Source organism: Rutilus rutilus (genome assembly GCF_951802725.1).
Source record: "Rutilus rutilus genome assembly, chromosome: 19".
NCBI lineage: Eukaryota > Metazoa > Chordata > Actinopteri > Cypriniformes > Leuciscidae > Rutilus > Rutilus rutilus.
The window spans coordinates 20,629,152-20,732,568 of NC_140232.1; the positions used below are offsets into that span (position 1 = coordinate 20,629,152).

The 103,417-nt window shown below is 38.0% G+C and overlaps 3 protein-coding genes across 4 annotated transcripts; 2 read left to right on the forward strand and 1 right to left on the reverse strand.

The window, feature by feature from the left end:
• Nucleotides 1-16,207: 16,207 nt before the first annotated feature.
• Nucleotides 16,208-38,374, forward strand: LOC311278664 (putative helicase mov-10-B.1). The gene is made up of 22 exons (XM_084389665.1): nt 16,208-16,650; nt 17,044-17,143; nt 20,350-20,555; nt 20,648-20,886; nt 21,163-21,412; nt 21,521-21,655; nt 21,804-21,966; nt 22,918-23,072; nt 24,121-24,294; nt 24,392-24,539; nt 24,688-24,855; nt 27,890-27,987; nt 28,082-28,179; nt 28,283-28,381; nt 30,355-30,457; nt 31,707-31,824; nt 34,782-34,973; nt 35,931-36,002; nt 36,102-36,227; nt 36,320-36,408; nt 36,498-36,616; nt 37,360-38,374. The coding sequence occupies exons 1-22, from the start codon at nt 16,511-16,513 to the stop codon at nt 37,419-37,421; spliced, it is 3,054 nt and encodes a 1,017-aa protein (XP_084245791.1). The 5' UTR covers nt 16,208-16,510; the 3' UTR covers nt 37,422-38,374.
• A 2,035-nt stretch (nt 38,375-40,409) lies between these two features.
• mov10b.2 (Mov10 RNA helicase b, tandem duplicate 2) lies at nt 40,410-58,078 on the forward strand. 2 transcript variants are annotated; one of them, XM_084390409.1, is made up of 22 exons: nt 40,410-40,857; nt 40,945-41,050; nt 44,284-44,480; nt 44,661-44,899; nt 45,048-45,297; nt 45,526-45,651; nt 46,844-47,003; nt 47,091-47,245; nt 49,399-49,575; nt 49,678-49,825; nt 49,980-50,147; nt 50,687-50,787; nt 50,883-50,980; nt 51,107-51,205; nt 51,442-51,544; nt 53,729-53,846; nt 53,940-54,131; nt 54,232-54,303; nt 54,401-54,526; nt 55,334-55,422; nt 55,519-55,634; nt 56,290-58,078. In XM_084390409.1, the coding sequence occupies exons 1-22, from the start codon at nt 40,706-40,708 to the stop codon at nt 56,349-56,351; spliced, it is 3,054 nt and encodes a 1,017-aa protein (XP_084246535.1). In that variant the 5' UTR covers nt 40,410-40,705; the 3' UTR covers nt 56,352-58,078. The 2 variants fall into 2 exon arrangements, 1 of the variants encoding a protein (XP_084246535.1); XR_014625530.1 differs by lacking the exon at nt 56,290-58,078 and having other exon boundaries at nt 40,419-40,857; nt 54,232-54,319; nt 55,519-55,568.
• A 7,374-nt stretch (nt 58,079-65,452) lies between these two features.
• Nucleotides 65,453-84,422, reverse strand: rhocb (ras homolog family member Cb). The gene is made up of 5 exons (XM_084389509.1): nt 84,069-84,422; nt 68,954-69,111; nt 67,973-68,093; nt 67,163-67,293; nt 65,453-66,043 (listed from the first exon to the last, which is right to left on the reverse strand). Exons 2-5 carry the CDS (start codon nt 69,107-69,109, stop codon nt 65,870-65,872), a joined length of 582 nt encoding a protein of 193 aa, XP_084245635.1. The 5' UTR covers nt 69,110-69,111; nt 84,069-84,422; the 3' UTR covers nt 65,453-65,869.
• Between the last annotated feature and the right edge of the window lie 18,995 nt (nt 84,423-103,417).

Consider the following 103,417-nt stretch of genomic DNA (forward strand, 5'->3'; position numbering starts at 1 on the left):
TGGGTTTGATCCTGTGAGTGTGTTGTGCCTCTCAGACGCCTCCGGTCAGCGTACGGAATGTGGCTCTCCACTTATCTGCATCTTTTCAAACACTCCCCGCTCTCTGCCGACTCCTCTCGCCCTGGGTCAGTGTCCGCCAGCTTCGATGGAACGCAAAACACAAACAACGAGAGCGTCGACCTGTCAAGCCGCACGTCTGTTTGTAAACAACTGGCTGCGTTACTTCACACCTCATCACACCCACGAACAGCAAACTGAGGGCAGACAGAGAGACATGCAACACACAACATAGCACAGCACACTGCTTATGTGTGTTGGCATACTTGTGATCAGTGTACTTTATGTTCTAGCAGGCATATCCATTTCCACTCTGATCTATGCGGGTTTATGCCGATTAGTTCTGGTTTGGTGCTGTTAGCTGGTGGGCCGCTGTAGCTATGTTTTTTTGTTTTTGCCATTTAGCTAGTGAAACTGCTCGACCAACATGACCAGCAATACTTCTTTGAGAAACCAGTTTCATGATTAAGTTGTTTTTCCAAGGAAGTCTTGCTGGTTAAGTTAAAAAGCTGCATCCAAAATACAGCAAACAGATAAAAAATAAGATAGATAGATAGATAGATAGACAGACAGATAGATTTCTATTTACTGAGAAATACAGTTAATCATAAATACAAACATTGATGCTTGACACACACACACACACACACACACACACACACACACACACACACACACACACACACACACACACACACACACACACACACACATTGCTGTAGTGTGTAAATCATTTTTCTCCAGCTGTTCTGATTTCTGCTACTTGACATTTGTTTCTTTTCACCTGCCAACTCTCACTTTTCACACCAGCCCTTGCTATCAAGTGAGTGTTTGTGTGTGCAAATGTGTGTGTGTGTTTGCCTTTTTCAGGTGTTGTCTGACCCTGTGGCCTTGCATTGATAACAGCAGCATATCTTTGCATTCAGGCGTGTAACACATCAGTCCTAAGATAATGAAAACTCAGTGATCAGTCTTCAGGCAGTCTTTGGCTTATCCTACCCAGTGCACCAAAAACACAGTTCAGAAAAAAAAAAAAAATGCTGTGCAGCACATCAATCAGTGATTAAAATAAATAAATAAAAATCAGTTAATTTACATAAACTGATGAAACGAACCAATTCACTAAAACAATTCGGTTTCTAACATTGCATTGCAGTTTCGCTTGAGGTCAGTCAGTTTTAAATATGCATGTGCAAAAAAGCACAACATTAAAATCAGTTGATAAAAGTACTCTTTTACCATAAAACCTACTGTGATGCTACTGAAAAAAATGTTAGTAATGTTATTACTTTAAATTATTTACTCCAGAACACTAAAAACACTGAACTCAACAGTTTATAAATATTTTGACTTGCTTTAGTCACATTTGATCACACATTTTCATCAAGCTATTTTGTACATGAAAACGATGTACTAAAAACAAATGACAATGTTGTCAAAGCGAACGCCGTTCCCACGGATCTGCAAATACGACAAAAAATGCTGTATTATGCATGCCAGGCCAGCAGTTGGCAATGTCACTTAGTACAGAGAAACCCCACACCTATAGACTGAACACATAATACGCATGGGTATGACCAGGGGGGAAGGAATTCGACCGGAAGTTGAAGTCGGCCGCGTGCCGCCATCTTGTAGCAGAACTTCACCTGCAGTTAGCATCCCATTGACTCCCATTCATTTTGGCGTCACTTTGACAGCGAATAACTTTACATCTGAGGCGTTTAAAGACTCCATTTGTCCATTATTTATTTCTAAAGAAACACGACAATGTATAAAATGCTCCATTACCTTGTAGCTTATGTTATGGCCCCGTAGAAGCAGTTTTTGTAAAAGTAGGCTAACGATTGCGTCATAACCACGCGACTCTCTGTCGCACAGTAGAGAGATTACCGTATGGACGGGAGGAGAAGCTCGCGGCCAATCGGGGGGACGTGGAGGCAAAATGACAATATAATTAATCAGAATACCTAGCAAAAGTTGCTCCTGCTCCAAGCTCATGGACAGCTCCTACTCACACTCTCCGTCTCTGCAAGATTCGGAAGGGAATGATTCCGATTTCTCTTGGCACAGCTACTAGAAGACAGACGGGATGCTCACGTGGTCCGTGTAACGCTTTGCACGGTTTGAGTCTGCGCGTCAGGAAAGGAAGTGCTAAGAAATCGCTAAAAATGGGCTTCACTTGTCTCAATTGAGTTCCAATGGGGTCGCTGTGTCCATTTCTTTTACTGTCTATGGGCATGACACCTCCGTTTTCACAAATTCACGTTTTTGTTGTTTACATGGAGACGGTAATATCTTTTTCAAAACCTTGCACTTTTAAACCCAAGGTTGCGTTTTCAAGCCCCCAAAACGGTTGTCGTGTTAATGAACGGCCAAAACGCATACAAAGTTTTCCGGTTTTGGTTGAAAATTATGCTGTGTAAACATACCCTTAGAATATGTTTACACGGAAATGATCTGAAGAGAAAACGCAAAAGTGGCGTTGCGTTATCACTTTTTATTCTGCGTTTAGACGAGCGTTATGGGGGGGAAATCTGCGTGCATATGGTGATGCAAAAATGTGTGAAATCCGATGTAGTATGCAATCCAGGCGGCTGGGTGGCAATGTGAAGCAGATCGTGAGCAGATCGGTGCCTTCACTGTCTAGCAGACTTTTGCTTTTTTACCCCACGGGTGGAGCGTTTTTAAGATTTCCACTCTGGAGTGTGGTTTCACTTTTTTGCGTTTTTAAGCCCCAAAAATGCCGTCGCCATCTAAACGAAAGGCACATCGGATAAAATATTTTTACGTTTTCACCCGCGAGCGTTCTCGTGTAAACAAGGCCTTATTCTATTGCATATTTTGATAAAATAGCTCTGGGCCTTCTTGGGATCTTTGCTACCTTATTGGTACATTTATTCTCTTTTAACATCGAAGCAGATGTTTTGGCATCTCAGTATTTTGCTTTGGATTTGTTTGAGTTCTCCTACCCTCATGTTGTTTTGTTTTTTATCTTCACATAGCTTACATGTGTTGGTTTGAGGTGGACCCGCACTGCGATAAGAATCTCCTCCCTCTGAGGGCCATTTCAAATCACTAATACCAAATCAATACTAATACCAGTTCCTTTGAACTATTTGATCATTTTTCAGGCCATGTATCTGGCAGTTCAATCATGCTGGATTTTACACTAAAACACATGCTGAATTCTGTGGGTGATGGCCTCTGATTATGATCTGAAGTTTTTTTGCACTCATTTCTTGTGATATTATGTTGGAGAAAACTTAAAAGAAGCTAAATTGTGAAATGCCCTGCCACGAAGATTTGTGTCCAGCTGCACTGAATCACTGCAGAAATCAGATTGAATATTTAGGCCTGTTAGCTTTGACCATCTATGCTATATGATGAAATAAACATTCAGAGATATAGGCCTCCAGATATAAAATGTTTTTTTATGTGGCAGTTTTAATGATAACTATACAGACTTTTCATTTTTGGGTGAACTAACCCTTTAATAATTCTGAGCCCTATTAGCTATGCTAATATCACGTGTATCAATGCAATCCACCTTACTCCACCCACCCACACAGACAGACAGTCACACATACGCTCAAAAAGAGCTCTGTCTTATGTAATGACATCTCTGTAATCTAGAAGCAAACCAACCATTCCAGTACACATATGTACTAAACACACACATGCACAAAGCACTCTCATTTACACTGGTGAATCCATCATGCAGTGATATTCTCCATGGTGTGCAGAGTTATGCTGAGATATGTGGGTTGGCTGCTTTAAGCCTGTTGTTAATGGTCGATAGATCACAGTGTTGTAAACATTTTTTCTGCTCTGGATCCCACTGCTCTGTTCACACAGACGTTTACCATCTATTAGAGCAGAAAATAGACAAGAGAGTTACATAGAAGAGGGATCAGTCACTGCCACAGAGAGAGTCTGAACTATGCAGGAGAAGGATCACTGTCACTGAGAGAGGGATCAGCTAAAGTCACTGTCATAAAGAGAAATCAGCTTAAATCACTGTCACTGAATGAAAAATTAGGTCAAGGAGAGGGATCAGCTTATAAAATAACAAAAAATTTTTTTAGGAATATTGCAGTCCTTATTATAAATGATTTATCTGTGCACATCATTATTATTTATTTATTTATTTTACAATTCATGTGCCTTTGCAATTTTCATAGACTGTAAAAAGATGAACTGCACGTCTCCACTTCCTTTTACTGTAGAAAAACGAAGCCAAAATACACCCCTTTTCTATAGCATCAAATAACTAAGTAAAATGTACTCGGTTACCTAATGTAACCTCGGTTCTCTCTAGAAGAGGGAACGAGTATTGCGTAAGTTGCTTATGCTATACGGGAAAGTCATCTTTTCTCGAGATATGAAGCCAGAAAATTATCCTTAATTTCTGTATTTATTGTCAATGCAGTGCAGCAGCTAGCAGACCTAGAGTGGCTGTCTAGCGCGCTCATTGGCTGCCGCGCGGCAACTGCAGCAGCCAACCACTGAGCCCCGCGTGACGTCACGCCCAATTGAGGGCGCGCGCGCCCTTACACGTCAGAGCCCGCCAGAATGGGCGTGGCTTTAGTGTATATAAGGACGGGCTCGGGTGCTGCTTCCCTGGTTTTCATTCGACTGAGCGAAATCAGCTCGAGGCGCGAGCACGGCAGGTTACGCAATACTCGTTCCCTCTTCTAGAGAGAACCGAGGTTACATTAGGTAACCGAGTACGTTCTCTTACGAGAGGTTCTCTCGTATTGCGTAAGTTGCTTACGCTACGAGAACCCCTTGTCAACGCCGTGCGCGCCGAGCATCCACTATATGAGTCCCAGGGGATCCTTTATCATGTGGATAAGTATCTTAAATCAATTCCGTTGTTTTTTCGAGAAAATAATGAATTGTCTTAACAGTAACTTCCAAAAGCCCATGAGAAACAAAGGCAGGGCACCGTAACATCAGTTACCGCTCTTTGGCTTTGTTTTGGAACGCTCGAAATGGAGTTACGGTGCTCTGCCTTTGTTTAGCCGCGCGTCAATATGAAGTTACTGTGCCGGTGTTCTATCAAATAATGCTACCTACCAGATTGTACTGTTATCTGCCTTTGTTTTAATGTTAAAATTACGGTGTAGCCTGTGTACTTTGTACAGCTGCCATCAGTCCCTCTAACTTCTAATGTCCTCAGAGCTTTCTCCTGCACAACTGCGGTCAGAACATTTAGTATGGTCTGAACCCGCCGTCGACAAACGTGCGATAACGATCGCGAAGGATTATGCAGAGTTGACAGAAAAACGTTACGCATTGCCGTATCAGATGAATACAACCTAGAATTAAAGCCCCGCCTCACTCAGTTCGGGTACAGGACTTGGTTGAAACACTCATGCATCTAGCTGGCAGAGTGCCAAAACTTCACCGGCGACTTCAGCCCCGCCCTAAACGCGGTCGAGCCAATGCTGGACTAATATATCTATGGAGGTATTTTGTCATGTCAAATGTATTAATAATGCCATCAGAATGCAACCAAAGCACAGGATAGCAATAAGTAGATGGCTATAAATAATTGTAAATCATACAAAATAAATGCCATGGTGACTAGATTTTATACAGGTGTTACTATAATGATTTTGTTAATGGTGATCAGCAACCAAATATTGATAATGTGGAAGTTACTGCCTTTTGCCTTGGCATGACTTCTCACTTTTTGCTGACAATACAAAGGCAGAGTACAGTAACTTTAAAATAGTGGTCAAAAGTCAAGTTTGAGCTCAACATTTTTTTATGTATATAATTTCCATTACTAAAACAACTATTTGCCAGATTTCCAGTGTCCTACCTATAATTAATTTGACGGGACAACTAAAAATCTTTAAAGTCATTTTTCTCAGTTCCACACTCTAGCGACTTAAAGGAGAACTCCGGTCAATTTTAACATTGAGCTCATGACATTTGTATGGCAGCAGGCTGGGCCTCCCCCTCTACATTTGTCAGGTTCTATAACCTGGAAGTTCCCGCCTTGCAGGCTAAAGTTTTGTCAGTCTAACGGGATGTATGCTCTGCCCACAGTGTCTGTGCGCAGTCTACTCTAACTCTCCTGGTTGCTACGGAGCTACCTTAGCTCTCCTGGTTGAAAATGTGAGTGATTCCTTCCGAGTGAACACGGGTGGATCTGACTGCAGTAGATGTTAGAGATATTAATAAAAATGAAGTTAATTCAGCCAGCGCTCATACCTTTGTTTACATCCTGTTTTCGGTGGAAGGCCATAGTAATCGATTGTCGAGTTCACGCGCATAGGTTTAGTACCTATGATCACGCGCGTGAACTCGACAATCGATTACTATGGCCTTCCACCGAAAACAGGATGTAAACAAAGGTATGAGCGCTGGCTGAATTAACTTCATTTTTATTAATATCTCTAACATCTACTGCAGTCAGATCCACCCGTGTTCACTCGGAAGGAATCACTCACATTTTCTGTGCACTTGTAATGACACTTAAAGGATGTTAAGAGGCTAAAAAGCAGGCTTACTACTTGCCCCATTGAAGTCAATAGGGTGCAAATTTTAAAAATAGAATAACTCGGTGTAGGCAACACCGATTTTTGCCGTTGTTCTCTGTATTGACAGCACTCCAAATGTACAAAAAAATGAGCTCAATGTTAAAATTGACCGGAGTTCTCCTTTAAGGTCTTTTGCCTTTGTAGGGCAGTGTAGGGGAATACAGAGCGGCGCTGCCGGCCTATTATAAGAACATCAACCCTAATAGTGCAGCTCAACCAGGAGAGCTAAGTCACGTTAGAGTAGACTGCGCACAGACACTGTGGGCAGAGCATACATCCCGTTAGACTGACAAAACTTTAGCCTGCAAGGCGGGAACTTCCAGGTTATAGAACCTGACAAATGTAGAGGGGGAGGCCCAGCCTGCTGCCATACAAATGTCATGAATAGAAATCCCGCTGGACCAAGCCCACGACGAGTCCATGCCTCTAGTGGAATGAGCCCTGATGCCCAACGGGCACTGCAGGTGTTTAGACTCGTATGCTGCTGCGATAGCGTCCACTATCCATCTGGACAGGCTACGTTTCGAGGCGGCGAGACCCTTGGTGCGCCCACCAAACGAAACAAAGAGCTGCTCCGAGCGGCTGAAGGCGGTGGAGTGCGTAATGTAAACTCTCAGCGCCCTGACAGGGCATAGGAGTTTAACATCGCCCTCGCTACAGGATGTTGGCAGAGCCGATAGGGAGATAACCTGCGCTCTGAAGGGAGTGCCAATCACCTTGAGGACATAGCCATGTCTTGGTCTGAGGATGACTTTAGAGTCATTCGGTCCAAACTCGAGACACGCGGCGCTGACAGACAGCGCATGTAAATCCCCCATGCGTTTGACTGATGACAGAGCTATCAGAAACGCGGTTTTGAGCGACAGATATTTCAGATCCACGGAGTCTAATGGTTCAAAGGGATGCGTCTTCCCCAAATAGGAACCGATGGGGGCCGCGGGGTATTCATCCTCCTGGCTCCTCTGAGGAAGCGGATGATGAGCTCGTTCCTTCCTATTGACTGGCCGCACGTTGAGGGGGACCTGCCCTTGTCCAACAGCTCCTGAAGGAAGCAGAGCACCCATGAAACCCCACACGTACGTGGGTCTAGATTCTTGTCGGTGCACCATAAGGAGAACACAGACCATTTAGACGCATATAGCCTTCTCGTAGAAGGAGCTCTAGACTGTGTGATCATGTTCACGACCCCTTCTGGCAAAGCAACGGGTATTCGTTGATTACCCACGCATGCAGAGACCAGCGCTCTGGGTGGGGATGCCAGATTGTGCCGCCGGCCTGAGAGAGCAGATCTCTTCTCGCCGGGATCGGCCATGGGGCTACCTGTGACAGCCGCATCAGCTCTGGGAACCAAGTCTGATTCTCCCATCGCGGGCTATGAGGAGCACCGAGTGGCGCGCTTCCCTGATTCTCTTGATTACCTGTGGTAACAGCGAGATCGGAGGGAAAGCATACAGTGGGAGGCTGGGCCAGGTTTGGGCCAGCACGTCCTCGTTCTTTGAAAAGAACTTTGGGCAGTGAGCGTTGTCTTTTAAAGCGAAAAGGTCGACCTCCGCCCTGCCGAATAGGCGCCATAGTAGCTGGACTGTCTGAGGATGCAGGGACCATTCTCCCGGGGGAATGTTGTCCCTGGACAGTCTGTCTGGGCCATCGGTCAGGTGGTCCGGCACATGCGCGGCTCTCAGGGAGCATAGCGAGTGCTGAGCCCACACGAAGAGGCGTTTTGTTAGATCGCAGAGATTCCTGGATTCTCAGGATTCAGGATGCGTAGAGCTTCGCTGAAGAGAATGAAAATCAGGGAAGCAGCACCCGAGCCCGTCCTTATATACACTAAAGCCACGGCCATTCTGGCGGGCTCTGACGTGTAAGGGCGCGCGTGCCCTCAATTGGGCGTGACGTCACGCGGGGCTCAGTGGTTGGCTGCTGCAGCTGCCGCGCGGCAGCCAATGAGCGCGCTAGACAGCCACTCTAGGTCTGCTAGTTGCTGCACTGCGTTGACAATAAATACAAAAATGAAGGCAAAAGTAACCAAAGTTACTGGAAAAAGGAAAACTTGAACATACGTCTGCGTGATAATAAATGCCTAAAATGAAACAATCCCTCTTTGGATTTTTTTTTTTTTTAATTGTAATTAGATTGTTCAGTGTGGCTCGTGTCCCATTCGATTACATGAGCCCCTTTCACACAGCGCATTGAACCCGGGAAATTGCCGGCAAATTGCCGGAACGCCTTCTGTGTGAACGCAAACACGACCCGGGTTTAATGCCGGGATCGATGCCGGGTTGGGGACCTAGTAACATTGCCGTGTTCAGTCCCGGGACGCGCGCTGTGTGAACAAAAGCCGTAATAATGCCGTGTCGTAGTGATGACGCTGAAGCCGGGATCGTTCGCCAGCTGTGAAACGGTACGAAATGCGCAATTTTATGATCGAATCAGAGAAATAAATGCACAAGCGTGGTTTCTCGAGAGAGAAATCGCAGCTCATAAGCAAACTGAAGACGCTGCTGAGACATTACAAGTCACATCGATGTCACGTGTCTTTCCGGGACATACACGGGTTGTGTGTGAACGCGCTCTCTGATTCCGGAAAATCACTGGCAGTGTGAATGAACCAAAATCAAATGAACCCGGGTCAAATCCCGGGTCACTTTATCCGTGTATTTTCCGGAATCTCTGTGTGAAAGGGGCTATGGAGAGGGTGGGGTTTATGACATGTACTGCAGCCAACCACCAGGGGGCGATTGAAATGCTTTGGCTTCACTTTTCAGGTAATTTAACCAAAATAATTTCCCCTTCCTCTTGCAACAACATCTCTTCTTTTCTTCTCTAATGACTGGCAAGAGGGTGGGACAACTGGTTTCTCACATGAGATCACAGCAATAGCAAACCATGACGATCCAAATCCAATCAATTCCTCATGGACAAAATCAAGTCCCTGCCCACATTTTTTCAATAAGCCGTTTCCCTTGCATTTACATCACAATAGGGAAAAGAAAAGACTATCGCGACTTCCGGTTCACGCCAACTTGAAATCGCTGTCGTAAAGAGAGAGATTAGTTCAAATCACTGTCAATGAATAATGAATTTGCTCAAGGTGAGGGATCAGCTTAAGTCACTGTCAAAAAGAGAGATTAGTTCAAATAGAGCGATCAGCTGAGCTTAAATCACTGTCACTGAAAAAGGGATCAGCTCAAGTCATATAGAGAAGGATTGGCTCAGATAGAAGGATCAGCTTAAAACAAATTAATATATTTAAGGGGGATCAGCTCAAAAAGAGGGATCTGCTTAAAATACAGATATTAGCTCAAGGAGAGATATCATCTCAAATAGCTAACACAAAAATAAAGATCCACTTAAATCATTGTCACTCAAAAAGGGATCAGCTCAAGTCACTGTCACTGGTAGAGATCAGATCAGAATGATGTTTTCTTAACAAAGTCCTGGAGGCGCAGCACGAGAGGAGGCCTAAAGCCGACTCACCTCTGTCCCATGTCAGTTTACCACCCCAACTCCTCCTCATGAATATGGAGGAGTACTCTGGATTCGGACCAAATTCCGATCTAGGAGCCCCCTCCTCAAACAGCATGCCAATATGCATACTCTATCTGATTATATGTACGTGTGAACTCATGAGTCACTGTATTGAAAGGGGATCAGCTCAAGGAGAGAGATTTGCTAAATCATTTATAGAGAGAGATTAGTTCAAATCAGCTCAATCAATCCAGAGAAAGGGGGATCAGCTCAAATCAGTCACTAAAAAAAAAAGCGTCAAAACTGAACAAGATGGATGGAAACTCAAATCACTGTCATGGATAGACAGATCAGCTTTAATCACTGTATTGAAAGGGGGATCAGCTCAAGGAGAGGGAACAGCTCAAATCACAGTCACTGAATGAGGAATTAGCCCAAGAACAGAGATCAGCTATAGTCACTGGCACAGAGAGAGATTAGATCAAATAGAGAAATTATCTCATGCATGATGCCACAAAGTTGAGATATATTTAACTTTATGCAAATTAAGAGCCACTTTTGGTAGCGACAACCAATAGGAGTGAAGTCAGTGGAGTGTATGTGATCAGTCAATACATCCTGTAGTGTATAGTGTCAGTGACAAGATGGAGGAGAAGTTATTTTAGCGGTCAGCAAATTTTCTATAATTTATTATATGTCTACGGTACTTCCTTGAAAAACAATTCACTGTCAAATCAAATCACTGACATCGAGAACAGCTTGAATCACTCCTGGGGATCAGCTCAAGTCGCTGTCATACAGAGAAGTTCAAGTAGAGAGATCAGCTCAAATCACTTCACTGAAAAGAGGATCAGCTTAAGCAGAAAGGGATCAGCTCAAAACAGAGTCACTGAAAAAGGGTCAAAATGAACAAGAGTGATCAGCTCAAAACACTGTCACTGATAAAAAAAGAATCACTGTATTGAAGATTGGGATCAGCTCAAGGAGAGATATCAGCTCAAATCACTGTCACTGAAAAGGGGATGAACTCACAGCTCACATCACTGCCACAAAATAGAAACATTTGCTAAAAAAAAGGGATCAGCTCAAATCAGTGTCACTGATAGAGATGAGCTCTAATCACTGAAATTGGGATCAGCTCAAGGAGAGATATACATAAGCTCAAATTACTGTGACAGAAAGACGGATCTGCTCAGGAGTCGGGTCACTGTCACAGAGAGAGGGATCAGCTCATGTCACTGTGATGGATGAAAGTCTTAGTTATACAAGAAAGAAATCAGCTCCAGTCACAGACAGAGTTACACAGAAGAGGGACCAGACAGACCCCCCTTTGATCTATCATGAGTTTTTTAGGGAAGTACAACATGGCTCTTAACCTTCTCATGACTCTCCTAGTTTTACTATCTACAATCCACACTCACTCAAACACACATAGACACCATAACCTGCCCATCACCACTTTGCATTCCTCAACAAACACTCTTTCCTCTCCTCTCATCTCCCACTCTCCCTCCCTCCTCCTTCCTGCTCTCTTTCCCAACACTAAGAGGAAGAATAGCTCGTAAACAGCGCTGTAAATAAAGGTAAAGCTTGTAAACAGAGATTATCAGTCCAAACAGTCTATAAAAATGGAGTCTTAAAGCATCAAAGCCAGAAAGAGATGAGAAGTTTTAACATCTTTTCAGAGGAAGAGACCCAAAACAGACACACACCCTTCATTCGAACTACTTACATATACAACCACGAATTTAGACGTTTTTTATGCCTACTCACGCACTCTCAGGCTCTGGCAACAGCACACTTGGCCTCATCTGTCGTGCACACAGTAGTAGGAGAGCGGCATACTGTATATGGCTGGAGAATTCCTCCACAGGTGGAGATAAGGGTGTAACGATGGAGTGTTGGCCCGGCAGGGTGCACTCATCCTGGGGAGGGCAGGCAGCTGAAGAGGGGCTCTCCAGTCTGTCTGGGTCATAAGAGGCAAAAGCAGGAACTGATAAGAACCTCAAGCATCCTCTTTACCACAGACAGACATACTCTTAACATCTAACCACCCATATCACCCTTTATCACAGTGAGGGGCAGAGAGAGCGTGTATAGGGGGTAGAGAATAAATAAAAAAAACTACAGCAGATAGGCCCCTACTGATACATACTCATTTTAACTGGTCAGGTTTTAAACATTTATATTAGACATGGTAAATGTAGAATTGACTATATAGCATAAATGTTCAATCAAGTGCATTTAATGGGAAAACTTTTGGCTATATATATAGGTTAAGGTTAAGACTGACATCTAGTGTTTGATATGAGCAACACATTCCTACATTCATGTTCAAGGCAAAATAAAAATAAGTTTTGCAGTTAAAGGTGCACTAACTTTTCCTTAAACAGCTTTTACATACGGTAAATGAGTATTACATGTAAAAAAAATATGTACACCGTACACAGAGGAAGAATCAGTGAGTTTAAATAAATAAAATAAAAAAGTTTATTTATTTTGCATGAAGAGAGGACATTCACTTAGTGGGGACTATCATATTAATGAACAGACGAATACTACTGATTTTACAGCCATTAATGTAAAAAAAGAACAAAAGGATTATTTTTATTTTTATCAGTCTGAAAATTCCAAGGCCGTAAGCACCATATATAGAGACCATAGGGGGAAGATACAGATTATTGCCAACATACATATTGTCATATATTTTATCTCGCAATTTTTTTTTTTTTTTTTTACACCTCATTAAAACATGCTCAACATTTTTAATAAATGGTAAATACATAAATAAATAAATAATAAGTCTAGCTGTGACGTGTTATAAGTCAATGTGAAATTCATTGACTTCAAATATGTATGATGCAATGTGTAAATTCAGGTAGCTTTGGTTTTAAGCTTATAAATAGTAATGTTTTATTCTAAGGCACATTTATAAAAGATACTTAAATGTCCTAACTGAACTAAGGCCTATTCCTGGCTTAATCTAAGCCTTGTCTGTGAAACGGGGCCTAAGAACTCCACATGCCACATGATTACGGTCACGCCAGCTGCGTTTAAAAATACATTTTATTTATATAATAATATGCAAAAAACATATACTATTTACCTTGCTATACAGACATATTAAAAAAAATCATAAAAATATAAAATCAAATTGTTTTCTGCAAACTCCACCAGATTCTTATTCTACATCTCCCCAAGTACCACTGTATTGATTTTATTGTTGTTTGACTATTTCATTCTTAAATAATTATATGCCAAAGTCATATACTATTTACCTTGCTATACAGACATATTTTAAATATGAATACATTTTTTTAATACAATTGTTTTCTAAGCCTACCACGCAAGATCATAGACGTGCAATGTAAAGGGGTGGTTGATTATGATTTCACTTTTCTAACTTTAGTTAGTGTGTAATGTTGCTGTTTGAGCATAAACAACATCTGCAAAGTTACAACACACATATTTCAAAGCAAAGGGAGGTGGTTTCTTTTAAAGAAATTGCTTTTTAAGGACTACAACAAACGGCTTTTTTGTTGTTGTTTAACGGCTGGTAGGGACTACACGACATTGCTCTCGGGTTAGTGACATCACCAACCCTAAAATTCACGTAAAGCCCGCCCCCGGAACACGATTTATAGATTATCAAGACAGAATATGCTAATCAATAACTAGAAGATAATTACACATAAGCTACATAAATTCATCAACAAACCATTCAGAAATGTTGTCTACATGTTGTCACTTCTTCTTGAGTCTCTCCATCTTTGTCTGACACCGGTTTGAACATAAAAGGCTAAAAGTTTTTGAAATTTTCAGTGCATGTCTGTGTGAGGTAAAAAAGGACACAAGCTGTTGAAGCTCCGCCCTCTGTGCAGCGAGCAGCAGCTCATTTGCATTTAAAGGGACAGACACAAAAACGGTGCGTTTTTGCTCACCCTCAATCTGTGGGGTATTTTGAGCTAAAACTTCACATACACACTATGGGGACATCAAAGGCTTATTCTACATCGTGTGAAAAGGGCATTATACCACCCCTTTAAAATAAAATAATATTTTACCTGAGTTTTTAGTCTCCGAATGGGACGCAATAAGAACATCTTTGTCCCTGGGCTACACGCAAAACAAACAAACAATGCTACACTATACCAGAGTAGCCCTCATGAACAAATTACTCTTGTCAGTTAAAAAAAATTAGCCGGTTCCGGTGTTGTCTTTTAATCAAGTTAGCCTAACTGTTTGGGCCTGTGTGAAACACTTACCTGTCCTGTATAATATTTTACGTAATTGGCTGAATTCCATTTTATAAGCAAAAGCAAAATAGACAATATAAATGAAATAGCCTACACCCAAATAAATCAGAAACGAACGCCACAAATAGCTCTGCAACTATGGAGATTATAATATGACAAAATGATTTGAATTTGAATTGTGTAAATTTGAATTATTGACAAGTGTAATCTAACAAAATTCAATATTATGTGGAATTTTAAATAGTTCTGAATGTGATTTCTTTAAACGAAAATTGATCATTTGAAATTTAATGAATTGAAATGTTTTTATGGTTGAATTTTAGAGAGATGTATTTTCAAACAGCTATTCTTTTTAGACTGCAAATATCCAGTAAAAAAAAAAAAAAACACTGATTCAAGTTTCAAGATGAAGAAGAAATTCGGAACTTCAAATTCAGTTTTCTAAAATTCAAAACGCGCAAAAATTCAGATCGTACAGAAAGTAGGTCACAGGTCATCCACAGGGAAGAGGATCTCAGAAAAGTCGAACGGAGCGTTTTGGCTGCACTGCAGTAGTTTTCTCTCGCAAACGTGGTGGTGGTTCAAGAGAATCCGTGTATCATTCGTTCAGTCGGTTTGTGATTTAATATTTCACGAGTTCACACGTACATGGAATCTGATGTTGTAGGCCTATTTATGCGTATTTGGCTTGCTGTCCAGGGGAGGGCTCCGAGCTCGGAATTTGGCCCGAACCCAGAGTACTCCCCCCTTATACTGGGGTAGACCCAGCCGAGTGTGAGGTGATGGGGTGGTGGAGGGATGCTGAGAAACTTGTCGTGAGACAGAAGGTGAGGAAAGGCTTTATTTATACCAGCTTCCTCTTGTGCTGATTGGTTGATTACCTGAACGTGCTCCTCCCGAACTTTGTTACATGAAACTTCATTAAGAGTAGAAAAATGAGAAAACAGCTTGAGTATTAGATTTCTAATATTAATAGTAATAATAGTCCTCCTCCGCTGCTGCAGTTACACGGATTCTTAACGCGTTTATTGCAACTTCGTAGTAAACATGTATAGGCTACATTTAATATTTTTCTCATCAAACAACCAGACTAACCAATGGCTCGACACAACCCGTTCCGGGGAAGAGCCTAGACAGGTCTGTGTAGATATCAATTCACCTACGCTTTGCATCAGCTCGGTATAGGCTAAATGACGGCTGTCATAGCCTGCATGGTCACCCAGTAAGTAAAAAAGAAAATGAATAAATAATATATAAATCAATATAATTAGTAGTAAATTAAATATTTTAAACACTAATACAAAAAGGAAAGAATAATGCATTGCCTTGGGTATATAATAGGCCTAACGTTCACGCATGAACTGTCATTCAGACTGACTATCAGTCATAATGAATATTATGTGTGTTAGGCTACACACAAGTGTTACAACTAACCCCTCTGTTACAATTAACCCTGCATGTTGGGTAAGTTGTAACATTAGCACTTCTGTCACTTTCAATGCAACTGTACAAAAATGATAGGTCCTAGAAAAAAACTTTGTGTTCATTTTGTAGCAGAGATGTGCTTGTGTAAAAAAAAAAAAAAAGAAAGATTAATTTAATTTTTTTATATATATATATTTGAGCCAAAACCAAAATGTGTTAGGTTGTGCCCCACTATTATAAGAGTATATTAGAAATCTAATATTCAAGCCGTTTTCTAATTTTTCAACTCAAAATATTTAATTTTGTTAGATTACACTTGTCAATAATTCAAATTTACACAATTCAGATTCAAATCATTTTGTCATATTGTAAGCACCATTTGCAACTGCAACACTTTTCAAGAATTGGTGGATAGCCTACTTGGAGCACCTGCTTCCTCTGTCCACCAGAGAGCGCACTTTAACCTCTCCGAGCACCTGAATAGAGTTTCTTATAATAATGTGCCTTTGTACTCCTTTAATTTTTTCCTACTAGCGCTTTGGACATTACATGGTGGATCTCTCTTTAACAAAAGTAAACGAAGTGTATATTTTATGTTTTCATTGTAGAAGAACAAACCTACCATAATAGTTCAGTTTCGTTTCCTCCGGTCTTACTGCTTCCGCTGTAACAGCTGCGCTTTCATTTTAAAGCCAGTGTGGATCATAACTGACGCTTACTGTAGGCTACACGGTACCAACGGCAAGAAACATGGTACAGAGAAAGCTTTCTAAAGCTGATTTGTGTGCAGTTGGATTGGACTTTATAGAGTGGCTGGTGGAAAGCAACAGGAGAGCCATTACTGATAGAACCATTCTCAAAACAGCCTACAATGAAGAGTTCCGAAACAGGTAATCATTTGGCATGTTTTAATTTATTTGTTTAATTTATTGCTTATATTAAGTAGCCTACACTTACGTTCACTGAAATGATCGATAGGCCCTATTTGCAATTCATTTCAAAATTGTGTTTAAAGAGGAAGTGCATCAGTAGGATACAGTGTAAACAAACGTACAACTTTTTCTTTCTTCAGAAGTTAAATTACACGTTTACATTTTTTATTTATTTAGGTAAAATTAAAGTTTCAACCTGCAGTGTTCACTTTGAATTTACTGATACTGAAAATTGAGTCAAAACCGTGAAAATAAAACGACCGTAATTAGTGACAAATAAAACGAGTGGACGGAACGACGAGGCAATAGTGAAAACACATATTTATTTATTTAACACATTTTTATCCACAGGGATGGAGTCAGAGACCCAAACTTCTCTTCAATTCTCTATGCAATGAGAATAAACAGAAAAGCGCGTGTCACCAGATCAGATGTTTACTTTAACCCAGATGTAAGAAACCTCTTTTTTACTTACCACTGGCTGACAATTTGTAATTCTATCGTTGATGTCCACTAAGAGGGATTTCTGTTGTCAATGGCAGTATGCTTGTATTTCTGTATAGGCTAAATTGTGTTTTATTTTATTTTATATAGGCTATATATATATATATATATACACACAACAAACAGTCTGGACGTGTCTACTCTTGGGGTTTAAAAAAAAAATACATGCGGTTTATGTAAATAGTTTGTAACTGTAATGCTAAGATAAATTGAATTTGAAACCGCAAGAGTTTCATTTTCATCAAACTGAAACCTTTGATCAGAGTACTGAATTGATTCAGTATTATCTTGATCAGATGATGGTAAACTGCTTCAGATGCACTGAACACTGAGTCATCTATAACCCCGTGCAGTTTTTACATTAAGGGTAAAATTACCGTTTAGATATCATGTGTGAAAAGGGATAGCAGTAAATCAGTTCTGGAAAATTTCTGATTTCTGATGAGAAGTTGTTACAATACCTTGCAAATTACTAATATGATGCTATTGATGAACAAAGTATAGGATTACTATTATGAGGACTCTCTACATGCAGCAGATGTTATGCAACTCTGCAGTTTTTGGTCAGATTCTTGCTTTGTCTGGTTGGTGATATTTATTTTTTGATACCACAGCTTATTTTAAAACATATTTTTAGCTAGCCTACCTATAATTGTTTCTGTATTGTTATTTGACACTTTCTATACAATAGGTGCCATTTTTTATGTAGATTATTATGCCATACTTTCATAAAACAGCATCATGTCAGTGTCTTGCATCAATTCAAGACAACTGTCATATGCTAGAATGCACTAGCACTGCAATTTATTACTCAAGCTAATTAATTTTTATGAAAAAAATCAAGACAGCACATCCTGGGCATAAACCTCTCTGCTGAATGTTAATAATAAAGTAAGAAAACCACATCAATCTCCACTCTGCCATTTCAGACAAGGTCAATGATGCCTCATGAGAAATAGTCACGCTAATTGTCTTTGAGGAATCTTTGGAGAAGGACACAGTAAAAGAGAAATACAGTACATACACTCAGCTGTTGTGTTTTCATGTTTAATGGGGACTTTACATCTAACCTACCCATCACAGAAAACTTTTTTTCCTCGTCTTTCCTCATCTCATCTTTTCCGCATACACACACTGAAAAGCAACTAGCATGAGTTATTGTTTTTAATAATAAAAAATATAATACGTGCTAAGTTAACTTATTTGATCTCAATGTAGAATAATTATTCATGAAAAACTTATTGGTCATGACTAACATGAAAGTTTGAAACTGTGATTAATGGCTTATCGAATCTGGGGAATTTATAACCCTGCAATTAAATATGATCAGATCACATGAGCTGGTTATACAAGGCTCAACAATAAGGATATCCTGCTAGTGTGGGGCAAGTGTGAGACATTTGATGCTACAGTCACTTGCATTTGCTGGGTTGCCACTGACAATTTTACATTTGTGAAGTTTTTTTGTGTGTGAATTTTAATATTTAATGAAAAATAAACATTTCTAGCAAATATAAAAATGAGTGCTGTCAATCGATTAAAAAAATTAACTCGATTAATACTTTTTTTCTTTGATTAATCGCAATTAAAAACACGTTTTTATAGGTTTATATTTAGTTTATATATTTTATAATGTAGTAATTTCACAGTTTCTACATTCCAAATGAATGTAGAGACAGCATAAAGACAGTATATTTTAAATACTTGTTTAATGACATCTTTTTATGAATGAAGGTCAGTATCACTGATACTACAGCTATTGATGTCTGGATAAAAAATATTGTTTTCCCCCAATTTTAAACATTAGCCTAATTATAGCCATTCAACATTACAGTGTAACTGAAAGCTATCAATTTGTTTTGTTTTTTAACATTTATTAGGCGTACAAAATATATAACAACTTAAAATTTGAGTGAACTTCAAACAATCCACATAAACCCATAATAAATGTCATATTTACCTGTGCCCTTCCTTCTGTAGCCTACCTGTCTTAACATATACAGAACAATATACAGAAATTGAATAAAGTTATCAAACAGTCTGCATGGCATAAATTATAGATTAAATATAGCCTAGACTAGTTCATATTAAAGCTACAAAAGTTATTTGGTCAAGAGCAGTGAGTAATTTTCTCTGTTCCTTTGTTCTTTGATTAACTTTACTGACAGAAAGCTTTATTGTCTGCTGTCTCTTTAAAACCAGCCGCTGCTGCACATGACGTGGATCTCATACGCGTCTCATTCTCTCACAACTCTTTACGTTTATTTAAGACTTTATTTAACTCAGACTGCTCTTATGTCATGAGGATACTCGACAAAACGGACATTTTGGCATAAATATGCGTGTTATTGTTCGTACAAGCGCGAAAGAGAACTGTATTCTGGCGCGCTGTCAGTAGGCTACACGATACTGGCGCGCGTCTTTCAGTGTGTCGTGTGTGTGTCACATAGACAGGACATCCACAGAAAGTGCGGTCTCTTTTGTTTTGTCGCGCTTGAATGGTTTAAGCATTTGCATTAATAAGAGTGTGATCATATAATGTAAATCTAGCCAAAGGATGACACAAATTAACGGATGCTGCGTTAAATATTTTAACGGACAAAAATAATCGCATGCTTAACACACCTCAGACAGCCCTAATAAAAATACATTGTTTACAGAATATATTTATTATACTTTATAATAATACATTTAAATAATAAAAATAACTTTATATGATAAATATATTTATCAGTATTTAATTAGTTATTTTCCAATTTTAATTGGACTTTTTTAGTCATTTTGATATGCTTTTGTCATTTTTATTATTTTTGATATATTGTCATTTCCATTTAACTTTAATTTGTGTTTATTTCAGTTTTATTTTTATTTTAGAACTTTAGCTTCAACTAGCTCCAAAAATTTCTTTTAGCTACCAAAGCAACTTTTATTATGTCGTTCAAGATTAAGTTAACATAGCCTATTTCATATAATATTTATATTTTATTTCTTAATTTCAATTACCGAAACTCATCAAAAATCTGAAACACTGGACCTGCCAAAAAAAAATAAAAAAAATACTGTTATTGTTATATCATAACTGTTGAGCCCTGTTACAATGGAATGTGTTACTGAGAATGGTCAAAGACTGACACCCTATTGTGGCATTTCTAGGTCCGAACAAGGCCACATGATCAATGGGACAGACCCCATCGCAGACAGCAATACCAAGCTACTCCCCCTGTGAGTAATGGTAGCTCACCGCCTCCCGCTAGTGCGCAGGGTCCTGACCCACCATCAGTGCCAGGGCCAGAGAGTGGAGTCAGAGGCAGGAGAAAACTGGCAAAAGACATCCTACGCCGACTGAAAAGTGCAGAGAGGTGAACTGGCCTCTTTGAACAGTGGATAGTAACCATTCTCTGAAAATACATCGAAATATCAAAACGGTGTTGCTGCCCTTTTTCTTTCCCAGGTCTGTGTTTATAGCTGATAAGCATGGGGTGCGGGTGTCCTCAGAGCTGCAAATAGAGGATGGCAAGATCCAGTTGTGTGTGGAGCGGACAGAAGTTTATGAGCTGAAGCTGTTAGTGGAGAACACGGGTGAAGAGGCCGTGTATTTCACTTACTACACTGCTCTTCACTGGCTGCAGTGTTTCACTCTGGAAGACAGCAGGAAAGTCACACGCAACAATCCACTCCGTCTGGAGCCATGTGAGTGCAACCAAACTGTACAGCAATGCAAGGGAAACTGGTGTTCGTGTTTTTTTGAGGGGGTACATTGGTATTGTAGCTTGTACATCCAGATTATATTACACACGTTATTACTATATAGAATGTATTTTTTGTCAATGGTCCATATGTAGTGTCTACTATACAGTATGTGATTTCAGACACAGCGTTTAATTTGAACAGGTTTGAACCCAACCTGTCTCTCTCTCTCTCTCTCTCTCTCTCTCTCTCTCTCGCTCTTGCTCTCATTTTTTAAAGGTGAAAAGTATGAGGTGACCTTGAAATTCGAATCAGATGATATGGGAGTTCATTCAGCCATTCTGGCATTTGAGTTTAAGAAAAATACCCAGGTCGCCACCCGTCCTTTCCACATTGTGCGCTTCATTGAGGCAGAGCACAGGTCTGAGCTTACAGCACTACTGGGTCCTACAGCACCATTTAGACATCAAAGGCTTGAGACCTATGAGCCAAGGAGGTGCAACATAGATGAGGGCTTTCCACCTGAGAGGTGAGAGAAAAATCCCTCTTTTTAGGAATTATATACACTTTTCTGTTTTCCCCTGTGTTTATTTGTACAGAAATCAATCATTTGCATGTTTTTTTCTCTCTTTTGCAGTTCTACCCAAAGCTTTTTGAAATTTGTGCTGCCACTGGAGGCTTACCGTCTTCCTTCTTACATCTCTGACTTAGTTGAGGTCCTGAAAGTCAACCGTCCTTTCCCGAGTGTCAGAACACAGCTCCAGGAACAAAAGTTAGTGGTCTTAAGCTCCAATTGTGCATTTTACAGTTGATCTGAGACCTGTTACTAGTCCCTGAATGGTACAGAATCAGCTCCCTGCATGAGCATGTATAGTAAAAGCCATTGTGACTGTTTTCTCTGTACTTTTGGTGGTTTGTAGGTCACTACTTGAGACTGATCTGGATTTTCGGAACTACGATGAGCGATTTGACTTACTGTTGTACCTGGAGGAGGATCAGATGCGTCTGGACATTAAGAGATATAACAAAGAAGATGTGTCCATGGTGAAGGACCATGAGAACAGACGACTGCTGGTCTTAGAGGTGAGTGGCAGCTTCTTTCTGTCTGTTAATAAAGCATGTGATTGTGTTTGTTAGACCTTCAGACTGACGGCAGAAGGACTCCATAGCAGTTATCATTGGCCAAGAGGCCGTCTGAAGCATGTTAAGCAACCAATCACAGTTTGTTTGGTTCATCGTCATGTTTAGGGGCGTGAAAATGTAATGTCAATGTCCTTACATAACAGACTGAGGTGAAAAACTCTTGGACATCTTTTAAAAGAGACTTAACTTCACATACTTCTGAAAATCCAGCATTTAGTTGATCCTGATAAACACTCAATTTCACAGTTGCGAACACAACGGCTTTCATCTTCCATGAGGGGATTTGGCGTCACAACGGCTTTGTTTCCAGGCGGACTGTTAAAGAACGCGACACACATGTCTCCCGGAAATAGTTTAGAATTCAACCAATCAGATGATGACTTCAAAACTCCCGAAGTGTTTCCCATTTTTGTGTGCTTTATCCATCAGACGGGCATGGGAATGACGTCTGAGGCTGAGACTAGTGTTGGACACATACAGAGACCCAAAAGCCTAGATGACATGTACACGGGTCTTTAAGGGACAGTACATCTAAAATGGAAATGTATTTACTCAAAATTTAATTTGTTTTTCGCTGATAATTTTCAACTCCACTGAAGATATTAAATGGCCTACAAAGAAAAAAATATAAAAAACAGCAAATGGTTTTGGAGCAACATGATACATATCATATTGGGGTGAACTGTCCCTTTAAGTAGTATGTACTTTTATATTTGTTTGAAAGTGATGCCGTTTTAATTAATTATAATAATTAATTACATTTATATAGCGCTTTTCTAGGTAGGCCTACTCAAAGCGCTTTTACATGAAAGGGGGGAATCTCCTCAGCCACCACCAATGTGCAGCATCCACTTGGATTTGAGGTCTGTCTGTGTATTTCATGTGTTAAAGCTCCCTGGTGTATCAGAGAACAGGCCATCAGTCCTGAGGGGAGATCACCTGCTTCTTACCAAGAGTGAGGAGGTCAATTCCTCAACTGTGACCAAATACAAGGGCTTCGTCCACAGAGTGGAACTGGATCAAGTCAAACTGGGCTTCTCCAGAAGGTATGAAGTATGAGGAGTTTATATAAGCCTTTAAGCTAAAGAGCATTTTAAAGGGTCACACTTAAAAATTACAAGACTCAAGGCTTTGTTTTTCCCAAATTAACCTCAAAATGAGAAAGATATATCATCATATTCTTAGCCTGACTACATCAGACTTCTTACTTCCGCTCAATTTCATTTCGCTTCTGTACTCAGTCTGAGACAGCGTAATAGCTTTCCGTTTTCCTCCGGCCTGAAAACAGCCGGCCAATCAACGAACAGAGGGCGGGCTGAGAGCCGTGACGTAGACACTGATTGTACCGTGGATGCGCAGATTTACTTCACATAATCTGCAAAAGTCGTTCACAGCCATGTTCACTCCGGTATTTCGCTCGATGGTTTTGTTTTCGCATCATACTACATGTGTTTACAGTGGAAGTTAGATGCGGCTGAGCATGTGCACAACACACGCTATAACCAAACGTTATGTGATTGGCTTACGGGAACCAATGATTTTAAACTTCAGACAAGCGCCTCCCCGCGAGAAAGAAAACGCTTTTCAATTATGCCATGCCAGACTCTGTCTACGAAGCAAAGCGAAGTAGCAGAGTTTGGTATTACCAGGCTATCATATTCTGCCCATGTCTTATAAATTATATAAAACAGAGCATTCAAAACTGACCAACCTATATACATTTAGGGTAACAAAACACATTTTTGAATACTAAAAGTTTTGTTTAACTTTTGTTCAGCAAGGTTGCATAAAATTGATCGCAGTAAAGCCATTTCTAATGTTACAAAAGATTTCTATTTTAAATAAATGCTGTTGTTTTGAACTTTCTACTCATAAAAGAATCCTAAAAAAGTGTATCAATTTCCAACAAAAAACATTAAGCCACACAACTGTTTTCAACATTGATAATAAGAAATGTTTACTGAGCAGCAAATCAGCATATTAGAATGTTAATTTGGTCTCATTTTGCATATTTGTTTACAGACCAGTTTATAACCACTTAAACTTTGTGTGTATATGTGTGTGTGTGTGTGTGTGTGTGTTTCATGTGTAAAGGCTGCTTGACGATTTCATTGATAATATGAAGTTCCGTGTGGAGTTCACAGTGAATCGTCTCCCATTGAAACTGCAACACAGAGCTGTACACATGGCGGTCCAGCACAACCTCAGAGATGTGCTGTTCCCTGTGGATTCAAGGACTGTGACCCCTGTGTCTAAACCTGCACTGAGGTCAGTAAGACCCATCTGGACTGAATTTATGCTACTAAATCATATTTTAGTGAAACATTATGGAGTATTTCAGCTGGATGTGTGTATGTGTCTATAGACTCTTTGATCAACAGCTTGAGAAGAACCCTGAACAGAAAACTGCAGTGTGTAACATCGTGGCCGGTACGTCCAAGCCGGCACCGTACCTGGTGTTTGGACCTCCTGGCACTGGTAAAACCGTCACGATAGTAGAGGCCATCAAACAGGTAAAACTGGTTATCATATTCAACTAAACACAGACCCGACAGACACACCTACATGCAAATCATCACATCTCATTGTGTCTTAATGTCTTAATAAGCAGAACAGCTATTGTGATTGCTTCTTTCTCTCTCTCTGTCTTTTATCTCTCAGGTGGAGAAGAATATACCTGATGCCTATATCCTAGCTTGCGCTCCTTCTAACAGTGCGGCTGATCAACTGTGTGAAAAGTTGGTCACTAGTCAACATGTTGATGCACGTAAAATATACAGACTCTACGCTAGTTCACGCAATCCAAATGAAATCCCTCAAGTCTTACAGGTTAGTGCTTGTTAATTAAAGGTTTAATTAAATTAACACAATAGAAATGGGAAGTTATGATGGTACATTTTTACTTTTCATTTTTTAAAATAAAAGCCTTAAACAAAAAAGTTCCACATGGATTAAATATTGTAACGAGCTGGAGAAAGCAGGCTGAGGCACGGATCTAAACGCAGCGTTTTTAATAAAATAACACATTAAACAGATAACACAGAATTCAAGGAACAAAACCACGACAATCACAGAGGTAACCATTGTACAACAACTGACAAAGTAACAAGTGAAACACGAGGGCTATAAATACACAGGGGCAAACAAGCTTAACAAGGTAATGAGGAAACAAAACACACCTGGGGAGACTAATTAACATGAAAAACCACAAAGAACTACAAAACATGGCACAAGACAGGAAATAACAAAAGTCCTCACACAAGACAGGGGAACACAGGCTGAGATTGTGACAAATATAAATATTTAAGCTTAACATAAATACATATTATTATTATTTTATGATTGAATCACTCAGTTTCTAGTTTAACTCAGCTAAAGAATTTCAAGTTATAATTGAAAAAATGAAAAGCAAATGATAATGCAAAAATGACAATAGCATCCTTTACTTGGAATTATCTTTGCACCACACCACATTGTTAGGGGGTAACAGTTAAGGACCAGATGTTTTAAAGAAGACCCGGAGTCAGAATTATAATACATTGAAGAACAGTTTTACTGAAGATAGTTTGTAGTTTCATCACACACTCACACAGGAGTTCGTAGGCTGTACTCTTACGCCCGTTTCACACATACTCCGTTTGCAGTGCGTATGCGGTGCGTATTTTTTTCCGTACCCATGTTATCAGGTTAGAGCTTTCACACTGCATGCGGTTGCAGTCCGTCGATCCGTTCCAGTTGCGGTGCGTATACAGCAGTGCAGAGATCGTTTCCGCACCGAGTCTATTTTTGCTGTGCTGCAAACGCTGAATTAAAGTGACCGCGCATGTTGCGTGGTGAAAATGAACACAGATTGACCTGAAAATGTAGTAATTTCACCATAAATGCGATTAATTAAATAAAATTTAGTAAATCTCACCATAAATGTATTTAATTAAATACTACGTTTTTGGTAAAGCAAGGAAAGCTATAATTTACCTCAACAAGGCGACATAATGAACAACACTTGTCACATGCGTGGTGGTGGAAAAACAAGTTTTGACTTGCAAGATTTATTGTATTAAGATTTAAATTATGCAAAAGAAAGGGTATGAGTCTGCTGTTTTTGTCAATTTTAAGTTTAAATTTAAAATGTAGGCTATTCGATTTTAATATTTGTACATGGTTAAATATTTGACCACTTGCTTGAGCAACTTAAGTAGAAGTAATGCATTGAATAATAGGCTGACGTTGTTTAAATTGTGTTTAAACGTGCACACGTCTATTAAAGAGTGAAATGTGCAAAGATAATCGCAATGCTGAGACGTTAAGACCGCGGGTAAATCAAGGGAAAATACAATTTGCTTCAACAAGGCATAATGAACAACACTCGTCTCATTCGTGGAGGTGGAAAAACAAGTTCTTTGTGACATGCAAGGTTTATTATAAAGATTTAAATTATGCAAAAGAAAGGGTATGAGTCTGCTGTTTTTGTCAATTTTAATTTTTAATTTAAAATGTATGTAGGCTATTCGATTTTAATATCTGTACATGGTAAAATATTTTACCACTTGCTTGAGCAACTTAATATATAATTATATAGAAGTAATGCATTTAATAATATGTTGTTTAAATTGTGTTTAAACGTGAATACGTCTATTAAAGAGTGTATATGTGTACAAAGAGAATTGCAATGCTGACAAAAAACTTTTTTTTAAATAAAAGTTGCTGATAACTTCCGGATTTGAAATACAAATAGCGAGTATGTATTTGTGTTATAGCCTACAGCAGCGGATCAGTTACGCACTGCAAACGCAGCATATGTGAAAGCACTATTGCATGTGCTGCTCCTGCACTGCATACGCACTGCAACACGCACCGCACCCGCACTGCACACAGAGTATGTGTGAAACGGGCGTTACAGTTACAAAGATCACAGAAATTATACCCTTCACCAAGGTCTAAGCTACGTCCTTGCTTCAGGTTGCAGTTTCTGATTGGCTAAGAACACACATAGTCAAAGCAAATTTCCACACATGGACAGATAGGAGAGTATGTCACCATTAGTCAAGATAGTTGTCGCACGATTCCTAGATTTAGGTCTGCGGTGACCTCGGAGGTCGGAGAAAGGCGTCTCGGGTCTGTTGTTGCATGCCGAAGTGTCCCATAGCTCCTATACAGGACCTGCACAGAACATCCAACGCACACACAAAAGCACTAGGGAATCGCAGTTTCTCCAAGGTTGAAGAGAGCCTGAGCTAGCTATGATCCGGACAAACTACCAAAACATACTGATAATACATTCCCTCCTCAGGAAGAAGTACAGATAATATTCACTTTATTCTCTAGAGAAATACACATGAAAGAGATACAAGTATGTAAATCAGTCACGTATAGTTTGACCCCTGTAACCTTAACTCTTCAACTAGAAACAGATATATGGATGACACATGTTAAAGAAGTCCATACTTCATTTCTGGACGCCTGGCTAAATGAACAAGCACTGTTACTGCATTCAGATATCAAATACAGACATTAGAGAATACATGAAAAGACCATTTCAGTAATCACACTGGTAACTTTTATAACAAAGTAAAATTTCACAAGCCTCACAAGACACGCATACAGCATTATTAACAAATATACAGTGAAGGCATATTTTAATTTTAATAACAGCAAAATGTATGCAGAATTTGACATCGTTTTATTTTAACCCATTAAAATGTAATTTAAGTAGTTTAGATATTCAACCTATTTAAATCTATCAAATAATGTGCTATACTTAATAATCTTATATTATGATAATTTCAGTAGTAAGTAATGGGAATACAGAGAGAGGAAGTTGTTTGTAATTTTGTTGTTGTTGATTGTGTTTTTGTGTGTTTAGAACAACAGTAATGTGGAAGGAGGAATGATTATTTTCCCATGTAAAGAGGATCTAATGTCCTACAAGATCCTGGTCAGCACTCTAGTAACCGCAGGCAGGTGAAGGGCGTCATCTTATACAAACACAGTACTCTCTCACATACACACAGCAGCCAATAGGTAAAGAGTGTTTATGTTGTGTCTGTGTTGGTAGGCTGGTCAGTGGGGGTTTTCCTGTGGATCATTTTTCTCACATCTTTGTGGATGAGGCAGGACATGCTGTGGAGCCAGAGACCATCATCAGTGTGGGAGGTGGAACACTTTACAGAATAACACTGAAAACCATCAGATCTTTCAATAGAGATCAGTCTGTGGTAGCATTTCTCTATTCTAATCATTGTGTGGGTGTGTTTAGGACTGCTGAATGCAGAGACCGGGCAGCTTGTTTTGGCTGGAGATCCCAAGCAGCTGGGACCAATCCTGAGATCTCCTTTTGCCATTAAATACAGACTGGGTGAGATGCAAATGAATGCACATACAGTATTCTCTGTGGTAGAATTAACTTAAGTGAATCATTACATCATTTTTCTCCAATATGATTGGTTCTTCACACAGTCGCGTGAAAAAGAAAAGACACCCTATTGAATTATATTGTTTTATGTATCAGGAGGACATAATAAAAAAATCATCTGGTCCTTTGTAGGTCTTAAAATTAGGTAAATACAACCTCAGATGAACAACAACATATTACATATTACACCATGTCATTATTTATTTAACAAAAATAAAGCCATGGGTGACAAACTAAGTACACCCTTACTGCTTCTATAGAAATTAAGGGTAAGTAGCAGCCAGGCGCTGCAAATCAAATGTCTTTGTTTAATTGATCGTCAGCAAGTGTGATCACCTCTATAGAAGAAGTTTTGGCAGTTTGCTGGTCTGGAGCATTCAGGTGTGTTAACACAATGCCAAGGAGGAAAGACATCAGCAATGATCTTAGAGAAGCAATTGTTGCTGCCATCAATCTGAAAAGGGTTATAAGGCCATTTCCAAACAATTTGAAGTCCATTATTCTACAGTAAGAAAGATTATTTACAAGTGTAAAACATTCAAGACAGTTGACAATCTTCCCAGCAGTGGACGTCCCAGCAAATTCACTTCAAGGTCAGACTGTACAATGCTTAGAGAAATCGCAAAACACCCAATAACTATACCTCAGACTCTACAGGCCTCAGTTAACATGTTAAATGTTAAAGTTCATGGCAGTACAATTAAAAAGACGGGACAAGTATGGCATGTTTTGAAGCTTCTTCTCTCTTAAAAGAACATGGTTGCACGGCTTAGGTTTGCGTAGTTGCATCTGAACAAACCTCAAGTCTTCTGGAACAATGTCTTTTGGACAGACGAGACCAAAGTGGAGATGTTTGGGCATAACGCACAGCGCCAAGTTAGGCAAAAACTAAACACAGCATATCAGCACAAACACCTCATACCAACTGTCCATCACGCTGATGGAGGGTTGATGATTTTTGGCTTGTTTTACAGCCACAGGACCTTGGCACCTTGCAGTCATTGAGTCGACCATTGACTCCTCTGTATACCAAAGTATTCTAGAGTCAAACGTGAAGCCATCTGTCCAACAGCTAAAGCTTGGCCAAAATTGGGTCGTGCAACAGGACAATGATCCCAAGCACACCAGCAAATCTACAACAGAATGGCTGAAAAAGAAAATAATCAAGGTGTTCCACTGGCCCGGTCAAAGTTCAGACCTCAACCCGAATAAAATGTTGCGACAGGAACTTAAGAGAGCTGTGCATAAACAAATGCCTGCAAATCTCAAAGAACTGAAGCAATGTTGTAAAAATGAAGCAATGTTGTAAAAAAGAGCAGGCCAAAATTCCTCCACAACTGTGCGAGAGACTGATACTGTCATACAAAAAAACGGTTCCTTCAACGTATTGCCGCTAAAAGTGGCTCTACAAGCAATTGAATCATAGTTTGTCACCCATGGCTTTATTTTTGTTAAATAAATATTTATTTATTTTAATATAACACATATTTGTTGTTGTTCATCTGAGGTTGTATTTACTTAATTTTAAGACCTGCTAACAACCAGATGATTTTTATTATGTTCTGATATGTAAAACCATAACATTCTAAAGGGTGTCCTTTCTTTTTCACATGACTGTATGTATAATTCTCTGTTACTAGGTAAAAGCAAATTTGGATTCCTTGATACTTCAGCTTGTTGCTAGGGTCATGAGGTTAAATATATATATATATACACACACACATACTAGACAGCTTTTGTTTCCTCTTTTGTTATATTCAGATACACTAACTTTGGCCCAAGTGTAAGCATAAAAATGCATAAGCATATAAATGTTAATCCTGCAATAAAAATAAATGTTAGGTATGTTTAAAATTAGAAATTTCCTTCACAACACTCTATTCTTATTGTAACTTGCATTGTAAATGTGTTTGTAGGTCTTTCTTTGCTGGAGAGGCTGATGACACAGAATGAACTTTATCAGAAAGGTACTACAGGATACGACAACCGTTATGTCACCAAACTGCTGCGAAACTACAGGTAAAGTCTGAATAATCCAGAGACCTCATCTAAAAGACTACGAATTGACTAGTTGTCTGACCGACTAGTTGACTAGCTGGTCTCAAGGAAACCCTAAATAATTAGGGTCCATCAGAGGAAACATGTTCACACAATATGTGTTAAATAAAACGGTAACATTTTACATCAAGGTTTCAATTGTTAACATTAGCGAACTACATTAGTTTACAAAGATTAACCACAAACTGTATTGATCTTTGTAAGTTAATTTTTTGTTACTTATTGCATTAACTAATATTAACTAATGGAACGTGCTTGATGGAGTTCAACCGAATGGAACAAGCTCACATGCCTCAAGGCTGAACTAACTATTTTGAACTTGTCTGGGGGAAAATTCTGATATATGTAGAGAATGTTTCCGAGATGTATACTGCAGATCAAAAATTCCTAAACCTCTGTGTGGAGAGAGTACATATGGTTATGAATGAGGCACACATACCACCACCAAGAGCCATTTGTCTTTTTGATTTAGTAGTTTTGACTTGTAGCCAGTAGTAGACGACCTTATCTGCTTAGTAACAGAGAGCTATGCTCAGCAAAGATAGAGGCACAACCCATTACTAAGAAGAAAGCCAAAGACCTTGAACACAAATTTTACTCCCGACCATGAATGAACCTGGAAAACAGAGAAAGCTGCTGTGTGTCTGGGTTTTTGCTATGTAGAATGGAAAAAGGCAATAGAAACCTTTATTTAGTCACAAGTCTTCAGAGGACAGGATGCCATATGAAAACTTTGGGAAAGGGCCAATCTGAGTAAAATAGGTTGGGACAGGCTCAATCCAAAATAAGTGCCTGGGACACCTGATCATGGATACTTAATCAGATCTAGATTTTTTTTTTTTTGGTTACACTAAGGTGTCATTGTTACAGTGTAATTATATATTTAAGTACTGAGTAATATTAAGCAACTACATGTAGTTACTATACGGTTAGGGTAGGATTAGAATTTGGTTGAGGGTTAGTTGCATGTAATTATGCATAATTTATAGTACATGTAACATATGTAACAAGGACACCTTTTTTCTTTTCTTTTTGGTAAAAATGACAGTATCTTAAATTTTTTTCCCTTTTTTCTTTTTTATATATTCATTTTGTATGTACATTTAAAATGAGACTTCAGTGTCCGAATTACGTTTTAGGGCCACTGTAATAAGTCTATTTTTTTAACTCTCTATTTACAATTTTTCATTCTCTCTCTCTCTCTCTTCAGGTCTCATCCATCCATTCTGAAGGTTCCTAATGAGTTGTTCTATGATGGAGAGTTGCTGTCATGTGCAGATGTGATCAGCTCTAACCAGTACTGCAACTGGGAGCACCTCCCTAAAAGAGTAAGACATCCCAGACACACAAGCCCGATTAAAAGCATTTCAACAATGTCAAGACAATATATTTTGATTAGGTTATGATGCGGTGAGATGATGAATTTTTTTTTTTTTTAAATATTCTTTTATAAAGAATAAAGTAATAATAAATGAAGAATAAATATGAGTCAAACTTTTAATAATTGAATACAATATTGAAATGAAAGAAATCTTACTTCAAAATAAATGATGTAAATTTAAAGTGAAAGTCTGAGATCTAGGATCTGAGATCTTAGTATAATAATCTTTCAAAGAGAAAGAGAACTGAAGCGCCCTTGAAGCAAAGAGCAAGAAGAAGAAGTGAACAATGGAACAATGGCGAGAGCATATGAAGACTTCAGATGCAAAAGCCTCTAAGTCCGTCTAATGTTTTTCTTTTAATATTATCATTTTTATCAGGCTCCTATGTATAGGTTTCTACCTAAGTACCAGCATTTCTGAATGGGCTGAGGCTGGGATTTAGTTAGTTTGAAGTGAAAGTATTTGATGAACGTATACTATCTACGGAGAGCATTCACTCAATATTATTATCTCATTTTGACATGGGTGGCTTTTAGAGGCATGGGTGCATAGGAGGTCTTCATACAGGAAACTTGCATCCTCCTATAGCAGTGTTTAAGTCAGATAAGGAAGGTCAAGTCAACTATCCATTATGTCATACGGTTGTGCAACAGCTGGGTTGGTATAACCTGGTAAAAGGATACAGCTGCAGAAATCGATAGACAAAAATAGATGTGTTGTGGTTTTGACATCTTTAGAACAAAGACATATATCAGTTTTTTTTGTAATCAGATTTAACATTATTAGCCAAAAGTTATTATTATTATTATTTTTAGCTAGAAATTTGATTGGCTGCTGGTGGCCATGTTTTTATGTAGCTGATTTCACTGAAAAAAAAAAAAGTGTTGTATTAACTTTAAAAAGTAAGTTAACTGGTTTCCTTAAAATTTTGAGTTCATTGAAATAAAAAAAATTGTTGAATTAATACAATAAAGGAGATTGGTTTAATAAATAGAAACTCAAAATATTATGTTATGTGAACCACATTTATTATATAAGTTTATTTGACAAAAGATAAAAAGTTGTGGTAATAAATCATGAAAATGTATTTTTTTACAGTATAGAGGATATACATCTGTGTCAATACCCACACCATGTCTATTATGTATGTACATGATGTATTTTGTGTATTTGGCCCTAGTGTTTAAGTGGTCATGAAGACGGTGTGTAGTAAGTGAGTGCAGAACTTTTGATTACCCAATGGGACACACTTACAACATAGCTTTATTTACAATTTTTGATTTTCAGTACTTTGCTAAATGTCTGTTCAATAGTCTCTATGTAACAGACAACACAATTTAGTCATTGTGATGCTTCTATTTAAGTAATAAAAAGCAGTTTCATATTTTGCACAATATACATATTCTTCTCTGCACCAATAAAATGTGCAACACTACGTTTTACTACCAAATTAAATTTAAATTATAGTTTTCCTTTACATCACATAATTTTGCGGCATATGAGTGGGGCACAGACGCTATGTTAGGACATCCACCAATGAAGAAGCAAACTAATTTTTAATATCACTGATCATATGGTTGCGGCATCAAAATGAAAAATTCTGTCATCAATTACTCACCCTTAAGTTGTTCCAAACCTGTATGAATTTATGTCTTCTGCTGAATAATTTGATTCACATTACCAAAAGCAAGTACTTTATAGTAGTCTGTTGTCACTTTAAAAGCTAATGCACTGATCCAATATATTGATAATTATGTGATTTCTTTCCCAACTATTTATGTTCACTCAAAGGGATAGTTCACCCGAAAATGAAAATTATGTCATCATTGACTCACCCTCAAGTGGTTTCAAACTTGTATGAATTTCTTTGTTCTGCTGAACACAAATAAAGATATTTTGAATAATATAAATAACTAAACAGCTGATGAGTCCCCACTGACCATATTTTTTTGACATCTATAGTATGGGAAAAAAATACTATAGAAGTCAATGGGGTCCATCAACTGTTTTGTTACCAACATTCATCAAAATGGCTTCTTTTGTGTTCAGCAGAAGAAAAAAATTCATACAGAGACACAAAGCATGATTATTAGTCTATGTCACACAAATCTCTTTTCTGGGCGTACATTAATGAGGAAAGAGTTAATGTGTTGCTTGTTCTAGATTAAACAAACTATATAAATGTGTCGTTTTGAGCATTTCAGTTTCTCCCATTCGCCTTTTTACATGGAGTCCACATAGATTATGTGGCCACACGTGCTTGCACACACTGCAGTCATTCGTGTAAGGAATGTGAAGGCCACGAACTGAGATAACGGTCTTCTTGAACTTGGTTGTATTTCATGGCTACATTTGCCGCTTAAGGCATACCTGTCAACCCTCCCGTTTTTCTCGGGATTCTCCCGTATTTTTCCTTGCTATCCTGCTATTATCCCATTTAAATATTTCCCCTAATTCTCCCATATTTTTAATCTTTCTATAAAAAAAAAAATATATATATATATATATATATATATATATATATATATATATATATATATATAAATGTAAAAAATCCCACTGGGCGCAAAGCGGAAATCCCGCCCTGCAGCTAATTTCATTGGTTAAGGTCACAATGACGGGTAGGTTTAGGGATCAGTGTTTGGTGTAGGCAATCAGTACTGTGATTCACATGACCAATAAAATCTTTAGAATTGGCTGCAGGGTGGGATTTCCGCTGAAGTAGTTTGGGGGGAAAACATCGGGATTTGAAAATAAGGGAAATTTTCAAGGTCGGCCCAACGTCCCTTTTTAATCTTGTTGTTGGGTTTCACTTATAATTTTAGCACGGTTTTCCCTTTCTCCGATTGTTGTACCTTCTAGAGATGACACATTCTGCTCTGGTCTGTGTTGCTTTTTTTTAGGGATTTCCAGTGATTTTCCATGGAGTGATTGGAAAGGATGACAGAGAGTCAAACAGCCCCTCCTTTTTCAACATCTCTGAAATCAACATCATCGTTGACTACCTGAAGAAGCTGCTCCTGACACAGGCCAAGAAGGGCATAGCAAAAATCTCCCCCAAAGAGATTGGTATTATCGCCCCCTACAGGAAACAGGTGAAAATACATTTTTAACAGCTCAGTCACAGCAAACCTGATGCGTACCGAACACAAAATGTTTCAATGTTTATTTAAATAATTCTGCAACTTTTGTTTTGGGAGTATTATCGTCTTCTACACTTCACATCATAGTTCCCTTACACGTGGGATGGATGCGCATCATCATTAAAGTACCCTGCAGGTTTAACCATAAGCTTAAGTTTCGTTTTGTCGGAAAATAACTCTTCCGTAGCAAGTAAACCCTTAAGACATTTTGTTTGCAGAGATACACTACCGTTCAAAAGTTTGCGGTCAGTACGTTGTTTTTTTAATTACTTTGATAGAAGTCTCTTATGCGACAGTAAAATCTGTAATATTGTGAGATATTATTACAGTACAATTTAAAATAACTATTTTCTAATTTTAAATTGTAATTTATTCCTGTGAGGGCAAAGCTGAATTTTAAGTTTACAAGTTATAAAAAAAATTTTTTTTTTTTTTTTTACGCGTTTGAAAGAAGTCTCTTCTGCTCACCAAGGCTGCATTTATTTGATAAAATAAATAAATAATTCTATTTTAATATTATTTAAATGTCTTCAGTGTCACATGATCCTTCAGAAATCATTCTAATATGCAGATTTGCTGCTCAAGAAACATTTCTTATTATCAATGTTAAAAACAGTTATGCTGCAAACATTTTTTGTGGAAACCATGTTAATATAACTGACAAAATAAAATAGTTTAAAATATATATATTTTTTGTAACTAGTCTTCACTACTTTTGGACAATCAGAAATATCTACACACCTTTTCTACTGTTTTCTTTTCACATAGATTGCTGCCCATTATTCAAACAAGTTTTGAATTCAAACAACTTTGATTCATGCAAATCATTATCATTCTCTTAAAGTTTTTATTTTTATTTTTATTTTTTATCATTGTATACCATTTTTCAACATTGTTTTAATTGTACAGGTGGAGAAAATCAGGAAAGGCATCAGGAGTGACAGGGAACTTAAATACTACATTGGCATTGAAGAGTTGAAGGTCAGTGCGAGTCTGAGCACTCCTACACTCTGTTACACTCGGTTCTCATCCTTGTCAAGGACACATGAGCAAAAAATGACTGCTGTACGTGTTGTGTAGGTTGGTTCCGTGGAGGAGTTTCAAGGCCAAGAGAGGAAAGTCATCATGGTGTCAACTGTTCGCAGCAGCAAGGAACACTTCACTTTGGACGAAACATTCAATATTGGGTTTCTCAAGAATGAGAAGGTAGCATCTCACACACACACACACAGTAGACAATACAACACAGCGAAGCCTAGAAAACAAAGTTGGCCCACCTCTTTCATTCTCTCCTCCAGAGATTCAATGTGGCGGTGACGAGAGCAAAAGCCCTGCTGATCATGGTGGGAAACCCCATCATTCTACAAACAGACACAACCTGGGGCAGGTATGTCAACTTCCAACTAACATGAAATGAAATTTGATTTGAATTCTGGACTTGCGAGTTCTTTTTTATTTTCATATTTGTGTTTGTAGGTTTATTAATTACTGCAGTGAGCAGAAAGGTTATACTGGATATGATATTTCCAACTTGGAGGGAACGGAGGAGGTTGTTAATCGTCTGATCGCTCTAAACATCCACCAGGAGACCACAGGTAAGAGATGGCCTTAATTAAAGTGCGGTCACACTAGACTTTGCACTTATTTTGCTTCCATCAAGGCAGTCTTTCGCTTAAGTTCAAGTGTCGTGAACTCTTATCTGTGAATTTGCAGATATATAAAGAGATATATTTGAATATTTTAAATGTATTGTATTTATAATTGATTATTTATTTAAATGGCCCACGATTGTGACATTACATCCTGTTTCCAATGTTTATTCAGTGTCTGAAGTAATTTTGTGTACCTGTGTCCTAGTGTGACTGCATATTCATAACTCACCATTTATTGACTGGTTATACAAATACATTACTGTTCATTAAGATTTATTTTAATAAATACTTAATTGTAATAATATCAAATTTAATACTTGAAATAATACACGTGAAATCGATCAAAGGAGACAGTACAGGCATTTATAATATTACAAAAGATTTCTATTTCAAATAAATGCTGTTCTTTTGATCTTTATATTAATCAAAGAGTCATGGAAAAAAGATTTATCACTGTTTCCACAAAAATATAATAATAAATGTTTCTTCAGCAGCAACTCAGCATATTTGAATGAAGGATCATGTCAAGGATCAAACTTTTAAACAGTAGTGCATTTGAACTTACACAACTCTCCTGTTTTGTTTATAGCCTCTTTTTTCAGGACAATTTCTGTTCTTTGTTGGGATTGAATGTACAGTAAATCATGTAAACCTAGTGCTCACTATTATATTCTTTCTCCCCCTAGTGGAAACAGAGGAGAGTGTGGTCCAGCAATATGAGAATCCTGCATGGAGACATGAACATTAAAATGAAGTGTCATTATTAAAGCCCCTCCCACTCAGGGGCCGGTTGCATAAACCTCTAAGACTAGTCTTAAGTTAGACATCAATTTATTTTCTTTAAGACAGTTCATAGCTTTTTTAAATCAGTTACATAAAAACGTAGATAAGCCTACTTTGATACCGAAAACAAAGACTGACTGCCCCTGACTAACTACTAGTAGGTCATACTTAAACTTAAGACACTGTCTTAACATTATGGGTATGTTTATACAACCGGCCGCAGGTCTGCATTAGCATAGCCACACCCCTTTCTGAAGTTACACTGGAAAAGTCTTAAACTTTTAAGCTTCATTTTAAAGCTAAAACAGTACTATGATATATAAACATTGCATTAAATTGGTAATTCATTGTTCTCAAGATATGCTTTTAATAAAACTTGTCTGTCTATGCAATAGAAGCTAGAAAGGAACTTTTTTAAATGTTTACATTATGATTAGAGAAAACAGAGAAAAGGAGCTGTAGGCCTTTTGCCTAGAAAGATAGGGAAACTTCAACACCCATAGTGCCACTGTAGTTTTAACAAAAGCCCTAGAGCTGTCAAATATTTGATGACAAATAGACAGGGAGACCTGGGTGCAGATAACATTAAAAAAGTAAACATTGTTCATTTACATATCGACATACAATACAAAGCTGGTTGAAAATCTGCAAACTTGTCCTTTAATCTCAGGGCTTTGTATGCAATTTTGTCTATATGTTTAGATACATTAGGCTAAATAAATATGAGCACATGAAACACAGGATTGATAAATCACTGTTTACTAAAAATGTGCCTTATTTCATCAAACTTTCAGACAACACATTCATTTAATAATGCTTAATAATTCATGATGATAATGGTTTTGATTTTGTTACCATTGTTTTGTTTGGAAATTTGCAAATGAAGTCAATCACATCATTAAAAAATTGTGTACTTCATTTCAAAGACTTTTGACTGAAGTAAATACAATGGAGGATCTCGTGGTTTTTTCCTGTAGTTTCTTGTGTTTACACTTTTTTTTTTTTTTTTTACAAATTCTACAGTTTATTATTATTTATTTTGGAAACCATATACCTGTAATGAGGAGCATGGTTTTATACCATGATATGCCTACTACAGTTAAACTCTGGATTGTACGCAATAACTATTGTTAATTTCATTGGTGCAATTACAAAGCATTTTAGCATAATAAACGGCTTTAAAGCCTCCAATGAATTAAGCATGAAGCTTTCTTCTCTTTAAATATGTTTTATGAGATATTTAATAGTTCTAATGAATTTTAATTGAAATAAAATACATTTAATGAGAGCCCGATGAATGATAAATATCAGTGTCTTACATTAATAAAGTGTTAACTCATTACAAATGTTATTGTTAAAGGGATAGTTCATCCCCAAAATGTCATCATTTACTCACCCGAATGTCATTCCAAACCTGTATGACTTCTGTGGAGCATAAAAGAAGATATTTTTTTTTTTTTCCATACAATAGAAGTCAAGAGCATTTAAATAATTTGATAGCAGTAAATTTACTTTACGGCATCCTATAGCTCGAAATGAAATATTAAGTTTGTTACCTGCATTTGCAGTAAATGCAATAACGTCTATCATTATTTGTTTCTTCCCTATTTAATTTATTCATTTATTTATTCCAATTTAAGGCCCTAACTCCAGCAAAACATTCACAGTTGAACTCATGGGCTGGATTTGCCCAGGGCTTAATTTTAGCCCCACTGTAGGTACATGTCCATAACTTGTATTAAAAGATATGTAACAAATTCATGGTGTTCAGAAGCATTCAAAGTTGGTTCATTTGCCTTGCCTGCTCTTCCTCCTTGCTCATATCCTTCCCTTTTTATATTCCCTGTGTTTTTCTGTGTCAGTCATGTGGTTGTTTCGTGTTGTGGATGTTTTCCTAGTAGGTGTTACTGTGTACATATTTATCAGTGAGCAGTGACATATATGCCACCTTGTATGTAAATAATGTGCTATGCATGTGTGTCATTTGTATATTTCACATACAGAGATATATATGTTATGTGTATTTATTATATATGAGACACATGTAAAAAAAATATGTATTATACATACATGAACATTTATTTATATGGGATAAATTTGTCAATATATGAAATTGTTCCAATTTCTAATAAGTTTCAAAAATGGCTGAGAATATACTGTATGTACATTTATGTTTTTACTCTAAAAGAGCATATATGTATATTTAAATATGAGACATATATGTCAGAATATACAAAAACATATTTGGATGGGATAAATTTGTCAGTATATGGAATTGTTCTAATTTCTAATGGGTTTCATATATATCTGTACATATATGTACATTTATGTTTTACTCTTAAGAGCTTATATGGATATTTTATATATGAGACATATATGTCAAAATATACATACTACATAAACATATTTGTATATAAATATAGGTCAATATGGAATTGTTCAAATTTCTAATAGGTTTCATATAAAGCTGTGCATATATGTGCAATTATGTTTTATATGAGCATATATGGATACTTAAATATGAGACATGTCAAACTAAACATACATAAACACATATTTGAATGGGATAAAATTATATATTAATGGAATTGTTCAAATTTCGAATAGGTTTGCTATATAGCCGTGCATATATGTACATAGGCATAAATGTCATATATGTTTACATTTTTTACATGTACATATAGGCTATTACATTTAAGCCTAACCTGGTCTTCCTTCCTTGGCCAAGCCAGTTTTTGGTCTCCACACCTGAGCTGACAGGTGTCTCTAAAACCAGCCAGTCTTGTTTAAGTGTTTTTGTTTTTTCAGCAGGGCAGTCATGTGACATTGTCGCCAGGCAATAATCCTCACAGAGTCTAGAGTCTTTCTTTACTTTATATGCAGACTTGATTGTGAATATGCCAAACCCGAGAGTTGACCTTTCGTCTATCTGTAGTGCTGCTCTCTGGTCGACAGGTGGCGCGCGTCCCTCTGAACCGTATACCGTATAGTTTCAAGTTTATTTAAATAATTCTGCAACTTTTGTTTTGGGAGTATTATCGTCTTCTACACTTCACATCATATTTCCCTTACACGTGGGATGGATGCGTATCATCATTAATGCAGGTTTAACCAAAAACTTAAGTTTCGTTTTGTCTGAAAATAACTCTTCCTCAGAAAATCCTGGTTCATATGAGAGAGTGCGGTTGTAAACCGTTCATTTTGTTTCTGTGATAGTAAGTGACCTGAGAGCTTTAGGTATTAAACAGGATGAACAGAAGAAACAGGAGTAATTATCTCTCTATAGCCGCTGTGCGCGCAATTGGATTGGATTTCATAGAGATGTTAGAGGAAACAAACAGGAGATCCATTACTGACAGAAACACACTCAGAGACATCTACAACGAAGAGTTTCGAGACAGGTAAAACAATGAAAAATGCACATCAGTGGACGGTTTTATTAATTGGCAGTTAAATTGGCATCATCAGTTGCACATTTGTCTTAACAGGGACGGTCGTGTCAAAGATCCAAACTTCTCTAGAGTCATCTATGCATTGAGAAACGGCAACAAAGCGCGTCTTTCCAGAACAGGTCACGTTTTCTTTAACAGCAATGTAAGAAACCTTATTATTTGGCCAGATGATTTATGCCCGTTTGAAGTAGCTTAGACTATAGGCTATATTTTCAGTATGCAGTTGACTAGTCTTGTAAAGGTCCTGTTAAACCCTCTGTATGTTGTGGGGACAAAATGTAGCTACTAGCAACAAGGATGGAAATTTGACCGTTGGCAATACAACATTTCGGGGGGGAAAATTGGTCCCCTTAAGAAAACAGCTTATAAATCCCACAATTTAAAAGTTTTCCCAAAATGCAGAAAGTTTTCTGTGAGGGGTGTGTTCAGGCGTAGGGTTAGGAGATTTAATATACAGTTACATTTAAAAAATCATTATGTTAATGGAAATTCCCCATAAAACAAACTGTAACGCAGGGTGAACTCAAGAAGGGAAAGGGAGAGCTGGATCCAAATGCAAATTTTATTTGAATAAAAGTTTATTAAAAAATTAAACAAACAAAACCATAACACTGACCAGGGAACTGAGAACAAAATGAGACACACCCAAACATACATCCACGTTGGACAAGACCTGACCAGGAAACACAGGGGTTTAAATACACAGGGGCAAACAAGCTTAACAAGTTAACAAGACACACCTGAAGACTAATCAACATAAAAAAACTACAAAGAATTACAAACCATGGCACAAGACAGGAAATAACAAAAGGTCCACACAAGAAAAGGGGAACACAAGACAGGAATCTTGACACAAACACAGAGTTCAGACATGGACTTTAAAGAGTATACTAAGTGTAGGCCTACTAGCATGAACTAAATAATGTGCTACAAGTATAGCCTATGACTAGTAAACTATCAGTATACCTATAAGTTCACTTGTAGTCAGGGGCGCCACCATCAATTTTGGGCCCTATCTATGAAAGAATATGAGGTTGGGCCCCCTACCGCACCCATTCCGTTAATAAAATTGATCTCTGGGGCCCCCAAAAGTGCCTGGGCCCTTAGAATCGTCCTAACTTTTACCCCCTTAGCGGCGCCCCTGCTTGTAGTATAGGCTATAGTTGCAGTACAAACAACAAACTTTTAAGTTTTAAACTAGTGTGCTCAAAGTGTCACTTAAAGTATACTTAAAAGTATACTTTTATACTCTAAAAAGTGGGCCCAAGTATACTTCTAGTACATTGATATTAGTATAAAAATTATAAAGTATAAAGTATACTTAATTAAAATTAACTTGAAGTAGGCTATAAGCATACTTATTTTTTTGTAACCACCAGCATGGGAAGTGGGAGTGCCTGGACCAGGTACACCAGCTCAGTTTAGCTTGAGAACAGCATTAATGTGCTGGTACACCAGCTAGACTAACATAAACCAGCCTGGACCAACATGGACTTCGTTAATTTTTCAGCAGGGGAGATCATGTGTCAACAAGCCATGTAAATACTCTAATCAGCAGGACATTTTTAAGGCTGAATTCTGGGTAATCTGAAACTATAAAATAATCTGTGATTGGGCCAAATTCTGAGCTTGAAACCCTCCCCTCAGACAGGACACCAAATATGCATTCTTTTCTATATCCGATGTAAGGGTGAACTAATGAAAAGTCCAATTACACAGATATAGCTTCCTCTAGCAGAGGTTTTAAATGCTGGTTTCAAACACCCAGTTCAAAACCCTTACAATAATGTTTGTTTTTCAGAATTAGAATTAAAATTACAATCATATTTTTGGTAGTAGCTTTTTGGCTAAACAAGTGACCAAAATATAACCTCACTAGCAAATTAGAAGGTAGATTTTGACCGAAAAAGTTTAAATTTGTTCTCAGGACAAGAGTATTTTTCATAAACCTCTGGGTAAGCTGTCACATGTTTAAATTTTTTATAAATGTATTTATTCATTAAACCTTGACCAAAAAATGGTTGGATATTGATTGATACCATTTTTCGTTTAGTGTTTCATAATTATTTTAACTTTTATTTTACTTTTTATTTCATTCCTCTGTTGCTTTTTGGTAGAAATTCCCCTACTCATCTGACTTAAATTAACCCTGGTGTCCCAAGCATACTTCAGTACCTATTCGAGTACCTGTACCTGTACAGTACCTGTACCTTTTTTAACACTATCACTCAGGAATAAGGTCTTTAATGCTCCTCTAAACGCTATCACTTGAAAATAGAAGATCTATAGTGTCTATCCTGCGCAGCAATAATTAGAAAGACTCCTGAGAATGCCTTGTATTAATCACAGAGAATTCCTCCAGCAAAAAAATTACAGCAGGTTTTATAAAATAGGAGAATGGCAAAGTTGACATGATTTATTACATCATTTTTATAATATGATTGGTTCTTCATTTGTATAATTCACTACACAGTAAAAAACGTTGGGTTATTTGTTTAACCCAACCGTTGGGTTACACATATTGGGTCAATATGTTGGGTTATTTTAACCCAATGCATTGGGTTAAAATAACCCACAGTTGGGAAGGTGCTATACCAACCCATAGTTGGGTTATTTTTAACCCAACATTTTTAAGTGAGTAGGTAAAAGCAAATCTGGATTTCTTGATTACTTCACCTTATTACTCAAAAGTCCTGAGTTTATATATTTAGACTGCTGTCTAATTTTGTTTCCCTTTTTCTATGTTCAGGCATGATTCAGACACACTTTGGCCCAAGTGTTGGGGACATTTAGTTTTCAGAAGCATATAAATGTAAATCTTGCAAGGAAAATAAATGATAGTTATGATTAATTAAAAAATTCCAGTAACACTTTACAATAAGGTTCATTAGTTAACATTAGTTGACGTATTAACTAACATGAACTAACAATGAGCAATACATTTGTTACAGTATTTATTAATCTTTGTTAATGTTAGTTAATAAAATACAGCTGTTCATTGTCTGTTCATGTTAGTTCAGTGCTTTAACTAAAGTTAACAAATACAACCTTTGATTCTAATCATGTATTAGTAAATGTTGAAATTAATATTAACTAAGATGAATAAATGCTGTCATTCTACACTAAGGTAGTTAACTAATGAACCTTAAAAACTGTAAAAACACACCTTGGCTTAGAATACAAGGAAATGCTACTAGAATACAAGGAAGGCGAGTTGAAGAACATACATTTTTCTTTGCTCAGTTTAAAATGTATTATTTATGTAAAATAAGAGTTCTGCATTTGACTGGCTTTTATTGTTTAATGTGGTTTGAGATTAAGCAAAAAATGTGATGCAGCTTAGATGTAGTGCACTCATGAAAAAGGTCCATTCAGGTCCGGGTGAGGCTGCATGATCAATGGTTCAGACGCTGTCGAAGACAGCAAAACCAAGCTACTCCCGCTCCGAGTAATGCTAGATCACCGCCGCCATCTAGCGGCCAGGAGGCCTCCGGTCCAGGGCCAGAGGGTGGAGTCAGAGGAAGGAGAAGATTGGCGAAAGACATCCTACAGCGGTTGAACAGTACAGACAGGTGAGCTGGTACACTTCATACATTTTATCCTTTACCCAGACTGGATGTAACACATAGGCAAATAATAATTAGAATTTCTTTTATTATTATCTCATAATGTGAAAATTGCAATTGGATCTTGTAAGTGCTTTTTTATATAATAACTTCACAAATCCGTAGTGCTGCTCTTCTATTTACCAGGTCCCATTTTATAGCTGATAAGAATGGGGTGCGGGTGTCCTCAGAGCTGCAAATAGAGGATGGCAAGATCCAGTTGTGTGTGGAGCGGGCAGAAGTTTATGAGCTGAAGCTGTTTGTGGAGAACACGGGTGAAGAGGCCGTGTATTTCACTTACTACACTGCTCTTCGCTGGCTGCAGTGTTTCACTCTGGAAGACAGCAGGAAAGTCACACGCAACAATCCACTCCGTCTGGAACCACGTGAGTGTGGCCGACACTTGACGTACTGATCCAATCGCACCATGTTGTTTAGAGGTTACATTTGGATATATATATATATATATATATTCTGGTTTGACTCCTTAAATGTTATCTATCAAAAGTGAAGTTTATTTATTTTTTTAAATAGGTGAGAAGTATGAGGTGACTGTGAGATTCAAATGCAGTCATATTGGAGTTTATTCAGCTACTCTGGCATTTGAGTTTAAGCAGAACACCCAGTCCACCACCCGTCCCTTCCACATTGTGCGCTTCATTGAGGCAGAGTACAGGACTAAGCTTACAGCACTACTGGGTCCTACTGAACCATACAAACCCCTGAGACTCAACATCTCTGAACCCGAAAACTGTAGAGTGGACGAGGGTGTTCCACCTGAAGGGTAAGAGAAACATCACACACGGTATTATATGATGAATGTTTAATTGTACATAAAATATCAAATATTATGAAAGTTATTCTTTAAAAAAATAATAATGACAATTAAATAAATACTAAATAAAAATAATAATACATTGAAATATTTAGTCCTGCTCCTTAAAAGCATTAATAAAGCTAATCATAATCTAATTTATATGTGTGTATCTCCATGTGTTTTTCAATCCTGTAGTTATGTTCAGAACCTTCTTGAAAATGTTCTGCCACTGGGGAAATACACTCCTCCTCCTGACATCCCAGTGCTGGCAAAACTCATGAAAGATGACCGGATCCTCAGAGGAGAGTTGCAGGAACTTCAGTAAGTGTCATTCAAGTGAAATATTATTACCATTTAAAAGAACTGTTTTCTATTTTTCTGTTGAATGTAATTCATTCCTGTGATGGTAGGAACATCCAGAATGGTCAGAATGGATCCATCCATCCATCCAGAATGGATGATCCTTCAGAAACCATTCTAATATGCTGATAGACTTCAGTTAGTATCCTTCAAATGTCCAATTATGCCATGTAGAACTGGTTTGAGATCAGTTTTAGGGATGTTATCAGGGGTGCAGCTTCCCATTTGTTGGTGAATATGGATTTACATAAAGTATATGCATTTGATGAGACCTGGGAATTGAACCTGTGACCTTGGCATTGTGTCATGTTTGCCCACAAATCCTTGAGCAAACTTGTGGAATATATATATCCCACTTGTTACGATCCGATTTAGGTCTAGGGGCAAGAACGGAAGGTAACAAAAGTTGCGGGGAGAGAGAGTGAGAGAACTCCCGTCTCCAGGTCCCAGGACTAGCACAAATTACAACGACACCAGTTTATGAAGTAAAAAGATTTCACAAGTTTTATTTGTGCATAATAAATGGGAAATAACAGGTAGAACCTCAGGAGGGGAAAAGGTCAAAATAACAAACAAAAAGAATTCTTACTAAAGGTTTTCAGAAATAAATTACCTAACTTCAAACAAAAATTAAACCAAAAGACAAACACTTCCCTTACTTCCTCTCTATACAACCCAGGAGAAAACTAATTCACAAAAAAGAAAATAACATCCACCTCCCTACAAATTATCCCAATAAACAGCCAATCAGTATAGAAAACTCCAGTTAGATGTTACCCACAAACACAAGGTTACCACCAAGTCACATAGAAGTTAGCACACAGCATACCTTCTTTTAACATTCACTTATCCACTATACTGATACCACACACACAATAAAACCAACAAGTGCTGGGACCGGAAGATGACAGTCTCTCAGAGAAAAGCCTCAGTCTCTCTCTTGGGTTGGAACTCTCTGGGTTCTTATATACTGCTCCACTCACACCTTAACGAGCTGGAACACAAATCAGGTGGCACTCCCAAACCTGTGAAGTGGATAGACATACACGCACTCATTTGTGTTTCATATGTTCCATATGTTCCATTTTTTGTGTCCCTTGGTGTGATGTAGTATATAGTTATAATATTCCTTAATGTGTTTGGTGATGTCTAGGTCATTACTGCAGAGTCCGCTGAGCTTCCATAATTATGCCGAACGCTTTGATTTACTGCTGCACCTGGAGGAATGTCAGATGCATGTGGACATCAAGAGATACAACAGAAAGCAAGTCACCTTAATCAGGGACACTGACAAAAGACTACTGGTCTTAAACGTGAGAGGAAATGTCTTTTTTAAAGCATTTCCTGTGTTGGAGATTGTAAAGTTTTTGAGGTCTGTTTCTGTATTTCATGTGTTAAAGCTCCCTGGTGTATCAGAGAACAGGCCATCAGTCCTGAGGGGAGATCACCTGCTTATTACCAAGAGTGAGGAGGTCAATTTCTCAACTGTGACCAAATACAAGGGCTACGTCCACAAAGTGGAACTGGATCAAGTCAAACTGGGCTTCTCAAGAAGGTATGATCTATGAGTGAGATTTCATACAATACATGTTGTATGTGGCATAACACCACCCTGCATAGTATTTGCTGAATGAAATTCAATACTTGGTTGTTGTTGTTTTTTTGTTTGTTTTTTGGGGTGCTGATTCCAAAAATGAGGCCTGTTTTGCTCTAGCACACACACACTCTCACAAAATATAATGTGCATTTCGAAGCATTTTTGCTTTCGACAACCATTTTTAACGTTGTAATGGAAATTTTACATTTAGATGTGTTCTTTTACTTTTAAATGTGTGTATTAACGTTGAACATTCATTTTTTTACTCATAAGCATTTAAAGAAATATAATCATATAAGCTAAAAGCACATTATTAAAGATATGTAACCAAGTTTTAGAAATGCATAAGTTAAGACAAGCTTACAGGAACGAAATGTTCTGGGTGATAGACGACTTAGTAGCAAAGAGACTTTGTGTACTCAAAGTGACCTATTGTTGTACTTCAAGTGTGAAAAATGTGTGCGCAGCTTGGATCGAACTAAAGATAGGCAAAATGTGTGAATTTGAGCAGCAGCTAAGAAACAGGAACCTTTAGCAGACATGGTATTCTTCTGTCTAGATAGAATTTATGTTAGACGAGAGATCTTGAACAAAGATGTTTCCTTTTAAGGTAAACAAGACCTGATGTAGCCTACCCAGGATGTGTTAGGGGTATATACAGCGGGGGAAATAAGTATTGAACACGTCATCATTTTTCTCAGTAAATATATTTCCAAAGGTGCTATTGACATGAAATTTTCACCAGATGTTGGTAACAACCCAAGTAAGCCATACATACAAAGAAACAAACAAAAATAAGTTCAGAAATTAAGTTATGTGTAATAATGTGAAATGACACAGGGAAAAAGTATTGAACACATGAAGAAAGGGAGGCGCAAAAAGGCATGGAAAGCCAAGACAACTGCTGAAAACTTACAGTAATTAAAAAGCAATCCAGCCCCCTGTCAGTGGAAATTAATAACAGCTGGTTCAGTCCCAAATGATGGCCTACAAAAAGGTCTCATTGCCAAGGTGGTCACACAAGACACATCTCATGATGGGTAAAAGCGAAGAGCTGTCTCAAGACCTTTGCAACCTAATTGTTGCAAAACATAATGATGGCATTGATTATAGGCGCCATTCTAAGCTTCTGAATGGTCCAGTGAGCACTTTTGGGGCCATAATACGGAAGTGGAAAGACAATCATTTCACCATAAATTTGCCTCGACCAGTGCTCCTCGCAAGATTTCTGATAGAGGAGTGAAAAGAATAATCAGAAGAGTTGTCCAAGAGCCAACACCAAGTTGTATGGTGTTTTTAGGGTAATGTGCACTGCCATTTCTCCTCCAAATATGGTGTGTATTATGGCATCCAAACAGTTCAATTTTGCTCTCATGTGACCACACTATATTCTCCCAGTATTTCACTGGCTTTTCCAAATGTTGTGCAGCAAACTTTAAATGAGCTTCAACATGCTTTTTTTTCAGTAATGGAGTCTTGCGTGGTGAGCGTGCATACAGGCCATGGCGGTGGAGTGCATTACTTGTTGCATTACTGCATGTTTTCTTTGAGACAACAGTACTTGCTATCTGCAGGTCTTTTTGAAGCTCTCCACAAGTGATCCTTGGCTCTTGGACAACTCTTCTGACTATTCTTTTGATTAATGCAAACATGGCCCAGAGGTTATCTGTTACATCTGTGGGTGTTTTACTTATTTATTTATAAACTTGTGTTTTTGTAAAGTTCTTGAGCATTAAATGGAGTATTCGGGCATGTATATTTTCATTCTTATGCAGATTGTATGTGAAATGATACATTTTGAAAACTTCCTTTTGTCGAAACTTGACATTTCACTGCTTTTGTAATGCATTAAAGCTGAGACATATATAATATAATATAATATATATATATATATATATATATATATATAAATTTATTTTTATTTTTTTAACTGTACATGATGGAAAGTTTTTATTGATATTTTTAAACTCAGCATCATCAAATTAGGTAATCTTAGGTCTTTTTTGCAAATTACCAGATTTTTTTTTCAAGAAGAAGGGCAGTGTAATCAGTCAAATTCATCAAGAGATGTCTATTCATTGAACATGTGTTTGTTGTGTGTGTGTGTTAAGGTTCACTGACCACGTATTCATAGATAAGATGAAGTTCCGAGTGGAGTTCACGGTAAATCGTCTCCCATTAAGACTGCAACACAGAGCTGTACACATGGCGGTCCAGCACAACCTCAGAGATGTGCTGTTCCCTGTGGGTTCAAGGACTGTGACCCCTGTGTCTCCACCTGCACTGAGGTCAGTATGACCCAGAAGTGCTATTAATATGCTATTATTATTATGCTGTTAAACCTTCAGAGGGAAACATTGAGTGTTTCAGCACAATGTGTGTGTCTATAGACTCTTTGATCAACAGCTTGAGAGGAACCCTGAACAGTACAGCGCTGTATGTAACATCGTGGCCGGTACGTCCAAGCCGGCACCGTACCTGGTGTTTGGACCTCCTGGCACTGGTAAAACCGTCACGATAGTAGAGGCCATCAAACAGGTAAAACTGGTTATCATACACACCAAAGTAAACACATCCCCACCGGGTCTACATGAAAATGTTATTTGGTATTATACTTGCCTTCATGAAAGATGTTGGTGTAATAGCTAATGCATTCAGTCACTCTTTCTGTTTGTTTCTCAACATCTCTCAGGTGGAGAAGAATATACCTGATGCCTATATCCTAGCTTGCGCTCCTTCTAACAGTGCGGCTGATCAACTGTGTGAAAAGTTGATCATTAGTCAACATGTTGATGCACGTAAAATATACCGACTCTACGCTAGTTCACGCGATCCAAAAGACATCCCTAAAATTCTAAAGGTTAGTGAATACAGAAAAAATTATATATATATATATAAAAAAACAAAAAATATATATTTTTAATAAAGACAAGATATTTTTTAGTCACACTTTATTTAATGCAGTGAAATTCATGTATTATTAAAGGAGAAGTTCACTTTTAAAATGAAACTCTGCCATCATATACTCACCCTCATGTTGTTTCAAACCTGTATGAATTTCTTTCTTCTGCTGAACAGAAAAGATATTTAGAAGATTATCAGTAACCAGACAGTTTTTGGGTCCCACTGACTTCCATAGTAGGAAAAAAATATACTATGGAAGTCAATGGGACCCAAAAACTGTCTGGTTACTGATAATCTTCTAAATATCTTCTTTTCTGTTCAGCAGAAGAAAGAAATTCATACAGGTTTGAAACAACATGAGGGTGAGTATATGATGACAGAATTTTCATTTTAAAAGTGAACTTCTCCTTTAAGTGACCAAATGCTATATGGAGTTACTATGCGAGTTTGCTTATAGTTTTTATTTTGATTGTCCGTGTGTGTGTTTGTATTTAGAACAACTGCAATGTGGAGGAGGGACAGATGATTATTTTCCCATGTAAAGAGAATCTAATGTCCTACAAGATCCTGGTCAGCACTATAGTCACCGCTGGCAGGTGAAGGGCATCATCTTATACAAATGCAATAAACTAAAATTTCTCTCACAGATATGATTTACAGCAGTCAGTAAACACTGTGTCTGTGTTGGTAGGCTGGTCAGTGGGGGTTTTCCTGTGGATCATTTTTCTCACATCTTTGTGGATGAGGCAGGACATGCTGTGGAGTCAGAGACCATCATCAGTGTGGCAGGTGGGCAACCACTCTCGCTCAGATGCGTGTTTGCTCTTTATGCTTCCAATATGTACTGTAGTAAAAGTCTTATAGTAGTGAGATCCGTTTTTGAAATCATTACATTGTCTCATTGGTTGTGTTTAGGACTGCTGAATGCAGAGACCGGGCAGCTTGTTTTGGCTGGAGATCCCAAGCAACTGGGACCAATCCTGAGATCTCCTCTTGCCATTAATCATGGGTTTGGTGAGATGCACATATATACAGACGCATCTCTCACTCGACCTATAAGCTAATTAATTTCATGTTAAAATTATGTTCCCAATGAATTCCCCCAAAAATAGTATTGTTATTGTTTACCATCTAACCTTTAACAATTGCTAAATCATGACTGTTGTAAATAAAAAAATATGGAGGGATAAGCAAAATGGTGTATTTTATCGTTATGTATTGTAATCTGGAGTTGTGTGTCTTTCCTTTAGATGTCTCTTTGCTGGAGAGGCTGATGACACAGAATGATCTTTATAAGAAAGATGACACTGAGTTTGACAAACGTTACGTCACCAAACTTCTTCTGAACTACAGGTAGGACTCACCGGTGTGCTTAGTTCTTAAAGGGATAGTTCACCCAAAAATGAAAATTCTGTCATCATTTACTCACCCTCAAGTTGTTCCAAACCTGTATGAGTTTCTTTGTTCTGCTGAACACAAAGGAATATATTTGGAAGAATGTTTGTAACCAAACAGATCTCGGTCCCCATTGACTACCATAGTATATTTTTTTCCTACTATGGAAGTCAATGGGGACCGAGATCTGTTTGATTACAAACATTCTTCCAAATATCTTCCTTTGTGTTCAGCAGAACAAAGAAACTCATACAGGTTTGGAACAACTTGAGGGTGAGTAAATGATGACAGAATTTTCATTTTTGGGTGAACTATCCCTTTAAAGTCACCATGAAATCAAAATTGACTATTCTTATTTTTATGGAACATGGCAGTATTTATTAAAAATATATTTACCCACGTACATCATTGGGGGTTCAAGCATGAAATGCTGAAACCCTATTGTAATTGTAAGGATTTTTATCATTTTTCTTCCGTCGTAAAACGCATCGTGCAGGCCAAACCGTAAGGCCTAGAGACTTGAAACCTGGCCAGATGGTAGGCCTCAATTTGGGGACAATCTATCAGAGTATGACCCCGATTGGCCCATAGGTGGCGCTACAGCAATCAAAAGTACAAAATCGCTCATAGCTCTTAGACCGTTTGTCCTAGACTCAAGTGTCTGTGATCCCTGGCTCGAGGCGGACAAAATGGGTATCGATTCCGATTTAGGCAGGAACATTTTTCTGCTATGTCGCATTTTCTCCAAAACCTACTTTTGCGAACTAGTCCCTGGTTTTTCGCCCAATCGGAACCAGACCAGTCTAGGACAATTCTCTGGGTGGCTGTAACAGGGTCATTTAGAAAAGGGGCGTGACAAAATACACTCAAAAGCCTATAAATCCTAAACGAAAACTCACAACTTCACAAAAATTTATGAGCATATGTGACATATGCAACACAAGCTAAACAAGTAAGCAAAATTTTATGGAGATCGGACGATAGGTGGCGCTATAACTGGCAAAAAGCTTTGAAAACAACATATTTCCTATGGTAAATTGCCTGTATTGGCTGTAAATGGACTTTTCCATCTATTATTTCAGTGGTTAAAAGCTTGCTAAATAAAACGTAATGTCTGGAATGCTTATGTGCTTAAAGGCCTTAAATGCTTGAACCCCGATAAATGCTGCTTGCAGCTCTTGTAATATTTAATCAAAATAACTTCCTCTTGTAACGACATCTCTTCACTAATGATGTGGTGAATGATGAAATGGTGCAAGAGCGGGACCACCTGTCAATCATATGCAATTGCGTGAAAGAGTCAAAATTGTTAGATAAAAAGTTGCAATTACCTATCTTTTTTAATCCATGTTAGAAACAAGCTTTTTTATTTATTTAGACACATTTTCAATTATTTAAACTACCTACTAGGTGTCAAGACCAAGATAAATAAATACAAAAAAGAATAATAATACATAAATCAGGTTTTAGAATAGTATGGTATATAATTAAATAAATAGTAAAGATTTTTAATATTGTCTATTTGTTAGTGTTGTGGCAAATAACATTATATCACTAAATAAGACACAAACATTTCCAATTGTATTTGATGAGGTTTATTTTCTTGCAGCAGTCAAACAGTCACACCGAGTGTAACATTGAGGAGAGGGCATCCTTCCTTTTTTATAGTCTCAACTCTCAGAATGTTATCTCTCTAGGCCAATGATGGTATTTTCAACCATATGTGGAACATTATTAGACTTGTTCATCATATTTTATCATTGAGTGGAGGCACATACCAACACTCTTTAACATTCGCACTCAATACAATTCAGTATTAGAATAAGGTTTGTGTGTGCTCTCTTACTGTCATATGATGGTCACACACACCTTAAAGATAACATTTCTTCCACATAAATTTTCAGCCATACCATTAATTTTAATATTGTGCATTTCTAGGACCAATTTTAAAATGACATAGATGCCATAGTGTGCACTCATAGTCTCACTCTCTCTCTCTCTAGACCAGTTTGAACTGCAGTTATCTCTTTAAATAGCTTTAGGTTTATAAATGGTTTTTATATTTATGACCACTGATATTGATGACAAGACGACTCAAAGTCCAGTGACATACCTGTAATATCTCTCTCTCTCTCTCTTCAGGTCTCATCCATCCATTCTGGAGGTTCCTAATGAGTTGTTCTATGATGGGGAGTTGAAGGCATGTGCAAATGAGATCAGCTCTAACCAGTACTGCACTTGGGAGTACCTGCCCAAAAGAGTATGAGACATATTAAACAGCACTTTAGTCACTATAGTTAAATAAGTTTCCTGGAGATTACCCATGTGTGAATTGTTTTTTTTTACCCCCCAGGGATTTCCTGTGATTTTCCATGGAGTTCCTGGGAAGGATGAAAGAGAGTCGAACAGCCCCTCATTCTTTAACACCTTTGAAATCGATATCATCATAGATTACCTGAAGAAGCTGCTCCTGACACAGGCCAAGAGGGGAATCTCCAGAATCTCCCCAAGAGAAATCGGCATTATCGCCCCCTACAGGAAACAGGTGGAGCCTGCTCTTGGACAGCCCTATTCTGTCACCAAAAAACAGCAGTTAAAAGTATCATGACAATTCTCTTTACTTTCTCTGGGGTTTGATTTCATAGGTGGAGAAGATCAGACGGGCCATCAGATCAGAAGAGGACCTCCAAAAGTGCATGTGCATTAACGACCTTAAAGTTAATAGACACTCTGGTATGGCTTTTTATCTTAAATTAGGACAGGTGAACACAAAATGATATCCGTCTCCCTTTGTGTGCTCGGTGTGTTGTGTAGGTTGGTTCCGTGGAGGAGTTTCAAGGCCAAGAGAGGAAAGTCATCATGGTGTCAGCTGTTCGCAGCAGCAAGGAACACATCACTTTAGATGAAACATTCAGCATTGGGTTTCTCAAGAATGAGAAGGTACAGACCCCAATCTTACAGACCCCAAACTTTAAAAGGGTGGTGTAATATCACAACATGATGTGAACTTGAACTAAGTTGTGTGCTACAGTAGCCGCGTTTCCATTACCCTTCAAATTGCGCAAATTGAAATTGCGAATTGAAAATACGCCCAATGGAAACATGTCAATTTCGCAAAAACTCCCATTTATCGCAAAAATGTTTTTACGCTCGCATGAGGTGGTTTTTCAGGCAATTCGAAAAAGAAATATTTCGCAAAACTGCAATGGAAACAGTTTTTGCGCATTTACAGGTCACCTGACGTAGACGCGGTGTGTTTGGACAGAATACGAGACAGAGTTCTTTATTAAATTCATAATAGACAGAAGAATTACAGGAATACTGGGTTCTAAACTTCAAAAACCTTGCCACAATCAAGACCTCGAAGCAGAAATGAGGGAGAAACACCCAGAAACACCGCTCTCAAGTAGGCTATAAGGGTCTTTCCTTACCATTAATGATTGGATAACACACATACGTCTCCTTTGATTAATAATAATGGCCAGTGCAGTGGCTGAGATGCATAAACCTACCAACGTCCGTTGCTATGATTTTTGGAACGACTTGTCACGAGAGGAAAAAATGTAGTTTTAGTCGCATAACATTGGTTAATGGAAACGCCGTCATTTCGCAATAGTTTTTTGTCGACATTTAAAAAAAATCGCAAGAGTTTTGCGCAAATCTGTAATGGAAATGCGCCTAATATGCTCTTTCTGTAACAACGTGCTAAAACACACTTTAGTCTTGAATTTTTGTCTTGTTCTTTAGAGATTCAATGTTGCGGTGACAAGAGCGAAATCCCTGTTCATCATGGTGGGAAACCCCTTCATTCTGCGGACAGATGAAATCTGGGGCCGGTATAATACTGTACACTTGCAACTTATACATGGATGAAATGCAAACCCTGATGAGGAACTGACTAAATGATGTGTGTGTCTTTTGTATTTTAATAGGTTTATTGACTTCTGCTCGGAGCAGGGAGGTTACACCGGTCTTCCCTTTACCAATGTAGAGGGCATAGAGGAGGTTGAAAAGCGTCTTCTTGCTCTCAACTTTGACGATGAGAATGGTGAGACAGGCTTTAATTATAAACCTCTGGCAGTCACAACACATTGTTTGACTTAAACCTGTTTTCCATGCCACAACTTTACTGGCTACTGTAGATTTCAGAAATAATCTTTCTTGGGATGGAAAATTAAACCTGATTTAGTGGAATGCCCTTAAAATACTTGGGAAGTCTTCATTTAAAAAAAAAAGAAAATTCATGGAGTAGTCATGCATGTCTACTGCCAAAAACAATTACATTGAGTCAAATTTCAAGGTTTTGCCTTAATGCAAATGCATTGCAAACAGGAGGCTGTCCTCTTTCCTCCATTTTTTCAGAACCGGTTGTCAGCAAACAAAAAAATGTACACCTGATTATAATGCTTCCCTCTCTCATAAAGGAAGATCTTATAGGGCTTTTAAGACTTTAAATAACTTGTCTAACTGAATTCAATCACAGTTAAAAATTATATTTCAAATAAATATATCACTTACCAGTAATATTTTCTATGAACAATTAGCTTCTGCTAAATTTGAAAAGTTCTATGGTGATTTATAGTTTAATAATACAATACAATAGTAATTTAAATATTACTACTAATATATTGGCCTAAATAACAATAGTAAATTGATAATAATGGTTAAAAAAAAACTGACTATTGTGTTCTTTCACCCCCTAGTGGAAACTGAGGAGAGTGCGGTCCAACAATATCTGAATCCTGAATGGAGACATGATTACTAACAAAGAGCCAGTCTTCACTAGCCACATCTGTTCGACACCTTCTTTTGAAGCTAGCATGGAAATCATGGATCTTCCCATTCTTTAAGGTTTTTATTGTACAAAAATACTTAAATCTACACTAAAAAAAAAAAAAAAACATTTATAAACCACTGTTTTTTGACGATAAAAGTGCCTTTTTTATTTCTACATTAACAACATCAACCATTTTAAGTCAGACTGTACGATACATGTTGTAGCCAAAACATTGTACAGTATTAACTTGGCATAAATTTCTGTGAATTTAAATGTGTAAATTTCAGGCTTGCACATAACAGAATTTTAATCATATATATATATATATATATATATATATTATCAGATGACAGAAAATATTTTTATCTACCTTGAACATATGAGTACATGGACTGATACATAAACCATTTCTTTCTGATTTCTACATTAAATTGTTTTTCTTAAAGGAGCCGTATGTAAGATTGTGGCCAAAACTGGTACTGCAATCACTTTCAAATTACTGTAGAGCGGTGTATCCCCTCCCCCTCCCCCTCCCCCCTGACTCCAGGTTGCCAGATAGGCTGCAGGATCCAGCACGAACGTTTGTAGCTGCAGCTGTGGTAACTAGAGCTGAGATGGCAACCCGGATGCCGAAACAGTACTGACTTCGTGATTGGTAGATAGGTGGAGGGTGGCGCTTCAGGCCAAAACACAACATGACAACATCAACATCAGTTGAGGGCTGCAACTTCACTTTTTAAATGACAATATCCTGGCCGGACTACTGTTGTCAGTGATATAAGTATTTGAAATGAACATGATTTCTTAATGTCTAGTGACATATCAGGGCCATTTTATGATTAATTGAAATACATTTCTTACATACAGCTCCTTTAATTTGTTCATAATTGTAAGATAATCAATTGAAAAAAAAAATTGTTTCACTCTGCATAAAATGTGACTTTTAAAATTGTTCATTTTTTTATTCTTGTTTCAAATTGTTATCTGAACATTGTCAGTCCCTTTATTAATAAATCCTTTGTTCTTTGGATTTCAGCTGTGCTTTGATTATTAAACCACAGACAATCAGACATATTAATATATTTTCAAATGATGTCCATTAAAGGTGCAGTAAGCGATTTCTCAGAAACGCTGTTAATATTTGAAATCACCAAAACAAACACGACCCTACCCATCTGGATAGCTCCGCCCCAAAATTCAAAAACACGCTATCAAAGTCCCTTTCAAGGCGGCCATATTTGCAATGCCTCCGGGCAGCTATTTCGGGCATCGGCTGTTTGGTGTTCTTTTTTGTGTTCAACAGAACAAAGAAACTCATACAGGTTTGGAACAAGCGTGCCGCACAAGCCCTGAAAAGTGAAGCCAAAACATCTCTCGATCGCCCCCCGGTGACTGGTCCTAGTATAGGTCATAAACCCCGCCTCCCCGTGTTATTCAACGGGACTTGAGACCAACTAAATAATTTAATTACACTTCAAATATCTTTTTTCCGAAGGTGGTTTCTGTCATTTACTGTAGGTTTTAATCACGCTGATGTAAATTCAAGGGTTTGTTTTTAAAATAAGTTTGTTTTTAGTTAGTTGTTTACTGGTATAAAAACGGCGGTGTGACGGTCAGGTTCTCTGAGCGAAGTAGTCACTGAAGCACCAACAGACTTTTTTTCGGGATCTTCGGAGGACTGAGGAGATTGGAGCTTTAAATTTAATATCTAAATTTCTATAATTAATTATTTCGCGGCCTTGATTCCGCGGCATTACTTTCTGCTTACTACTGCGCAGGTCTGGTCCCGAAATCGCTACTGCGCAGACTCAAGCCCCAAGATGTCAGCGCCATATTGGGACACTGGCGGCTTCACTTCTCACCAATGGAAGAGAGCGAAGGGGCATCGTCCATATTTTTTCACAGTCTATGGTTTGGAACAACATGAGGGTTAAAAAATTATGGCAGAATTTTTTTTTTTGGGTGAACTATCCCTTTAAGGCCAATTCACACCGCACCGACAGACGGCAGCAGACATTTTAGTGTGGATCAGATGTGTTTTCACTTTCAGTCTGCTTTTTTTCGCCATGCAGAATCAGATTTAGAATGTCTGAGAACTGGTGACTGTCGGCGTTGGTCTGTCTGTCAGTGCAGTGTGAATTGGTCTTTACAGTGAGTAGGCATAGGTCTCTCCCTTGAGGCTATACCCATCTAAGATTACTGCGAGTCCCAGTGTTGTTTGAGCCATTATCATCCTCATTATGTTAGACACCAAACACCTACAGGCAATCTTTTTTATATAGCAATTTATAGTCTAGGTCTGTCATAGAGACAGGTCTGCAACATCAGCACACCTGATCTAGTGCCACCTGTCAGGTAAACGGACATATTTTCTGGCTGCCATTAAAAATAAACTGCTTACCTCACGTTTAAACCAACCATGGCTTTTCTTCTCTTGACCTCTTATTTTAAAGTAACATGCTGGACATCAATTATAAGGGCATTCCGACTGGGTACTTTTTTATTCAAGGACACAAAAATAGATTTTAGTAACTCAGTCACCTCTACCTGCAATTAACCCATATTTGTGCCTATATAAAAAGGTAATGACGCCTTTTTATCTCAATTCTATCGCAATTTAGCGTTTATAGCCTTGGACTTCACGACTTGGGACTTCTTTTTTTTTAAACTTTATTTCTCGCAAATTCAAGTTTATCTCTTTATCGCAATTTCTTTTTATCTCAATTCATCTCTCTTTCTCTCTCTCATTATCCTGAGCAGACCAGCTAATTTAGTTAGCACTTAATAGTCTAGATGGGATGTACCCAAAAAGTGAAAGTGAGGAGCATTTATGGGTACAAGTCGGGAACCGGCCTACCTTACATATTTCAAGGGTGCTGAGTCCAAAAAAACTGGTTCCCAAGCAAAATTTTGAGTTTTTGACCTTCTAATTTGCATATCAAAATGGCCGCCAAATTGCCTATCTTGCTCAGTCGTTGGACCATTTTCCCCAAGTTTTTTTGTAAGTAGGCAATCAAGATGAGGAAATTAAGTTTCTAGATCGATAGTCAAGGGTCAGAGCAAAGATATAATGGAGGCTCACTGCCTTTTTTATGTATATATTTATGCAAAATACCAACTTTTAAGGTGAAATTAAGCATTATTTGTGTCATTTTTTAAGGCCGACATACATATTCAATCAATATCACTCTTAAATGTTCCCAGTGTATATATGATATGTGATGTATTCCATATTACATAATAACTAAGAAAAACACCATTGCAAGTTGTCTGAGATTTCATTTTTTATGCAAATTAAGGCGAGACACCATTTTTAACTAGCAGATATCACCATGAAACTTTCACAGTTGATTACCTACATTAAGATGAGAAAAAAAATGTATTACAAGTTTTCTGTAATTTAATGTTTAAATATGCAAATTAGGCAATATAATCAAATGTGCACTAATTTGCATATATTTAAAACAACGAAATCTGAGTATTGGATAAAGCCAGGTTAAAAATGATTTTTTCATTGTGTTCACATATTAGATGGGAAAAAAATTACAGCGGGATTTATGGATATCTACTTTTGTTATCCTGTAAATCAGAAAATACTGTCAATAGCCTTAAAAAAATGATTTTCGCCATGTTTTTTGGAATAAAATCTTATATAAATCAGGCTAGGAATAATATATTTACAAATCCCTCTGTAAATGTCTTCATAATATAGGTACAAGACTGGAAAGTTTGGTGTATAGGTGCTACTGAAGTGGAGCGTCATCCATGTGGTTTCCTTAGTCTGCTTCCGAAGCCTTCACCGGCCCCAAGCAGGAGGACGGCACCGCCCGTCTCCGCCCCTTAGCCGGCCAAAACGCCAGGCTAAGCAGCACTCCTGAGATGGCCAGCTTGGAGTTAGGGCTCAGTTCTTCTCAGGAGCTGGTAGCAGGACCACTCCTTCCCCCGGTGGAGGGCCGGGGGAGAATCTTTTTTCTAAGAACTGATGCCCCTTCCTCCGAGTCCCAAGAGGCCATGGATGGCAGTGTGCGACGCTCTGCCTCGCCACTCTTGTCCCCCTCTGTCGCCAGACCTCTGTCAGAGCAGGCCCCCCGCGGAACACTGGTCCTTCCCTGGCCTCCTCTGTCAGGATGCGGCAATGACCGTGCCCCCACACCGGGTCGCTACGCCGCCCACGTCCGGACCGTTCATTCCACTTCGCTGCCCTACCGAGGGTACGTCTGTGGTTCCCATGACCCCGCTGGTTCAGTTCTTGGGAGCCTGGCTAGAGCTTCCCAACCTGTCCCGCTGGGTTGAGAGAACCACCAGGCTCGGCTATGCGATTCAGTTCGCACGATCTCCTCCCCGCCTCCGGGGAGTCAGTTACACTATGGTGGGTGGCAATGCCCCTGTTACTTGCGAAAGGTGCAGTCGAGATTGTCCCTCCAGCCGAAATGAAGTCCGGGTTCTATAGCCTTTACTTCATTGTACCGAAGAAAACCGGTGGGTTACGGCCAATCCTGGACCTGCACGTCTTGAACCGATCCCTTCACAGGCTTCCGTTCAAGATGCTCACGTGCTTTCATGGCTTCAGCCTCTCCCTGGAGAATGGAGACTCCATCCAAAGACAGTTCAGCTGATTTGGGATCAGTTCGGGGACGCACAGGTAGACCTGTTTGCCTCCCACGACTCGTCCCATTGCGACCTGTTTTACTCCCTGACCGAGGGCACGCTCTGCACGGACACACTGGTGCACAGCTGGCCGCGGGGCCTTTGCAAGTATGCATTTCCCCCAGTGAGCCTTCTTGCACAGACCCTGTGCAAGCTCAGGGAGGACAGGAAGAAGGTCATTTTGGTTGCCCCTCATTGACACAACCGGACCTGGTTCTCCAAACTAGTCCTCCTCGCGACAGCACCTCCCTGGCCAATCCCTCTGAGGAACGACCTGCTTTCTCAGGGATGGTGCACCCTATGGTACCCTCATCCCGATCTTTGGAACCTCCACGTGTGGCTCCTGGACGGGATGAGGCAGGTTTGAGTACCCAACCACCAGCGGTAGTGGCTACCATCACTTCCGCTAGAGCATCGTCCACGAGACATGCCTACGCGTTGAAGTGGAACCTCTTCGTCACCTGGTGCTCTTCTCGCAGAGAAGACCCCAGAAAATGCCCGATAAGTGTCGTGCTTTCCTTCCTGCAAGAAGGGTTGGACCGAATTCAGTCTCCCTCCACCCTGAAAGTGCACGTTGCCGCTAGGGATGGGAATTGATAAGAATTTAACGATTCCGATTCCATTATCGATATTGCTTATCGATCCGATTCCTTATCGATTCTCTTATCGATTCTTATTGGGTGAGGGAATAAGTACAAATTTGTTTGTATTAACTCCCTTTAATATCTGATCAAATTGATCATTATCACATTCATTGATCCGGACAAAAAAATAAATAAAACTGCCATTTATGTGCCATAAAAACTAAAAACACAGACTGAAAACAGTTAAGGAAGAGCTTGTGCCTTTTGGAATATTAACAGTGCTCATTTGTATTAGGCTATTGAGTTACTAAAACAATCTTTGTCAAATAATACACAGGTTTTCTTCACATTTTGAACGTTTTTGTTTCCATTTGTTTAATTTCAAGATCTGATGTGACTTATCCATTGTTGTTTTTACATCTACAAAGCTGGGAGCACTAAATGATATTCAGTCACATTATACACGCTTTTAACATTAAATAAAGCACATAAATAGTACCTGATATTATCATTGCCACACTTTGAGATTGTTGTTCCAGCGCGACGTCGCAGTAAAATAGGATCCGTTTCAAATAGAATTGTTGCGTGTCGCGGCTGGTTAAACTTTGATTAACATGGAAAATGATAATTTTTATCGCGTGTCGCACCGTCGTGTCACATGTAGTTAGGACGCGGTCAGAGCGCTTCTGCCTCGATGCCATGTTTGCTCATAGTGTTTGCTACATTCTGAACCAAAACAACGCAGCACGTGTGTGACGTCGTGTCACATTTGAACGAGCGGAACCGATAAGCGGAATCGTTAAGCAGGCATACTAACGGTTCCAAGGAATCGATTCACTGGGCACCGGTTCTGAAGAAGAACCGGTTCTCGGTTCCCATCCCTAGTTGCCGCTCCTCGGCGAAGAAACATATCTGCATGGTGCCAGCATACTTCCTTATATACCCATGAGGTAAGGCGGAGTTACGCAATGCAAATTCCGCAGACCCATGGCATTTCTTTGCCATTGGCTCGTTTTATTTCTCGAAGATGAGAGGCTTTCTGAGCAAAACCCCATTCGTCGTCATGATGTAACGTCTCCGTTCCCTACTCGGAACGAGGGTTACATATGTAACCGAGACGTTTTACGCCCCCCTCTCAGAAGCCTTGGACATTTGGGACAATGTGTCAAAAAATATTTTCTCTAACCTCAAACTCTTTCTCCCACATTGTATGTAGTAGCAGCAACCATGTGTGGCCCACTATAGTCTTCTATCAAATTGCAGTATTCATTGGGTTCCATGAGAGTGGGGCCAGCCCATAAAAATATCTTACATTTTAACGTCTAGTGATCTCAAACCGGTTCCACGGAGGGCCTAGTGTATGCAGGTTTTCTCTTTTACCTTGAACCAAACTGATTGAGTAGGTCACTAATTGGTTAAGATCTCCCCTCACCTGGTAGTCTAGGTCTTAATTGGGCACTAATTGAAGGGAAAGACCAAAAACCTGCATACACTAGGCCAGGGTTCACCAATCTCGGTCCTGGAGGGCCGCTGTCCTGCAGAGTTTAGCTCCAACCCCAATTAAACACACCTGAACCTGCTAATCAAGGTCTCACTAGGCATACTAGAAACTTTCAAACAGGTGTGTTGGAGCTGGTTGGAGCTAAACTCTGCAGGGACAGCGGCCCTCCAGGACCGAGATTGGTGAACCCTGCTCTAGGCCCTCCGTGGAACCGGTTTGAGAACTCTAATTCTGCTCTTTTTGGTTTTCAGCTATTGTTTTTGTCTGACTTTTATTATGAAGTTTTGTCTGTGGGTCATAATTTGTCATTTACTTTGCAGTTTCGTCTGAGATGCATCTGAAATCGGTCACAAGTTCACTTGTTCATTATAGTGAATGGCACATGTACTTTATGGAGAAAAGAGAAATTAAATTGAGTGAGCGGCTTAAGATGACGGAATTTGTGTGTGCCAGAGAGTATAACGATATAACGATAATAACTTTATATGGTATAATGAAAATAAATAACTTGTTCACTTGTTCTCATATTCATGTCATATTTAATAGATAGTTCATTCATTTTAATAGAATAATAATACAAAAACTACAAAAAAGAATTAACACAATGATATAATTTTATTATTTTTACTTATAAATGTGCCATAAAAAGCAATAAATAGAGCACATAATACATGAAAGCTGTATTCCTTTCAGGGTTATCTGGTTTTGTTTATTTTTAGTTTTCTCCACATGGACTCTGTTTGTGTTTTCACCTTGGTTAGCTTGTCTTCATGGTTGTTAATTGGATTCATTACTCAGTTCAGGTGTGTGTTGTGTTCAGGTGTTCATGTCTCATTATCCTCTAACTACTTAAGTTCAGATCAGTTTGTGTTTCGTGTTGGGTCTCGTCTATGTGTAGTTGTGTTTGGATGTACCTCTTTGGAGTACTCTGTTGGAGCTTTAAAGCCTAACTTTCGTCGTCGATTCTTTGGTGTTTTTGTTTTCCGTCTTGTTTGTGTTTTGCTTGGGGCCGGTGAAGGCTTCGGAAGCAGACTAAGGAAACCACATGGATGACGCTCCACTTCAGTAGCACCTATACACCAAACTTTTGTACTTGTACCTAGTTATAGTTATATTATGTTATATTATGAAGACATTTACAGAGGGATTTGTAAATATATTATTCCTAGCCTGATTTATATAACATTTTATTCCAAAAAACATGGCGAAAATCATTTTTTTAAGGCTATTGATAGTATTTTCTGATTTACAGGATAACAAAAGTAGATATCCATAAATCCCTCTGTAATTTTTTTCCCGTCTAACATGTGAACACAATGAAAAACATTTTTTTAACCTGGCTTTATCCAATACTCAGATTTCATTGTTTTAAATCTATGCAAATTAGTGCATATTTGATTAGATATTGCCTAATTTGCATATTTAAACATTAAATTACAGAAAACTTGTAATACATTTTGTTTCTCATCTTAATGTAGGTAATCAACTGTGAAAGTTTCATGGTGATATCTGCTAGTTAAAAATGTTACCCTATTCACCTGTAGTGTCTCGCCTTAATTTGCATAAAAAAACTTGCAATGGTGTTTTTCTTAGTTATTATGTAATATGGAATACATCACATATCATATATACACTGGGAACATTTAAGAGTGATATTGATTGAATATGTATGTCGGCCTTAAAAAAATTACACAAATAATGCTTAATTTCACCTTAAAAGTTGGTATTTTGCATATATATACATAAAAAAGGCAGTGAGCCTCCATTATATCTTTGCTCTGACCCTTGACTATCGATCTAGAAACTTAATTTCCTCATCTTGATTGCCTACTTACAAAAAAACTTGGGGAAAATGGTCCAACGACTGAGCAAGATAGGCAATTTGGTGGCCATTTTGATATGCAAATTAGAAGGTAAAAAACTCAAAATTTCGCTTGGGAACCAGTTTTTTTGGACTCAGCACCCTTGAAATATGTAAGGTAGGCCGGTTCCCGACTTGTACCCATAAATGCTCCTCACTTCTTATAGAAGGCCATTTTTCTAAAATCCGTCTAGTCTATAATGCTAATTCAGTTTTAGCCTGCTAACCATTAAAAATGGTTTATACTTGGCACAAAATTATATACTTGAGCATTTTTGTCCAAATATTTTGTCCGTTGCAAAGCAAACAACACAGATATGTATAATAGTAAACCGAATTGATCAGACTACAACTATTCCTTACAGCCTAATTTTCATTCATGTAAAATAAATATGCCAGCTATCCTTACTAAGGTCAACTCCATTGGACAAAGATAAAGAAAGTTTGGCACAGTCCCAAAATCAGCAGTCAAAAAAGAGACACACAGAGCACAGGCTGGCAGTTATAATGAATGATAAATGTATTTTTGCTTCTTTCTTTTTTTCAAACTTAAATCACTGAGCATCATATACAGAGGCATAGAATAACTGTAAACCAGAACCGAAAGATACAGAGAAGATTTATGTACAAATACAAAATTAATCTCAGTCTTTCCTCCAGAGAAGGAAGAAAGGAAGGAAGGAAAGTATGCTGGTGAAAAGAAAAGAAAAGGAAAAAAAAAAAAAAGAGAAAGATGGCAAGATGAAGAGGCATTGGGTACTGACACACACTTTGGTTTCTCTATAAATATTTTTCTGTCATCCACTCCTGGATTGCGAGACATGTGAGGCGCAGCAGGTTACTGTAGGTTTTTCCTGGGGTCAGTTGCAGAAAGGAACATGGAGGTGTGTGTGTGTGTGTGTGTGTGTGGTGCTCATAACAGTAGGCAGCCGCTTCTCTTCTTGCGCTTTCGCACCTGCAGCGCTGCCCTGGTGGCCATCTCAAAAACCTCACGCACTCCATCCTTAGTTTTAGCCGAACACTCCAAATATCCAAATGCACTGATCCTGTTAGCCATGTCACGGCCCTCCTCTGGTTTTACAGGTTCCTAAAACACACGTACACAATGAGGAAGCATTCTTTTAGAACTCTTTTCACCCTCTCTCTAGTTTCATTTGTACACTAACAATATCTAATAGTGAAAACAATGTCTAATAGTGAACACTGCATTCAATTGATCAAAAGTGACAGTAAAGACATTTATAGATGTTACAAAAGGTTTCCATTTTAATTCTATTTCAAATAAATGCTAAAGATTTCTATTTCAGCTAATAAAGCATAACTGTCAACATTGATAATAGTAAGAAATGTTTAGCAGTAAATCAGCATATTACAATGATCATGTGACACCACCCCCCACCCATTTCTCCCCCTAATTTTTTCATAAAAGACCCCCATTTCAGCTGCCCTCTTATATTTGCATTCTGAGTTATTCACAGACTCAATTCATGTAGCTAGATTAATATTAAAATGTAACTTTTTTTGTATTTGCATACTGATTCAAAGCGAAGTAGGTTACAACTCTACAATATACAATGAACGTCAATAAACATTTCATACTGTAGAACTATAGTATGCTGAATGTCACATGACTTACAAACTGCCACATTCCTGTAGAGATAACCTGACAAAATTTTGATAAAATCAATGAGCATTCCTAGACACTAACGTCAATGTTTCTTAGCTACCTTAAATGGTCCCCACAACAGTCCCTTTCAACACAAAGCATTGTGGTTAAAATTAGCCGAACAATTTGGGAGAATATGATGGATCATTACTGTACAAATTGTGTATACTAAAATCTTCCTCATTAGAAAAATCACTTAAAAATGCTACATGTATAAATATAAAAGTATTATGACGACCAGCATGGAAGTTTCACTACTGTTTTTTGCTTTACTCTTACAAACAGACCTTCAGCATGATGTAATCCCTGAGGGCAGCTTTTTCCCCACAGGAAACAGGTGCATTTCCATTTTCCTTTGTGGCTTTCAGAGACAGGAAGTGTCTTGTTTGTTAAGCCAAAGGCCAACAAAAGGCCTCTGCTGTGTCTTATAAACCTCTACTTCATGTTACTATGGCAACATCTGCTTAACACGTGTGCGCGCGCACGCACACACACACACGCGCACACGCACACGCACACACGAACGAACACCTGCCATACCTGTTTCATCTTGATCAGCTCCCTGCGTGTGTGTTCATCATTCCGCAGGTCCTTTTTATTGCCCACTAGGATGATGGGAACGTTGGGACAAAAATGTTTTACCTCTGGCGTCCATTTCTCTGGGATATTCTCTGGAAGAGGCCAGAACAGAAGTTATGAAACCTGATGCCAATGTTAAGATATTTTTAGAAATAATTTAATACAGTAAATTATAAATATTAATAACTGCAGGAAATTGTGTATTTCATTAATTAATGAAATGTCAGTATTTAATAAATCATCTTCAATTTTACCTTAATGTAATATGTGCAAGTTGAATTACTTGCATTTAGTTAAAACTGTATTTCCTGTGAAGCAGGAATAAAAAAAAAAAAGTAGTAATTTACATTACCGTTCAAAAGTTTGGGGTCTTTAAGATTTTTTTTTGTCTCTTATGCTCAACAAGGCTGCATTTATTTGATAAAAAATACAGTAAATCAGTTTAAAATAATTGTTTTCTACTCTAATATATTTTAAAATGTAATTTATTCCAGTGATGTCAAAGCTGAATTTTCAGCATCATTCCTCCAGTCTTCAGTGTCACGTGATCATTCTAATATGCTGATTTGGTTGTCACGAAAAATGTCTTATTATTAACACAGCTTATTTTTTTCAGAATTCTTAATAGAAAAATAGAAAGTTCAAAAGAACAGCTTAACATGAATGTCTTTACTGTCATGACTGAAATGCTTACTGACTCCAAACTTCAGAACAATATTGTGTGAGTGTGCGTGTGCGTGTGTGTGTGTGTGCGTGTGCGTGGTTAAGTACCTAAACTATCTGGACTGTCTATGGAGAAACACATCAGAATAACATCTGTGTCTGGATATGACAATGGCCTCAACCGATCATAGTCTTCCTGACCAGCTGTGTCCCATAGAGCCAACTCCACCTGAGAAAGAGAGAGAGAGAGAGACAGAGAGAGATTACAGGTATGTCACTGGACTTTGAGTCGTCTTGTCATCAATATCAGTGGTCATAAATATAAAAACCATTTATAAACCTAAAGCTATTTAAAGAGATAACTGCAGTTCAAACTGGTCTAGAGGTCTTAAAAAAGAACTGAAAACTTTTCTTTTCAGAAAAGCGTATTTTTAAGTGTGTATTTGTTTTAGTAGTTTTTTATTTTTTGTTTTTATTGATCCTTGTAGCACTTTGAGATTTGATGTTCAAATGAGATCAAATGTATAGTGCACTATAAATAAAATTCATCATCATCATCATCATCTTAAATGACAATACAAAAGATTCAAGGGTTAAAAGACTTGAGTTTTTTGTGTGAGCACAAGAGATGGAAATTAAATGTGTGTTCTGGAGCATACAGGAAACAGAACAAATGTAAATCAACAAACTGCAAATTTTTCTTTTCTCTTTTAATCAAAAGTTCTGGGACACTGGTCTGGGCAAATTTAACTGCTGAAATAATATTCATCCTTAACTTATAGGTTCATTTCAATATTGTTGTCCTCTATTTCAAAGAAGCTTACAAGTCCAAACATGAACAAAAATCTTAAACAAACCATTTCCTATAGTAGTAAGTTAAGATCAGAGGAGCACTCCCTCTTGCTGAACTTCTCTCATATTATATCCAGCATGTCTGATCAGGATGGCCTGAAATTTGGGTTAAAAGGTTGCAGGAACACCCAATTCCCTCTCTCAAACAAGCATACCCAGACACACCACATTCTCAGTGCTTCTGTCCACGAAACAAGGAAGAAGGACTGTGTACAACACTATTTTAGGATAACTGACCTGTTTGCCGTCCACCTCTATGTCAGCAATGTAGTTTTCGAACACTGTGGGCACGTAGACCTCTGGGAACTGGTCTTTACTGAACACAATGAGCAAACATGTTTTTCCACAGGCTCCATCTCCCACAATCACCAGCTTCTTACGAATAGCTGCCATCACTAAAGAAAAAGAAAGAAGACTACAATGAGAGACATGGTTCAAATGAAATTCACAAAACAAATACAATATTCATAGTTTGTGATGATGACCCACTGGCTGTAGATTATCCCATTTATTACATAGCTATTGAGCAAATAAAATTGCATGAAAATAAGATAGAACGATAGATAGACATAATAATATTTCCAATTTACTTTTTCTACAGACTGGTTAGCTAAAACATTTTATTACAGCTGGTAATCGTAACTGTTCTGAGAAGTTGGAGCCAATTAGCCATTTTAAATATCATAGAAATGCAATGAAATTAAAAGATAGAGACTGAAGAATGATATGAGAAACGTGAAAGTAGCAGCGATAAGTTGCCATTGACTGCGTGCGGTGAAATATCCAGTTTCGCCGTAATTGTAAACAAACATTTAACAAATCAGAATCAAGTATTCCAGAGAGCCACGAAATATGTCCAAAGAATCATCATAATAATTTAGTGAGTGAACCCCTGTTTGAGAAACACAACATAATAGAGTGTAGCAGATCCACGATGTATCCTGCATTTATGCAGAAATCAGGAGGCCAAAATGCTGATCAAGACCCAAACTCAACCACAAAATGAAGGTCACAATGGAATGAAAAAAGTACATTTTGTTGAAGGCCTTATTTGGGAGAAGCTCTTGCATCCACACAAAGTGAGAGCATGAAGAGTATGGAAAAAAATATACAGTAAGAAAGACTTTCCTGTCCCACCCTCTTCCTCTCTTTCCCGCAATTTGGAGAAAAAAATAAGGACACGATGGCCCAAAACTGTCACAGCCAAAGAACACACTCACAGCCACACATTTTCTTAAAATAGTGCCAATCTAACCAGTTGTCCACATTTAAGCACACACACACCCGTACAGTAGCCCAGTGAATGCGGACACACTCCAGCAGAAGATTTTGGGCTTGTGTGCATGATTCATGTGTGTGAGAAAGATGGTAGGTTATGTAGAAATACCACATTATTTTGGACAAGTATCATGGAAATTTTGGATACATTATATTTCAAATAAATGCTGAACTTTCTATTAATCAAAGAAACCTGACAAAAGTATCAGTTTCCACAAAAATATGAAGCAGTGCAATTGTTTTCAATGTTGATTATAATAATTCTGAGCACCAAATCAGCATATTAGAATGATAAAATGATGAATTTCTGAAGGATCATGTGACACTGAAGACATTTAAATCATATTAAAATATAAAACTATTTTTAAATTGTAATAACTCTGTAATACTGTTTCTACTGTATTTTTTATCAAATAAATGCAGCCTTGATGAGCAGAAGAGACTTCTTTCAAACACGTTTAAAAAAAACCCTGCTAAACCCAAACTTTTGAACAGTTGTGCATGTACCTTTAAAATGCCATCTTTAGTAAGGAAAGTGTGTGAAGGGACGCACACATTAAAGGTGCGCTGTGTTACTTTTGGTGCTCTAGCGGTTAATAAACAAAACTGCATGCGTCTAGCGGAAGAACATTGTATAAGATAAGACCGATTTTTTTTTTTTTTACAGTGTACCTTTAATGATTGACTCAACATTTGATTACTGTAGTTTCAGACTAGTTAGGACAGCAGTTTCATAATCAGACATTTGGATTGGATGGTCACAGGAAGTTGTCAGCTTATCCTGAAAGAGAGACACACCCACACATTGAACTTGAAAAAAATATATATAATTACAGCGGACAAGTTCTGAGAGAGAGAAAAGAACCGAAGCAGGTCAGTGCTATTCTTAAACGTTCCTCCCTGGAGAGAGAAAGGTGTTCTTGGTGATGGCAGCCTATATTCTCACAGACATTAATCTCTGCTGCCATTATCTCAAGTCCTTCAAACACACATTGGGAACACCACTGGCTTTTTAAAGCAGTTGAGAAGACCTCCAAAATTTACAAAGCTGACCTATCAATTCACTGAAATTGAAATAATGAAGCAATTCATTTTTTTAGTATAGATGAGAACATCTGTGATGTGTCACACTGGGAATGTCCCACAGTGCTTGCTCTGGGAATGCTGTCATGTCTCTGAAGGCACAATGTGGAAACATTTCCTCTGCCTCTGGTGGCAGGAAGAGAAAGAGCTCACTTCCTGTTCTGACAACTCCCTTCCTGTTCACATGCAGGCTCCAAAAAACATTGTATCTGGTGAAATTTAAATCCCAAATATGCTTCTGGGTATAAATCACTGTCAAACCGGAGCAGTGTTTATATTTTATAGGTTTTATTTAATTTTTTTGTAATTTTGTTATGTGCATGCATTTGTTATTTAGCTTTATTTTATTTTAGTCATTTTTGACCTTAAACATAAACTTACTTTATTTCAGTTTGGTTTTGCATTTTTTCAACTAATATAAATTTCACTGAATGAAAAACATTTGTAGTACTTTTTAGTTTTAGGAAACAATAACAATACTGAACTGGAGCAGAAGACAAAGTGAAATCTGACAGACTAACACTGAGCGGGTGGGATATATTACTGGCTTTATAGTCGTCAAGGGAGGAGTTATTAAAAACAGAATCAAATCGCATCAAACATAATCAAAACAATTAAGTTAATCAATACAGATAGGCAAAGATGTGGGTTGCTTATAAACTAGACAAGTACATATTCAATAATACACAGCTTCCTTAAAGGGATAGTTCGCCCAAAAATGAAAATGCTGTCATCATTTACTCACCCTCAAGTTGTTCCAAACCTGTATGAGTTTCTTTCTTCTGCTGGACACGAAAGATGATATTTTGAAGAATATAGATAACGAAACAGTTGTGGGGAACCAATTGACTATTTATTTTTCCTCATACTATGGAAGTCAATGGGGTCCCATCAACTGTTTGGTTACCCACATCATTCAAAATATCTTCTTTTGTGTTCAGCAGAATAAATTCATACAGATTTGTAACAACTTGAGGGTGAATGATGAAAATTTTCATAAAATAAAAAGGCTGACAACTCAAGTAGTCCTTCAGAAATCCTACATCTAGTCAATTAAGAAAACCTGCAGTTCTGTACATCCCTACCATCCACAGAATCAAAGAGTAGTTGAGTCAAGCACTGAGTGAATCAGCAGAAGTTAATAATAAGAAAATGAGAAAAAGCGGGTTTCATTATGATTGATAAGAATCTAAAACAGTTCAATATAACCTGGATATGGAAAGTGAATGAGATTTAAATTGGATTCAGGAGGGGGTTTAGAATTTCTGCTTCAAAGAGTTCCATAAGGGATCATATATAATTGAGTCAAGTCCATCACGGCAGCCTTCTTCCCTCCAAACCCACCACAGAATTGACACACACAGAGACTAAACGGGGCCCAGGAGAGCGTTTTAAGGGTGCGCAGTGGACGAGTGTGGACACTTTCAATGCTTTCGATTGACCTTGAGCCACAGGAGCTGTGGACTGATGGGCCTCTAAAATGGCTGGATTACATATTGAACATTCATGATGAATGTGCGACAATTTCACTGATGATATCAAATTAAGCAACACCGTGAACGACGCAACTATCTTAATGTGCTTTTAATTTGGCCATTAAGCTTCCTAAAGACCATGTGTCAATAAACTAGTTTCCAGTTCCCTCTTAGTATCACGGGAAGGTGAATATCGTTTTAAATGGAGGTTTGACACTGAATCATTTCAGTGAATCAGTTTAAACTGCCAGTTTCAGTGAATCAAAACTCAATGAATGAATTAATGAATATCTATCTATCTATATCTAAATATCATTCTGATATGCTGATTTGCTGCTCAAGTAACAAAACAGTTGTGCTGTTTAATATTTTTATGGAAACTGTGATACTTTTCAGGATTCTTTGATGAAAAGCAAGTTAAAAAGACAGCATTTATGTGAAGCAGCAATCTTTTGTAACGTAAGTATGTTTACTGTCACTTGTATGTATGCATTTATGTGTGCGTATTTATGGATGAAAAATCCATACTGACCTGGTAGTGTATACAGGTATATACATTGTGGAAACCATGCCTTGATTATGTTTAACTTTATTTTCCTTGCCTTAAACAATAATTAGGGGTGTAACAATATTTCGTGTCACAATATATCGCAATACAAAAATGCAAAAATATGTATCGTGGATAGTTCACCCAAAATAAAAATTAATGTGCGAGAACATTTTTTAGTTTTCTAAGTTTTAGTGTCAGTACTACATTAAACTATTATATATAATGTTGAATATAATGTATAATAATGCAATGGGGGAATATTTGTGTAAAAAGTGTCCTACATTATTTTAAATATATCTAGTCAGTGACAGAGATCAAGCATGTTCGTCTAAAATAATTCTGTTTTCAGCTTCAGAATCATGAATATTGTTATTCTGGTTTCTATTGTCCTGTGCTTTGGGTTTCAGCACCAAGTCCAAGATCATTCATTTACACACACAATGTAATATCAAATTTAGCATTTTAATCAACAGGTCATTTTCTGTTAACCTTTTATCATGTCTTTGAGTATCGCAATAATATCATAAGTTCAGTATCGTGATATGTATCGAATCGTGACATGAGGGTATCGTTTCACCCCTAACAATAATGGCTGTTTAGTTTAAATAAAATGTAAAATATTTTTTTATTGTTAAAAGGCTATATCGCCCAGTGTGAGGGTTTGTGAAGTGTCTCCACTGTGAAGTCTGCACTCATCTGTCAGACTGCCTGTTCACTGAGTGGACACTGAAACTTTTGAACCGAGTAACTCGCTCTCTGTCTCTGTCTCATTCCCACAAATACCTCAGAGAGGTAGGGTACATGAGTGATGCCCACTGGCCTGGTTCCTGCGAAGTCTCCAGGAAGTAACGGACGATGTGAGCACTGGTGAGATTGTGTCTGGTGGACGATGTGAATATATGATGCCTGCAGTGGGAGCCGCAGCACAGAGCTCTGTGAAACGTGTCTGAACCTCACAGGCAAGCTGTAAAATCACGCAGCATTCTGTCTCCAGCTGTGTCCGAAACCGCTTAAACGTTCACTCATTCACTAATCCCTATATAGTGTATGACATTTGAGTGCACTGTATCTGCAAGGAGTGAACGAAATGAGGTGAGTGAATTCGGACGCTGACGTTTACACTGTGCGTCGGAGAGCTGGAGCTGTCACAGAAATGGCTTCGTCACACATACATTTGTAGTTTCATCGATTGAAATTGTTAGAAACGCTCACGCTCACAGATGACGTGGTCGTTGAGTGCCCTCAGGGTTTTTAACAAATTGTTAAAACACCTGGCTTATAGTAAAACACATTAAATTGAGTTAATGCCTAAATTATATATTTTAATAAAAAAAAATAAAAAAATAATATACCTATATAATTCACCTTATTAATATCAGTTCATTTAATTTTAAAATTCATCTATATAATATTGTCTCAATATTTTAACATGTTTTATTCAAGTAATGATTAATAAAAAAAAGGTAGAACCCCTCTCCGCATTTGATTGTGGGAAATAGTGCTTTAGCAAGTGTACATCAAATGTACACTCATATTCAGAGAGGATCGTGGGTAAAAGTAGTGAACGAATGTAGGGAATGATGTCGTTCACTCAGAATTCGGACACCACTTCAAAATGGCCGACACCCGATATAGTGCACTATATAGTGGATAGGGAGTGGTTTCGGACACAGCTTCTGTCTGAAGCTCAAACCAACTGTTTGCACGATGACCCTATTTACTAGGGATGAGCAAAATGACATCACTAGGTGGGATAAGAACATCAGATTTTTACTATGTTATAGGCTAATTGTGGCAAAAAGAAATCACTATAACGATATTATTGCGATAACTATAGAATAATTGTAATAATTTCATTTAATAATAATGCCAACAGTCAAATATTTTTGTTTGTGTTTTTGATTTTCTGATAAATTAATCATGCTAAAAAATAAAAATAAAAAAAGTAGGCACACCACAGCTCCATAAATAGAGAACATGCAATAAAGAATTGTTCTATTTGTAGCTTTTTGCCTACTGGATGTGTGCACTTTTTAGCTTTTTTTAGCTGTAACCATGTGTACAAAAGCACTGACCCTTTGACTGGCCCTTCCTGTAGAGTGGGGTGTCTAACACCTTGTTTTAAAAAAAAAAAACAAGAAAAAAACCCTGAAACAAATCCCCCCCAAAAAAAACCCACAATGAGCTGCCTTAACCGTTTTTCGGTAGCGCTTTCGCCTGTCGCTCTGGAATGATTTTGTGTGGCAGTAGTAGCCACACAGCGTCATCGTAGCCTTCTTTTTGCCATTTTATGATGGGCAGTAACCAGTTTTAAAGAGCAATACTGTCACCTACTATGTTGGACTGTCAACCAGAGTTACTGGAACTGAATTTATGATATTATCATAAGTGCAGTATTAACGTTTTTTATATATATATATATATATTTTTTTTTTTTTTTATTGTATCATGATATCATCAATACCGGCATGTTGTGACACCCCTAGTCCTGTATAATTTAGGCCCGCTCACACCAAGAATGATAACTATAAGTAGAGAAGCACCGAAATTAAAATTTTGGGCCGAAACCAAAAATTCTGGATGCACTTGGCCGAAAACCGAAACTAAAAATAATTTATTTATTATTTTAGATGAGCTTTTTTTTATAATTGTATTTACATACATGCATACATATTTCAAAATGTATAAAAAAAAGTTCTATTACTGAGCGAGTACACACACACACACAAAAATCAATGTTCAGAATTGTGTTTTTACACCATTGCACCTTTAATACTAGATGTATTAGGCTCAAAACGAACCATGATGACCAATACTGACCAATTATTATCAGCAGGAATCTCACTGCACTCGCTGTATGAACAGGTAAAGATGATGAATCTCTCTCTCCAGGAAATCTGACTGGAGCTTCAATATACTTAAACCCACTGGAGCACATTAGAAATATTTAATGGGGTATAAGTATTCATTTAATAAGGTGAAGCTCTGCCATCAATTCACAGTTAATCTCACAATTAATGACCCGTAGAGATCATCAGGGGGTCTGTAAGGTCTTTAAGACTGAGACACCTCACAGAAACGCACACTTATTCTTTTCCCACTGGATTGCTAGACAGTTTTATATCAGAAACATGTAAGCAAAACTGAATTGAACCAGAAGGGCTTTGAAAAGTGTTTGCTGATGTGTGTCTTCAATATTTCTGAGAGGGGGTCAACCTAGGGGTGTGCGATATGATGATATCAGATCACATCAGTTGTCTTAAAGGGATAGTTCACCCAAAAATAAGAAATTTTGTCATTTACTCACCCTCAAATTGTTCCAAACCTGAATGAGTTTAACCAACATAAAAAAACGTGATATATTTTTGCCATTTCTCCCACCTCCTTCCTGTTCAGAGGAGGTGTGAAGTTCCTGCACAAACTCCTTGACTCCACATTTCTTATTTTACTAAACCACTTTCAGATAAGCATATCTTGCTGTGTTTCTCTAGTAGGTGCTGTAATGGTAATCTGGCAAAACAGCTCCATAGTTTTATACTGAAACCCTTGCAAAGTTTGGTTATAGGAGGATTTCAGTAAGTGGCAAAATTTTGTTCTATGGGATATAGGGCTTTGACTTTTGCCCAAAAATCATATTCGAAGTTCGTTTGTTTATTAATATTAATATTCAAATCTTTATTAATAATATTCTGACCATTAAATGCCTTCAGTAAGACCCATATATCACATTAATGGGCCTCATATCTTCGCAAACGAACCGTGTCAGCAAATCTGTCGCTCTATTTTTCAAGTTGTCCCATTTTTGTGCTGAAAAATAAAAGATGTCATCATTTAAAAAAAATAGAATGGTCAATTTTGATTTCACGGTGACTTTAAGAAATAGACTAAGCCAGACAGTTCACCCAAAAATAACTTAATTTTGTCCAATGAATATTTTTCCTTGTATGGGCAAAAACCAAATATTCTTTTGTGTTCCACAGATATCATAAAAGTAAATGATGATAGATATTTATTTTTTGGCTGAACTATCACTTGATTAAGCAAAAAAAAAAAACATGGCTCACAGTGACTTACAGAAAGCGTAAACACACTCAGCTAGTCAAATAAATCATCCCCTGTTGTTCTCACTGCTGGGTCCAAAAATTTAAGATAATGATCTTAGAGTAGCCTACACTTTGACTAGTTTATTGATTCTGATCTAGGATCATTCTCAATTCTCTAATCCAACCCTGACTCGAAGCTAAAAACAGATGAGAGTCCTGAGGTTAGTGTATGAAGGCTATGAGGACGCTGTCTGCTGGACTGTGTGGAATCTGCACACACGCTGGGCAGGTTAAGAATGTTTCAGTTGCTACGTTTAGAAACTTTTGCTAGGGCTTGGTTTTTGTGTTCAACATGTAACAAACATTATTCTCCAAATTAAAAATTATTTGTTAAAATATAAAAAAAAAACTATACTCGATGCAGCATCATAAAAATTACTTAATGCTTTGGGGCTGATGAATGCTTCAATCTGATTGGTTGACAAACGTTCTGAGAAGTGCAATTATTTTCAGGGAAAAGCATGGCTAAAGTAGTTCCAGGCAGGTCACAAAATTACATTATATTGTGTACGTATGTTTTCAACCTCTGCCCGTGACTTTTATAAACAAAACAGCTTCACTACTGAAAGCTACATTATATTTCCCAGCGATGATAATTTAAGCCCAAAGCACAAGACTATTGAAGGCACACATTTGAGCCTGTGGACTAAAGAAAGTGAAGTAAGATTTGATGATATTATGGGGAAATATATTTATTAAATGTTTAAATTGCAAATATCACATACAAATGTATTCATCTAGTAGATAGCAAGCTGATAAGTTAGATGCTAAATAAGCCAGCATAACTTTATTTACCACATAAGGCAGATGCTAGCTACCTCATGTGGCTGTTTTTCTCTGCCTCCTGCAATACGTTTTCAAGATCATTCCAGTTGTTTAGCTAGCCTTACTATTTATATATCTGTTCATGCCATTGCATTAGTATTCTTACAAGCTCTTGCATTGCATTAGCATTCTTACAAGCTCTTGTCTTATTTTACAGAAAAATGCCACGTGCACTATCCGATGTTTGGAGACATTTTATTAAATATTTTTTGGGGAATATTTAAAAAATTCCCCAGCTTAACTTCCCATGGAAATTTACCGGAAACTTTACGGAAATTTTCCGCCCCTTTGCAACCCTAGTTGTAGATAAACGAAAAAATTCTCCAGACTATCTCTTCCATCAGATTTTGCGCTACAAAACATTCTTGAGTCATGACAGCTGTTAGCTTGGCAAATAATCATGACCACCCGACATGAATTGTGTAATAATTTTAACATCACGGCACATCATTCAAAACCAGGGTCTACCATGTGGATAGTAAAACCATCACCAAAAATCATATTGGGCGGGAATTAATTTAAACAGTCAGATATCAGAAACAAGTCATGTCTAGAGTGAGTGTAAACAGTCGGGCCCAAAAGAATCGGATCTGGTCAAAAGATCGGATCTGTGCATTAAGACCTGCAGTGTAAATGCAGCCATAGACACTGGTTTTCACACACTCTCTCTAATAACTGCATTTATCTGCTATCAGTGGCTCAAGCCACCATTACTAGCTCTAAAATGACGTCTTGGAATTAGCAACGGCGGCTTGGGATTAGATGAATAAGAAATCCTACACACAAGAGCGTTTTAAGGACAAAAACCTGAAAAAATGTCTTGAAATGTTTTTGTTCTTGACCAATGTTTTGAGGTGTGGTAACCGTAGTATAAGCAGAATAATTGACTGGGGTATTTAATAATTTTAAAATAATAATAATGCATTGCACACTAATAATTTATATTAGTTGACGTCAACTTGACGTCAATTATTCTTTACATATTACACAGAGGAAACGGATATCACAAGTTGTTGGTTGGTCGTGTTTGTCATTGGTTGTGCTTTTAATGCATGTAATTTGCCTGGCAAACAAAGCTTGGTCTTGGAATTTGAGAGTACGAAGTCTCTGTAGAACAGAAAGATAACAGAGATTAAAACCTGAGTTTATGATTCAAGTGTGTGGGATACTTCTGCTACAAAAAATATTCTACTACAAAAAAACCTATGAAAATAACCTTAAGTAAAACGGTGTATGGTAAAGCAGTAATTTAATGTACACTGGGAACCGTAGTCCAGCTGTAGACATCTGTGTCACTTAGAGTGCAACAGTCAGGTAGTAAATAGGGGAATATATTTTTAACAAACTTATAAACCTTTAAATACAGACCTACTGTGAGCTACAAAGTTGTTAATCAATGGTATATGCTTTTGTTGAAGCCATCAGCCTGCATTATCTCAACAAATTTTTTAAAAGTTTAACATTAGCCTGGCTAACGTCAGACCTCGTCTCATTGAGACGTGGTCTGGGAACCATATGTTAATTTTCGCGTATTTAAGGCGTGGTTTACGAATGCCCAGAGCCGTTTATTGGGCGCTACGAATGTCTATCAAATGCGCCTGTACGTAGCTCATAGCCAATCGTTTGAATTATACCAGATGACGTATGTAGAGCGACAGAAATTCGACGAGGAAGACGACGATGGGTCAGAGATGTATGTGTACACGATGGCGTTCAGCGACTAAACTACTTAGAACACTATCTAAGGCTGCATCGAAAGGTAACTTCGCGTCTGCTGCCATGTTGGATCCATAGATATGAACAAACTGCTTCGGTGTGTCACATAGACGTCGTCATCGTCTTGCTGCTCCCTCCCCGTTCTGTGATTGGTTCCCTTTTTGAGGGGGAAATCTGGTCCATGGTGTCCAGGCTGCCTAGCAGCGTGAATAAAATCGCGCTGCACGCAAGGCAGCATGGGGAAACCCAGGCTAGTTTAACATTGGAATTCCTGGTGAAAAACAAAATCTCCACCAATATGTGTCACCTGCTGTGTGAGATGACACAATGTGTGTTTGTGTGGAAAGCCAAATGACAACAACTTGCTGAAGCACAATCCCAGTGCCACTTGCTGCAGATTGCTACAGCAACACTTATATTACAGGATTCATTGACCCCAAGGGTGACAGCCTATCAAAAGCAAATGTCAGACACAAGAACATAACAGCCTCATGCTTCTGAGCAGCAGCGGATCCTTAGATCAGATTCTCCACATGGAAGAACAGAGACGAGCACAGAAGATTAAACTCATTTAAAGGCCTCCTGAGGCCTCACTGGTGTCTCGCTGAGAGAGGAAACACTTCCAGTGTATCACACACATCAAGGCGGAAAATCTGAAACAAATAGAGCACAACTTTAAAGTTCTAACGCTTAAGTTTAGGCTAATAGAAACAATGATGTTACATTGTAAATAAAGACTGAGCATTTCTAAGTGGTGAGTGTCTCTGATTTCAACATTCACTCAGTCAGGAATGAAGGAACAAACGAACGAAAGACGGAAGGAAAGAGAGTCACCCTAGCAAAATGAAATGGACAGATTTTTCTAAGCTAATGACAGAAGAAGCAGAAGTGTCTGACCTACTTGAATGTTTGTTCTTGTTCCTAGAGAGGGTGATATGGAGAGGAGAAAAAGAGGGTGTCCTAATTAAAAACCGTCCTCTCTTCCTCCTCCTCATATTTTTTGTCCCTCTTTCTTACACGATCAGGTGTTGTTCATCGAAGACTAAATGGACCGCAGCCCAGAGGGTTCACACTGACCTGAAAACAGCTTCCCATGCACAACCACTCAAGATCAGTGACATTGCACACTACAAACTGATCTTTGAGCAGTCAGAAAGTGAGCGAAAAGGTAGAGGCTGCTAGTTTGGACATGTTCGCTCTCTATTTTTTAACAGCAGTGTCGTAAGAAATTAAATCATTCATAATTCTAAATACTTGCCTTTTTCAGCAGAAAAACACTTGGGAGTCCAGCTGTATTGATGCTGACCTCTGTGAGATCAAGGGTTTTTAAACTTATTTAGGACACTTATTGGATTCAAACTTGGGTCATCCGAAACGCGGTGTTGCCCACAAGACAGCATTTCATTTTGAGCATTAAATTTAGCATTAGTAATCAGACACTTGAAGTAGAGGAACACTTGGATCCACAAGCAAGGACACCGACTTGTTAGTTAGAGGTGTGAGATCTGTCTCCGTCATTGTGATGTCAAAATATTTCAAAAGTACTGTAAAAAGTTTGGAACCAGCATTAAACTGTACTATATCGAATGGTTCATACAATAGTACAGTTTAAACAACTGCTTTCTATTTTACAATATTAATTATTGAGATGGCAAAGCTGAATTTGGTGTTGAAGAAGCATTTTCGAATTATTTTGAGAGTTGAAAACGTTTGTGCTTCTTAATATTTTTGTGGAAACCATTCAAAAGCTACAGCATTTATTTCAAATAGAAATGCTTTGTAAGATTATAAATGTCTTTAATGTCACTTTTGGTCAATTTAATGCATCCTTGACAGGTATTTTATATATATATATATATATATATATATATATATATATATATATATATATATATATATATATGTAGGCCTTGACATCACCTGCAGCCACTGAGGGCAGGACAGACCTCACACTTCTATCAAATCGGTGTCCATGCTGGTGGATCCAAGCGTTCCTCTACTTCATAAGTGTGTGATTCCACAGGAGGAGAAAACAGCCCAGAGGACACAACAGCATACAGACAGTCCTCCAGGACATCTACTTGTTTTTAGCATGCAGGAAACCACCCTCAAAAACATTCTGCTTATGTAAGATGAAGCCAAACAAACCAACCTCCCTGTTCGTTAACGCTCAGTCAACACATTTAATAGCCTAATTCATTTACAGATAAAATATCAGTTCTGTTTTGATTATTTTACCATTTTTTTTTAGCATGTGCAGAGTTTGCATCACAGATATGCCCACTAAAGCACTAAAGACTGCGTCCGAATCAAACCAGTGTGCCTCACTTTGATGTTCGGACAGCAAGCTGAATAACGAGCCATATCGACCTGCACCTCTCATACACAGAGAGAAGTGTGGCTGCGAGCCCACACCTGTTGGCAATGCTGAGGCGGCACAACAGACGCAGCCTTCCTAGTCCCTCCCTACTAGCATGACTGGCACACTCAGACATTCTTATCAAGTGAGACTGATGCTCTTCAGACCCTCCGCTCTTTTTCTGCATCAGTTTATCACAGTCACACTCATCATCAGATTAAAAAAAAATACATTAAACAAGCAGCAAGTCAAGCTATTTCAATGCATGCAGTGAATATTACAGTCCTCAGTAAGCCCAAAGATTCTGTCTAGATAGCTCAGTATGTTTTGAGCCATGGCCGTTGGGATGTAAACACTGTCCTTACATGGAGGAGGTGGTCTGTTTCAGAGAGAATAGCTCAGAAATTCCTGCTGGAATGTGGCCTCTTCCTTCCAAAACACATTGAGGTAGTTTTCCTATAGGCAACTGCTTCAAACACAAACACCTGGATCATTCCTGTCTAACAAGTTTTTATGTGAACATTTCACTTTCAGTAGCCTACAAAACAGACCATGACCAGCTGTTTCTGTCCAAAACACACATGATTCAATGACAAACAAGAAAATCCAGGGTAATAAAAAGTTCTTAGAAATGTAATAATTTACACTAGAGATGGTTTTATAATTTTTTTCAAAAACACTGATTACCTATGTTTTCAAAAAACAATTTAGCTAAAGTCGATAAAGCTAAAGTTTTATAGCTTTTTCTTCCCTGTACATATCCATATATCCGAGTGAAACGGCTTTCCAAACAAGACTAAATGTAAAGGGATGAGGAATGGGGGGTATTCAGTTCCATCGGGAATTGATTGGATCACTGTGGTTTGCTATTGCTGTGATCCCATGTGAGTGACAGGAGGTTGTGTAAGGATGTCACGGTGACTTTAATAAATTTCAAGTAGCATAAACATCAAGCATTTCTAAGAAATAAGCTTTCAAAAGCGTAAATAAAATTAAAATGTGTACGTTTATCTGCTTATGTATCTTACAATAATAACCAATCATTCCAGCCTTTCCTTTATTTAAGAATTACATTTTTCGTTCCACATACTCTCAACATACATGGACTTTCGATCAGCTGTATTTCGAGGCAGGTCATGTGACGTCGACATGGCGGCGTTCAGGAGGAGGCGACCAGCTCCATGTACGTTACTGTACAAAAACAATCTTCCCCTCGAAAACTGGAGTATTCATCTCACGTAAGCGTACACAGTACACTTTAATAGTCCTTCAAAGTTATTTGTAAACTTTTACAATTAATAAAAACGTAGTAAGTGCAAATTTTATCAATCCCTTCAAAATAAATGACCATCACGTCATTGACCAAAAAAAAAAAAAAAGTTTGGCATGAACGCGCACTAGCGCTAAATTCTGTAACATGAACCCACACTAAGAGCTGCTGAGACTTGGAAAACATGAGCTGAAAGTTATTTCATTTCGAGGCGCGGTCTTTCATCTTCCAAGTTTCACCAATAATAATCTGTGTTGTCTATACGAGTGGATTTTAGTGTAACGTTGACGTCTCTGAACTTATCTACGACGTAGTGAGCCTAAACACAACGATGTGGGGTGTTCAACAGGGGTGTTGTCTCACACTCCCAAGCCAAATCCATCTGAATCTGGTGCTGTAGTCAAAAACAAACACTGCGATACCGAGCTGCGTGTGAAAACAGGTGGTGTGACCACCGTAAACACACCACAACTTCAACTTCACAAAAGGTCCTCATAAGTCACAATCAAAATCTTTTCCCTGGCTTTTTAAGAAACACGTCAAGTTGTTGTTCTTCATAAAATACGCTTTTCTGAAGCCAACACCTACTTCTTTTCTCCCCGCAGAAGTGTTAAGCCGTGAAATGGCTCTCGCTTCTTCCAATATCTAATCAAAACTAATAGCAACGCAAATGCTTTCGAAATCAACTCTTACCTTTTGATCAAACTGAAGTTTCAGCGCTGAAGGTTTCCTTTTTCTCTGGCGCAGTGTGTGTGTTCAAGTGTTTGGCTGGCCGTGGAGGAGCGGACTCGGAGCGCTGCCGACGTTAGATCCTCCCACAGACTATGGACACGCGCTGCTGGAGTTGTCTATGACCAAATGCTATTGGCTCGAAGGGAGGAGCTGTCTGTCACGGCCCCGCCCCTCAGCCGTTGAAATAGAATGACATCATTGGCACGAGCGGTGGCAGGGGGGTTGAGATGTGGGGCGCAGTGACCAGTTGATTGAATTCCAGAATGCACCATATGCAGTTCTGTAAGATTCGTGAACGAATCAGTCTTTTGAGTCGGATCTTTTTAATTAATCGGTTGAACCCATGGTCGAACATGCTCACAAAACCGGTTTGAAACATTCACGAATCAGTGTAATCGTTTCTCGAGTGAACAACTCACTGACTCATTGAACCGAGCTCATTGGAGCAGATCCGATTCGTGATGAGCTGAGAGCTGATCCATATCCACCTTATTTTGCAACGCTGTTTTCTGTGAATGTACGAGATTTCAGATGTATTAGCCGCTATATTTACATAACTAGAAGAACAGTGCAATAAATGGTCAAATGTGTGCACTACAAACCACTGTTTATAACTAGTTACTACAACACATTTAAATAATATGAGAAATACCATTTTGCAATATCAAGTAGCCTAACATACCGAACTGTTTTTGAACAGCTAAAAATAACTGGAAGTGAAGGACACTGGAAAGGCCCTGCCAGCTCATGGGTTGAAAATAAAGTGGACATTTTCAGTCTAATAATATGAACTTTAGAACAGTTTATTGTAGGCTATATACAAATGATTTTAAGTTCTTAAAGGAATAGTTCACTTTTCTGTCATCATTTGATGAAAATTCTGTCATCATTTACTCACCCTCAAGTTGTTTCAAAACCTTTATTAAAGGGATAGTTCACCCAAAAATGAAAATTAGCCCATGATTTACTCACCCTCAAGTCATGCTAGGTGTATGACATTCTTCTTTCAGTCGAATACAATCAGAATTATATATATATATATATATATATATATATATATATATATAAATGTCCTGGCTCTTCCAAGCTTTATAATGGCAGTGAATGGCTGTTTCTGTTTTGAAGTCCATAAAAGTGCCTCTATCCATCATGGACATTTTTTTTTACATAACTCCGATTGATTTCGTCTGAAAGAAGAATTTCATATACACATAGGACGACTTGAGGGTGAGTAAATCATGGGCTAATTTTCTTTTTTGGGTGAACTATAAGTTCTTTCATCTGAATTCATTCATTCATTCATTCATTCATTCATTCATTCATTCATTCATTCATTCATTTAAGTTCTTTCATCTGCTGAACACAAAGGGAGATATTTTGAAGAATGACGGTACTCAGTAAACAGACAGTTGATGTACCCATTGACTTCCATAGTAGGGAAAAAAATACTATGGAAGTCAATAGTGTATAGGCCTATCAACTGGTACAGGTTCATACAGGTTTGAAACAACTTGAGGCTGGGTAAATGATGACAGAAATTTTAATTTTGAAGTGATCTAATCCTTTAATCACTGTTTTTTTCTGATTATTATTGGCTGCAATGTGCAAAAACAAACTAAAATGCATGAAATTACAACAGAAAAAAACCCGTTATTAATACAGTCTTATTAATGGGCCTAAATCCTAAGAGAAAAATACGTAATAAACAGCAATATGTACCTATATGGTTTATTGGTAAATGTATGCCGCACTGGGATGTCAGGGCCACTACATAATGAAGCAAGTCAAGCAACGATCTAAATAGTTTTGAACCATTTATCTGAATCGAAATGATCAAAAGAACCGATTCACAAAACAAATGAGTCTGACCTTTCATCAGTGGCAGTGAATCAGGGGTCTTTGATACGAATTACAGCAATTACCATTTACAGATAATTTATGTGAATTTTGACTTGTGGTTTGCAATAAAACCCTGATGGTTAAAAAAAAAACTAAACCATTTGAAAGGGGGCTTTTAAAAATTAGGCTTTACGATTCCTTTTTTAGGATGGTTTGAAATTGATATTAATCAGCCATATCAACAGGCCTATTTTACCTTAGATGCAAACCTGAGATTATGTGAAGAATATTATCTAGACTGTGAATATAAAAACTTTTCTCCCCGACTCAACAAATGCAAGTGCGTGCACTTTTATAAAACAAAATTTTCTAGCACTGTATGCTATTTTATTACAGCATGCTAACTAACACTATTTTACACAATATATAACAGATCATCGAAAGTTACAAATTTGTTAATAGTTACAAATGTCATAAAAATGTAAGAAAATATTTATAGCCTGTAACTTCTGTACAGATCACTGCGTGAAAACCTTGCTCTGTTCTAAGAGTCTGCAAGATCGCAGGTTCACTATTTGTCTGGTTATATATGCTTCATTAAACAATCAAGTTGGATTATAAGAATCTTAAAAGAGTAAACTGGGAGAAATTATAGATGTCTATATTTAGTTTGCCCATAACATAATGTTTAATCAGAATGTGGTGAAATTAATTTGGTTATTATGCTCTTCTGTCAACAATCTAACAGCGCTTTGCTCTTTCCATATGATGACAATTGGTCTATTAACCTATGATGTGATGAATTTATCTATAGCCATAAAATGACAACCTGGTGTGTAAGCAGGAAATTGAATTTGGTTTCAGAATTGGTGTAAATATTTAGTTTCGATGCACGTCTAATTATAGCCATACAGGAAATACAGTTTCCTTACTGACTTAGAAAGTTATAGGCTATTATAATTTTGCTGATGTTTTACAGGTGAGTCAGCTTTAAGGATTTTGGTTGCCTGTTTTTTCTGTTTTCTTGGTATGTGACTTATGTTGCTATGACCACAGGTCTGGACTAAAGCCTTGCCTGCTATTTATGTTGTCTATATCTGATCCTGATGATGAGTCAGGCCTAAAGATCTGCTCTTCTGTTTCTCAGATTTCACAATAACGTCATTCGCAGGTGTTTCTAAAGGTAGAGTCGTGTATCATTGTCTGTTGTGCATCTTCTCTGAGATCACAGCTCAATAGAAGCATATGAGCAGTGCTGAACTCTAAATTTGGACAAGAAACAAACGTTAATATGACTTTTTGTCAGTCTTTACAGTGTTTACCTCTTGAATGTGTATGTAGGCTGTCACTCACATTCCCAATTCCCATCATTCTTTAAAATAGTGACATCTAGAGGACATACAATTTTATTACAAGCTGGTGCATGAGCTAAATTGCTACTTATTGCTCTATATTTGTTTGTTCTTTTTTGTTTATGTCCAAACACAGTGTTTGTCAATGAATTGTAATAGTTATGTTGGCTTGACACAACACCAGGTCATTACATTCTAACTGGGAGATTTAGTTGATTTACTTGCATAATTGTTGTAAGAGACAACAAAGAGTTTGTCTTAAGACCTGTGCAGCTTATAAATATTCATGAGTGAATGATAATAAACACAGAGTAGTGATGTTTAATGTGAAATGATCAAGGGAAATATAAAAAATAGTGCTGTGTCTGCATGGTGTGTGTTTGAATATGGCTGAGACACATTTTAAAATGAATAAGGAGCTGATTATTTGTAAATAATGTATATTTATGTATGAAATATTTAATTTTGTTGTGTATAGTTATGTACATTTTCTATGATGTCAAATATTTATGATATTATACTTGCAATATTTTTTATAAAATTAAATGTATATTTATTAGTAGAGCATTTAAAAATTTTAATCTAATTTTACACGCAGAACTAAATTGTAATATGCCAGTCACTGGATATTTTTATGACACATTTTTGCTCAGTCACACAGAAAAGTAACATTTAAAAAAATTTGAGCAAATATTTTCAGTCAAATTGTGGGTTATTACTCAAACTGTAATAACATTTCAAGAATAAAATATTCTCTCATTATTATATTAAAAGCATTATTGGTTTATGACACTGGGTAGGAGGAGATACGGTCAATAACTACAAACAAAACAATATTTACTTCAGTTTGTTTTCTTCATTATAATTCATTTCCCATATAAAACTCCCACAACAATATACTGTACATATCTCTCTCAGCAATTCAGTTGCAATTATCAATTTAAATGTCTGAAAAATGTCTTTGTTCAGCTTTAGGCAGATATTATTAAGATATGAAATGCAGAGAGAATGTGAAATGCAGGGAAAGGATTGGCAGCATCCTCAGGGAAAGGAGAAAGTGAATAAAACAAAACATTTGTACAGTAAAGAAAATGACAAAAGTATAGTGCTGCTGCTGACTCAATATGAAGATGTTCTCTGCTTGAATATGCGACTCATTTGAATCAGGGACGTGCGGTCAGGGTAGGCAGGGTAGGCAGTGCCTCACCAATGGAAATGTTGACATTACATTTATTAATTCCAAGAACTTTATTAATTCACCACATTATTAATTGCATTTATTTTATTCCAAATATAAATTTTTGTAACAAAAATTTTCAGGAATACACATATAATATACTAATTTTGCCATTGTTTGCTCCTAAAACCATTGTTTCATTAGATTAGATTAGATTAGATTCAACTTTATTGTCATTACACAAGTACAGGTTCATGCAGGAAATGCAAGGCCATGGCCATTGAGGCAGAGGTTAGCAGCATGGTTAGCAGTGCCTCTTTGGTCCATAGAACGTAGTTTACGTAGGTTTGCGCATGCGCAGTCAGTTCTCATGCTGTCTTGAATAGCGTACCGCACGATATACGTCACCTTTTCTCATTAATATTCATTAAGCTAGCGACGGTTGCTAGGGGGGTCAAACTCGCGCGTGTCACTCATGCTAGACGCATGTAAACAGTTTACGGACGAGATGTCTACTGAGCTAAACCTGCTAACTCTGTCCGAGAATGATGTCCCCGGTGCCAAATTCACTGGTATAGAAGTAGAAGAACATACAAATATTCAATTGAAGAGATGGCTTGAGTGTAGAGGGCTGAAAAAGACGGGGAAAAAAGCCGACCTGATCCAGAGGTAGATTGTTATCGACAGAATTTCTCCCCCAAAAAACATCGCCTTACGCCACTGACAGTGACATTTTGCAGTTTCAACAAGCTATCTTTTACCACCCTATGTCCTGTCTGTCATATATACTATGTCCTCTGGTTGTCTTACGTCTGACAGTTGTTGGGGGTAATTTATATTATTATTATTAATGTATTTATTTTTTGTTTAGCGATCGCTAATGCTACTTGGTCACAACCAACAACACTTAATTTTTTATTAATATCAAATCTAAATTCTCTCAATTATTTTACCCTCCCCCTAAGGCTGTTTCCTTACTACAGAAAAAGTAAATCTGTCAGATCTAGGACCTACCTGTAGCATGACCAGGCTTGCTAGAAAAAGGCAGAGGCTGAACATGTCTTACATATTTAAATAAGAGTATTTTAAGAAAGTAGGCCTACATATGACTTTTATGATAAATACATGTCATTCAAGGCAGTAGTAGCACCTACAAGTAACGTTAACTATATATATATATATATATATATATATATATATACATATATATATATAGAGAGAGAGAGAGAGAGTTGTTCATTCATTCAAAATAATGTTTTAATGCATTGAACTGGTCTTTTGGACGTCCGCACAAGTTGACCCATCGTTCACATTTATCCCTCTGGGTTTTTGGCTTCGGGAAACGAAACGAATAAAGAATACATCCTTCATATGTGGACGGTCATAGTGTCTGGAGTCGTTTCTGCAAGTTCCATAGCAGCAGTGTTTACTCGGCATGTTCTTATTTGAGGGATAACCGGCAGAAAACAAGCAGTACTAGCATGAATCATAAGCGAGCGCGCTTCTATGTTGACCCCCTTCCGGTTTACGTTGCTGACGTCACGCGGCCTTGCGGTCTAAAAATAGCACTCGTGCGGCACGCTATTATCAACATTGAGGCAGAGACCGAGCTTGCTTCATGTCACGTGATCCACTCGCTCTCACTCAATCCGCGCTTCCCGATCTAGCGGCGCCTAGCGTTGGCTGTCAGCAGGCCCGGGGTGGGTAATCGGGAGAATTCCCGGTGGGCCGCTTCACTTTTGGGCCGGTCGAGGATTTTCTTTTTTCACATTTTTCACGTTAGTTACATTAGGCTACACACGTTCGGACGTTCCGCATTCTGACACCGCAGCACGCAGCCTCTGCATGGGTTGTACCATGTGAGGGAGTTCTCCCCTCCCCTCCTATAGAGTTGGTTGGGTCCATAGCCCGTCTTTTCCAAAACGTTTTCTCAGGAGTAGGCTACCGCGGCACCGCCGGCGCCTACCGATAGCTGGGCCGGCCCTACCATAACGCGTCAGGGAGGATGGATGGGAGGAAGAGGCCAGGAGGTATGGAAGCTTGGAAAACATTTTAAAAGATAATTGCGACTTTTTATCTCGCAATTCTGTCATTATTTCTCAGAATTGCGTGAAATAAAGTCGCAATTGCGTGTTATAAAGTCAGAATTGCGAGATATAAAGTCAGAATTGCGTGAAATAAAGTCGCAATTGCTTCTTATAAAGTCTAAGTGAATTATTATTTAACCTTTACATTATTTGTTGAACCATGGCATTAATACAAACTACAATAGTGACTAGGCTGCTTGTCGGTTCGCTGACACCGCGCCGCCTCCCTCTCTTAACGTTACTGTGTCCCGCACAAAACATTTGTTTGTTGTATAAGTCATAAGATAGATGTGTCCATTAATTTGATTATTAGATTTGATTGTGCATTAGCCTCACATATGACTGACTTTGCTGTATGCAGGCAGCGATGTGATGATGCCTGATATGAACTTGGGTTGCTACATTAACTGAATGAATATATAAACATATGCCACATTGATAGGTCACAGCCTACCCATGACAAGATTTCACCGCACGTTACTGATTTGAATATGCGATACACTTCGGATGCCACGATGCCATCAAGCGGTATCTCTGGCCGTAATCAGTCCTTCACTGACCAATCAGCATTCATTAGCAGAATGCTAGCGTGTTATGGGCAACAACAACTCAACCTGTAAGAAATCGAAAGGACATAAGTACTCGTTCATTCAACTTTCGACCTATAACCCATGCTGAACTTGCAAAACCTACTATCAAATCTGAGATTTCTCAACGGCAATCGGGTGAAGGAGACAAATTTAGCCGTCTAGCCCCATAGACTCCCATTCATTCTGCACTCATGGGCGATCGCCCCCAGTGGAGCTCTGGTGGAACTACAACCAACATTCGGTACAATCGGACTCAATAGGGAGTGGGCAGGCTCTCCATAGACGGGCTCTGTAAACACTCAAAGTCAAATCAAAATAACACACTCTGCGTCTGAAAACTTAGGCAGCTGACGTGTTGCCTCGCTGCCCTATCAGGCATTAGGCTTGTTTGAGATGAGCAAAATCTGCGCAGAACCGATCACCGGTGATCAGCGCGAGATGCATGCCGGTTAGAAATGTGTCCGAGTGCGGTCCGCCTTGCTCTGATGTCATGCTGACGTATGTCAAAAATCTCTCGCGAGCGCTAGGCGGAGGTGTCGGATTCTGCAGTCGAGCGCAGTTGCTCTCCACCGACTGCGCTGATCAAAAGCATGATGGGAAACGACTTGCTGATGACACAGCTTAATGCTCATTGGTTTAAACAACTGTGATGTATTGTTCTCTTTTAAAATGTTTGATTTTAAAACTCTAATATCATGTTTTATGTGTATATGTTATGTGTGAATATTCCCAAACTATCTGACAGTGCGATCTCTTTGGGTTATGCAATTTAATTTTTATAAAAAAATAAAATAAATAAAAACACATATGTCTGTATTAAAGAAAAAATTATTGATAAACATGTATTTGGAATGGAATTAAATAACAAGTACTTTGGGTGTCTTGTTCATTTTATTTATTTTCATATAAAAGCAACAGAACTCGAATTACATCCAGTTTATTAGCAACACTGTGCACGAGCGTGAATCCCGCGATATCCATCTTTGATCTCACAGGTGTCTGATCCACTGCGAGAAGAGAGAAGTGTCCGGCTTGCCTGCGCTTTTTTCACTCCTCCCCTCACTGCAGCCGCCTACTCTCGACTACATTTCAGGCGAGGCAAGGCGCATCTCAAACAAGCCTACTGACCTTGCAGGCAGCGATTGCGCAGGAAGATTCCTCATGAAACTGATTTTGACAGACTTCTGAGGCAGCGTAATGATACAGCAAAATAGAGACAAAATATTTAATTACTGCAATAGTAATTCCTTGCTAGAAATTACATCAAAAGTGGAAAACGCTGGTCAAAAACGTATTTACACACAAACTGACCACCAACCACAACTTTCAGACATCATATTTATTTTTCTTGCTAATTGAGCCAGAATTGTGGGATATTAACAGAGTTGAACAAAGTACACAACTTCCTTACTTGAGTGAAGGATACTACTGGTCAAATATTACTCCGTTACAAGTAAAAGTTGGAAAGACCGATTTTTACTTAAGTAAAAGTACAGAAGTACTTGTTTTTAAAAGTACTTAAGTATCAAAAGTAAATGTCAATGTATTGTTTTATTATTGTTGCATTGTTGTTTGTAATACTTACAGTAGCCTACCTTATGCCTCTGAAATCTGCCTACCCTCATATCAATATCAAATTTATTTCTAGAACACAGGTCCAGTAGTGGGATTGAATGTGAGGTTGAATAAGTGCACTCAATAACGTCCACAGTGGTTTCGGACACCCAAATGGCTGTTCCCTCAAATAGTGCCCTATTTAAAGTTTTTGGGCTTTTAGTATGAACATGTTAGCCTTACTGTTAGTGTTATCTATAAGCTAGTGTTCTCCAAAACAATGACAAAATTCGCATTTAGAAGACCAAACCCAACCTTGAAAATGAAAATCAGATTGATGTCATAATCAAACGCCAGATTGACGCCAGATTAATCTCCAACGTTGGACAGGCATTATATTGTGGTTGAAAATGAAAATCGGGTTGACGTCAGAAACCAAGTCGGGTTCTGACGTCAACCCGACTTTCACTTCCAACCAAAATCTAACGTCTGTCCGACGTAGGATGTTGATGTCAATGAGACTTCGGGTTCTGACGTCCGACTTTATTTTCCAACCAAAATGCAACCCATGCAACCAAAATCATCCCAACTGACGTTACTACTTTCTACTCAAGGACTTTGACAGAATTGTAGTGGAGTAAAAAGTATGACATTAGTCTTTCAAATAGTGAAATTAAAGTAAAACGTTTCAAGAAAAAAATAATACTCAAGTAAAGTACAGATACTCAAAAAGTGTACTAATACTCAAGTAAATGTACTTTGTCACTGTCCACCTCTGGATATTAAAGGCAGCAAATGAGACATCTCACATTTTAAACCACCTGTGATTTGAATCAGATTTTTTTTTTTTTTTTTTTTTTTCTGTCCAGACTTTAAAAAATCCATTTGGATAAAATCTGGATATGCAAAAATCGGATTTTAGCCGGCAGTCGATTTCCATGATGTTTTTGATTACTTTAATAGATAATTTCATGTCAACCATGAACCATGACATAAACCACTAGGTGGCAGTAGGTTGATACAGAACAGATGCATGCTCTCTCTCTCTCTCTCTCTCTCTCTCTCTCTCTCTCTCTCTCTCTCTCTAGTTAGGAATTCTGTAGCTTTAGATGCAGATGTTTGGAAAATGTACCTGATATTTTATACGAATCAAATGAAACAGTTAACCTGGCTTGTATAATTTCTTATTAATGATTAATGTTATTGTGGGATGTGCTGCTTATTATAAATATGATCTTTGAGGTGCGAAAAGACTAATATCAGGAGCAGGTATAGTTCCGTAAATGAGTAACATCGCAACATATGGTTACTGTTAATTGGTGAGCAAAAAAACATATTTTCCAAAGTTCACTAATATTGTTGTTTGGCAGCTTTTTCAACTTTGGACAGTTTGGATTTCCTCTTTGTCCTTTAGAGAGTGCAGCTGGTTAGAGTTCAGATAATTGCCTATTGTTAAGTGATGATGATCCAGCTGTAAGCAGTGCTGTGTGTGATATTATTCTGCAGAACAGAAGGGACACATTAAATTAGGGATCCATAAAAGCAGTGCAGGCATAGAGGGCTGGGAACAGATGTCTGCCTTTTTCCTGAGATAAAAAAAGCGTTGCTGTTCCATTGTGTTGATACTGATGAATGCCACACAGGTGGGTTTATTGTGAGAGCTCTGCACAGAGAAGAGGAACCAGTAGTTGACTTTCAACAGCTGCAGATAGAATATTTTTGGACATTTTAGCACAGTAGAGGATTTGAAGTGACGCTCAAGTGCTCTCACTATGTGTTTTGTGTGAAAGTGTGCACGTGTTTTCATTGACATTAATGACCTCAATGATATAATGGGAGCAGGCAGATTTTAGTTTTGTGAAATTCAATTTTTTAAGGTTTACAAGCGCTTTTATTAGATTATTATATGGGTTCGTTTAAAATGTTTAGTTAAAAGTTCTTGTAGATTTGCTTTTTGTATTCATGTTGGTTTTATGTGTTTTTTTTTTCTATACCATTTTCAAAAAAAAAAAAGCGAAAAAGAAAAATGTAATGACCAAAAATGCCATGTGGCGTAACCGAAGTAAAAAGTATAACATATTTCCTTATATAAATACACATGAATGTACATATTTGAAAAACTTTTTTTTAAAATATATTTGCATTTAAAATATGCATTTAAAATTTGTTTTTTTATAATAGGACCACAAAATTGACCCATATTTATTTTTTGCTCCTAATTTACAAAACTGAACTTTGTTGTCAGTTTATCTTGACTAGCCGTGTTCAGATCGTAACTTCTGTTATCTTAAAAGCCCCATGCACATTTCAACCAATTTATCCAATAAAATAGTCTGTTTGTCTTTGATAAACCCGTTAATCCTTCTTTGGATGGATGTGCTCTTTGTTTCCAATTCTTAAAAGAAAAAAAAAATCCACTAGCATCTTCTTTTACTAAAAGCTGCCTGTGTGAGTCCCATAGGGCTTTTTCTTTTTTTTTTTTTATCTCCCCCCAGACTTTCAAATGCCTTGGCTTGATTTTATCCTGATAAGTACAAAAGCAGCTTTTGTGAAGAAAGCAGTGCGATAAACAGCGAGAGAGAGAGAGAGAGAGAGAGAGAGAGAGAGAGAGAGAGAGAGAGAGAGAGATTTGTCTTCAACCACAAGGCCACCGAAACTTAATCCCAGATTTTTGTTGTTTTTTCCTGAAATGCTTTGGATTATGGAGAAATCGGAATGCAAGAACAGCCGCTGCATGCCACTATCCGGAGAACAAGTGAAGGATTAGGTAAACACATAGAATGAGAGGATAAGGAAAAGAAGGAAGGATGCAGCGATGGAAGAATGAGACAATAGAAGGATGGATGGATGAAAGGGGCAATAACAGGAGCTTAGTCTCTAAATGAAAATCATTTCGGAGTGGAAAGCCTGTGAGATGCAGGGATCATGACTAGGAAAATGTGTCGTTCCAATTGCAGAATCCTAAACCTGCATTTGAGCTAAACAGTCAGCTTCATGAGGCTGTTTAACAGTCTCAGATCAATCATTTCAATTTATTACATAACTGAGCCATGTCACTCTAGGATGACCTTTCACATTCCAAGCCTTCTGTAAATTGGGTGTTCACTCAGATTGTAACGCCGCAGAGGAAACCTCTCTTCTCCTCTAATAAGCTGCTGTGCATTTGTTCTGTACAGAGAATTTCTTTTCCAAACCGCCACAGCCTTATTGTCTGCTTCTCTCTCTCTCTCTCTCCCTCTCTTACTTCCTGCCTGATTAATACTTCTAAAAAGGTAGAAACATTTGGAAAATGTCTTGAATTTTTAACTAGTCTGTCTGTCTGTCTTCTTGTTTTCTGATAATCTTTGCCTCTGGTTCTCTGCAGACCACCACAGTAATGACCCACAGCTCATCTCTGCCACAGCACCACCTACTTACACATTCAGAGTATAACTGCGAGTGTGTGTGTGTGAGAGAAAAAGAGAGAGACTGGGTGAATATAAAGAGGTCTGTGTTTGACAGTGTTGAGATAGTTGACTGAGAGAGAGGGATTGTGGGTAATGGTGAAGCAGTGCTGCATGGGCAACAGTGTAACAGGGAAGAGAAGAGTGAGTTTGTGTGTGCGTGTGTGATGTTTTAAATAGATTTGGAATTTTATAAATAAGTCAGTAAACAATTTTATAATAATATACACGTATATACACTACCATTCAAAAGTTTGGGGTCAGTAAGATTTTTATATGTTTATGAATTAGTCTCTTCTGCTCGCCAAGGCTGCATTTATTTGGTCAAAAACATTGCAAAAACAGTCATATTTTGAGTTATTATTACAATTTAAAATAACTGTTTTTTATTGTAATATATTTTAAAATAATATAGTTTAGTCCTGTGATGGCAAAGCTGAATTTTCAGCATTACTCCAGTCTTCAGTGTCACATGATCCTTCAGAAATCATTATAATATAATGATTTGGTGCTCAAGAAACATATCTTAAAGTTTCGAAAGTCTTATAATTCCTTGATGAATAGAAAGAACTTTTTTTTTCACATGTCAATGTCTTTATGTCACTCATTATCAATTTAATGTATCCTTGCTGAGTAATATATATATATATTTTTTTTTTTCAATAATAACCCCAAACTTTTTAGCAGTATACATACAATAATAATTTATTTTTTAGAATACTAAAACGATATTTCTTTATAATATAATAAAATATGACACTAAAATATGTATTTGATTTTTACCTTTAATATGAAATAATATTCCATAAACAATTTATCTATAAATACAATTATAATTTATATATATAAAAAAAAGAAAATTTTTTTTATATATATATGTATGTTTTTGTAATTATTTAAAAAAATATTTAAATAAACTTTATGATATTATCTTAAATTTGAGACTATGGAATATTTGTGACCTGCCAATAAGCCACTTTAATCCAGAAACACATTTTCAGTCATCCTTTAAAGGACCATTTCTCGCCAAACAAGTTGGATTAGAAATAAAGTAATGCAAAGACTGAGACTTTCCTTTTTATTGGTGAATAAAATTTAATGTGTGTTTCTGGGTCAAAGTGACTCAAAATAATGGAGCAGGTCATATTTGTGTATATTTCAAAAATCTATTTGTCACATCATAACTACAAAAATATGCTTAGAACTTTGAAAACGTTATGACCAGCTATAACAAAAACCTGAGCACCATGCCAACACTGCAGGATCCTCCTAGAGAGTTTCAGCACCACTGTACAGGGGACAGCTCCAGCTTCTGACTCAGGAACGCATGAATTGACATGATCCCGATGCCAGAATAATTGGACATAAGCCTGGTTTGCTGATGAATGTCTATCCTCCACAAATGCCCTTTTGTCAGGCAGATGTTGGCATGGTTAATATGTGTGTGTGAGGGAGCGGACCGACTTTTGAGGAGTCCCAGAGGACATCACCTTTAGCTCACTGTGACTCATACGCAGCCATGTTCAGCCCAGAGTAGAATATCACTACACAATCCGCTGTGTCTCATACAGCAAACCGCCGTACACAACGCAGACACAAACAGACACGCAGATGCAGCTTTCATATGCTAATGCTGGTATTTTAGCAGTGCCAGTCTCCCCCTCTCGCTCTGTCTGTCTCTCTCTGTATGTGTGTGTAAGAATGCCATTATGTCAGTTTTTGGAGGCGGTTTGTTGAATATCAAACAACGTGAGTCATATAAATGGAGAGAAAGATCTTTTTTCTGTTTGTTAGAGCAGAAAGGAGCCATCATACACAATGATAGACTTTCAGACCTCCTTTTAAATTGTCACACCTTGTTGCATCATAACATATAAATGTGCGAAGGCGACGATATGAGATAGGATATCAGCATGAATAAATCTGCAGAAAGCATCATGATACAGAAACGACGAAATTCATAAATATCCTTACTTTTCTTATTGAGTTATGCTGCTCTGTAAATGTTCTCGTGGATTGGGGTCTATAAAGCTGTGTGTTCATCACTGGGCTTTACACGGCTGTTTTATAATGGTGTGGTTTATCTTGACGTGCACATGGCGACTGTCGTCAGGAGCTGGTGAACGTTGCTAATGAGAGATGAGTGAAAGTCAGTGAACTCATAAGTTAAAAAAATGCTACCTGTAACTGATTTGATGCATTAATGATCAGTTATCAGACAGAAACACACACAGGCTTTTAATCTCATTCCTGATCCAATCTGTGACATTAATGAAACAGTTTCAATATCAGACTGTCGGTGTGTGTGTGTATGATATGCTGTTTATCTTGACAGGCAACTGGTGAAGTAGATCCGTCGGAGCATCACATCACATCATTCCTTTATAAAACACCCATCTGCACTTGCCACACGTAGATCTGTTTGGAGAGAACAGAACTGCTTTCAGTGTGTGTGTGTGTGTGTGTGTGTCTGGTTTTGGCCACACTGTGAGTACCAAATATCTGCACAAGTAGAGTTAAGCCTGAAATAACCCGCCATCCTACAGTCCTCAGAGGAAAACTGCTCAATAAGGGCATTAAATAACATCTTAATGAAAATGTACTAGAGCAATAAAGTAGTTTTACATTTAGTAAATAAACAGACCCGATCGTTAAACATCAGATGTGGAAAGGATGCAGAATGTTCTGCATGATGGTTGTTGTGTTCTTCTCCATCCCTGAGATATAGCTACAGTATTCTTTATTTCTGAACACCTGTTAATAAAAATATATAAATATATATAAATATATAATAAAATATATAAAAATCAATTGTTTTAAAAGAAAAATTGGCATAATTGCTTTAAAGTTATTTTACATGTTGTTCACAACTGTGTATACCTGCACATAAACCTTATTTCACAATATTTTGTTCTTAAAAAAAAAAAAAAAACTGACCCTGACCTTTAAACAGTTATGTATCATTTACTCTCCCTCATGTTGTTCCAAACCTGTGGAACACAAAATAACAGATTTTTAAGAATGTTTACACTGTTTATGTCCATACAATGGAAGACAACATTGGACCCAATCATTGTATTGAAACCCCCCCCCCCCCACCCCAAATATCTTATTTTATGTTCCACATAAGAAAAGAAGTCATATAGGTTTGGAATTGACATGAAGGCGATTCCTGTTGCACACACACACACACACACACACACACACACACACACACACACACACACACACACACACACACACACACACACAATATTCAGGTATGAACACAGCACCCATATGTCAAGTTTTATTTCTATAGCACTTTTCACAAATCATATTGTTTGTAAGCAGCTTTACAGAAAATAGTGCCTTTATCTTCAGTGAGCAAACCAAATGTGGCTATGGAAAATAAATCACATGTAAAACCCACATGGTATGTAAATATTATTTACGTACCAAAATGTTTCTTTCTTCCACTCTCTCCGTGTGTGTGAGAGGAGGAGGGTAAGACAGATGGCAGAACGGCATGTGCTGAGGTTTGTTAAATTGTTCATGTCAACACTGAATTATTTTGAGCTGGAGATGCTAACACTAACAAAGGTAAATTGCTAAACAATCGCTAACAATCTGTCTCGAAGCTCCTCTCTGAAAATAACGAGGTATTAAAAGAATGTCTAGAAATCAAAAAAAAAGCACAGACACTTTTCCCTTATTGTGTCTTTTGATATGATTTGAGACATTGAGACACAACAGCAGGATATTGGAATCTAGAAAACCTTCATTGTGAACAGTTCACTGTTGAACTAAAAGGTATCATTTACAAGATCAAGAGACTTTTCAGTTTTAGCTTAAGGGTTGATGCTGCTTGACTGAGGTGATGTTAAAGTAATTACAATCAAAGCTTACAGTTTTTCCACAAAGCAATGCCATTAAAAAGCTATATGGAGCTCTTTTTTGATTGGACACCATCTGCTATTTATACATGATGTTCTTGTTTATGTAAATGTGGAACCTTGACTTACTGACAGAACAGCATGCTCATTACTAATGAACAATCCAATGTATGAAGTGCATTATAAATGCAGGCTTTTTAAAGCAAGATTTTAGCCAATCTACAGCTAGAGCTCAGATATGAGACCTAAAATACAAATCTCTGTTATCAATTTTATTTACATGATATATTATCCGATTTCCACCAAGAGAAAAGGGTGTTTGTTTGGACATAATGAATGTACAGTATGAAATATTATTTTCAATTTTAATATATTTTATACAGTAATTTATTCCTTTGATGGCGAAGCTGATTTTTCAGAAGCCATTACTCCAGGAATATTTCTTATCAATGTTAAAAACAGCTACATTAAAGTTGATGCTTAATATTTTTGTGATGTAATCATTTTGTGATGATTAATTGTGTGAAGAACTTCTCTCTCTTCTCTTCTCTTCTCTCTCCCTCCCTCCCTTTTTATTAATTGATTGGGCTGATAAAGAAACACAACACTGTTTTTCATAGGTTGCTTTTTCATAGCTCATAGATCTTTTTTAGTTAATTATTTTTTATGTATTAACTTTGTATCAGATGTTTCTCAAAAATGAAAAATAGAATTGTTGACATCGCAGACATTTTGAGCTAATGTGAATAGCATTGCACAGGTCATTTTCTATTGAAAGAATACAATGATAAATATTTGCGTGGCACAGTTTGAGATGCTGTTGAGATCTCTTAGGCTACGTTCAGACTGTCAGTTCTAATCCGATTTTTTGTGCATATCTGATTGAAATCCGATCAGATTTAGCAAGAAAAATCACATGAAATGCGAATTTTACAAATCCGTTTTTGAGCTATTTACATATGTGGTTTGAAATTCTATTTAAATCGCATTTCTGGAAATACGTTTAAGTCTGACTGCTGTGATCGGATTTCGTGTGGTTTATGTGACTTTCTCACACTACGTAAGACGTAAACGTCAGATGTTGTTATAGGAAACATGCTGAAAGTCACTGCAGAAACAAGGTTGTGTTGTTGCAAAGTGGCGGACGAGCAGAAAATGACAATATAACATGTTTGAGAGACATGTTTTGAAACCGGTGGAGACAACAGCACAGAATGAAACCATGCATACCAGTTTCCTACTTTACTGCCGCTGCCTTAAGATTCGCAGGGGTCAGTCCAACTGACAGAGGAACTCCAATACTGAACCAACTGGGAAGTCAACTGGGTTAAGATGTTGCTGACACCATGATGGAAATAAATGCCATTTAAGAGCATACAGCTTTCTGGTAGAAGAAGCCCTAGCACTCAGAATGGTATTGAAAACTTCAGTAGAGAGATCAGAATCTATGAGCTGGTATCCCTCAGGAGCCAGACCCACAGTTTCTAAATCTCTGGACGGGGTTGAAAGATTGTTCCCCGAACCTAGGACAGAAGGTCTCTCCTGGTCAGAATCTCCCAAGGAGAGCCTTCCAGGAGAGACACAAGGACAGCAAACCATACTTGGGCCGGCCAGAATGAGGCTACCAATATTTTTTTTAAAGCCCCAGAGGAGCTGGTGGATTGAGAGAAAACCACAGAGGATAGTGGGTTGACTCCTCAAAAGGGCAAACAAGTCCACTTCCGTTGAACAATTGCTAGTAAAAAAAAGTACCCACTGAGAGACATTGGGCAGAAGTTTCCATGCTGCCAACTTGTCCAAAAGGGAAACTAATTTTACAAAGGAACAAACACTGTGCCCTGAAACAGCATGCTAACAGAGACGAAAGAACATTTGTTATGAGCGGAGATGGGACAGAAACCCCACCAAGAACTCCTGCTCCCCCAAAAAACAGATGTGGCAGTGATGGCAAAGAGATTCCTGGAAGGGGATGGGGAAGAGAGTTGGCATGATGGAGAGAATCCATTCTGATCTCTCCCTTCCCCTATAAGGGGTGCCTGACGTCAGGACGACTTCTTTTTCTTCTTAGCACACTTTGCTGCTATTACAATCCTGAGGTCAGGTCTGTCCCCTTGCAGGATAGGACTGAGAGCGTCATGAGGACTCCCAATCCCTATGAGGAGGGCAACGAGTCGCAACACTGGCCTTCTGTTCCTCCCTCCTGGAGCTGGAGCTGGGTGCACGATGGGAGGTAGAAGGTCCTGTCTGCTGGACCCGGCTGGATGAACTGCCGGAACGCCTCAGATTGTTTCTTTGCTACCTGAAAGCTGTCGACAACTAAACTGACAGTGTCGCTGAACAGGCTAGATGTCGAGTCGGGGCTTCCAGCAGGAACTATTTTTCTTTTTCCTTGATCCCCAAAAGGTTGAGCAGAGTGACAAATCTGTGGCCCTGCAGAGTTCTTTTATAACTTCAGTGCCAAGGCCCTCGCCACAGTCGAGTTATTTGAGCAGGTCAGGCTACCAGGCCTCATAAACCTTGCCCAACAATGAAGATGTGATCCAGGGTCTCGTGGGCAAAGCTGGCCTCTTTAATGATGAAGCTGAAGCAGGAGAGAGATAGCCCGCAAGCGTTTCTTCTACCCAAGGCAATGACTTATAACCATGTTCATGGTCAATTAATCTGACGTCGCTGGGTTATGAAAGCGCGAGAAATATGGGGCTTTCCACGACTTTCAGAGTGAAGATCGGGAAAGAAGGGGAAGTTGCGCTTAGGTGGCTGGTTCCGACTGCTGGTAAGGAAGTGCTCATACAGCTTACTATGAGGCGCTTCCCTTGTTGCCAGATTTAATTAAGCTACCACACAAGTGACAAGCTCCAGCAGCTCCTAGTATGATCTAGAGGACGATAGAGACTGCCCGATGGACACACTCAACGCATAACCACCATTTCCGACTCCTCAAAGCTGGACCCCCCAGAGAGCGGGTCCTCGTCCGGAGAGGAAGAAAACGCAGAGTGAGCTTCCATATCCAGAACGGGACCCTCGGAGTCCATCGACAGAGTGGGAGAAAGGGCTATCTGTGAGCCCCATGGGTAAAGTCGATGGGCTGTCTCGGTAGCCGTGGGACCCGACCCACGAGGTGCAGAAATAAAAGTCCCCTGATCATCAAAGAGGGTGAGGCGGGAGCGGGGCTTTCTCATATTAAAATGCTCGCAGTGCTCACAATCAGCTCCCTCGAGTGCTGATCGAGCATGCTCCGCTCCTAAACAAAGAACACACAGCTCGTGTCCTTCGTCCCCAGGAATAGAACGGGCGAAATACATCTCCTAAACTTTGACATTGTTTTTTTTTTTTTTTACTCCTGGTCTAAAGACGAAGAAGAAAAGAAGCTGGTGACGCTCTCGTGCAGGCGTT

Excerpts from the sequence above, each read along its gene's own strand:
- LOC311278664 (XM_084389665.1), top strand. The coding sequence starts at position 16,511 with ATGGTACAGAGAAAGCTTTCTAAAGCTGATTTGTGTGCAGTTGGATTG. Across the intron at positions 34,974-35,930 it reads TCGCCCCCTACAGGAAACAG|GTGGAGAAAATCAGGAAAGG; the intron begins GTGAAAATACAT and ends TTAATTGTACAG. Across the intron at positions 36,617-37,359 it reads CATCCACCAGGAGACCACAG|TGGAAACAGAGGAGAGTGTG; the intron begins GTAAGAGATGGC and ends TTCTCCCCCTAG.
- mov10b.2 (XM_084390409.1), top strand. The coding sequence starts at position 40,706 with ATGAACAGAAGAAACAGGAGTAATTATCTCTCTATAGCCGCTGTGCGC. Across the intron at positions 47,246-49,398 it reads AAACTGGGCTTCTCAAGAAG|GTTCACTGACCACGTATTCA; the intron begins GTATGATCTATG and ends GTGTGTGTTAAG. Across the intron at positions 50,148-50,686 it reads ACATCCCTAAAATTCTAAAG|AACAACTGCAATGTGGAGGA; the intron begins GTTAGTGAATAC and ends GTTTGTATTTAG.
- rhocb (XM_084389509.1), bottom strand. The coding sequence starts at position 69,109 with ATGGCAGCTATTCGTAAGAAGCTGGTGATTGTGGGAGATGGAGCCTGT. Across the intron at positions 68,094-68,953 it reads TAGAGGTGGACGGCAAACAG|GTGGAGTTGGCTCTATGGGA; the intron begins GTCAGTTATCCT and ends TCTCTTTCTCAG. Across the intron at positions 66,044-67,162 it reads AGCTGATCAAGATGAAACAG|GAACCTGTAAAACCAGAGGA; the intron begins GTATGGCAGGTG and ends CGTGTGTTTTAG.